The following is a 121,896-nucleotide window of genomic DNA, read 5'->3' as shown; positions in this document are numbered from 1 at the left end:
CAGCGACTATAAAAGCTACCCAAAGCCACATTTTACTTTCCTCTTCACTTTTTATACTTTTTTATACGTCACTTTGTACTTTTTGTAATAGACATAAATACCTTTAAAGAGGAATTAATTAACGATTATCAAAATAACAAAGATTATTTGATACTTTGAAGTCCATGTACAAGTGAGGCAGGCTTTTTTCTTCTTTTTCTAAACAGACAGATTTATTTTGTGTAAAATATTAAGGAGGGACGCCTGGGGGACTCAGTCGGTTAAGCGTCTGCCTTCGGCTCGAGTCCTGATCCCAGGGTCCTGGGATTGAGCCCCACATTGGGCTCCCTGCTCAGCGGGGAGCTTGCTTCTCCTTCTCCCTCCGCCACCCCCTCTGCTTGTGCTCTCTTGCTCTCTCTAATAAATAAAATCTTTAAAAAATTAAGGATAGGGTTTCTAAGCATCTTAATAAAATGATTTTCATTTATCCATTATTAGGCTAATATTGAATTACTCTTTTTTAAATTTTTATTTATTGTTATTTTTTAAAAGATTTTATTTATTTGAGAGCAGGAGTGGGGGCAGGAGGTGACGAGGGAGAGGGAGAAGTAGACTTCATGCTGAGTAGAGAGCCTGAAACGGGGCTCCATTCCAGGACCCCAAGATCATAACCTGAGCTGAAGGCAGACACTTAACTGATTGAGCCACCCTGGTGCCCCTACTCTTTTTTTTTTTTTAAGTAATCTGCACCCAGTTGGGGCTTGAATTTACAACCCCAAGATCAAAAGTCACATATCTACTGACTGAGCCAACCAGGCGCCCCCTGAATTACTTTTTAAAAACTATAGCCATCACACCCACTTAGGACATGTTCGTTATTCCTTTCAAATTTATTCAAGTAAAGCTCTTGAGATTTTCATTCTTTGCTTGAGGAGTCTAAATAAGCGTTTAGCATGTGCATTTTTTTAAAAGTAGACTTCATGCCCAAATTGGGCTTTAACTCACGACCCTGAGATTGAGAGTCACATGCTCTACTGACTGAGCCAGGCAGGCGCCCCGGCAGCTCAAATTTCTACAGAAAATTTCAGTACATTTCCTCAGTTTCTTTCATGGTTAATTTTGGTTTTGATAATTATAGAAGTGAGCGCTTTAGGGGAAGAGCTTTTCCCTTTTAAATGTTAATGTAATATCTAAAATTTAATGGTAGAGGTTTCTTTTAGAGTGATAAAAATGTTCTAAAATTGGATTGTGATGGTTGCACAACTCTGAATATACTAAAAACTATTGAATTGTACACTTTAAATGGGTGAGTTTTGTGGTATGTGAATTATATCTCAATAAAGTTGTTAAAATTTAATGATGTCCTGGAGGAATTTATTGACCCTTTTTTCCTATTTCTTCTTCGATAATTCAAGTATATGTGATGTCACATGAATTTGAGAACCTGAAAATAACTTGGGTGCTTTTGAACTTGGGCTATTTTTCCCCAGTTTTTCTGATTAGCAAAGAATATATAGACCTTAGATAGGTTTTCTACTTTTTTTTTATAGCAGTCAGAAACTTTTATTAGACATATTCAATAGTCTGCTTATAGAAATGTGAAGATATCAGTGAATTCTGATATTTTCTTCAGGTTTTTGAAATACTAATACCTGCTGCTGGTAGATTACTCAGTTGTCTCCCCCTTGATGTAGAAGACAGAACTCTTCTAGCAAAAATATCCTATTTACTAGGGCACCTGGGTGGCTCAGTCTGTTAAGCGGCTGCCTTTGGCTCAGGTTGTGATCCCGGGGTGGTGAGATCTTGATTTTGGCGCAGGTCGTGATTTCGACTCAGGTCATGATCTCGTGGGTCGTGAGATTGAGCCCTGCGGCAGGTTCTGTGCTGGGTGTAGAGCCTGCTTGGGATTCTCTCTCCCTTTCCTTCTGTCCATCCGCCCCTCGGTCCCCCCCTCTAAAATAAAAATTAAATATATACCCAGGGCACTTGGGTGGCTCAGTCAGTTAAGCAGCTGCCTTCGGCTCAGGTCGTGATCCCCGAGTTCTGGGATGGAGCCCCACACTGGGCTCCCTGCTCAGCAGGAAGTCTGCTTTTCCCTCTGCCCCTGGCCCTCCCCACCACTCACACTCTCTCTTAAATAAATAAATAAATAAATAAATAAAATCTTTATATACACACACACACACACATACATACACACATCCAATTTACCCATGGGATTGCTTCAAACAATTTTTTATAAGGAATATTTTTTCCAAGTCATTGACACTATATGTACATTTGTTTCACTAACTCCTTGTTTTTCTCAGGTGGACTTAAAAAAATTAGACTGATTTAAGAAATTTCTTCCTTTATTAGCAGATATCATCTAGGTGAGTGAAAAACGTTATGAAAACTGGTATCATTTTAACTTGTTTCCAAAGGCCTAAGAAAGAAAAATCACACAGTTGAAAATCTCTTGTCTCTATATGTTACATGGTTTTAAAATAACAATGACACTATATGATTTTATTTAATGTGAAATTCTAGAAAATACAACTCATTTATAAGTGAGGGAAAGCAGGTCAGTGATTACCTTGGGCCCAGGGTAGAGGAGAGGATTGACTCCCAAGAGTGTATTAGGAACTTTTAGAAGTGATTGATGGGACTGTCTTGATTGTATTTTGTCAAAACTCATAGAACTATACTCCTAAAATGGGTCTGGTTTACTATATACAAATAAAGTAGATTAAAAGAAAAATCAAATAAAACCACATATACACATGACTTATATTTGTATCAAGTGTTAGTCTTTCAATATGTAGCATCATCTAATATCTCCACATTATAATGTCATCAGACATTTATGTTAATTATGCCAATGAAAGAGAGAAAAGTACTTGTACAATTGTCATTGATGAAATAGTTTGAAGTTAATAGAAGACTACACATACTATTATTATTAATTAGTATATTTTGAAAGTATATCTACTTTAGTATCTCTAATCCCTTACCTTTTGATTCTATGTTATATATTCAACTTTTCACCAAATAATAGAAACCATCTTTTAACGATGTTAAAAGTCTTCATATGGTGCATCTATTTGTATCTAGTCAAGCAGCCAACACTTCCTACATGCTAGGCACAGTGATCAGTGCTGAATAAGAGAGCATGCCCCATCCTTATGGAATACTTTATAGTTTTCAAATTAGTTTTACATAAATATCTTATTGCATCCTTTGAGAGCGGAAAATGAAACTCAGAGAAACTGACTTTACCCAAGTTTATACAGCTAGATGACTGAGAGATAATCTGATTCCAAGTTCAGTTTCAAGCAATTTAGGTGGATAAAGTTACATAGTTTAGGTAGACGAATGGAGAGTTTGAGAGTGCATGTGAAATAGTTGGATCTTATCCACATCCTGGAATGTGAATAAACTTCCTTAATTATATATAAAGTTGCATGTATTCCTTCCAGTTGATTTTCTCTAACACCAGGATAAGAAAGTTTGAATTTCTGCCAATTGGATTTCTTCCAAGACTATTTCAGATTGTTACCCCAACAGCTGAGACCTAGCAGATTCTGGGTGTCACAAAGGAGAACTCTGCATACTTGTGGCATTGAATGTGAGTGGGCCTTATGTATAAAAATCTGCCCATCAGAGCGCCTGGGCAGCTCAGTCCATTGAGTATCTAATTCTTGATTTTGGCTCAGGTCATGATCTCAGGGTCGTGAGATTGAACCCTTGCGTCGGGCTCCTTGCTCAGCGGGAAGTTTGCTGGAGATGCTCTCGCTTTCCCTCTGCCCCTCTCCCCACCCCCCACCCCTACTCACACACGTTCTCTTCTCTCTCAAATAAATTAAATAAATATTAAACACACACAAAACCCTGCCCATCTGGCCCCATTTGGATTTCACTGATTTGCAGGGAATTTTGTTGGTGGTGGCAGGTGTGAGTCATTCCCTGCCGCAGCACAGATGCAGGAGGCTGCTGGTGTGCTGAGTGGTGTAGACAGTAGGTCTGTCATGGCAGGGGGATGGCAGTGTGGCTGTCTTTGCCACTGCTTGTGAAGGAGACAGCATGGCAAAGTGGAAAGAATATGGGACTAGCCATAAGAAGACTTAAGTTCCAATCTTAGAACTTACTTGAGAGCTGTGTTACTTTGGGCCACTCACTAAATTATTCCAGTTTTTCTCCTTCTAAGTAAAATGAGGGAGTGATATGTGTATCACAGATAAGTCTCAAAATCATTACATTAAATGAAAGAAGCCAGATACAAAAGAGACTATATTGTATAATCCCATTTATATAAAATTCTAGAAAATGCAAACTAATATATAATGACAGAAAGCAGATCAGTGGTTCCCCAGGGCCAGGGGCAGAGAAAAGAATGGAATACAAAGAGGCATGAGGAATCTTTTGAGAGTAAGGAGAATGTGCTATATTCTAATCATGGTGGTGGTTTCACAGGTATATACAACTGTCAAAATTCATGAAATTATACACTATCGTGTACACACACTCAAAAAAGGGGATTCCAACTTCTAATAAGGGCTTAATAAGAAAAAAACATTGAAATAGATTTGGATTATTTACCATGGGTATAGGAGGGGAGAAAGCAGCACAGATATGTACTTGTGTATTTGTATAAATATGTATATATTTACCCATTTTGCTCTGTAATTAATATAGTAGGAATGCTCAAACACTAAACAAAATCAACAGTCATCGGCCTGGATCTCTAACTCTTCCTATATCCATTTGTCATTTTTATCTGAAATTTTATGAACTAGTAGTGGTGACATTTGAGGTCAAATTTCTTAAAATATTTGAAACACTTAATTTACTAAAAATTTTGGTCCTAATACCATTTGTCTGATAGTTTTGCTTCTTAATGGTTATTGTATCCTATCATCTTTATATTGTGGAAGTCTATTTACATCATTTTATCACAGTGTGACCAAGGTGTCAGTGGTAAATTAACTCTAATATATGAGGAGCACAAGAAACAAAATGGAAATGACTTGACAATACCCTCTCCCCCAGTTCTCATCCTGTATTCTATTAATGGTTTAAAATACTCAAAATCCTTCTTAGTAAATACTTCCAGAAGCCAAAAACTAATTGTTTCGAGTTGACACTGAAGTCGAAAATTGAACTAGAGAAAATATTCAGTAAGTCAAATATGAAGTAAGTAGGGATCATTCTGGATTAATTGTGGCTGTATAGAACTATTCCTGATCTCCTTCTTTCCCTAATGCTCAGGCCCTCTGTGCTTAAGACTTTCTGGGAATGCATAATCTTTAGCTGAATGTGGGACAGTGGCAGCTACTTCTAAGACAGAGACGTGTTTCTTGGAGGAAAGCCAGTTTTATGTTTTGGTCAGGAAATACACAAGATGAAGCTGTCAAAGACTAAGATAATTGAAACACATAGAATATATATCTAAAAAACAAAAAAACCCTGTGAGTTAATAGTGAATTTTTAAAAAGCGCCCCACTTACCCCCAAAAAGGCAAAACCCAAATCCTAAAGGAACTCATTAGACACCACTCCTGCCTTCATGAACAAACTCTACTTTGGATAATCAAGTAGCCCTAACTGTTGACGAAAAGTTTTTCTTTACAGGAAAATTTCACCAATAATGATATATTCAGAAAATCACCATTTTGCAGCCCTTCATGAAATAATTGAAGCAGGTAGCAGTCATCATTGGATGAAACTGTTGGATTAATTGGCTAATGAGATAACTTTACAATCAAGGAATCAGGCTGCAATTCTAGCAGATATTTGCATATATTCTGATGTGATGGTGATGTATTTTAAAGCACATGGTAACACCTGTGAAGTATTTTTGCCTGAAATGTGGAAATGTGGAACTTGATTCTAATACAGGTTGTAAGATTAGGCCAAAACAAAACAGGACACTAGTTAAAATTGAATTTCAAATGAACATTGTTCATTTGTTTTAATATAAGTATGTCTCATACTTGGAACATACTTGGTTTATGCAACAAGTCAAGGAATAGAAAGGATAAAAAGGAAGAATGGGGTACTGCTCTGTAAGATAAAGGATTTAAGAGACATGACAACCAAATGTGTGGACCTTGTTTGGATTCTGAGCTAAAAATATTTTTGTAAAAAGGTATTTTAAAAATATTTGTTTAGGGGTGCCTGGTTCTTTCAGTCGTTTGAGCATTGGGCTTTTGATTTCAGCTTAGGTCATGATTTCGGGGTTATGAGATGGAGGCCTGCCTTGAGCTCCGTGCTCAGTTGGCTTTCTCTCCCTCTGCTCCTCCCCTTGCTCACGTCCTCTCTCTCTCAAATACATAAAATCTTTATTTACATATATATATATGTGTATATATATGTATATATATATGTATGTATGTATGTTTGGGGGGTGCCTGGATGGCTCAGTCAGTTAAACATCTGACTCTTGATTTTGGCTCTGGTCATGATCTTGGAGTCGTGGGATTGAGCCCCCCATCCAGCTCCTGGCTCCGTGCTCAGCGGGGAGTCTGCTTGCAATTCTCTCTCCCCATCTCCCTCTGTCCCTCCACCCCCACCACCACTTGGCATGTGCATGTGCACATATATATATGTATATGTTTGTTTAGGGGCACCTGGCTGGCTCAGTTGGTAGAACACACAGCTCTTGATCTCAGTGTTGTGAGTTCAAGCCCCACACTGGGTGTGGAGATTACTAAAATCTTTAAATACATAAATGTTGAAAGATAAATCTTTTGTTGGGAAAACCAGACAGCAATGTGCAAATACACAAAAATTAAAGTGGATTAAGGGCTGAATGTAAGAGCTCAAACCATAAAACTTGTAAAAGAAATCGTGGGTGGTAAGCTTTATGATGTCAGTTCTAGCAATAATTTTTGGATTTGACAACAAAAGCAAAAATAAACAAGTAGGACTACATCAAAGTAAAAAGCTTCTGTACAGCAAAGGAAACCATCAGTAAAATGAAAAGGCATCCTACTGAATGGGAGAAAATATTTGCAAATCATATATCTGATAAAGGGTTAATATCCAGAATATATAAAGAGGGACACCTGGGTGACTTCATTAAGCGTCTGCCTTTGGCTCAGGTCATGATCCCAAGGTCCTGGGATCAAGTGCCACATCAGGTTCCTTGCTCAGTGGGAAGCCTGCTTCTTCCTCTGCTTGCCACTCCCCCTGCCTGGACTGTCATTCCCTCTCTCTCTCTCTCTCTCAGACAAATAAAATCTTTAAAAAAAATATATCCAGAATATATATAAAGAACTCCTACAATTCTATAGCAAAATAAAGTCTGAAAAAAAAAAGTGGGTGGAGGATCTAAACATTTTTCCAAAGACATACAGATGGCCAACAGGTACATGAAAAGATGTTTAATATCACTCATCATCAGGAAAATGCAAATCAAAACCACACTGAGCTATCACCTTGCACCTATTAGAATAGCTCTTATCTAAAAGACAAGAGATAAATTCTGGCTAGGATGTGGAGAAACAAGTGCCCTTGTGCACTACTGGTGGGAATGTTAATTGGTACAGCCACTATGGAGATTCTTTAAAAAAAAATAAAAATAGGGGGCACCTGGGTGGCTCAGTTGGTTGAGTAGTCAGCTCAGGGTCCGGGGATAGAGCCCCATGTAGGGCTTCATGCTCAGGGGGGAGTCTGCTTGAGGATTCTCTCTCCCTCACTCTCTCTCAAATAAATAAATCTTAAAAAAAAAAAAAAAAAAGAACTACCATATGATCCAGCAATTCCACTTCTGGGGACTTATTCAAAGAAAACAAAAACACTAACTCAAAAAGATATATGCAGCATTATTTACAATAGCCAAGATATGAAAACAACCTAAGTGTCCATCAAGGGGTGAATGGATAAAGAAGTAGTGTATATGTATATGTGTGTGTGTGAATGGATGTTGCGGGGATTATGCTAAGTGAAGTAAATCAAAGACAAAGACCGTATGATCTTATATATGGAATCTAAAAGAAACCACAAAAACCAACCTCATAGATACAGAGACCACATTGGTAGTTGCCAGAGGTAGGGGTTGTGGGGGTGGATGAAATGGGTAAAAGGAGTCAAGAAATACTTCCAGTTAAAAGTTATAGGGTGTAATAATGTACAGCATGGCAACTATAGTTAATAATGTGTTGCATATTTGAAAGTTTCTAAGAGAGTAGGTCTTAAAAGTTCTCATCATAAGAAAAAAATTTAACTCTATGGTGACAGATGTTAAGTAGACTTCTGATCATTTTGCAGTATATGCAAATGTTCAATCATAATATTGTACACCTGAAAATGTGTGTCAGTTATACCTCGATAAAAAATAAATACATACACATATATTTAAAGATAAATTTTTTAAAAGATATTTTTGAGATAATTGGGGAAATTAGATTATGGACTAAATATAAGATACCAATGAATTATTATTATTTTTTTTTTTTTAAAGATTTTATTTATTTATTCGACAGAGAGACAGCGAGAGAGGGAACACAAGCAGGGGGAGTGGGAGAGGAAGAAGCAGGCTCATAGCGGAAGAGCCTGATGTGGGACTCGATCCCGGAACGCCGGGATCACGCCCTGAGCCGAAGGCAGACGCTTAACCGCTGTGCCACCCAGGCGCCCCGAATTATTTTTAATTAGGTATAATAATTGCATTATAGTTGCATTTAAAATATATTTAAAATAGTGTCCATTTAAAAATGAATTTAGAGGTAAAATGACATATCTGGGATTTACTTTAAGATATTTCAGCAAAGGAAAGAAAGCATAGAGGAAGCAAGTGTGGCAAATTTTGATAATTGAAGAATCTAGGGTTAGTTAATATGGAAGTTTATGGTATAATTCTATTTACTTTTGTGATGTTTGAAAAATTTTTTTGAAGGTTTTATTTATTTTTTGACAGAGAGCGAGCACACAAGCGGGGGAGTGTGAAAGAGAGGGAGGAACAGGGAGCCGGATGTGGGCCTCGATCCCAGGACCCTGGGATCATGACCTGAGCCGAAGGCAGACGTTTAGCCGCCTGAGCCATCCAGGCACCCTGATGTTTGAAATTTTTTATATTTTAAAATGCTGTGCTTACCATTTGCCAAACAGTGGGTGCTTTACAGAATATGTCTGCTATACAATCAGTACATGTATGGAGTACTTTAACATATCTAAGTCAATACCTGCAGAAATTACTCTAGTTTTAAACTTGAAGAGGCCCAGAGACATTAAATAATTTAACCATGTATCACATCTGAGTCTTGGTAGAGCCTGACTGGATCCTGGGTTTTTTTGACTCCTAATCCAGTTATCTTCTGTTATATTAGTTACTACTAAACAAACTCTTTGGTAGTCTACTGACATGTTTAAAAAAATAATCTTGGGGCACCTGGGTTGCTCAGTTGGTTGAGTGTCTGACTCTTGGTTTCTGCTCAGGTCATGATTTGGGGGTGGTGAGATCGAGGCCCATGTAGGGCTCCTCACTCAGCATGGAGTCTGCTTGGGATTCTCTCTCTTCCACTTTCCTCTGCCCCTCCCCCTACTCACATGTACTCTTTCTCTCTCTAAAAATAAATAAAATCTTAAAAAATAAAAATAAAAGTAGAGGTGCCTGGGTGGCTCATTTGGTTAAGCATCTGCCTTGGGCTCAGGTCATGATCTCAGGGTCCTGAGATCCAGGTCCACGTCCTCCCTGCTCAGCAGAGTCTGCTTCTCCCACTCCCTCTGCCTCTCCCCCTGCTCGTGCTTCCTTATGCGTGTGCTCTCTCTCCTTCTCTCAAATAAATAAATTAATTAATTAATTAATTAATTAATAAAATCTTTAAAAATAAAAATAAAATGGAATTCTGGTTTAGCCAGATTGAATAAAATAGTTTATGTAAAGGACTTACACATAGTTCTTGGCATAAAATGTAACAATAAATTTTAGTTTAATCAGATCATCAATGTAGTATGACTGTGCACTAAGTTCTGAAATAATGTGATTAGCCTTATTAATAAAATGTTTTTTTGAGCCATATGAAGTGTTCAAGGTGAACACTTGTGTTGGTATCAGGCTCTTCTAGGTTGTAAGGACCCTGAGGTCGTCCCCATTACTTTGGGTGATGGAACTTGCAGAGTTAGGAAACCAGGAAAATGGCTCCAGAGCCACATAAGCAAGCTTCATGCAATGTTGTAATCATGTAGTTGCCTTGGTTTAAAAGCAGAAATGGTAGAACTTTTGTTCTTTGTCCAAGCAGATTGTGTTCATTCAGCAAATACTTGTTACTTATCTTTCTAGCTCAAATGCTAGACCCAGTGGATCATATTACTTTTCTCTTGAAGAATTCACACTATAAGGCAGAGCCACTTCACATCATCTCTAGAACAAGGCTGGCAATAAATAAATATATATGAGTCTATAATAAGTGCCCTATCAGTTTTACAATCGAAACACTATAGAAGTTTGGAGAGAGAAATCACATCTCCCCGGGGTAATTCATCTATTCAGCAAACACTATTTGTAATTGTGTGAATTGTTTTTAATGGCTATAACAAACAGCATATGAAAATGCTTATGTTAAATAAAGTAGATTGCAATATGGTTATGAGTACGATGTTATAAACAATGTAAAAAAATGCATTAAAAATAAAAGGCTGGATGGAAAAACACCAAAATAGTAATAAGTAGTTGTATCAGGTCAATTTGAGAAGGCTAGGAAGGAGGGAGGTAGATGGATTTAGAAATATATTTTTAAAATAAATTATGTAGTCACTTAGTTTCAAAAGTTAAAAAAACAGCTGTTCTAGGTCCTGCTCTGGGTGATGGAGATAGCAGTGAAATAGAAATGACAATAGGAAAGGTAATAGCTACTGGCATTTATTGGTATATAATAATCTCCTTCCCATACTTGCCCTCTGCCAACTAGTTCCCCTCCCCCCAGAGACTGACACTATTACTTTCTTGTGCATCCTATCAGAGACACTTTATGCCTAATAAGCAAATATATAGATCTATCATAGATAGTTATCTCTCTTTCTCTTTAATAAGTGGTACCTTTACAAACCTTTACAAACATACAAACTGTTCTGTACCTTGCTTTAGTCACTTCTCAATATATTGGAGAGTGTACTTTTTCTAAAATAACACACTGAAAGTTTACTTGTTCTCTGTAATTGCTTCATATATCCCATTTAATGGGTTACTATTTATTTAAACAGTCCCTATACTAATTCCTTTTTTTTTTTTTAAGATTTTATTTATTTAAGAGAGAGAATGAGGCAGAAGCAGACTCCCTGCCGAGTAGAGAGCTCGATGCGGGGCTTGATCCCAGGACCCTGAGATCCTGGCCTGAGCCAAAGGCAGCCGCATAACTGATTGAGCCACCCAGGCGCCCCCCCATACTGATTCTTTGCCTTTTACATAAAGTGCTGCAGTGAATAACTTTATTACCTAGGTCATTTTGTACTTGCACACAGTATCCGTAGGATAGGTTCCTGGAAGTGGAATTGCTGGGTCAGTGCATTTGCATTTGTAATTTTGATAGATAGAGATCAGTGGACTAAAATAATCACCTGAACTTTTTCAGTGTTCACTGTCCCCAGGTAATGAGGGGGACAACCGTCAATGCCTGGAAAGGTTTTTTTATTTTGTTTTTTATTTTTCTGTGTATCTGAGATGGAGCTCAGAATCTTTATATTTTTAAGTTCCTAGGGTGATTCTGCTCTTTACCTCAGAAGAAGGAGGAGTTTGGACCTTTGTAAAATGGAATGTGATACCAAAAAAGCATATCTAATTTTAAAACAAAAGAGGAGCTCTTTCTACCCATGGGTCTTGTCCCTGTGTTTTAATAAAAATACCTTTTTGCACTGAAAAAAAGAAAACACCAAAAATAAAATAAAAGAATGTAGGCTAACTATAGAGCTCAGAAAGACAGCATGCTGCCAGTTTTTGTAGAACTATGCCAGCAGCTGCTTTAATCTGCATAACCAGATTACTGCTGTCTCCAGCATCTTCCCCTCCCATGATATTATAGGATATCCAAGCATTGCAAGATGAACACATTAGCCTTTCAGGTACTGATTAAGGGATGCAGTACAGGTCATGGTAATCAGAGTTTGGTATGTCACCAAGGAAACAGGTGTGTGAAATACAGGATTTTGTACAGCCTGTAGAAATTAAGAAGACTGCATAGCACTTAACCTGTTGCTCTGGGTTAGGCTGAGTCACATAGGAAATGTAACTGTTCGGAAGTAACTTAAAACATACCAAAACATTGAAGGCTTATCCTATTCTAGCTTCTGTGCTAGATGAAGATACTAATAAAAAAATAAATCACAGTATGGGGCACCTTGGTGGCTGAGCATCTGCCTTCAGTTCAGGTCATGATCTCAGGGTTCTGGGAGCGAGCCCCACATTGGGCTCCCTGTTCAGAGCTAGCCTGCTTCTCCCTCTCCCTCTGCCTGCTGCTCCCCCTGCTTGTTCTCTCTCTCTCTGTCAAATAATTAAATTCTTAAAAAAAAAAAAAAAAGAAATCAAGGTAGTAATAACTACCAACATTTAGTTGGGCATTGAGTATGTACCAGGCATTATGCTGAGAGTTTTACAAGTATTTTCTCATTGAATTCTAATCGTAGGCACTGTGGGGACTGTTACATTCCCATTTAACAGTTGAGAAAAATAAGTTTCATAGATGTTAAGTAACTTGCCAAAGATTACACGTGTTATTTACTTCATAAGATTGTTTGAAGGTTAACAAATAGTACTTAGAGCAGTGCCTGCTACATAATAATTGCTCAAGAGTATGAGTTGCTATTATTATTACTAAAGTACAGAGGAAATACCAGTAATCCTTTGCCTAGGGCATACCTCACAGAAGAAAAATATAAGTAGGGTTTTTCTTGGGAAAGACAGACATTCCAGGTAGAAGAAACAGTAGTAAAGGGATGGCTGGCCTGATTCGGCTACTGCATAGGGTGCTTGGTGGTAAAAAGGTAGAAGAGGAGGAGAAATGAAGGTTTCATGGGAGGGTGGGGCAGAGAGCTTTCGAGCTTTTTTGAAAGGATGGGCTTAACTCATTTCAGGAGACAGGGGGTTGGGAACATTTCCGGCAAAGGTACAACACTTAAAATGGCATAGAAACAGTGTTGCAGTTTTCTACTGCTTGTAGTAAACTACCCCCAAAATTAAGTGGTTTAAAACAATACTACTTTATTTGCCCACATTTCTGTGAGTCACATATTTGTGCTAGGCCTGGCTAGGTAATTCTGGTCTCACTGGGGGTCACTCATGTGGCTGCAGTCATTTGGTGGTGCCACTGGGGCTAAATAGTCTAAGATGGCTTCTCTAACATGTCTGGCTGCGATGATGGCTGTTGGCTGGGCTTCTTCACGTGGCAGCAGCAGAATTGTCACAGAACAGCAGAAGCTGTTGAGGCCTAGGCATGGAAGTCACACAGTGTCACCCCACCACATTCTGTCAGGCAAAACAGTCACAAAGCCAGCCTAGATGCAATGGGAGGAAAAAGACACTGCCTCTTGATGTGAAAGGACATGCAAAGAATTTGTGGCCTTCCCCCACTCCCCCAGATCTTCCACAAATGGAAAGGGGCAGAATGAGTTCAGAATGTGTAACCTCTTTGGCCTTTTCCTTACCCTAAGTAGCATTTCCTCCAAAGTTAATGATACATAGTACTTTAATCACCTTTATGTGGCCCTGAACTCTGTTTCTCCTAGAATGAAGACAAAATATAAATTAAAATGAAAAACAGAAAAGCTTTACCAAGAATTAACTAACTGAATTTTGAAAACTGAATTATAAAACAGTTTTTAGAAAGAAGATGTAGTTTTTAGTATGTTCATGAGCTTGAACTTGATTAGCAGCAGTGTGGAGAATTCCTCTGGGTCCTGACTTTAGTAATAGACAAGGATTATGTGTTATTACCACATCATTTATTAGTATCTGATTAAATACCTTGGTGTTAACATTTTTTAAGCATTTCAGTGTTCAAACATATTAAATCTTTTTTAAGATTTTATTTTAGAGAGGGGAAGAGTGCAAGTGGGAAAGGGCAGAGGGGAAGAGAGAGAATCTCAAGCAGACCCCCCACGGAGCACGGAGCCCAATGTGGGGCTCACAACCCTGGGATCATGACCTGAGCCAAAATCAATTGTCGTACGCTTAACTGATTGAGCCACCCAGGCACTTCTAAAATCTTTTTTTTTTTTTTTTAAGACTTTATTTATTTGGGAGAAAGAGAGTAAGTGAGAAAGAACACAAGCAGGGGGACTAGCAGGCAGAGGGAGAAGCAGACTCCCTGCTCAGCAGGGAGCCTGATGTGGGACTCGATCCCAGGACCCTGGGATCATGACCCGAGCTGAAGGCAGACCCTTAACCGACTGAGCCACTCAGGTGCCCCTTAAGTTTATTATTATTTTTATTTATTTATTTTTTTAGTAGTCTCTACACCCAGTGTTGAGCTCGAGCTCACGACCCTGAGATCAATAGTCACATACTCTTCCTACTAAGCCAGTCAGGTTCTCCAGCAACCATATAAAATCTCGACCATAGAATTAACTTCTGTAGGTTATTTATTTATTTATCCCAGGTAAATTATTTTATTCATATTCTCTACAAGTTAACATCTACAACCGCCTACCTTCACCTACCTTTTAGAATGATCTGAGATCCTGAATTAGATTCTGAATTAATGATGTTTTTATTCAACTAACTTTTATGAGTACTCAGCAGATACAAATGTGATTTCCTGAGTTATATCAGTTCTGTGGTTTGCTATTTAATTCTCCTTTCCATTCTGAAAGAGTTCTTAGCCTTTGTTCATTAATCATAGGAAACAGTTGTGCAACATGCCTTGACATTAACTTGAACATCTAAAATTAGTCCTGCTACAATCAGTGGTTGGGAACAAGGTTTCAATAGTTGGTGGCATGTGTTAAGTAGACATTACAAGGTTGGAAGGAACTCCCTAGAAAGAAGTAAGTGACTTGCATTGTGTGTGTATGTGCATGTACTGTGTATATATGCAATTGAAGTTCCATTTGTATTAAGCAGATGAACAAATTACACCTGTTACTACAAATGCATTATAAGCATCTTTGCTTATGCACTGTGCTGTTTAATTATTTCAGAAGAAAAATATATTTGAAAACTTGGTATGCTAGAATGGATTTTTCTGCATGTTTTGTGATTTTAATTTTTAAAGGAATAATTATACTATATTTCAAGTAAATGGCTTTTTTTTCCTCTTCAGAATTTATAGAAACTCATTCACAAAAATGACATCCTGGTTGTATGAATGTCTTTGTGAAGCTGAACTTGCACAGTATTATCCTCATTTTACTGCCCTTGGCCTTCAAAAAATAGATGAATTAGCCAAGGTTACAATGAAGGACTACTCCAAATTGGGAGTCCATGACATGAACGACCGCAAACGTCTCTTCCAACTTATCAAAATCATTAAAATTATGCAGGAAGAAGATAAAGCAGTCAGTAGCCCAGAGCATCCTCTCCAGACAAACAGCCTGTGCAGTCAGGCTCGGGAGTCCAGAACTGGCCCTCGCAGGCAACTGCATTTTGATTCTCCTGCTGACAGCAAAGACAGAACTACCAACAACAATGGGTTCGAAATGTGCTGTTTATCAGATTTTTCTGCAAATGAACAGAAGTCTGGTTACCTAAAAGTGCTGGAGCACATGCTGCCAGATGATTCCCAATCCCATACAAAAACAGGAATTCTGAGTGCCGCAGCTGCTGCTTCCTATGTGCAAACAGAAACTAACACCTCACTCTTTTCATCAAATCACTTTTCTCCACTACTGGGGGATTATGATATTCCCATTATTCAAAGAGTCTCTCATGTTTCAGGGTATAACTATGGAATCCCTCATTCTTGTATCAGGTAATTATTTTTATCTTTTTTGGATATAGGGGAGAGGGTAGCATCAGGCAAGGGCAAGCCTCACCATGACTGAGAGCAACTCCTCCTTATGTACAGAAAAGTACAGTGAACAGCTTCTGCAACATTAATAGAAGTACCTTGATGGGGGGAAGTTCATGAGGAATTGGGACTTTCCATATGGGAGAAAGATGATATTGTTCACGTATGTCAAACAGCTGCTACTTGCCAGGATCTGCTATTATTCCGTTAGCAGACCTATGTCTGTTATTTATTATAGTGTAACATGATACATCTAATGCATCCTTGAAGGTAAAATAGTTAACTGGCCTTCTGCAATGGAAAAAAAGTGTGTGTGTGTGTTCCACAGGATTTTTTTTTTTAAGGCTATCAAATTCACTTCAGCCAGGAGACATAAAGCTTAGTTAAAAACAAAGAGCATGTACCTGGAATTAAGTAGGTCTTTCGTGCAGTTAGCTTACTTGCACACATTGAAATATGGTCCTGAATTTGAGTGCTTTCTTCAGTTCCAGCCCTGCAAGAACATATGATTTTGGTGATTGCAAAAGAGTAAGACACTTTTGATGTAGTTTAGACTTTGAGAGTCAGAGCGATAATTTATTTTCATCTAGGGCTTTGAGTTAAATGTTGAAATAAGGTCCCTAAGAGCTGAAATACTGAATAATCCCTAGTAACAATATTGGTATATAGAAAACATCTTCTCTTAAAAATAACAAATATTTGTTCTTTGGTTATTTTAAAAGTTATATATGGTGAGTTATGGAGAAACAAAATGCATTCTTAAGCCACATTTTCTTTTTTTTTTTAAGGCTATTATTCATACCTTAAAACAAGGTGTGTATTTACATCTGGTCTTTATATTGGCTAAGGTTTCAGAGGATCTCATAACCAACCAGTTCTTTTATTCCCCCCAAAATATAAAAGACCAATTTTACAGGTAAAAGGGATTTAGTAATTTGAAATACTCAGTACCTTTTATAGTATTTCTGAAATCTTTATTTGGTTTAGCAGAGCACAGAGCGTATAGTACTCTTTTCTTCTTTTAATTGTTAGAGAACTAGATTGTTCCATGACTATCAAAGCCAGGATTGTTGCTGTTCTATTGGTTAGCTCTGGTGAAAGAACAGATATTTTCTTGAATATTACAGTATTTTATTGAACAACACATAAAAATCTAAATTGGAATTATTTATAAATAAAGATGCCGCTTTGCATTATTAATTTGGACAGAATGAAGGTTTTAGTTTAAATATTGCTATTTCATTTATTCAGCACATATTAAGTACATCTAGGTCTGATTGTAGATGTAAAGATAATTAGGATATGTGCAGGCCCTTAGACTCTTAGGGAGAGTGAGTGGGAAGACAAACAACCATATGGTGAGATAAGTGCTCTTGTAAGAGGTTTATACGTGACAAACCCAGAGTGAAAGCTATTCCATTGAGCTTTCTTACTTTTTGTGTCATTATTTTATCACTCTTCCCACTCTTTATTATATTAGGGAAATAGAGATAAAAAAGGATATTTTCCCCAATAATCCTCATATTATCTTCTCACCCAAATGTTTCCAAGTAGCAGTCAAGGTTTCAGAACCCTGGGAGACTCCCTCATCAACTTAAGGCTTGCTGTTAGGATGTCATCTTATCCAAAGAGCATTTTCTTTGGGTGCCTCAAATCAAGTAAGCTAAAAATAAATTACTCGTCTCAGAATTTTTTTTTAAAGATTTTATTTATTTGACAAAGAGAGTACAAGCAAGGGGAATGGCAGAGGGAGAGGAAGAAGTAGGCTCCCGGGGGGGTTGATCCCAGGACCCTGAGATCATGACCTGAGCCAAAGGCAGATGCCCAACCCACTGAACCACTCAGGCGCCCCTGGTCTCAGAATTTTAATAAAAGTGCATTTAGAGATCTTCAGTAGACCTAACTCCAGCTGTCTTAACTCTTCATGTCAGAAAGACACAGCTTATTTCTTCTAAGGAACACTGGGTGTTAAAACCAGAGCCTTCTAAGGGTACCTGGGCATGGAGCCTGCTTAAGATTCTCTCTCTCCCAGGCACCTGGGTGGCTCAGTCATTGAGCGTCTGCCTTCAGCTCAGGTCACGATCCCAGCATACTGGGATCGAGCCCGGCATCTGGCTCCCTGCTCAGCGGGAAGCCTGCTTTTCCCTCTCCCACTCCCCCTGCTTGTGTTCCCTCTCTCGCTGCCACTCTCTCTCTCAAATAAATAAATAAAATCTTTAAAAAAAAAAAAATTCTGTCTCCCCCCCCACCCTTAAAAAATGCTTTAAAAGCCTGAAGTAGTCCTTTATGGTCTATATTAGAACTATTTGTTCTATATATAGAACTATATTAGAAATTTTATTTCTCCTTTATACTAATTTATATACTGGCAAAAAGTAATTTTCCAGCTAGTTGGAGGGCTCAGAAAATTGAAATTGATATGAAACAATTATATAGTGAAATATCCTGTGTAAAATCTATTACATTGGCTTTTTAGGGGCTATTAATCAAATTCTAAAGTGTAAAGGAAGGGAATAATTTGTCTTGCCTAAGACATTCTCAGTATATGGACCAAAGGCATTGATCCTGGTAAACTACTTTCAAGAATCCTATGTTACTTAGGTTAAGAGGAATTTCTATATAGGTAAATGGTCAATTGTTAGACACATATATACCCTCATTAGGCTCAGTATGTAAACCCGATGAATATTGTATCCCTAGCTCAAGGAATATTTCATTAAACATTCTAGCTGTTAAGGTTGATAAGTTCACTGAAGTCAGAGCCAGAGAAGAGATATATCTGAATAGAAGGGTGATAGTGGTAGGCAGCACCTGTTGTAAAATTGTCCTGGGAAGAAGAAATATAGGATTACGTTCTAACAAACAAACACACACAAAAAGAGGAAGTAAGAAAGCAAGACAGAGGTGCAGAATATACTTAGGAGGAACAGAGGAAAAGTACATTGAAACCTATCACCATTTCAAGATATTTAGTAAACCCAGGTAGGATAAAAAAACAAATTAGATAGAATGGTCAAAAAAACAGTGAAACAGCGCCTGGGTGGCTCAGTTGGTTAAATGTCGGCCTTCGGCTCGGGTCATGATCCCAGGGTCCTGGGATCAAGCCCCGTGTTGGGATCCCTGCTCAATGGGGAGTCTGCTTCTCCCTCTCCCCCCTGCTTGTGCTCTCTCTCTCTCTCTAATAAATAAATAAAATCTTTTTTTAAAAAAGAGAAAACAGTAAATATGTAAGAATAATTGGATTGAGAGGGAGCAAGAGACATGGGTTTATGTCTTTTAAAGGCCTTGGAGGGGTGGTCGCAACATACTTTGTTTGATTTTGAGGATTAACCAGCCTGATTTGGGGGGACATATAGAAAACATCCACCATTAGAAGTTTTTGGAAGAGCACATCTAGAAGCCAAACACCCAAGTCTTAGGGCTAGAGCAACTCTTCGGGTTTTGGGTTTTTTGTTTGTTGTTGGCAGGACAAAGGATGGAGTGGATTAGGGATAGAGATAGCAGTAATCAGGAGGATTCAGTTAATAAAAGAACTTTCTATATACCTAATATGTATAAAGTTACATATTAAAGTGTTGATTCTGAGAAAGTTTTATGTATGTGTAAGGTGTGTATATATGTTAAGTGTAATGTATATATAAAATAACAAAATGTGCTGATACTTTGACCTCATAAGTAGCCGCATCATATTATTAAAAAATTAAAGCCCACTTATAAATATGTATCAGACAGAATACCTCAGAGAAAGAGAATCTTTGGACAGAGATGGAGAAAATCAGAGTTTGTGTTCGAAAACGCCCTCTGGGCATGAGGGAGGTACGTCGTGGAGAAATTAATATTATTACCGTAGAAGACAAAGAAACTCTACTTGTTCATGAGAAGAAAGAAGCAGTTGACCTTACACAGTATATTCTGCAGGTATGATGCTTTCCTTTTGTGTTTGGAACTAATATTATCAAGTGTGTCGATTTTTTTTCTGTTTTGGGTGTTGGCATTCATTCCTGATATAAATCATTAATACCTTGGGCCTTCATTTAAAAAAAAATATAGTGAAGTGGGAGAAACAGTAACGTAATTTCTGCACTCTAGGGCATTATAATTGCAGCATATGTTCACTTAACACATTTTACATGAATGTAATTATACCTCTTTGGCAAAAGGGGGGACCGAGGGGATAAAAAAAAAGTGAATTGGCGATAGGACTAGTCACTGAGTGTATGCGCCAGAGTGACTCTGAGATGGTCCCATAGTCAGTCTCAATTCTTGCCTGTCTTTCACGGTGTGAGCTTATTCTTCTGAGTGTGAGTCTGGAGTTTAACGATGGAGGATATGTTTTCAAGCAGCAAAGTTCCAGATTGCCACTCAACTGCTTATTTTGATTCTCAACTGTCTTTGGGCTTAGATATAACTTGGTGGAAATTGGGCTCTTGAGCAGGCTACTTTGTACAGGGTAGATTTAGTAAGTAAATGTAATCCAGGGATATGATTTCACTTTTACATCTACCATAAAGGATTTAAAAAAACACTAGTAATTTAGACACATAAGAATATGTTCACTCCCTGCCAGAAAGACCACAAAAAGTCCAAGAAGAAAGGGTTTGGTATTGAAAGGAATTTATTTCATGCAGATAGGTACCCTGCAATAACTCTTCGGTCTTCTTATGGAAGCAGCAGGCCCATAGATGGAAGATACCATAATTTAGGTACTCTTAAAATTATGAAACAATTGTAAATAATCTAAAACAGAGGATAATCCACCAGATGTTAAGATTTGGGAATTCAGGTCCCTCTTACTCTGAATCTGCCTCCCTAAACATTCATATTATATTCAAACTATCCTCTCTCTTGCTCTCTTGCCTCAAAACCCAGTGAATGGTAGAGAGAGAAAAAGTGGTGAGTAATCTGTTGTGCTAACATTTTACCCGAGTCAGCTGAGATTTTACTCTCTGGAATAAATATGTTAACACTGAAGTCAAATTGTTAACACTTTCCCCTTCTTTTATACTTGCATTGTTCAACTTTTTCTTTGGTTATCAAAATTAGGTTTCACAGCAACATTCAAAGTAATCCACTGAGTCTTTCTGTGGGCACTAAATTACTAGGCCACTGTATAAACAACCCAATCACTTTAACAGCCTTATTGACTGCTGATCAATGCATAGTCTATTAGGTCTAGGTGGGAGGTATTTATTTTGAAAATGGTCTAAATGCCAATTGGTTATAATGTTATCTAGTTCCATGTCTTCTTACAGCCATAGTAATAGCCCTGTTCAGTTACCATCTACCCAAGAAGTCCTTAATGATGCTTCTGTCACAGTAATTCCCTTAAGGAAGCATTGTCTTGTCTTTTGTATTTTTCTATTATCCCAAAACATAATAACCTTACTTCTTTGTCATTACTATTGGTCAATACTTATTGAACACCCATAGTTTTCATAGCACTTTCTTCGCAGTTTGAACTTTGGACCTTTGCTCTCATAGGTCAAAGTCCTTACCTATCAATGCCATAATTACAAGTGCTGGGAGGGCTTTTACCCCCTTTTCTTTCCTTAAGTGGAAAGAAGAAAGGGAGGTTCATAGCAAACCTAGAAAATAAATACTGATCCTAGATTCTTTGGGTTTCAATTTTTAAACTTATTCAAGAATTCAAACAATAGGTTCATGTATCCATTTAATTAAATATCCTATCCTTTCAAATCTTTTTTTGTTACTTAGTATATATATGATCATATACATGCAGTGTGCTATCCTACTTTTGATTAAATTTTGTATCAGTATAATATGTGATGGGACAAGGAAACGAATTTGTATATATTTCATTCCAACTTCTTAAATAAAGAAATATATATAGAAAAAAGAGATGTTACTGAAATACATCAAAAAGTCAACAGTGGCTATCTCTGAGTAGTAAGATTTATAGATAATTTTATTTTCTTCTCTATTGTTTTCCATGTTTTTAAAATTTTCTATAATCAGCATGTTACATTTATATAAAAAGTAAAAACTTTTGAGTATGATGGATTCACCTATTTCAAAATCAAAAACATACAAAAGGGTATGCGGTGAAAAGTGTCCTGCTGATCGTATTTCCTCCTTGAAGGCAACCATTATTACCTGTTCTAAGTCTGTTCTTTCCAGAGGTAGTCTTTAAATACATGTTACTTTTATAATCTGAAAAAATCTATTTAAAAAATAAATTATGGAACTCTGATCATTACAAGACTAAAGTGAGTATTACTACAACCTAATTTATAAAGTATAATCAAATGAAGTATATGTGATGCAAAGGACTTTATATATGTATATATATTTAGATATCTTGTGCTAGCATTTATTGTATTTATATAATATATGTGTCAATTATAATAATTACAATAATCTTCCATGTTCATGTATCTTTCATTAAGGATATTTACAGAAATACTGAGAAAATCCACACCTAAATCCTTTTGGAAGGAAAGATACTAATGCCTCTAATCAATAAGTGTTTCCTAAGGTGTTTACCAAGAGCTAAAGTTATTCACAGGCACTTATAGAAGAAGAGAAAGAACAACCATATACTCAATGAAGTAAAAGAAAATTTTAAAGAATTCCCACATTTACTTGTGTTCATTATTTTCTTATTTTCCTGAAAAATGCCCCAAAATATATTAGTAATATATTTTACTTTTTATTATTGCCATTTTCAAGTTTATTCAAAAGTACAATGAACCCTTTCACCCAGATTCAAAAGTTAAAAACATTTTATTGCTCTTAAAATCCTATTACATAATTCATACCACGAGAAGTTCACAGATCTCTTTATTGTGCTGCACAGATTGATTACTTCCTAGCTCTTGGTGATATTTTCTAACTGGTAAATTCAACTTTGTGGCCCCAATTTCTGCTAAGGTGACCTAACAAATTTCCATGCTAATGTAATGTGATGGTACATGAAACAGAATCAGACCTGGAGAGAATGACCCATACAATAAATTGGCCCAAATTCACTTTGCTGGATTTTCCCTTAACTGGCTATTTAGAGCAGGCGCAAGAGGTATAAGAAGAAAGGACCTCATGTCTCATTCATTGTATATGGACTGCCATTACTACACTGCGATCAGGATTTTTACTCAGAGATAGTTGGGCTGCCAGTAGCCTCTAAATTATGCAAATGATTACGTCTGCATAATCCCAATTTAATAGGGTCTTCTATCCTTTTCCAGATTATCATGGTTTTTCATTTGGGGGTTATCTTGGACTACTTTCTCTCCCCAGCAAGTCATATCCAGGCATTTGCCAAATTTCTCATGCATCCATCTCCTCTTTATTTTCATTGTTATCATCGAATTTAGACCCTTCCTAACTCACCACTTGATTACCAGGGTCCCTGTTCTTAGTCGATTCATAATGGGAAGCAAGATTAATCTTCCAGAAAATGGCTCAGATCATCCCTTTCCTTTGCAAAGGGATTTTATTGTCTTCCCACTATTTGCTAAATTAAATATGAACATTCTTAAGGCTAGTGTCCCAATACCCATGCAACATAGTCCTAACTCATTATTCCAGCCTTCTGTTTCACCTTTCTACCTACCAAGATCCTATGTTTCAACCACACTGAATCTTCTCTGTTCCCTAAACGTTCCTTGTGCTTTCCCTGTGGCTGGAGTATCTTCCCTGCCTCCATCTCTTCTTCCCCCACAGCCCTTCCTGTGTACAGTCTTTTTCATAATGTCTTTCCCAATCAGAAGGAATATGTTTTTCCTTTGAATTCCACATGTACTTTATCTCTCAAATTTTTTCTAGCTTTGAATCATTTGTGTACTTGTCTGGACTCACATCTTTAGGTGGTGGGGTAGGGTAATATCTATATCTTTGGCCCCTTTGAAGTGCCTACTGCAATTATACATGTTACCAACGGAGCAATAAATGTTCATGGGATTAAAAACTCAGCTATTGGGGCACATGGGTGGTTCAGTTGGTTAAGCAAGCGTCTGCGTTTGGCTCAGGTCATGATCTCTCTGGGCCCTGGGTTTGACCCCTGTGTTGGGCTCCTAGCTCAGTGGGGAGTCTGCTTCTCCCTCTCCCCCCACCTTCCCCCACCCCACGCTCATGCTCTATCTCTCAAATAAAATCTTTTAAAAAGGAAAGAAAAGCTCAGCTATGTAACCTATGAAGTGGAAGTCTTCCTCTAGAATTCCCCCAAGTTTCAAATATGCTGGCCCTAGTTGGGCTATGAGGATAATCCCTATAGAATTCATTTCTCTTGGACCGAAGGAGGATTGGCTCACTCTTGTATTCATCAGTTTACTTCACTTAAGAAAGAACAAAAATTGTGTGCTTTAGTTTTTACATTATAAGACCACGTCTACAGAGATCTCAAGTGGAAGAAGGCCCCGTTATTTGATAGTTATTGATTGCTTATTTATCTCTAAGTTTGTCAGAGTCAGTTACTTAATCAGTTAAAAAGTATACTTACGCCTTTATCATGTGTTAGCTAGAATAGTGAAGAAAATCCAGAAAATGTCTCTTTCTATAAAAATCACATTTCTTTTTCAGCATGTTTTTTATTTTGATGAAGTCTTTGGTGAAGCATGCACCAATCGGGATGTGTACATGAAGACTACTCACCCACTCATTCAGCATATTTTCAATGGGTATGATAGTAATTATTTGCTTCTCTTGCTTCATACTGTTTTCCATAACAAATTTCTTTATAAATATCATTTATGTTTTTCAGTTTTTGAATTAGACATGAATTTGTGTTTTAATCTGATGAATTTAGACTCTTCTTTTTTTTTTTTTTTTTAAAGATTTTATTTATTTATTTGACAGAGATAGAGACAGGCAGCGAGAGAGGGAACACAAGCAGGGGGAGTGGGAGAGGAAGAAGCAGGCTCACAGCGGAAGAGCCTGATGTGGGGCTCGATCCCAGATCGCCGGGATCACGCCCTGAGCCGAAGGCAGACGCTTAACCGCTGTGCCACCCAGGCGCCCCGAATTTAGACTCTTCTAAAGAGTATATTGTCTCTATAGGACTTACCAAGCATTCAGAAATTTTCAGCAAAGATATAAGTTGTCAACAATATAATTTCATCAAAGTCCTCCGAATAAAAAGGTTTAAGTGGTTGTAGTTTGAACTTTTGATAATAGGAATGATATACTCTGCCTGTAGTTCAGTTACTTTTTTCATTGAAGTGGGATAAATAAGTGACTATATCTGTTTTTTATAGATTTCGAAATTTTGAAATAATTTTGAATTATTTTGAAATAATTTCGAATTTTGAAATAATTATTCATACTTAATAAACATTAAATGGGACCAAAAAGGCACTAGGGACTTCTGTTTATTCAAAATATACGCACATATAGATAAAGAATGCCAAACAGCCTGCTAGTATCACTGATTCCAGAGTAGTTTGACTTTTTACAAATAATTTTTATAACTTTAAAAATATTGAGGTATAATTCACATACAATTAGATGCACAGATCTTAAGAAGTATTCAGGTTTGATGAGTTTTGGTAGTTGTATAAATCCAAGAAATCAATTCCTCAAAAAAGATAATAGACCATTCCCATCACCCCACAGAGTTCTCTTGTGTCCCTTTTTAGTAAATCTCCACTTCCACCCTCAGGTCTTATATAATCACTGACCTGCTTTCTGTCACTATAGATTAGTTTTGCCTGTTCTAGAATGTCACAGAAATAGAATCATTCCCATATAGGTTCTTTTATGCTTGGCTTAGCATAATGTTTTTTGATATTAGTACACGTTGCAGTTTTTATTGCTGAGTACTATTCCTTTCTATGAATATACTACAATTTATCCGTTCTCCTGTTGATGGACTTTCGGGTCGTTTCCAGTTTGGGACGATTGTGAATAAAGCTGTATGAACATTCTTGTACAAGTCTTTTTCTTGGACATGTTTTCATTTATCTTGGGTGAAACCTAGAAAGGGAATTGCTGGGTCATAGGCTAGGTGTGTGTTTATAAGAAAGTGTCAAACAGGTTTCCATATACCCATTTTCTATTCCCAACAGCGATGTATGTGAATTGCATTTCTTTCTTTTATTTTTTATTTCCTTATTTCCTTATTTATTTATTTATTTATTTATTTACTTAGGATTTACTTATTTATTTGAGGGAGAGAGAGCATGCGCATGGGGGGGGGGCGGGGGGGGGGCAGGGGCGCCCTGTGAATTGCATTTCTACATCCTCACCATATTTGGTATTGTCAGTCTTCTTTATTTTAGCCAGTCTAATGGGTATGTAACTTGATCTCATTGTCGTTTGAATTTGACTTTCCCAAATGCCTAATGATATTGAGAATCTTTTCATGTGCTCATTGGCCATTCAGATAACTTCATTTGCCCAGTTTTTTTGTTTTCTTTTTATTGTCGTTTTGTAGATGTCAGTAATTTTTTTTTTTTTATTCTGAGCAGGCTGAAAAAGTGAAATACCTTTCTGGTTCGATTTCTTATGTGCCAAATCTAGGGAGTACTTTTTAAGAGAGCAAGTTCCAAAGTTAGAATTTGAATGTTAAAATAGTACCAATTAAATAAAAGGTGCAGGGGGTCGCCTGGGTGGCTCAGTCAATTGAGCTTCAGGCTTTTGATTTTGGCTCAGGTCATGATCATGATCTCAGGGTGGTGAGATCGCGCTTCCCGTGGGAGTCAGCTTGAGATTCTCTCCCTCTTCCACCCCCTGTACCTCCCCCGACCCCAGGCTTGTGCTTGCACGCACATGCGTGCTGTCTCTCTCTCTCTCTCAAAAGAAAAAAAAAGTTCAGAAGATAAGGAAGATATTATTCTTTAGTATCATTCTGCTAAATCTTCTTTAGTGTGTTCACATTTTCCTCCTTTAATCCTGTTCCTCACGTTCCTCTGCCAGTGTGTTCAAGTGCCTACACGGCCAGGAGCCTGATTCAAAAGACAGGAGTAACTGGTCTCCACTCAAGCAGCTTAAATCTGGTTAGCTACCATCTCTTTTTTCTCACACTTCCATGGTTCCTTTGCTGTTGTCCTATTACTCGTTCTTTGGTTTCTTTCTGGCTTCAGGCTCCTTTCTTCATGTTCATCTCTCTGCCCACCTCCAGTATCCCCCACCTCTCTCTTTGTACATAGACTTTTTTTCTTGCTGCAAGTAGCTGCTTTTATCATTAACCCATGCGATTCCTGTTCAAGGTCTGCAATAGCTGCTTTACTATTTAACATTATGGTCACTTTCTACTCTGTACTAGGTAGTTGGGCCTCTGGTACTCAGATAATCTTGGCCTCTAGCTCCTCTGAAAACATGTGATTGACAGGTTATTCTCCCAGCTGTCCTCTCCACCTTTTATTCTGCGGTTCCTCACTCCCATACCTCTGCACATACCCACCCACATATAAGAATAGTGGTTCTCACTTAGAGTCACATGATGTCAGGGCTAGAAGGGATCTTAAAAATCAAGTAACCCATTCATTTATTAACGAAAGTGAAAACTGAGGCCCTTAAAGCCCTTTTGCGAATCCTTCCTCAAATATTTTGCTTACACTGATTTTACCTCTGTCTAACCTTACTTAATATTTATAAGAGTAGTCAGTACCACCCTGTTCATCATATGGTCTTCCATTATTTATTGTGTTAATTTTAATTCTCTATTACTTTTTTTTTTTTTTAAGATTTTATTTATTTATTTGACAGAGATGGAGACAGCCAGCAAGAGAGGGAACACAAGCAGGGGGAGTGGGAGAGGAAGAAGCAGGCTCATAGCGGAGGAGCCTGATGTGGGGCTCGATCCCTTAACGCCGGGATCACGCCCTGAGCCGAAGGCAGACGCTTAACCGCTGTGCCACCCAGGCACCCCAATTCTCTATTACTTCTTTCATCAAACTTACCTTTTAGGATTAAGGCAAAATCATCTTCTCCAGAATTCTCTAGAGCATGAGGTCCTTGTTTTATGGTATAACCAGTTCCATAAAAAAAAAAAAAATTCCTATTAAAAAACTCAGGTACTGCTTTGAGAATATTTTTTCTTCTTCCTATGTTTTTATTATGTAAAGCCCTCCTCTCCTTAAAGGATTGTATTCTTATAGCTAATTTTGCCAGCTGTAAACAGGATTCTGTTTCTATCTGACTTTTGTCATGAAAAATCTACGTGTAGATTAGCATTTCTCTTAGTATATATGTTATACAAATTACTTTTTCCCCAGAGGCAATGCCACTTGCTTCGCATATGGACAGACAGGTGCTGGGAAGACCTACACCATGATAGGAACTCATCAGAACCCAGGACTCTATGCTCTGGCTGCCAGAGATATCTTCAGGCAACTAGAAGTGTCCCAGCCAAGAAGGCACCTCTTCGTGTGGATCAGCTTCTATGAAATCTACTGTGGACAACTTTATGACCTCTTAAATAGAAGAAAAAGGTACTGATTATGAGTGGAAAACTGTATATTTGTGGATCATTTTTTTAGGCCAGAGTCCCACAGCATTACTGAATCATGGGATTTGATGCTAGGTCTTGTTATATTAGTGCCTTTCTATGAAATTAGTCTCCTGCATCAGGTGAATATTTTTTAAACTGTCAATTCAGTTAGAGAAAAATGTAAATTAGGCTTCCATTAGTATTTTTTTAAAGTGATCAATATCCTACTGTTTACCAAAAGACTATCCCTTTTATTTTGGTCTATGAAAAAGGTCATGATTTCAGGAAGTCAGGATATCAACATGTACTTAAATCCCTTCCTATTCTTTTGACCTATTATTACACTGGAAGAACTATAAATAATGTTTCCTGCTTTCTCTTATTTTTTTTACCCTCAAAATCTTAGGGTAAACTTAATGATAGTTTTCTGAAATCGGTAAAAAGAAAAGAAAATCTCTCTTTTTCACATTAGACTTTTAGCTCTTGTAAGTCTTAAACTGTTGCCCTTGCAACATAATGCTGTAATTCAAAAATGGATTCAGTAACTGACTTTAAATCCCTGTTGTATTTTTCTGGTGTAAAGTTTTGTTTAGGTTGAAACAGATGACTTTAATTGAGCAAGAAGCAATGAAGTTGTGAAGGTATTGACTGGGAGAATAAGGAGGAAAGATGGAATAAGGGAGGTGGAAGGATAAAAGGGTGTCCTAATAGAATTAACCAGACCTGTGATGTGTTGGGAGCAGCCACACCAAGTGGAGAGAATTGAAGCTAAGCATGGTAGAAGGCTGGGGAAGCCAAATCAGTGACAGAAACTAGCCTCCAGCAAAGGTATCTTAGACCCTACAGAGCTGTCCGAAAGGATGTACAAATTCCACATGCTCCAGGCAAGCACTGGAATGAGGGGTAGGGGGAAAAGCAGCTCGAGCTCAGTAGGGAGAGCATGATAGGCCAGGCCCCCATGGTAGGGTATTGAGTCATGAAACTGGAGAAGCCAGCAACTAGGCTTGGGCAGACCACCACCTTTGGACTATTCCAAAGAAAAAGGGACTTTCGGGTATGCTGCACTTCAGAGAATGTGCAGGTGCTCAGGGTTCAGTCCTGCCACAGCAGCTGCCAAATAAAGGAGAGTTCTGCTCTGGGTTTGCTTTGGAGAAGAGTTGCTTTTCTTTTTTACCCTCTGTTGGTTTTGAAGCCTCAAGCTAGCTCAATCATAGCTCGTCTTCCAAGCCCTAGCACTCTTACTTAGGAGCCCTTTCTAGTCAGAATGTAGCCAGGCACTGGGGTGCTAGAGCTTCTGGCTCTGGGGCTCCCAAACAGACCAAGTTCAACCACTAGCCACTGACAAAATCCAAAGTAAGAAAAATGAGTGGTGATGAAACAAGAAAGGAATTTATTTCAGTGAGGCCAACACCAGGAAGACAGCAGACATACTAATATTTCAAAGACTGCCTCCAACATGCCAAAATTATGACTTGTTGGGTTTTCCTTGTTGTTGTTGTTTTTAAGATTTTATTTATTTGAGATAGAGTGAGCACGAGTGAGGGGAGGGGCAGAGGGAGAGGAAGAAGCAGATTCCCTGCTGAGCTGGATTCCAGGACCCTGAGATTATGATCTGAGCAGAAGGCAGACGCTTAACTGACTGATCCTCAAGGCATCCCCCACTCTTTTTTCCCCCCAAGGTTTATATAAGGAAAGTATAGGACAAAAGTTGGTGGGTACACGCAGGTGGGAGGTGAAGGCCAAGTTGATCATTGTCTTGGGGTCAATCATGGGTGGGGTCTTGCTGGCTCAGGGCAGTCCTTATTGCTTGAGAGGGTAGTGGGGGTAGTTTGGGTTCCCTTATGGGGATGCTTTGCCTGCAGGGTCTTTTCTCTGAGTGAACAGATAAGCGGAAAGAACTTAATTAGGAAGTTTGAGGTCAAAATGGAGGTAGTTGAAGTCCTCTTTGTTTAAAGAACAGTTGGCAGGAGAATAAAAGGTGTTGTGCTGTGTGTGTGTGTGTGTGTGTCTCTCTCTCTCTCTCTCTCTCTCCCCCCATCTGTCCTGTCTGTCTGGTCTGTTGGTCAGTTTGTTTAGGTGAAGACACAGTCAGGATATCTAGTCAGCTATTTGTGAGTGCAGTTCTTTAATGAATTACTCAGATATATTTCCCTGTATATTTGCATTTTTTAATTGTAGCCAAGGGGATGTCTTTGAAGCTTCTTTTTAGAAGTTTTTGGTTTTTTTTTAATATCTCTGGTTAGTTGGCTAATATCTCTTTTGCCTATCTTCCTGGTTCTTCTGAAATGTCCTAATCCACTGATGGCATCCTTTCTTTTTGTTTAGGGCCATTATGCTTTATTCTCTTTATCTTTTATTTTTTAATAAATTATATTTCCTAAAAGTAATAGTAAAACTTTGACAAAGGTGAACTGAAACATGTATGCTCAGTCGACCTCTTTTTTTTTTTTTGGTAAGATTTTATTTATTTGACAGAGAGAGAGTACAAGCAGGGAGAGCGGCAGGGAGAGGGAGAAGCAGGCTACCACTGAGCAGAGAGCCCGACACGGGGCTCGATCCCAGGATCCTGGGATCACTACCTGAGCTGAAGGCAGATGCTTAACCAACTGAGCCACCCAAGCGCCCCCTCAGTCCACCTCTTAAGCTAGAAACCAAAGCTTACAGATCTTCAAATTAACTTTTTTCTTTTTTAAAAGATCTAATTGGCTTTACTAAACAATTCATGAAGCAGTTCATTAATCCATCTAGCAGTTAGAAGGGAGGTCCAAGGAATTGTACAAAATGGAAGGTTTTTATAGAAAGGAGCGTGGGGCAAGAAAGTCAGTAGCAAAAGAAAAGATTGTTCCAGGTGAGATCACCTTCCTTTGCGGGGAGGGGCAGGGGGGTCTTATTAGATGAATTACCTAATTTTCCTTTGGGGGGGGATAGAGAGGGCCCATGTGACAGATTACCTCACTGGTGCTTATCAGAAAATTTCTGATTGGTGGGTTTAAGACACATTTCTGGGGGAGGTTGAAACTGCAGTTATGTTAGGTATGAAGTCCCAAATTAACTCTTAAAAGTAGAGGTTAGATTGTCTTTATACCCTTGCATAAAAAGTGATAGAAATACACTTCTTGCTTATAAGATTTAAAAATCTAGCAGTCCATTTCAGGCTGTCCATCAGGAACTTTTCTGGGGTGAGCTCAGGGTGTAGGGCCTCAGAAAATATGTTCAGGAATGACATGAGGGCTCTGAAAGCTAGATCCTTCTTTTATTCCAGAAGCCTGACTGTTCCAATGGTTGTTGTTGGTTTTTTTTTTTTTTTAAAGATTTTTATTTATTTATTCGACAGAGATAGAGACAGCCAGCGAGAGAGGGAACACAAGCAGGGGGAGTGGGAGAGGAAGAAGCAGGCTCCTAGCGGAGGAGCCTGATGTGGGGCTCGATCCCATAATGCCAGGATCACGCCCTGAGCCGAAGGCAGATGCTCAACTGCTGTGCCACCCAGGCGCCCCTCAATGGTTGTTTTCTGATAGGTCACAGGGATTGGTGAAGCTGTTTTCTTCCAGTCCTTCTGTAAAAAATGTGGAAACTTGGGGTAAAACATAAACTAAGAAAAAAAATTTTTTAAAGGTACCTGGCTGGCTCAGTCAGTTAAGTGTCCGACTCTTGGTTTCTGCTCAGGTCATGATCTCAGGGTCATGGGAATGACCCCCTCATCAGGGTACCCACTCAGCGGGGAGTCAGCTTGTCCCTCTCCCTCAGCTCCCCCCTCCCCTCTCTCTCTCTCTCAAATAAATAAAGTCTTTTTTTAGAAAAGAAATTTTTTTTTTTAAAGAAATTTTTTGAGAAAATCATTTCCTTTTTTGGCTATAATAGAATTCCATTCTTAACCTCAATCACTATCTTATTAAGGGAGAAAAATAATCTTTGAGTCTTTAATAGATTTAATATGTGCCCCTTGATGTATCTGGTTTAATGACGATGACAGACCGTAACCTTACACATAGGCCTGTGAAATTCAGTTATAGCACCAGATCTTCCTTCCTCCGTTGGAAGATATATCGAGACTCCTTATGTTGGAAATAAAGTCGAACGCCACTTACACGGGCTTAAGCTATTTAGGGAAGTCATGGGCTCATATAACTAGAAAGCCTCAAGGAGAATCAGGCCTTAGGGTCTGTTTACTCTAGCAGCTTGAGGATGTTATAAGGACCTAATTTCTTTGCTCAGCTCTGCCTTCTATGATGTTAACTTCCAAAACTGGCTCTCTAGTGGATACAGAATGGCTGCCACTGCTCCCAGGACCACATATACTTTCACTTCCAGAAAGAAAGAGCACCAGCACCTCACTCCTAGGCACCTAACAACCAGAGACTAGGACTTTATTTGATTGGGCCAGCAGAGATCCCATATCCAGTCCTGAACCAATCACTGAAACCATGGGTATACCATCCACTGGTTGGCATAGGTTTGGGTCATATGTTCATTCTTTTAATTGTAGCCAAAGATGCTGACTTGTTTACAACGGTCAAGGACCATCTCTGAAGCCCAGGGCTGGGGTCAGGAGGTGTGGGAGTGGGCGGGGAGAATACACATCAATCTCACTCAAATAACAGAACCCCTACCTAATAGGGGAATGATGCAATGGTTATGGGGAGGCAAGAACAGAGTCCATTACAGCGGGTCTTCCATACCAACCATGTTCTTGTATCTGCAGGCTCTTTGCAAGAGAAGATAGCAAGCACGTGGTACAGATAGTGGGACTGCAAGAGCTTCAGGTGGATAGTGTGGAGCTCCTCTTAGAGGTAACTCTTCTTTCCTTACTACCTCCCCTTCCCCTAACAACCCCCCCCCCAATACAGCAGCCTAAGTACAGGGAAAGAATTCATTTTGCTATCTAGCAGGTATAATGGACTCAGATTTAGCCAAAGGGCCATGACAAGCATGCCACTTCAGCATTTGCAAAATGTGAGTCCTCTAAGAGGATAGCTCCCTTCTCTACAGGGTTGTTGTCTCAGTGCCATGGAGGATGTGGGAGAACCTAATGCAGGAGAGGGATACTCTTCTGCTGGTTTCACCGGCTGATAATGTATATATTTCTATGGGAAATATATAGGAAACGCTGTTGGAGAGAAATATCCTTACTTGAAGTAAAATTTTAATAGTAAGGGGCACCTGACTGGCTCAGTCAGTAGAGCATGTGGCTCTTGATCTTAGAGTTGTGAGTTTGAGCCCTATGTTAGGTGTAGAGATTACTTAAAAAAAAATTTTTTTTAATAGGTGATGCACTTCACATGGGTTCAAAATTCAAGAGATACAGGGGCGCCTGGGTGGCTCAGTTAGTTGAGCGTCTGACTTGATTTCAGCTCAGGTCATGATCTCAGGATCGTGAGATCAAGCTCCACACAGGGCTCCATGCTCAGTGTGGAATCTGTGTGTCCCTCTCCTCTGTTCCTCCCCCTGCTGGTTCTCTCTCAAATAAATAAAATCTTTAAAAAAAATTCAAGAGTTACAATGAAAATATCCCTTCCATTCCCTTTTCAAACTGAGGCAACTAATTTTAATAATTTTTTTGTATATCCTTCCAAGGTATTTTTTTCCAAAGGTATTTTTAAATCTTCTATTAAAAGTTACCTTTTAACATTTGTTCATTATTGGATATAAACCTTACAAAAACATATAAAAAGATGGAAAAATAGAGGCCACCTCCAACTTACTATGTACAACTCCCTACTCCCCACTGAGATACCCACTATTAACAGTTTAAAATATTAAAACACACAGAGTTTAAAATATTTAAATTTTTTTCCTGTTCTGGGAATTTATTAACTTATGTACAAATAAATTTTTGGTGATTCTTCCTTTAACGCAGCAGTCCTCAACCCTGGCTTTGCATTGTATCATTAGGGACCTTTTTTCCCCTTAGGTAAAAAAGACCATTTTTATTGTGAAAAATAGCACTCTACAGAAAAATGCCTAATAAAGTCTACATGTGTTTAGTATAAAGAAACAAGCACCTTTATAATCAATTACCCAGGTGAAGAAATAGAACATTTCAGTACCCTGCAAACCCCTATACAGCTTTCCAGTCACGGTCCCCTGTAATCCTGACATTTATGCTGATCTTTCTTTTTGTTTTGCTTTGTTTTTTAAGATTTATTCATTTATTTTTAGAGAGCTAAAGAAAGCACAAGCATGTGCAGGGCGAGGGTCAGAGAGAGAGAGAATCCCTAGCAGACTCCCCACTGAGGACAGAGACTGACTCAGGGCTCTGTCCCAGGACCCTGAGATCTTGACCTGAGCTGAAATCAACAAGAGTCGGCCGCTTAACCAACTGAGTTACCCAGCCCCCTACGCTAATCACTTTCTTGTTCTTTGCTATAACTATATAACTTCGTTTTTGCCCGTTTTTAAACTTTATGTGAATAGAATCACACTGTATTTTTTAGTGTCTTCTTTTGTTCAACATTATGTTTTTGAGTTCCATCTGTGTTTTTGCATATGGCTGTTTTTATTTGCTGTATAGGATTCAATAAAAAGTATGAGTATACCACAATTTAGTTAACCATTCTGTTAATGGATAGTTGGGATTGTTTCTTTTTGGGCACTATTCTTTTTTTTTTTTTTTTTTTTTTTTTTTAAGATTTTATTTATTTATTTGACAGACAGCCAGCGAGAGAGGGAACACAAGCAGGGGGAGTGGGAGAGGAAGAAGCAGGCTCCCAATGCGGAGCTCGATCCCAGGACTCTGGGATCACGCCCTGAGCCGAAGGCAGACACTTAACGACTGAGCCACCCAGGTGCCCCTTTGGGCACTATTCTGAACTTGTAACTGTGAATATCCTTACACAGGTATTCCAGTACATAGCGTATGAGTTCTTTAGGATGTAGATCTAGTTGTGAAATGATTGGGTCAGAGGACATGCGTATCTTCACTTCACTAGATGATGCAGCTGCCTTCCGAAGCCGTGCGCGCTACCGCAGCAGTGCACGAGCAACCCCGTTCTTCATCCTCGCCAAAACTTTCTGTTGACTTCTAAATTTTTGCCAGTCTGGAATTGTTTAATTATATCTCATCGTGGTTTTATTCTGCATTTTGCTGATTGAGAATTAAATTGAATAGCTTTTCATATTTTTTTTTAATGTTAAGATTTTAAGTAATTGCTACATCCAATGTGGGGCTCAAACTCACGACCCTGAGATCAAGAGTCACATGCTCTACCAACTGAGCCAACCAGGCGCCCCACTTTTCATATTTTTAATTTATCTTACGGGTTTCATCTTTTGGCAACGCCAGTTAGGGTCTGTCCCTCATTTTTGGGTTGTCTGTCTTTCACGATTTGTATATTCTGGATGTGAGTCATTTGTCAGTTATTTGTGTCATAAGCATGTTGTCTCATTCTGTGGCTTATGTTTCTAGTTTCATCACAGTGTCTTTTTAATGCTTGCTTGAGTCCCTCTGAGGTCAATTAAATAAGAATCTCTTGGGGTGAGGCCCAAATGTAGATATTATTTTAAACTGAAATATAGGTCACATACCATAAAATTCACCTTTTTAAAATGTATGCATCAGTGGTTTTTTAATATGTATACACACACATATATATGTACAGATACGTGTGTGTGTATACACACACACACACACACACATTTTTTTTTTTTTTTTGAGAGAGAGAGTGCGAGCATGCACGGGGGTGGGCCAAAATCAAGAGTTGGATACTTAACTGACTGATCCCCGCAGGTACCCCACATGTCTTACTGAGTTATAATCCACATATAATAATAATCCTTTTAAAATATACAATTTAGTGATTTTTAAAGAATATTTAAAAAGTTGTACAGCCATCACCACTATCGAATTCCAGAACATTTTCATCACCTCAAAGTGAAACCTTGTACCATTGGCAGTTACTCTCTATTTCCTCTGCCTCAAGGCCTGGCCACCACTAAATTCCGTCTCGATGGATCTGCCTGTTTTGGCCATATCATATAAGTGGAGTCATACAATAGGCAACCTTTTGTCTCTGGCTTCTTTCATTTAGCGTATTTTCAAAGTTCATCCGTGTTGTAGCATATATAAATGCTCATTCATTTTAGTGACGAATAATATTCTATTGATATATTATTCATATTTTCATCCATTCATCAGTTGATAGACACATAGGTTTTCACTTTTATAGAAGCCAGTATTATGAATAATGCTGCTATGAACATTCACGTACAAGTTTTTGTATAGACCTATGTCTTCAGTTTTCTTGAGTCTGTGCCTAGGAGTGGAATTACTGGGTCATACTTTTTGAGGAGCTGCCAAACTGTTTTCCAAAGTGGCTGTACCATTTTATATTCCCACCAACAGTGTATGGAGGTAGGTGTTATTTCAAAGCTAACGAGGTGATTCTAACATGCAGCCTGCAGCCATTATAGTCATTCTTTCAGTATATCCAGCAGGCCTGACTAGAATCAGAGAGAGAAGGCTAGAAGGACAGGCTAGGTACTTGACAAAACCTACCTTTAAAACAGCTTCAAATACACCTTTCCAGGGACTTGTATGTGTGAAATGTCAGGGTGACCTACCTTTGATGTCTTCTGACAGTTTCTTTTTGCTAGGACAAGTAGGTACATTTTGCTTAGGGCTGGGACCTCATATTTGTGTGATTATCCTATTCGTGGGTCCGGGATCTAAAACCTGAGGATAGCACGTGACTGTGGCTATTTTAGAGTCACCTAAGAACCAAGAGCCCCTTTCTAGCAATTGTAAAGGCAGGTGAGAACAAAAGTTCGTGAGATGTGTTGAAGGGGCTTCCCTGAGACTGACCACTCTTAATCTTAATCCAGAGCTCCCTCCACTGTAGAGTCCTGAGGAAATTGTTTCTCATACTCCTATTCGCTGTGATCCTCTTGCCCCCTCTTCCCCAGTCATTCCTTCATTTGGCAGGGAGTTGCAGGAGATTGGGTCCCCATGACGTCTTTATCCCTGAAGATTAAACCAACTGAATGGGAAAGGAGCATATGTTGGGAGGAAGTCCCTTTTGCTTAGCTATGGGCCATCATTGTGTTAATGGGCAATCTGGTGTCAGATCACCTCCTCTACCCTGGAAGAGTTTTATGCACTGCTCTATCCTAAGTTGTCTTTCCTAAGAAAAGCAGAAAGAAGTTTCCTGTTAGTCAATATGTTATCTCATTGCCATTGATACTCTGTAATATATATGATGGTGTACAAGAAAGCCAGCTGAGATCGAGGTGGAAAGCTGCTATAAATTATGGATACCCTCATAAACATTTATTGACTCGAAACAACAGCACTGGCTAACTCAGGTGTCACACTTTCTCAGGTGTCACTGTTCATGCTCACTTAGGTATCACCCGTGTGTTTGCTCAGGTGTCACCATCCAGTGTCATCTTTGAGTGTCACCCTCACAAATCACCCTCAGGTGCACTCAGGCATGGCCACTTGTTGCCTGCCTGCACAACTAGCAGCCTCATTTTTTACACGGGATTGTCCTTCCAGAACCTTTCTCCTTCAGGTGTACTGTATTACCTGGTCGTCACGATGCAGGCACCCAGACTTCCCCCCTCTACAGAGGAGGCACTGACTCATCACATTTCTCAGATTTGGATCAAGATTTCTTCTATCAGGGAATTGATGAGTATTTTTTCAGTTGCAGAGATTTACAGAATTTTGAGTCATTTCTACAGCCATTTTACATTCTTATGGGTATCCATTCTGAAACTTCTGATAAATCTGTCTCCTGTTTTATCGTTGCCCTGGCTATAATTGGTAGCAGAGACCACATGGCGAAAGCTCCCCCTAGATGAGCCTCAGCTGTATGCCACTGATAGAGACTTAATGTGTACATAGTGCCTGTACTACTGAAGTGCTCATAGCCCTCCTCTGGTACATGTGCAGAAAGCTTAGTGATTAAAGCCTTATAACCAGACAGACCTGGGTCCCAGTGCTGTATATCCTTCAGCATGTCCTTTACCTTTCTGAGCCCGAAACATGTGGATGATAGTGGATGACTGGGTTGAGTGACAGAGAAGGAAATGAGATAAAATACATAAGATGCTTGGTGTGATGCTAGCTCAATTTGTCACATCTATTCTTTTTTTTTTTTTAAAGATTTTATTTATTTATTTGACAGAGATAGACACAGCCAGCGAGAGAGGGAACACAAGCAGGGGGAGTGGGAGAGGAAGAAGCAGGCTCATAGCCGAGGAGCCTGATGTGGGGCTCGATCCCATAACGCTGGGATCACGCCCTGAGCCAAAGGCAGACGCTTAACCGCTATGCCACCCAGGCGCCCCTGTCACATCTATTCTTATTAATAGTATTTATTAATGTCCCTGAATGTTTCCCAGGCAACAGAATTCAGCACTTGTCTCTACTTTCTTTGGTGGCAGGTCCCCATTTCACTACTCACATAACCTGTTTTGTCTAAAGGACCTAGATTTAGAAACTTGCCCGATAGACTTTAGTTACGGAAGGAGGAATTTGAGAAGGAGGTAGTGAGAGGAAAAGGGGGCCTAGTGATTATTGAGTTGATTGCACTAATGTTGCCCAGCTCCTAGATTTGCATTTTCCCCCCAAGTGTAGTCTCTATTTTTTTTTTATTCTTTCTTTTTTTCTTCTTCCTTCCTTTCCTTTTTTTTTTTTTTTTTTTTTTTTTTTTTTTTGGTTCACGTGTACTGGAGAGCCCATGGGATCTCACACTGATCTATAAAGCTCTATTTCCCCCCATGAAACTGATTTTTACATTTGTGAAAAGAAAGTTTTGGAAATTTACACAAAGATGTTAGTTCTTGAGGCGCCTGGCGGGCTCAGTCAGTCTGGCGTGTAACTTTTTTTTTTTTAAGATTTTATTTATTTATCAGAGAGAGCACGAGCAGGGGGAGCGGCAGGCAGAGGGAGAAGCAGGCTCCCCGCTGAGCAAGGAACCCGATGAGGGACTCAGTCCCAGGACTCTGAGATCATGGCCTGAGCCATGTGGATTTCACTCCCTTACCCACGGCACTGCGTCTGTATGTCACTTAGACAAATTTGTCTGATGATCTTCACAAACTGAGTCATTTTTACTCCTCAGAGTTCAGCTGCTTTATTTCACAGTTTCTGAAAGGAATGGTGATTGCAGGCTATTTCTGAAACTGAGGAAATGACCGGAACCAGAAATTCCTTCATGCCTTCCCTAAAAGGCATTTAGTCAGGAAAGGTCTCCTCAACATGTTAGGTTTTCTGAGACATACTCACAAGTACCTAATACATCATGATGGATAAGGTGGACAAGGTGCATGGAGAACCCGGTGTAAAACTCTAATAGAACCCCAGAAGTCAGCCTTTCTTGACTCCCTTGGGGGTGAATAACAAACCATCCTGTGAGTTTCTGTCACTGTCCACAGTTCCTGGCTAGGTATGGCCTTGAGGCCTCTCTGAGCTCTCACTGTGGCCCAGCAGAAGTAGTATCATTACTCTCACATGTGGCAGAGGGCACCTGCCTTCTGTCCACATATTTGACCTATGTGACCTTGGATAAGTCACCAACTTCTCTGTGTTTCTTCCCTTATCAAGCATGTTGTTTACACAAATGTAGAGATTTAAAAGATCTCCCCTGTCTCTTCGCAGGGCTTGTAAAAGACGAAAAACAAAAAAGCAAAAGAGGTTTGAGAACCCTAAAACTAAAAGAAAATACAGCAGAATCTTGTTAACTCTGGGATTAGGGGAGGTATATATTTTCTTCTTAATACCTTTCCTGTATTTTCCAAGTTTTCCACAGTAAGCATGTCTTCCTTTTCTGATAGAAAAAGGAAAGAAAAGTTTGATAAAAAGAACATCACATGTTGTCATCATTGCATCTCAGTCTGTGTAAGCACAAAGTCAGAGTGACAGGGGAGAGGCCAGGATGAAGCAGCACAGTGGAAGTCGATGGTTCAGTGACAGATACGCCTTACGTGTCCCAGCCAGCGGCGGAGCTTAGTTAGCGCAGGGCGGGGCGCCTGCCGCACCCTGTTTAAGGGGCTACTGCTCTCAGTCTTCTGATTTCTGATTAGAATGTAGTGGAAAATCCAGCGTTACAAATTAACAGGTTCTTCTCTTAATAAAAAGATTCATCAGAGAGACCTGTTATGCTTTTAGCAGACTATTTACAAAATGAGTACTTCTAAAATACTCCAAAGTTGACTCTAAAGTACAATTCTAAATGTCATACACAGATAATCTTCAGAAACGCAACTGCTTAAACCATGAAGGAACTTACTATTAAACTTTTTTTTAAGTTTATTTTTTAAAACATTTTTTAATTTAAACTCAATTAATTAACATATAATGTATTATTGGTTTCAAAGGTGCAGGCCTGTGACTCATCAGTCTCATATAATACCCAGTGCTCGTTACATCACGTGCCCTCCTTAATGTCCATCACCAGTTACCCCATCCCTCCACACACACCCCCCCCCCAGCAACCATCGGTTTGTTTCCAATTAAGAGTCTCTTATTGTTTGTCTCCCTCTCTGGTTTCATCTTGTTTTATTCTGTTTTGTTTCTTTCTTTCTTTATTTTTTTTTTAAAGATTTTATTTATTTATGTGACTGAGAGACAGCCAGCGAGAGAGGGAACACAGCAGGGGGAGTGGGAGAGGAAGAAGCAGGCTCCCAGCGGAGAAGCCCGATGAGGAGAAGCCCAATGTGGGACTCGATCCCAGAATGTCGGGATCACGCCCTGAGCCAAAGGCAGACGCTTAACGACTGCGCTACCCAGGCACCCCCTCTGTTTTGTTTCTTAAATTCCACATATCAGTAAGATCATATGACAATTGTCTTTCTCTGATTGACCTGTTTTGCTTAGCATAATACCCTCTAGTTCCATCCATATTAGTTAAACTTTTTAAAAGTACCTGCATGTTAAGATATTTTATGGCCTATTGTTGAAGTTCGATTCTGGCAACTTTTGGACTCTTAATTTGAAAACTGTGGCTATGTTCAATATAATATAAATTAAAATTTTGAAAGATTGAGAAAAAATGAGCTAGGACTTCTTACCCTAATTCACTGCAAAATAAATGAATTTATCGTAAGTACCTGACAGCATAGTGGAAACCACATGACCTTTGGAGTCAGACATACTGGATATGGAATTTGGTTCTGTCACACAACAGCTATTTGTGAGCAAATGAACCTCTTTTTCTTTTTTTTTTTTACTTAAGATTTTATTTATTTATATAGAGACAGTGTGAACAGGGGGAGGGGCAGAGAGAGAGGATCTCAAGCAGACTCTGTGCTGAGCGCAGAGCCCCACCCAGGGCTCGATCCCACCACCCTGAGATCATGACCTGAGCTGAAACCAGGAGTGGGACGCTCAACCAACTGAGCCACCAGGTGCTCCGCAACTCAACCTCTTGAGTTTATTCTTCAACATATACTGGGCATAATATAATGAACTCACCTCATATCTAGGCTGTTGTGAAGATTCCACCAAATACTGTTTTATTTAATAAAAATTTTTTTTTTATTTTTAAGTAATCTCTACACCCAGCATGGAGCTCAAATCCACAACCCCAAGATCGAGAGTCGCACACTCCACTGACTGAGCCAGCCAGCCACCCCTGTCAAATATTATTTCTTCACCTTTTTGATTCTCAGTAATCGACACTCCCTCTAAAATCAGGGCAGCACGTTCATATATGGCTGTGTGTTCAGTGGCAAGAGGCCAGTCCTGAGGCTTCACCTCTACTCCCCCTTTCCCTGTGGGCTACATGGACCCTAGTCTACACTCCTATTTGGAGGGGCACTTGGTCTCAAGGGAAATCATGGGCTCGTGTCAATTGTGATAGCTCAGTACTTGCATGTTCCCACAGATCAGGCCTGGCCTCCTTTATGACTGCATCCTGGTGGAACAGGTGGTTATAGTCAGTCATTCGAGATGCACATTTGCGGCCTTTGCTTTAGTTACTGAGATAGACAAGTACTGTGGGACATTGCCTTGGAGACAAGTCATGCCCTGGAGACTGTAGTCAGGCTAAATCTATCAAAGATATTAAAAAGAATATATAAGATCAAGACGTGAGTTAGCTCTTGAGCCGTTGAATGTTCTCCCGCAAGGTTAGTATTCCACACTGTTTGCATTGCTGTTGGGTACTTACTCTGGGTGATTTAATGTTTAGGCAGCTTTCTACATAGAAGGAAAATACTGCAGTGTACTGACAAAGTTATATTCCTGGTCTCTGTTGCTCTCAGCCAACCCTTAGGAACCAGGGGGATTTTTTACTTCTTGGGGAAATCACCCTATGGATTTTATTTTCAGGTGATTCTGAAGGGCAGCAAGGAGCGCAGCACCGGGGCCACTGGAGTTAACGCAGACTCCTCCCGCTCCCATGCTATCATCCAAATTCAGATCAAAGATTCAGCCAAGAGGACATTTGGCAGGTGAGCAGGAAATACGCAAGGAATTGCATTGTCTGCCTTTCCCTAATGTGACTTTGAAATATGTGTTATCAACAACAGGACACTCTGCCACCATGGAGTTTTTAATAAATACCAGGGATACAGAGTAGAGTTGTTAGCCCTGAAATAAATCATTGTATTAAAGTGCCATCCGTTGATTAACCATGAAGTAATGACCTATTGTTGGTCAAGCCTAAGTTATTAAAAGGGACATTGATTGCTTCTAACGTGAAACACAGTATCAGCAAAGAAATAGTAGGAAATGCATCTCAGCTTACAGGCCAAAAAAAAAAAAAGAAAATTAATCTATCCTTCTTGAAAGAAGCCATAAGACAATTGGGTACATTCATTGCTTCTCTGGTGCTATCTTAGCAAACGCTGCCACACTGATGGATGGGCCTGTCTCACCTCTGAGTAATGAATCTTTTTTTTTTTTTTTAACTTCTTCTTCTTCTTCTTCTTCTTCTTCTTCTTCTTCTTCTTCTTCTTCTTCTTCGTCTTCTTCTTCTTCTTTCTTCTTCTTTCTTCTTCTTTCTTCTTCTTCCTCTTCCTCTTCCTCTTCTTTCTTCCTCTTCTTCCTCTTCTTCCTCTTCCTCTTTTCTTCTTCTTTGCTGGAAAGCAGCCCATAAAAGTTTCTATTTAATTGTCTAGGTGGTCACCTAAGTGATTTGCATTATAGTCATTTTGCTTTATGGGAAGAATGTTTTATTAATTTTATTAATTTCTCACAAATATTAAAACCAGTGGAAGTGTCTGAGTGAACAGTGCCAGCAACAGCAGACAGATCAGAATCTTAATACTTCTGGAAAGCTGACAGTATGTCTTTTCTTTCCAGAGGATGGGCTAGTGTTAATTTCTTCCTGCCGCCCCAAAATGCTGACTGATGGAAAAATAAGCCAGAGCCCCCAAGAAGTTATCCCTGCTGTGTCTTTTCTCTAGGATCTCTTTTATTGACTTGGCTGGCAGCGAAAGAGCAGCAGATGCCAGAGACTCAGACAGACAGACAAAGATGGAAGGCGCAGAAATAAACCAGAGTCTTCTGGCTGTAAGTTGTTTGAAAGCTTTAATCTAAAAATCCTTCTTGAGAGATTCAGCCCCTCTTTACCTGCAGCCAGAGTGGGTGAGGGTGGGGTGAGGCAAGGACGTGCTTTTGTGGCAGTGGAATTCCAGGGCTGGAGATGGAGGCTGCCCGATCAGATTCTTAGCAGTTCTAGACAACTCTTCCCTTCTGTTCCTGCCCTCTCTTCCTCTGGTCAATCCCTTAGGAGCTGAAAAGTATTTCTGCAGCTGCTGAATGGTTAACTCAGGAAAGCTTTCTCTCTCTCATCAAGTTTTTAAATTGTATTAATTTTTCAAACATAAAAAAAATAGAATAAATTGTATAATGATCTCCCAAATTCTTACACCCAGCTTCAACATGTGAAAAATCTAACCAACCCTTTCCTTCCCCTGGTTGGATTACTGTAAAGCAAATCCTGTCAGCCTGTCCTTTCTTCCACAAATATTTTATTATCTCAAAGAGATAAGGACTCTTATTTTTTAATATAACTGTAATGCCATTATCATACCTGAAGAAATAATTATGTAATGTTATCTATTATCCAGTAAGTATTATCATTTCTCCAGTTGTCCCATAAATGTCTTTTCACAGTTTGTTCAAATCAAGATGTAAACAGGACCCTTGGACTGCTTTTGATAGTCTCTTTTATTCCATATCAGTTCTTCCGTTCTCTCTCTTAATATCAGTGTATTTGTTGAAGAAAACTGGGTCACTTGTCCTATAAGATTTCCAACATTCTGGATTAGGTTGACTGCATCCCCACGTTGACGTTTAACATCGTACTCTATCCTCTGGCTAAGATCTGTACTTGTGCTGTACGGTAGGGAGCCACTGAGCCACATGTGGCTACTGAGCGCTCCGAATGTAGCTTGTCTGAATTGAGATATGCTCTAAGTATAAGATACACACTGGATCTTGAAGCAGGTATAATACCTCATTGATATCTTTTCATACTGATTACATGCTGAAATAATATTTTTGCTGGGTTTTTTAAATATTTTTGGATATATTGGATTACATAACATATAATTAAGATTAATTTCAGGGTGCCTGGCTGGCTTAGTTGGTTAAGTGTCTGCCTTCAGCTCAGGTCATGATCTCAGGGTCCCTGCTCAGCGGGGAGTCATCTTCTCCCTCTGCCCCTCCCCCCACTCATGCTCTCTCTCGCACACTTTCCCAAATAAAATCTTTAAAAAAAAGATTAATTTCATTTTTTTTTAATGTGGCTACTAGAAATTTAAAATTACACATATAGTTTGCGCTTGTGGCTAACATATCCCTATTGGGAAAGCACTGTTCTAGAAGCTTGATCAGATTGAGGTACTTTCTTTGTTAAGAATTCATGGGTAGTTTTTAGACTTCCTATAGGAACACATCAGGAGGTACAGTATGTCTGGATGTCTCTTTTTCTGATTTTTAAGAATTAAGAAAGATTCAAGTGTTGTTAGCGTAATTCCTCCGTTATAGTTTCCTATCAGACTTTCTCATTTAATGGATTTACCAGCCCTTGATGAGCATCACCTGCATCTGTTATTTCATTAGGGATTCCAAAATGGTGATATTCTCAATTTAATATTCCTTCTTCATTAGCTGGAAGGAATTTTTCCTCAGCTATCTGATTATCCTGAAATACAGTTCATACAGTAGAGACAAGATAAATGCTTGCTTGATTCTTTGCCTTTACTCACCAGTTTTCAGAATGATTTGGTGTCCTCGTCACCTAAACATGACCAATGAATTTGTTATTATTTACTGTTTTGTTTGACTTTGTATGATTATAAACTCATTGTAATCATTATTCTTTTTGCTATTTAAATTGTATATCTTTAGGCAGTGGGAGCCTTTTCAAGTATGTTCCTCTGGTTTTTTGACCAACTATTAGTCTCTAACAGCTTCCTGACATTCTGGCATGACAAGTTGTTCTAGGCTCATATTGTACGTTTGCTTCTCCAGACCTTGAATCAGTCAGTTCTTCAACAACCTTGGTTTTAGAAGGAAATGGCATTTCGAGACCATTTGGGGGTGCTAGTGGTGCTTCCTACCACTGGGTTAGTCCTTCTACCCCTTTTTGTTGGACAGAGCTAGGAAATAAAAAATTTTTTTTGAAAGAGGAAAATTCATCAGGGATTCATTCTAATAAATTAATTCAAAATTAAGATTACAGAGTTTTTGGTTAACTTTTTTGAATTTATATTTTTATCCCTTTTCTCTTATGCTAGAATTCTTAGTTCCTAACAGCATATATATCATTTATTTGCTCTCCTTCAATATATGTATATTTCAAAATAATGCTGATATTTCTCATAATACAATTACTGAATTCAGGTTACGATTTCTTTGCAGTTTCCCTTTCACCCTTAGGCTGTATCCCACATGGAATGTACAGTCATCATATTGTGTTGCACAAGCACTTGAAATCTTTTCTATGTGTTTAAGCTTACCGATTCCATATTCAGTTAAAGTAAAAACTGTAGAACAAGCCACATTGAGAGAAGTCTAGTGTCCATCCCTGTCCCCTCAACCCTATTACCTCCCTCCCCGTAGATAACCATTTTTTACATATTTTTTTTCACCTCAGGAAAAAAAGGGTAGCATACTGTAAACACTTTGCTTTTTTCACTTAACAATATCCTAGAGCTCAATACATGGCTGTATAGAGAGATCTTCCTTGTTCCTTTTTGCGGCTATCTAGTGCTGCCTGTGGCCACTCCATATTATTTAAGTCCTTTTGATCAGAACTGAAGTCTCCAGCTGGGCACTTTATGTCCAGGCCTCATGAGGGATAAATTGTGAGGCTGAGACAGGCCAGAAAGACCGTCAGCATCTCTTTTTACTTTTTCAATTTTTGAATAATTGTAGATTTACAAAGTTGCAAAAATAAATACACAGCATTCCTTCACTCAGCTCCCATATTATTAATATCTTGTATAACCATAATAAAATGATCTAATCAGGAAATTAACATTGGCATAATACAAAACAACAACATTGGTATAATACAATTAACTACAGACCTTGTGTGAATTTCACCAGTAGTCCCACTAATGTCCTTTTTTGGGTCCAGGATCCCATATTACATTTAGTCGTCGTGTCCTCATAGTCTCCTCAGTTTTTGTCATCTGTGACTTTAACACCTTTGAAAAGTACTGGCCTACCTGGGTTTTTTGTTTTTGTTTTTCAGTGTCTGAATTTGGGTTTATCCAGTGTTTTCTCAAGATTAGATTGAGATAAAGAATTTTTAGCAAGAACACCACATAAGTTGTACCCTTCTCAGTGAATCATATCAGGTGGTGCATGAAGTCAGTATGTCTTATTACTGGTGATGTTAACTTTGATCACTTAGTTAAGGTCGTTTGTGCTAGGTTTCTCCATTGTAATGTTAACCATTTTCCCTTTGTAATTAATAAATATCTTGGGGCACCTGGGTTGGTTGGACGTCTGCCTTTGGCGCAGGTCATGATCCCGGCATCCTGGGATCATGTCCTACATTGGGCTCCCCACTCATCAGGAAGTCAACTTCTCCCTCTGCCCCTCCCCCTGCTTGTGCTCTCTCTCTTGCTCTGCCTGCTCTCTCTCTCTCTCTCTCTCTCTCTCTCTCAAATAAATAAATAAATATCTTATGGGGAGACAGTTTGAAACTATGCAGATATCCTATTTACATCACACTTTTGCTGCCTAATTTTAGCAACAGTTGGTGATTCTTAACCTGCAACATTATGACTGTGATGTTTACCTGGTGGGATTTCCTGTTACTATCATTCTTTTTTTTTTTTTTTTTAAGATTTTATTTATTTATTCGACAGAGATAGAGATAGCCAGCGAGAGAGGGAACACAAGCAGGGGGAGTGGGAGAGGAAGAAGCAGGCCCATAGCAGAAGAGCCTGATGTGGGACTCGATCCCATAACACTGGGATCACGCCCTGAGCCGAAGGCAGGCGCTTAACCGCTGTGCCACCCAGGCACCCCTACTATCATTCTTTTTACATTAATTGAAATTCTGCTGTAAGAGCTGTCCTTTCTCTACAATTTATTTATTAGATTATTTATAACAGTAAATGGATATTTCTTTTATTTGCTAGATTATATTTTATCATTATTTTATTGCTCAGATTGCCCTCAAACACTCACAGGGATTAGTGGCCACACTTGGATTTGAGTATTAAGGGGCAGGTGTAACTCAGGGCCAGGGTTTGGTTACCTGTTTGTCCCTTTTGGAGAACTGTCCCAGTGGTAAAGTTTGGGGATATCTCATTGATTTGTAATAAAAGAGGAAATTCCCTTATACAGGTTTCTCCTGCTATCTGAATAGAACTTTCCTATGAAATCTTTTTTAAGCCAAAATGGCATAAGGCAAAGAAGTGATTACCATTAATTTATATGGAAACAAATGTGAGCATTCCCAGGCCCCAAAAATAACCTCTTAGGCTTTTCTGATACCTTAGGACTCATCTTGGTAATGGATGCACAAAATAAATCAAGATAAAGCACAGGTGGGGAGCCTGGCTGGCCCAGTCAGTGGAGCATGCGACTCTTGATCTAGGGGTCATGAGTTTGAGCCCCACACCGGGTATAGAGTTTACTTTCAAAAAAAGGAACTGTTAGAAAAAACAAAAGATAAAGCACAGATGCAGAAACAGGTCAAAGCTATGACTTAACCAACTGAGCCACTCAGGTGCCCCTACTTTTAAATAAAAGCAAAAATCCTCTTTGGATTTAAGTTAGTGCATGCTCTCTCTCTCTCAAAATAAGTGATTAATTAATTATCAGAAAGCTTGCATCTGAATCTACACCTATACGTGTCATATGTGAGCAGGGAGGTGGGGGAGTGGGACAGGTATTTTCTGTACTTAAGTGCATCTGTAGCTGCTAATAGTATGAGAGGAGGCAAGAGAAAGGGAGCTGCAAGCCAGAACTGCCGGCACAGAAGCGTGGACTCTGGGGCCTGTGGAAGGTCCCTGTTTTATCTGTTCCTCACTATTGGGGCTAATCCTAGGATCCTAGCCTTTAGGACGGGAGGCCCTAACTAGACACGGGCAGCTCAGGATGTTTGCGGTCTAGCTTGATTTTTCTTGTTGGACAAGAAACTTCCAGGGCATTTTGACTTGCTTTTGGAGGCTTGTCTGACTATGGCTTATTTAAGAAAAGTCTGGTCCGACACTCTCTCTTTGCATGTGATATTTGATGTGCTTGTTAATCTACCACCTTGCAGCTGAAGGAATGTATCCGCGCATTGGATCAGGAACACACCCACACTCCCTTCAGGCAAAGCAAATTAACTCAGGTACAGTTAAATGTGAACTTGGAGTTCGTTCTCTTTCATTCGTTCGTTCTTGCATTCATTTGTTCATTCAGTAAAGCCTCCACTGCCAGCAAGTCCCAATCTAAGCTTGGGAGGGTTTGGGGGGAAAGGAGGGAGTCCCATTCCTTCCAGGAGCTCATTCGAGGCCACCTGGGCGCACAGGCAGAGGTGACTGCCGTGTGAAGCGGCCGAGCTTTCACGGGGCTGCAGTGCGCTTCCGGTCACCGCCCGACAGCTTTCCACTTATTTCTAATGTAAAGAAACATTTTTGATTTAATGGAGTCTCTGAGCCTTTGAAGTGGGGGTGGTATAGCTGTACTCAGTATTTTCTTAGCTGTAAGACTTAGTGTTTCAAGACAAAAAATAATGGCTGGAGTTAAAAAGAATAAGAGATTTTAAACGTTTTTAAAAGATTTTATTTATCTTATTAATAATAAGATTGTTATTATTTGATAGAAAGAACACAGGCAGAAGTGGCAGGCAAAGGGAGAGGAAGAAGCAGGCTCCCTGTCAAGCAAGGAGCCCGATGCAGGACTCAATCCCAGGACCCTGAATCATGACCTGAGCCGAACGCAGATGCTTAACCAACTGAGCCACCCAGGGCCCCAGATTTTTTAAATTTTTTAAAATTTACTTTTTACTTATTTTTTAAAGATGCTGTTTTTAAGTAATCTCTACACCCAGCGTGGGGTTCAAACTTACAATCCTGAGATCAGGAGTCGTGCACTCTACCGACTGAGCCAGCCAGGTGCCCCGAGTGAGACAGATTTTTGATAGGTACTGATAGGAAAGATGACCAAGATCTGTAGTTTAAAAATATCAATGAGGAAAAAAAACTACACACACACAAATTGTGTCTGTGTTAACTGATTATTCTGAGTGGTAAAACTGTAGGTAATTTTTTTCCTCCATTTTTCTGCCATGAAATGTGCTTCTAAATGAATGGAAAATGCCAGTAATTCAGCAACGTAATAGCTGCAAAAGAGTGGCCCACAGAGGGGTGTGCCTACGTACGGACTGCTGCGAAGGCAGGTACAGGCGCTCCGGGTTCCTTTCTGCACCACGTCCCGTGCTCGGTGGAGGACAGACTAGCGTAGACGGCTGTCTAGGTGAGATCTTTGTGTTTTGGCAGAGGTTCGCACTCGGTACAGCTAACCTAATGGCTCCGCAGGGCATGGGGCAGAACTTACTAGAACTGGTGATCTGTGGGTTAGATTATGTCTTCTCAAACATGATTTCAACTAGAGACTTAGGAAACCCTTCTTATGGGTGCTTAGTCCTGATTCTGACATTGGCTCTGTTATTTTTTAAAATGAGTTCACCATCCCCAGAAAATGTGTTCCTGTTTAATTTAAAAAATAATAATTCAGGAAAAAAAAACAAATGAAAAATGAATAATTCAGGGGCACCTAGCTGGTTCAGTCGGTGGAGTGTGCAACTCTTGATCTCAGGGTCGTGGATTTCAAGCCCCATGTTAGGTATAGATTGTTTAAAAATAATAATGATAATAATAACTCAAACGGTATATACAAGTACAAAGATGGCAAAAGGTACCTGAAAATCCCATCTCTCAGTGATAATCACTGCTACATTTTGGTGACTGTCCTCAGACATTTCTCTGCCCACATATCTACACATAGATCTACTTACAGAGTTATGGAATCGTACGCCTTTTTCACTCAAGGATAAGTGTAGATCTTCCCATGTATCTAAGTACAGATATACATCATTATTTTTAATGGTTGTATTGTAGTCAGTTAATAATTATTTAGTTTGCAGGGCGCCTGGGTGGCTCAGTCAGTTAAGCATCTGCCTTTGGCCCAGGGCATGATCCCAGGGTGCTGGGATCGAGCCCTGCGTTGGGCTCCCTGCTCAGTGGAGAGCCTTCTTCTCCCTCTCCCTCTGCTGCTTGTGCTCTCTTTCTCTCAAATAAATAATATCTATTAAAAAAATAAACTTATTCAGTTTGTTCCGTTTATAGACTCCTAGATTTTTAATTTTTATTACTATTATGATGTTGTAACGCATAGCCTATGTGTACTTTTTTTCAATCACCTGAGCAGTTCTCTTTAGGATAATGCCCTGGAAGCACGCACATTTTTTACGTTTTATACATGTTGCCAAACTGCCTTCTCAAAAGCTTATACCGTTTCTGAAACACACGACCTGCAGAGTACAGCGATATAGAAGAGTGCCCATTTCCCTAGACCCCCACCAGGGCAGGGTATCACGAGTCTTAATCTTCTGGGTGAAAAATATTAGTATTCTTACTACTTTGTATTTCTTTGGTTGGTGAAGTACCTTTTTTGTGTATTTTTGATCATTTGTATTTCTTCTTTGCAAACTGCCTTCTTGTAGGGGGTGGGGAGCTATGGCCCAGTGCCCTGCACACAATAAGTAGTTAATATGCCCTTTGTTAATTGACTTCATTGACCTGCCTTTTGTTTGGGGCAGGTCCTGCGGGATTCTTTCATCGGTGATGCCAAAACCTGCATGATTGCCAACATCTCACCAAGCCATGTGGCCACCGAACACACACTGAATACCCTGCGTTACGCTGACCGGTGAGTCGCTCCCAGGTGGCGGGTCGTTTTGTGTGTGTGTATTTCAAACACACATAGAGATCTGATCTTGAGCTCCAGAAGTCTGTTCTTGAGGCAGAGATCCTAGTGCTGGGGGGATGTGCAATTGGCCATTTGAAGAATGTGACCTGGTAGGCCTTGCTATTTTACAAGTGTGAATGTGACAAGAGGAAGGGGACAGGTTCCCTGGTTCAGGAAACAACTCTATCAATGACTTTTATTTTTTTATTTTATTTTTTAAGATTTTATTTATTTGACAGAGAACGCATGCACGCATAAGCAGGGGGAGCAGCAGGAGCCTGGGATCATGACCTGAGCCGAAGGCAGACGCTTAGCTGACTGAGCCACTCAGGTGCCCCCATCAGTGACTTTTAAATGGCTAGTGGGAAGTGAAATATTTCTTTGGAGTGGAAGGCTCAAGATTTTCTTCCTGCTAGCCTCAGCCCTAATCATAAGGGACAGAATACATGTTACTTGTCAAGGCAGGGGCACTTAGAGCTATGTAGGTCCAGAGGAGATCAACCCAGACATCTAACATGTTACAGAAGGGTAAACTGAACCCAGAGAAGGGCAGGAACTTTAAAAGGGCTTATTGGGAATCGGCGGTAAAGCTAGCACTTCTGACTATATGGTCAGGGCTCTTTCCGGGGTGACCCTGGTATCTGCCAGGGTCCCCGCCAATGTCCCATCTCTTAACCTGGGGTCCCACAGGTTTCCTACCATTTCCACCCTTTCCTCTGGCTGCTTTGCTGCCTGGTCCTGTCTTACATCCTTCTCTTTGGGCTCCCAGAAGCTGTCTCCAAGATTAACAAAAAAAAATTTTTTTAAGATTTTATTTATTTATTTGACAGAGAGAGAGTGAGAGAGAGAACACAAGCTGGGGGAGTGGGAGCAGGAGAAGCAGGCTTCCCGCTGAGTGGGGAGCCTGATGCGGGGCTCGATCCCAGGACCCTGGATCATGACCTGAGCCGAAGGCAGATGCTTAATGACTGAGCCACCCAGGCGCTCCCCAAGATTAACAAACTATTTGAGGGAAACTTGTTTTTTTTATTACTGTTGAGGAATCTTTAGTATCCATGGCATTTTATGAAATTCACTGGGAAGGAAAAGTGAGCTATCATTTAAGCTCCATGAAAACAGGAAACCTTATCTATTTCTCCACTGTACCTACCGCCCAGGCAGTACTTGGTACCTAGCAGATGCACAGGAAATATTTGTGACTGAAAGGAGGAACTCTTCTGGGTGTCAGGGTGAGGCCCTCTGTGTACCTATCTCATTCGAATAGGAGAGAGACCTCACAAAGTGATTATAAGAGTGGGCTCTGGAGTCAAGACTCTCTGGGCCAGTACCCTGCATCTGCCATGAAAGAGCTGAGTAGTCCTGGGCAAAAGTTTTGGGCTTCAGTTTTATCTGACGGGATAATATTAGCATCTACCTGCTACAACAGTTACGTGGAATCAGTGAGGATAATGCACCACACCAGGTGCATAGTTACCGTTCAGTATGTGTTAATTTAAGCAATAGTAATATTAATAGGTCCCCAAAATAGGTTTCCTTATTGCACGGTTCCCTAATGCCTGTACACTAGCACTGCTAGAAGAAAGGCTACTTCATGGGGCGCCTGGGCGGCTCAGTGGGTTAAGCACCTGAGTCTTGGCTTCGGCTCAGGTCATGATCTTGGGGGTCATGAAATCAAGCCCCACGTGAGGCTCTGCGCTCAGTGCGGCGTCTGCTTGAGATTCTCTCTCCCTCTCCTTCTGCCCCTCCCACTGCTCATGCACTCTCTCTCGCTCTGTCTCAAATAAATATTGAAAAGAAAGGCTGCTTCACGAACTGAGATCAGAAGATATGAGATGATCCAAATTTGTTTCCAAATAAACAAATATGGCTTGAAATTCTTTACCCCCGTGTATCCATTACCCAGCTTCAATAACTGATAACAATAAATGGATCTTGTTTTATAACCTCACCCACTCCCCAAATCACAGACATTGTTATCAGTTGCTTAAAGTAAGAACTTCATCATTAGGAGCAGAGAACAAGACATCTCCTCTCTTAGGGCCTCAGTAAAGGAAGATGAAAATAACCCTTTTGCATGGGGGAGGTATTAAGTATAATTGAGAAATTATTTTAAATAATTTTGGCTTTAAAAAGAACAGAAAGTGTAATAGAAATCTCTTCCATTTGAAGCAGTCTGATAAATTATTGTAAATGAATGAAAGCCATTTGTTTTATGTGCTTCAATGAGGCCTAATGAAATTAATTTTAGGTAATCTGTACAGACACAAGATGATTTTATTGCTTATTTAAAAACTTTTTCTGATTTAAAATTTTCTTCTTTCCATATAGTAGAATGTTGCCAAGGAGTCCAAAAATAAAGTTCTAGCTGGACCCCTAATAGGTATACATCTATCAGAAAAGCTCAGTGACAGGAGTGATTTTGGGATTAGGAAGAGTACACTGGAAGCATTTAGCATCAATAACCAAATTACCTGTAGGATTCCTTCTGGCACTCAGCTTTCTAGAATTATTTAGTGTGACTCCTAGGGGGGGATTTTGGTGTTTCTCTCTTAATGAAACTAAAATAAGTTTTTTATAACAGGAAGTAATTTGGAACCATCTAGACTTACTGTGGCACCTCTCAGCCCATTTCCTACTGCAACACCTAAACAAAGGCCCATGGACACGTGTGTCTTCAGTCACATTCTGTAGCTCTTTGCTTAGCTATGTTACCTGCCTGCCTTGGCTCTCAGACTTCAAGGGAAGATTTAAATCAAGTCTCAGTGTCAGGCTTATGATCTTGGTTTTCAGAAATGGCCAAGAGGGGTCATTTGGCTACCAGTAAGGGTGGATTAAACCCAAAATAATGGCAGAGACATTTTAGGGGAGCCCCTAGGCAGAAGTACTGCTCCTTCCTAGAGGATTTTAATGAAGAATCTACAGGCCACTGGAGAATCACATTTTTACTTCATGTCACCTTGTAATTCTAAATTCTTACAGTGTTTTTAAATATTAGAGTTAAGAGACTGATCTTGACTAAATTCTGGATTTTCCATCTTCTCTGAACTTCCCGTATGGAATAGAGCATGGTTCTCTATCCTCTATCTAGGGGGTGATTCTGCCTCCCCGGGAACATTTGGCAATGTCTGGAGATATTTTTGATTGTCAAGACTAGAGAGAAGTGCTACTGGCATGTAGTGGGTAGAGGCCAGCGTGCTGCTAAACATCCCGCAGTGCACAGAGAGCCCCCACAACAAAGAATTCTCTGGTTCCAAATACCACTAGTGCAAACGTTGAGAAACCCCGGAATAAACAGGTCACTTCTCCTTTAATAGAATGAGCACATCTCCTTTCATAGAATGAGCACAGCCTGCTTATTTCCAGAGGATTTTGCTTCCTAAGTACCCAGCAAGTTTGAAGGAACTCATTTTCTTAGAGAAGCCTGAAAGGAAACGTGGGCTCTGGCTGTGGGGTAGCAGGTGAGTGGTAGACACGGGCTTCTGAGCTGGCCCACCTTCCCGAAGTACAGCATGGGCCCTACCACGGATATAGTGCGGTTCTGAGATGAGCTCCCTTGGCCTTGACCCATGGGACTGAGGAGATTTCCAAAACTTCTGATCATAGAATGTTGGGTATATGCTTATATCCTCAGCCTGCACCCATCTTTTTTGTAATACTTTTCTTTGGTTTTTGAAAAATATAGAAAAGGAATTAAGGAGCATGCAAGAATACACATTTAACATAAAATGGTAATTTACAGGGTCAAGGAACTAAAGAAAGGCATTAAGTGTTGTGCTTCAGCTACCAGTCGAAATCGGACCCCTGGAAACGCTTCTCCAAAACGAATTCAGAGCTCCCCCGTGGCCCTGCCAGGGGACAAGTGTTCTCCCAAAAAGGTCAAGCTGGGGCTTCAGCAGTCATTCACAGCAGCTCCTGGCTCCACGAGAGAGAAGGCCCATCCCCTGGCTAGCCACGCACCCAACATCCCTTTTGCGCCTGTACCTAAAGTTCCCGGTAAAAGGGGTGGATCCAGAGGGAGTCTTCCCCAAGAGTGGGTCGTTCACACCAGCCCTGTCAAAGGAGCCACACGGTCTGGACATTTAGCCAAAAAAGGGGCAGAAGAATCTGCGTCATTGTGCTCTGAGAAAACTCAAATGGGCAACAAAACTGCCCGCAGGTGGGGAAGCAAGGCTGCTGGCCCAGGAGAAGCCCCAGCGCGTGGGAAGCTGCCCTCCAAGTGCAAGACCGTGCAGCCCGTGCGGCCCGTGCAGAAGCAGCTTGTGTCACGGGCTGAGCTCTCCTCCGGCGGCCTCCACCACTTAGCAGAGTACGGTCAGGGCAGCACGGGGAGCACACCTGCCAGGTGGGCCTCGGAAACGTGGACAGACATCCCTCCACATCAGAAGGAGAGGGAGGAACACTTGCGCTTCTATCACCAGCAGTTCCAGCAGCCACCTCTCCTCCAGCAGAAGTTCAAGTACCAACCACTGGAAAGGTTTTTATGCCAGTACAGGCCCCTGGAGGGGCAGGTCCAGAATGAGACCCCTCCCCCCTTCTGCTCTTATTCTGAGAGCCAGGATGGAGCCCAAGCTGAGGACCTTGATGACAGCGATTTCAGCGAAGATTCTTTTTCACATGTCTCCAGTCAGAGGACCACAAAGCAGAGAAACACCCTAGAGAACAGTGAAGGCTCATTCTTCCTTCATCAGAGGGAGCAAGGCCCTGAGGAGCAAGTGGCCAAAAGGCACCAGAGTCTGCTTTTTAACCCTGGGACAGATGGTGACGAGAAGGGTCTAACCGGAGACTGGATGTACCCCAGGGACCCCACACACCACAGAAGAGCAGCACTCAGTCACGGCCACAACCTGAGTAAGGTGCCTTTGGACCGGAGCAGAGAGGAGGACTCTGCCTCCTCAGGGCTTTGTCCCAGAGACAACCTGGCAGAGAAGCCTTACTGCTCACAGGTAGACTTCATACGTGGCCAGAAAAGAGGTGGTGGCCCAGCCTTTGAACTGAGACAGAACGCTCTCACAAGTGAGGTTCCTGGGCAGGCCGAGGGTAGTTCACTACCTCTGGAGGAAGATGGTTTTAGTTTCTCACTGCCCCACAGTGCAGTTCCAGGATCTCCAGACCAAAGAGAGAGAGTCAGCACACCTCTGGGAGGAGTCGGCCAAGACAGCCCAACTCTGGTGACCAGAACAATGAAAACCAGTTACCCTGACCAAGAAGACTATAGAGGGGAATCAGGCACGTGCTCTGAATATGCTTCTGGCCTGATGGCTCCCCTCACCGTGTCCCTCCTGGAGAACACAGACGATGAAGGCCCTCTTCCCTTGGAGCGGCTGGCCCAGGATGGGCTTGCTCACAGTCTAGTGGCAGCAAGGGGCTCACCTGTGGGCCACACAGTGTCATCTGGTGATCAAAAGGCACTCCTGCCACTGTCTTCAGCAGCTGGGCACCTGTGGCTCTCATCATCTCCCCCTGACAATAAGCCTAGTGGTGATCTCCCAGCCCTGTCGCCGTCACCCATCCGTCAGCACCCACCTGACGAGCTGCCCATCAATGAGGCTGACCCGGGGGAGGCCCGCCAGAGCGAAGAGCCTGCGCTGTCCTCCGAGGAACACGGGAGTGGCCAGCAGTATGATGCCGATGCTGAGGAGGCAGAGCGGAGTGGAGCCCAGGGTTTCCCAGGAAAGCCCTTCCCCGCCATACATACTGGAGGAGCCCACCCTGCACCTCTGCTCACCCCAGGAACAGAAAGTAGTGATACGGCTGACCAGCCCTGGGCCCAGGAAAGAAAACATCCAACAGGACTTGGTTGGCAGGAGCTAAGTTTGCCGGGAGACCCCAGCAAGTTGCCCTGCTACAACAGAAACATCGTGTGGCTCAAATACAGGCCAATCCCAAGGTGCTCAGCAAGGCCGGGCTCTCCCCTGGTCCCTGGCTGCTCTCCAAAGACTGCAGAGAACCTCCATCAGCTCACCCTGGGGCCTGCACAGTAAGTTGGACACTCTCCCCCAGACCTGAGACCTTCGGCACTCCTACTTCCACCCCGGCTTCACACTGGTCTGCTCTGGGAATGGCTATTGTTGGTTCCGTGTCAGAGCTACACTACAACTAGAGAGGCTTTGTCCCGCTTTTTGAGGGAGCAGGCCTGCCAGGGTGGGTGAACCCTGTCTAGGAAAGCTGGGCCTTGAGTGAGAAAAGGGAGGATCTGTCCCCTTCAGCAAGCCTATGACCTGTGGAGATCAGAGTCCTCTTCATTCTGTCAGGTCTGTGTTCCTGGAACTGCTGCCCAGGGACACAACAGCTACAGCCTTGTGCCCTCAGAACCAAGGCAGGCTGGGCAACTTCCAAGATGGAGAAAGTTAAAAACAGAGCGACTGGTGATTTGTGCTGCTTCCCCCAAAGGATGCTGTGGATGGTGCAGAAAGAGAGGTGACAGAAAGCATAGAGCAAGAAAGGAGGCAGAGTGATCTAGCAGGGCCCCTCAGCATTAGGGCCCGGGGAGATGGTGTATGGGAACAGAGGCTACAGCCCTTTGCTAGCGCTCCTGATACCTAGGCCAGCTGTGTGCCTGCTGTTCACGGGGGCTCAGGCCGGGGCCATGGACAGAGAAGGACCTGCAGGGACGCACAGGTGAGGAGCCTGCCTGTCCCAGGAGACGATCTTGCTGGCTCCGTGGTCTCTACCCAGTGGTAGGGGCTGACAAAAGGCAGATCCTCCAGTTTCTAGCTCAAACCCCCTGCTTTGGTCCCTGGACTCCCCATAGGAAGTAAACACGGTGGCAGGCGAGGCAGCAGGCTCCACCGTGTACGAGTGTGCCAGCGGCAGTGGTCACAGCCTTGAGCCTTTTGGCAGGGAAGCGGGGTGAAGCTTCCGCAGAGGACCAGCAACACTCACCCCTATCCCTCAGTGTAGCAGGAAGGCGGGCACAGACTGAGAAGCCCCTCTTTTCCCAGTATCTTCTGGTATCCTTTAGTCCTGAGAAGAATGGGGGGGGGGGTGCTGGCCCTGGTCAGAGCTTTGACCGTTCTGGGAAGGGGCAGTTCCTGGGCTAGAAATGAGGCTCAGCCCTAGAAAGCTGCCTGGGAGAGATGGGAGGCCCAGAGGATCACCGTGTCCCCTCTGGTGTTCCCAGGCAGGTGGTCATCCGAGCACACCAGGAACAGCTGGATAAAATGGCAGAACTGGGCTTCAAGGAGGAGACCCTGATGAGCCAGCTGGCTCTTAACGTAAGTGGCCTCGGCTAGACACTCAGGGGCTGTTGGGAGTTAGCCTGCAGGTAGTTTACTGGCCATCCTTGTTTGCTGTGGTTATGTGTGAGGTAAGGGTCTGCTGTCACACTCTAAGAGGACTTGGGCCTCCTCTTGCCATTCCTCTGACATAGCTCGAGGGAGGGTACAAGGACAGGTGGGAGATGGTGCGGTACTCCCCATTTCCTGGCTAAAATGTTTCCAGCCTCTGTCCTTTGCCATTCTGCCTTCCTATTGGCTTGCTGGAGCCCCTCCCTGCGATGGTAAGTGACCTGCCACATGCCGACCAGAGGTACTTTTGTTTTTTTAAGTAGGCTCCACGCCCAGTGCTGCCCAGTGCGGGGCTTGAACTCAGGACCCTGAGGTCAAGACCTAAGCCAAGATCAAGAGTCCGACACTTCACACCGACTGAGCCACACAGGTACCCCCCAACCAGAAGTACTTCTACAAAACACCCCTCTGCCCTGCAGAATACCTCTCTACATAGAAGTTTCTCAAGTGCAGGGGTGCCTGGCTGGCTCAGTTGGTGAAGTGTGCGACTCTTGATCTTGGAGTTGTGGGTTCGAGTCCCACGCTGGGTTTAGAGATTACTTAAAAATAAAATCTAGGGGCGCCTGGGTGGCTCAGTTGTTAAGCATCTGCCTTCAGCTCAGGGCGTGATCCCGGGGTCCTGGGATCGAGCCCCCCATCAGGCACCTCCCCTGGGAGCCCGCTTCTTCCTCTCCCACTCCCCCTGCTTGTGTTCCCTCTTTCACTCTGTCTCTATCACTGTCAAATAAAATCTTTAAAAAAATAAAATCTTAAAGTTTCTCAAATGCAGAGAAATGAGCCTCAACCCTGTGCCATAGTGACTGTCCTGCAGACTTTCCAGCTGAACAGCGGGCCCGGGTTCTGAAAACTTCCTGCAAGAAGAGGGACTAGAAAAGCAGATCCTGACTGGAGGCCAGCAAAACGAAAAGCTCCGTTTGTCCTTTATTTCCTTTCTCAGGATTTTGAAGATGTTGTGACCCAGCTGGATGAAATCCTGGCTCTGAAATCCAAGTGCATCCAGAGTCTGAGGAGCCAGCTTCAGCTGTACCTGGCCTGCCACACGCCGACCACAGCCCCTGAGAGGACAGTGATGTCTTAGAACAAGATCCCGTATGAGGTGCTGGGAGCAGCGCAGGAGCCTGTGCTGAATTCCTAGGGGCTGGAGGGCCTCTGCCAGGTCCTCCTTACAAATCCTGGAACCCCCCCCCCCCCCAGTCCTGCCCATGGTAGCCTCTCCCCAGCCACACACGGCCTTGACTAGGCCCAGCTCCTCTCTCAGGGCCAAGCCTCTGTTCCTCAGTTCCAAGCACAGGAGCATCTGTAGGGAAGGACAGAGTAGCCTAAGAAACTGAATATGCCCCTCCCCTTCCTAGAAGAGAATTTGTCCTACCAACCCCTTGTCTGTGGAAACACACTTGGGTCTAATAACCTTTGAATGTTTCTGAATCTGAGGACCAGAGGATGGGGTTGGTAACCTAGAGGTCAGAGGTCACAACCTGGGGAAGAAAACATGCTGAACTCAGGGGCTTTGTTAGCTGAATTCAAGACTTGGCCAAAAACTAACACACCGGTGGCTTATGGGACAGGGGCAGGGTGAGGTCTGCTCCATTAGCCCTTGGGAGACTGTGGGGCAGGCTTCATGTCCCCAGTTCCCCTCCCTTCCTGCAATTCAAAGACAAAAGTACTGCAGTGATGTGGGCACTCTGTTCTAACAGCACTCCTTCTGTAGCAGTTCCTGACTCCTCAACCTGCCACGCCCCCTCGTGGCAAAGCTGAAGAAGTGGAGGATCTCCTCACCTTACCTTTATCCAGCATCACCCTGGCTGTCCACTCCCTCTCAAAGGGCCTGTGTTCAGTAGTATCTTGGCACTGAGAGCTCTAGTCAACAGTCTGAGACTCTGAGGCAGAATTTTTATACACACACCTTCACATGAGTTCTGCTTGCTGTGTATCTTTTCATCAGGAAGACGTTCAAGACAAACACAAAGTGGTCTGTCACTTTCTGGAGCCACGTTGGGTCAAATAAGATGCATGTGTCACAGCCTTGGCTCTGATGCCCATTGTAATGTGTGGAAACGTCAGTTTCTCACAAGGAAACAATACCTTTTTAAGGCCTTAAAAGGAGGGCTTAATTAGGAGAAGGAAGGGCTGACCGGCTTTCTGAGACGGCAGCCCTGCCACCCTTTGCCTGATCTGAGCACTAGAGGGCAGCCTCTTTCCAGCTCTGTGGCCCAAAGGCTCTGCCGGCTCCTCACGTGATCACTACAAGAATTAGGGACCCGCTCCCCAGCCAAGAGCACTAGAGGGACTGTTGGGTGGCATTAAGTTTAAGGACAAGAAACTTCAGGGAGAAGTCTAGTTCTCTCAGCTACAGCGGCACCACTGAGAGCTGGTGAAGCAGTCGGAATCAGTCCCGCCTGTGGCACCCAGCACATAAAGCCGGATGTGTGTCACGGGGAAAGGTACTTCCTCACTTCTGATTACCCCAAAGGCCCAGCCTGTCTCACCTCCACAGTCAGTCTCGCAGGAAGGCATGTCCTTGGTTCCAGAGACTGAGCTAGGACAGGTTTATAAAGCCAGGGCCAACTCCAGGGCCAGCTCCTGGGTCCCACAGGCCTACAGTGGGAAGAGAGTACTAAAAAGACAGAAAATGATTAGTGCCTGTTTCATCCCCAGCAAATCCAAGCAGGAATCCCTTCCCCGCCCACCCCAACCCCTCAGTAAAATAGCACTGACAAGAAAGAAATTATCACAGCAAGACATACCTTTTAGATTTTTATTAGTTCTCTGAAGAATCAAAATAGTTAGCAAATTTAGATTCATCAAGACTGTATATCCTTTGTATTTAGATCTTTAATGATGTACAACAGAATATAAAACAAACGAAAGAGACTGATTTCTATGACTAGGTGTTACTCATTGTGTCATCCTAGAGCAGGGGGCTGGAGGGAGAGGCTGTTCTCCAAGGAGAACCGAGGTGGAGTTAGTGCTGGGCCACTATATTGCAGCCAGTTTCTCCCCCACTCTGTGCTGGGAAGGGGCCAATGATTTCTTAAACTGATGACTGTTTCCTAGAGCAGGGGGCTCTAAAATCCTGGGTAGCAGAGGACTGTGGTCCGAACCAAGCCAAAAGAAACAGGCTGGGGCAGGGAAGCATGGTAACTGCCTGGCAGAGGAGGCCCACTCTGTGCCCCACGGGGAAAGGGCCTTCTCTGTACCTCAGAGACATTGCAGAACCAGTGTAACACTAAGAGACTTTGTTAAAAGGAGAGGGGAAAAAAAACCCTGGAAGAACCTTTCAATTGCACTCAACTTGGATTAGAGTTCAGTCCACCAGTGCAGGGGAGGGAAGCATCTAGCCCTAAAGCAGCACTGAGTCCGGCCCTCCCACCCCTTCTCCCTGACTCCTTTTGGCAGCTGGGCCAGATTTCAGCTGAGGACATACAGACCCCAGAAGGGCCAGGGAAGTCTCTCTGGAGGGCCGAGGTGGGAAGGACACTTCTCAAAATACAAATACATTTAATATAGAAGGAGCCAAGGCAGTGCTGGAGGCATTCACGTGCCCAAATCTTCCCTACTTTCTTCCCAGCCCAGAGACTGGCAAGCACAGTCTCCACACCTGACCTTCCACCCCCAAAAGAAAATCGGGAAGTGTGCCCCTTCTCCTTCCTCACACATGGGCTCCTCAGGGCCTCCTGCAGGGGCGGTTCCATGGCAGGGCCTAGGCAGCGCCTGGTCTCAGCTGGCTCCTGCCCGAGCCATGAGGTCTTCCAGAGCATTGTCCTGATCATTGTTGTGTAGTAGCAGAACTTCCTTAATGTCTTTCAGTTCAAAGCCCATTTCCTTAAATTTGCTCATTAACTGAAGAAACTCCATCATCTAAGGGATAGAAGAGAATAAAGACTGAAGAAAGGGGTCTGGCCACATAGAGTGGGAAGAACAGACGTGTAGGGGGCTGCTAGGGGGAGTCTGCATCTTTTGCCAGAGCCCTATGAGTCTCTCTGAGGTCCCCCAGCAAGCAGAGGGCAGCTGTGGAGGAAGCCAGGGCGGACTGGTTGATGCTACAACCCATCATCCTTCAGGAACTATGCTCAGTTCCAAATCCTGCTGACTCATGGGTCCCACAACCAAAATCCACACTCACACCAACGCAGGATACTGAACCCAGAAACAGCTGCTCTCCAGGGAGTAGGCTAGGCAAAGTGGCTAGCAATCTCCCCAGTCATCCAAAAGTCTAGCTTTTTGCCCAGGCCATTTCCCTTTCCCTTCCCTGGGACTCCAGATAGTCTTCAACCCAATGCTTTGTCAAACCTAACAACCCAAACTAGCCAAATGCCTATCTGGACACTTGAGAGAAAATGCATTCTGACTACCTCTGCCTGCCGTCACTGGTAGAGAAAGGAGGTTCTTGGCCAGAGGACGCTACTCTGCACACCTTTCCAGAAGGTTCCTGTGAAGCACAAAGGGTCCTACCTTTTCCTCTGAACACTGGTGCATTTCCAGAGCCTCTTCCACTAAAAGAGGGTCGAAGCCCTTCTCACAGAGCTGTCCATGTGCAAAGAGATAGTCGAGAATCTTAAGAAAAGAAAAAGAGGTTTGAGTACCTATTACCACTCTTGTCGGTGCTTCCCCGTCTTCCACAAGCCAGCAAGTGTCATGTCTGCTCCCCAGCTGAATAGGGCTTGATTTTGTATCGTGAACTGCATCTAGCACAGCAGGACCTCAGTGACTATTTGCTGAACAGGTAGGCACACCCTTCTAAACATGAGTAATTTTTCAAAGGCGTTCCTGTCACAGCTGACTCACAGGTCCATGTCAACTCCACAGCCTGGGCAGGATATTCTAACAAACAGCCCAAGTCAGAAAATGCCCCCAAGGTTTAGGACTCCGGTACCCCATTTTGGAACACCCTGGGGCAGCTATGACAGGATAAACATTTCTGGAAGGAGGCATCTGACCATACCTCAAGCCTAGTGTGCCCTCTCAGGAGGGGCAGAGAATAGCCCCAACGGCTCCAACACTCCCAGGACTTTCGCCCAGCCTAAGTCCCAGAGCAGCCCTAAGTAGAAGCACTACTGCCGAGGCTGCTGTTTCCCCCAACAAAACGCCCCGAGTCCCGCCAACTCACAAGAAAGGACGCTGGGGCTACGAGTGTGATGGGGCCCTAGGATACAAACAGGACACTGGTCTAGGACCTGTCTCCAGGCTGACACCCTGCCCCACCACCCCGGCCAACCACTCACTCACCTGCTCAATATTCTCTCCTTTCTTCTTCATGGCTCTCAGGACACACTCATATGAGTAGCCCATGTTGACCACTGTCTCCACACACTGCCGCTCACTGGGAGACAGTGTCTGCAGTTCAGAATAGGCCTGGGGACAGCTGGGAGTGTTGGGCACTTGTGACATTGAGAAATTAGGAGGTGTGACCTGGTGGTGGAGAAACAAGAGGATCAGGTAGGAAGAAAGCAGACTGAGGCCCTACAAAACATGTCGCTGAAGAAGCCCAGTCCAGGGGCCTTGCCATTTCGGACACTAATCCAACGCCCAAACAGTCTGTCTGCAAGAAAGAGCCAGGCTGCCGGCCAGACATCCTGAAGAGCGTAAAGGAGGACCAGGTGAGGGCAAGAAAAGCTGAGAAAACACCTGCAATTGTGGCTGTCCACCGCCCTCATCCCAGCTTACAGAATGAGACAATACCACAACAGCTACATGCCCTTCTGTGTTCAAATCCCTTGGGCTTGAATTAGAGAAGTTCTGAGGCTGCCCATGGGACTGAGGGCAAGATGGCTGCTATGATTTCTCTCCAGTGCTCCATTACCCCTTTTTCAGGCTGTGGTATGTCAGAGTCCTAAAAGGATCATTCACCTCAGACACCCCTAACTCTGGGGCTGACTCCCGACAATGTCTCTATTCTTGCTTCCGTCCCTGGGCTGGGCAGAGACAGCGAGTGCTGTTCCCCTGCATGGCCAGCTCAAGGGCTCAGAGCCAGACTGGGCCTTCAAGGACGGGAATGTGACTCCAGGGCCCTGCCTCTACCGCCCTGCAGGCAGCCTGCTCCCTGCCATCAGGACCCTACTGACCTCCATCTGATTGGTGGGTAGAGCCCCATGATTAGCTGCTCCCACCACTTCTGATAATGACTCAGATCCAAGGCCTGAAGGCTGCTGACCCTCAGGCCAAAGGACTGAACCAACATGGAATAAGGTCACACCTGTTTTTTACAGTTTGGCCCAGCTCCCGAGAACCAGGAAAAGTATTTCAACAGAATTTTTACTTCCTTGGGCGGGGGGGCAGGGTAGGAAGCACGGAACCCCTGATCTTAGAAAGACATACAAAATTATATAGCTATAACCAGATACTTTCCTCAAAGTCAGCTGGGAAAACCAAGACTACAGGCCTTAAAGCCCATTGCTCCCTCTTACCCATCTCACCCCAGCACCCCTGGCAGCCCAGTCACAGGGCTCAGTCATTAACTTCTAGGAGTCACAACAGGGGACACAGAATGGATCACACCAGTCTGGCCACTTCTGCAGGTCCCAAGATAATCTCTTCAAGGACAGGGTCTACCTGGGCTTGAGAATACAAACAGCCAAGTAGAGTTTGTTCATACTGCTGACACATCACAGTATGTTAATGTGAGCTCCCAGAGGTTAGTTATCATATCACATGTTATTACTGAATTCCCAGGGCCTGGCTTTAGGCTTGGCATTTATAGGGCTCTACTCATCAGCTGTAGAATAAACGGAGGTCTATTAGGATTTCAAAGCAGGAATTTCATTTAACACAGCAAAGTGACCTTGATTCTCCCTTCTCAAAGCCCATAAAATGATAATAAAACTATATTAATATTTAAGGTCAAAGAGGGGCATCTGGGTGGCTCAGTCGGTTAAGCACCTGCCCTCGGCTCAGATCATGATCCCAGGGTCCTAGGATTGAGCCCCATGTTGGGCTCCCTGATCAGTGGAGATCCTGCTCCAAGCACCCTCTCCCTCTACCCCTCTGCCTGCTCATGCTCTCGCTCTCTAATAAAATATTTTTTAAAAATATTTAAGGTCAAAGAAAAAACAGCAGACAATATATTTCAATGAAATTTTAGAGAACAGAATACTAATGGAGCCACGGTAACTAAGCAGAAGCAATGAAGTTGTAAGTGGGAGAAAGGGGAGTCAGTCCAGAAGCTCCTCAAAACTCCTGAGAGGGGTTCAGCATTTAGAAGCACCAGGTATCGCTGAGATACAGCAAGAGCACAAAGCGCAGTAAAACCCTCAGGCAAAACCCTTCCCACCTGACCTTCATCCTCTTCAGAAGGCAGACAGTTCTGTCTCTAGGGACTAAAATAAGGACATGAGGCACAGCGTATGACAGAGTCAAGTGTAAGAACCAAACGGGGGATTTAAGTAAAAGTCTACACACCAGCATTCCCTGGCCTTCCTTAACCCGCAAGCAGAATCTCGGGTGCAACTATAAGCCCCCAAAACGCTCACACGTTAACATTTTGCAGAGTCCCCCAAAGCCTACCTAACCTTCACACCCCAACACATACATTCCCCCCACTGTTAATTTAAGTGCCTCACTCTTAAATGTGACTACAAAGCCTGAGACATCAAACCAAAAGAGGGAACAAAGCACTTGGAAATTTAAAATAGGATAAAGTAAAATTTTATTTAAAAGGCTGTGAGTTTTGTTTTGTTTTGTTTTTTTAAAGATTTTATTTCTTTGACAGAGACAGCCAGCGAGAGAGGGAACACAAGCAGGGGGAGTGGGAGAGGAAGAAGCAGGCTCCCAGGACTCTGGGATCACGCCCTGAGCCGAAGGCAGACGCTTAACAACTGAGCCACCCAGGCGCCCCAAGGCTGTGAGATTTTTAAAAAGTTATACGATAGTCAAGAATATATCCAAAAGTAAAACAAAGACAAAGAGGAGGAACCTGACTGGCTCAGTCAGTAGAGCATGTGACTCTTAATCTTGGGGTCAAGAGTTCGAGCACTACATTGGGTTTAGATATTACTTTAAAAAAATTTTTTTAAATTCTCTTTAAAAATTTAAGACAAAGAGATAGGAAAAAGAAAAGGATAGCAAATTAGAATAGTCAAGGAGGTCCAACATCCAGTTTTAGGAATTCCAAAAAAGAAAAGAGAAAACAGAAAATAAAAAAACATTCAGATTTTTAAAACAGAGCTGAGCCTTAGTTTGAAAGGATCCAGGAGGGCCTAGCACAATGAATAAGGCATGGCACACCATGAATAAAATTAAGATCCCAAAAGCTATGGGGGAGAGGGAGGTGGAAGAACACAGAAAAGCACAGGAAAGCTAGTAATCAGTGGAGCTTATACTTAAACAAAAGCATGGAGTCGGCTTGAGACACTCTCCCTTTCCCTCTGCCCCTCCCCCTCCCCTGCTCACTCTCTAAAATAAATAAGTTGGGGTTTTGTTTTTGTTTTTTAAGGTTAAGGGGCACCTGGGTGGCTCAGCCGGTTGAGCGGTTGAGCGTCTGCCTTCAGCTCAGATCATGATCCCAAGGTCCTGGGATGAGGCCCGCATCAGGTTCCCCACTGAGCAGGGAGCTTGCTTCTCCCTCTCCCTCTGTCCCCCCTCAAATAAATAAAATCTTTAAAAAAGAAAAAAAAAAAAAAAGGCTTAAAAAAAGTTTTTAAAAAACAGTGTCCTAAAAATTCTTAAAGGAAAATGACCTTCAACTAAGAAATCTAAATCCATCCAAACTATTATTCACACACATAAGGGTAAAATCAAGACTTTTTGGACATTCAAGGACTCAAAACTGACAGGTTAACCACTATGCTTGGATGTGTTTGAATGGGAAAATTAATTAGGTCTTTGATGGCTCTCTTGGAACATTTGGATAAAATTGGCAACAAGTACAAAGAAATTATGTAGGGGTGCCTGGCTGGCTCAGGCAGTAGACAGTGCAACTCTTGATCTTGGGGTTGAGTTTGAACCTCACGTTGGGTGCAGAGATTACTCAAAAAAAAAAAGAAGAAGAAAGAAAATAGGAAGGAAGGAAGGAAGGAAGGAAGGAAGGAAGGAAGGAAGGAAGGAAGACGATGGAGGAAAGATGGAAGGAAGGAAGGAAGGAAGGAAGGATGGAAGGAAGGAAGGAAGGAGAGGGAAAAGGAAAGGAAAGGGAAAGAAAAGGAAGGAAGGAAGAAACTGCAAATCTTTTAAATGCAGTTTATGAGAAAAAGGTGCAAAAAAAAAGTAATCACGATATAGTATTTGAACTTGGTGATAAATATTTACCCAATCATAATGTGAACAGTAACATTAATTTACCCAAAATTTGTGATATAATTTGATTTAGGCTATGGGAAGGAAGTGGAGGGGCTACTGTAAGAGCTAAATCCTCAACTATAACAGGAAGTATAAAACCATCTAAAATTGATAAATTTAGAAAAAGCAATACAAGCACTTTATTTAGAAATGCAGAGATAAATCCCAGCAAAGATAGCTTAAAGAGTTAAAAGTGCCTGACTATAGGAAGCAAAACTGGAGTTGGGGACAGTAGAGGCAGGGAGCCACTGTTTTTCTACATAAACCTTTTAAATGTGACTGGATTGGGCACCTAGCTGGCTCAGTCAGAAGAACATCCAACTTTTGATCTTGGGGTTATGAGTTCAAGCTCCACACTGGGTGCAGAGATTACTTAAATAAATAAATTTTAAAAAATAAATAAATGAGCCTGAGTGGCTCAGTTGGTTAAGCGTCTGACTCTTGGTTTCAGCTCAGGTCATGATCTCAGGATCATTAGATCGAGCCCTGTCCAGGCTCTGTACTCAGTGATGCGTCTTCTCAAGATTCTTTCCCCTCCCACTCCTCCCCCTAATCCTCTCCCTGGTCATGTTCTCTTTCTCTAATAAATAAATAAAATCTTTTTTAATAAAATAAAAAAATGTGACTTGATTCAAATGTGCTTATATTATTTTGATAAAAATTAATTCATTTTAAAAATCTAGAGAACTTGTAAGTATTAAAGCAATAACAAAAGAAGAAAAGATGAACAGATCTGAACACCCAAAAGCTGAGAGTCTGTATGTCAAAAATTATTTTAAATATACTTTCAAAGCAAAATGGCACTACTGTAATGTTTATTGGCCAAAATTAGTAAATTCATAACTCACAAGTATAAGGGAAGAGCAGAACAATTTTGCTGAAGCAACTGTGGAAGAGTAAGGAATATATCCGTAGCTGGAGAAAAGAACCCAAGGCAAAATGAACCTAACGAACGAGCAGAGCGAGGACCACAAAGGCTGACATGCAGTGGGAAAAGATGGCTAGGGCTAGGCCAGGCAGTTCCATGCTGGTCTCAGAAGAAGGGCACATTATAAGATTTTTCTCAAAATGATCCTATGGACTTCTCAACTTCTAAGAATTTATATAAACAGTAAAACATGAAATCAGAATCTGAAAAGTGAGACCTAAACACTGGGCCTAAAACAGCCAACAAGAACTCCAGGAACACTTCCCTCAGAGCTCCTACATAAAGGGTGTATATAGCCCAGCTGACCACCACTCCACTCCCCCCATTCTTAAGTCACTAACTATCCTGAAGAAAGGTACTTTGTTCACTGGGAAAGATTCTCCCTGTGGGCCTCAAAGACTCACTAAGATAGAGGACCAGGATGGAAACCAGGCTTTGCTTCTTGGGGGGTAAGGGCCATGACTTCCTTAGGAAAAACACCAGAACTTCAACTCAGCTTATTTGCCCCTTGAAGGCACAAAGTCCCTAAACCAGCAAGAAGCAGACCTCTCTCCCACTCTGAAATGGATGGGCCCAAAAGAAACTCCACAATCAGGTGGGTCAAAGAGTGACAGGTGCTCTGGTTTGAGAACCTCTGCCATTAGTTCATCAGCTTTGGTCTCTAAATGGTTACTTGTAACTTTAAAGGGGGATTTGAGGCTGAGGATCCCTTATCTTCCCAGAGTGCTTTTAATTTCCTAAAGCATACAGTGAGTCATGAAGAATATCCTACTGACTCGGAGGTATGAGGATGAAGCCCATTCCTAGGAGATAACACCAGAGTGTTCTGTACTATCAAGTTTATCTGGGCCAGGGCTGTCTGAGTGGTTCAGCTGGTTGAGTGGCTGCCTTCAGCTCAGGTCATGATCCTGGGGTCTTGGGATCGAGCCCTGCATCGGGCTCCCTGCTCAATGAGGAGCCTGCTTCTCCCTCTCCCTCTGCCCCTCCCCCTGCTTGTGCTCTCTCTCTCTCTCTCAAATAAATAAAATCTTTAAAAAGAAAAAAAAAGTTTATCTGGGCCAAGGTCCACAGGAGTTTATAAATAGCAGTGAACTCTATGACACTGGAAGCACTCACACACAGAGACAATCATTTACCAAGAATGCTATTGCTGGGACTTTGCACTTACTTTAAAGCAGGCCAAGGCTCATCTTTCTACCGGCTTATTACAGACTCTGAGGGATATCCCACCAATACAATCAGGCGCTTCTCTGGCTCTAAACAGTCTCTTAATATGCTGTCATTTAAAAAATCTGTGAACTGGGGGCGCCTAGGTGGCTCAGATGGCTCAGGTCATGATCTCAGAGTCCTGGGATTGAGCCCCACATCAGGCTACAAGCTCAGCAGGGAGTCTGCTTGTCCCTCTCCCTCTGTGTTTTCTTTCTCTCTCAAACAAATAAATAAAATCTTTAAATAAAAATAAATAAATAAATATAAATCTGTGAACAGGTATAGCAAAAAGTTCTTCTATGATTTCTATTCTAGAATGCAATAATGTATTGTTCTGTGCTGCTGGAACCACATCAAGAACTAAGCCTACGCTAAATGACAAATAGAGGAACCTCTCTGTGCCTGCAACTTTTTTGTGCGACAAAATCAGATTTTCTTCAGGGTAATAACAAGTCGCAAGTTTTGTTATCAATCCATCTTTCAACACTAATTCGAATTTCAACCTCACCTTCCCCCTCCCTTTGTAGAAAACTGCACAATTCTTAGTAATGAGCAAAAAAAGAAACTACAGGATTAAAATCTGCAGGTTTAAAGTGACAAATTTCTACCTTTTGCTCAGACTTCTGATACAAATTTATCTCCCAGCTCCTAAGGCACCACCACATGGTCAGAAGAAACACAGGGAAATCATGGTACACACAAGAACCAACCTTCAGGGCACAATGAGAAGGAGAAAGGAAAGCAGGAAGAAGATACAATGAGGACTACCAAGCAACCTTCAAAAAATGAATAAAGTAGGAAAAAGTAAGTAAAAAGTTACAAAGAAAGCAAGCCTTAGGGGAAAAAAAAAGGCAGCAAAGAAAAGAACAAAGTGATTAGGCAGAAAAACACCATTCATGCATGATATACACGATCATTTTGAAGGAAAGACCAAAAAGATGCAGGTAGGAACAAGCGAACATAACAAGGCTGGGTGCAAAGCTAACACTCCTTTGTCCTCAGAAAAATAACCAGAACAACGTACGTAAGCAAGGTCAAAATAGCCATGCCCCATCCTGCCCTAAACCTTGAAAAGAAGAATGTGAGGCAGCAACTGCTAGGCAGAATTTAGAATTAGCGCTCTAATTCAGGGGGATTTAAAAGGCTTACCGTGGGACCTGTATTTGGAGGTGACGATTCTTCTGTGCACACAGACAAGACAGAGAGGGAAGGCATCTGGGAGATCAGATCTGAGGGAGTCAGGGTTGGCACCTCTGTGCCACTGTCCAAGTTCAAAGCTGAAAGCCCAAGAGTATGATGCCCATTGAGCTCACTGGCACTGCTTTGGGTGGAAGGCTTCAGGGAATTCCGGAAGGTGACATTGCGGAGGCAGGATGTGCTATGGAAAGTGCTCGCCAGCTTGGCTGTCTTCTGATTGCTGTCATCAGAGTCAAGTTTGGGGAAGGACAAGGATTTGATATTGCTTACTGCAGGAATGGGGGGAAGGGACACTTTAGAAGACAGCGACATCTTTTCACAGTTGCCCAACTGTGGTAAGGTTATAAAGCCATTGGGTTTGTGAAGAGGCTTGATATCCAAGGTCGCCCGCTCCAGGGATGCCAGGACCTCCTCATCCTGTAACACAGACCCAGAGCCTCCTCTGGGCAAGTTAGTGTCTAATAACTGAGCCATAATGGGTCCAGTGGTTCCTACCAGAATGTTTCTCAGCTCTTCCTTCTCATCAATAGTTTTTAACTCCAGATTATCAAATGGGTCTTCTTCACACTCAAAGTCAGCAGGATTGAAATCTGCCTTTGTATGGGGTGGGCTGAGAACTTTCTGTTTCGTGGCACTACTGCTGACCCGAGTCGGGGTAAGGATGCTATTGTGCTGTAAGCTGGCAAGGATGGGGTTAATCGGAGGTGGCATTGTGGCTGTACTGTGAGTCTTGGAGAAGCTCATTTTGCTGTCACCCTCTGGGCCACTCTTAGAATTCACTTTAGCTTCTACTTTCTCAGCCTTGCGCTCTGCTTTCCGCTGGGCTTCTTGGATTTTCTTAATATCTTCAGCCCACTCAATAGTTTTCTTTTCCAAGGAGAAGTCATACTGCAAAGATATAGCAGAGAAAGGACGTGTGAACCCAGGTGGCTGCCCCTCCCCAACTCAATTCCTCTAGTGAATTCTTCCTCACACCAGCACAACAGAACGTGGCATGGCAGCATTTAAGGTGTAAGAGATGACCCCAGTCAGGAAGACTAAGGCTTCCTAAACTCCTTACATGGTTTAATCAAACTGCAATCCCAGATTACTTCTAGAAATGAACTAGAAAGAGCTCCCACCACCTCTAATTCTACATTACCAGGTCAAAGGTACCAGGCCAACTACTACCTTTGCTTCTCTCCCCTCAGGCCATTTCCCTTCCTAGAATTCTTCACTGGTGGCTAGGCAGAGCTCAGTGGCCACCTGTGAAGCTTTGATGATGGCCTTTTTCCTTCTTCCGAACTCTTTCATAGCATCTGTCTCTTATCAGGTGATGCCAAGCACAAGTGACCACAGATAGATTTAATCTTTCATTTTTTTCTAAACACTTCTCCCAACAGTATCACAAGCCTTTTGCTACTGGGCTTGAGATCCTCTCAGGGTCTCTATTATCGAGCACAATGCCCTATATAGAGCCCGTGCTCAATAGTAACAGCCCCGTACATTTAAGAAGCACTTATGAGGTACCAGGCAAGATTCTAAGCACTCTTCATGTACTAACTCTCTGGATCTTTTCAACAACCCTTTAAAGTAAGTACTATTACCCTCAGTTTACAAGAGCCATGCCCAAGGTCATAAAGCTGGTAAGTGGTAGAGCCAGGATGTAACCCAGGCAGTATGACTACAGATTCTATGTTCTTAAACCACCATCTATTAAATTATAATGAACAGACTGTACTCTCAATACAGGAAAACTGCTTATTAAGATATTGAGACATATTCAAATCAGGATTTTACAGAGCAAATCGCATAAAAATTCACTTCATGGTTGGTTCCTTAACAGTACCTTCAAGTATATCTCAGTTTACAAAAATTTCATTTGCACCCTTGGGGAAAAAAATACACCTATTACAAAAAACAAAATTTACCTCAGACAGAGAAAACCAAACTTTCGGTTTTCACTCTAAAGCCTCAGAACCAAACAGTATCTATGTGTACATTCAAGGCTGAAAAGACAAGAGAGGGGGCTGGAGAGAAAAGAGGCCTACATGCCCAGACAAGAGTCTTAGAGTACAAGAAACGATGGTCAATCCCAAGCTTCTCAGCTCCAAACAACACAAGAGAAGCCTGGAAATGCACACATCAAGAAGTTTATTTATCTGGGACGCCTGGGCGGCTCAGTCGTTGAGCTCTGCCTTTGGCTCCAGTCATGATCCCAGGGTCCTAGGGAGTCCCGCATGAAGCTCCTTGCTCAGCGGGGAGCCTGCTTCTCCCTCTGCCTGCGGCTCCTCCTGCTTGTGAGCTCTCTCACTCTCTCTCTCTGACAAATAAATAAATAAAATCTTTAAAAAAAAAAAAAAAAAAGGAAGTTAGTTTATTCCCTTGAGGTGCCTGCCTGCCTCAGTCGGTGGAACATGCGACTCTTGACCTCAGGGTTTTGCGTTCAAGCCCCACGATGAGCATGGAAAATACTTACAAAAAAAAAAAAAAAGATTTTTTTAAAAAGAAGTTGTCATTTATACCCCTGGGCCAGCTGCTGGGCCCCAGAAAAGCACGTGGGCAATCACGGCACTTCCTTTCTACCACTAATGGTAGTGAAAAAACAGCACTGAGCAGATTGCTGCTTCTAACCATAGAGGAAATCCAATTTTGCATCTGGCTTCTTCCACCAAAAACAGGCTGTAACCAACTTCCCACTGCCTGTAAACATAGGTCCCTGATGTTTTACTCTCAAGAACTGCAAATTTCTTCCCTTTTTGTTTTTTAATTACAAAAGTAATATAAAATACTTGGAACACAGAAAGAAAAAAGGTGGAAATATTACAGTGAAAAAATAAGAGTGTGGTTTGAGTGTACAAATAAATAATAACAGCATCTAATATTTATGGAGTACCAGGAACCAGAGTAAATATTATAAAAGCATTATTTTATTTAACCCTTATAACAACCTTAAAAGCTAATTATCCCCATTTTACAGATGAGGAAATGGAGGTCTGGAGGGTTTAAGAAATCTGTACAAGATTACGCCGCTATTACATGGCAATTCCAGCTCATGAATGAGTGATATCAGATTCTGCTCTAAACGATGAAACTCAGGGCCACCCCCCACTACTGCATCCACCACCACTACTGTATTCAATGAAAGCTTTCAAAAGACCCTGGGTGCAAGGATTATTTATGTGTTTTACTGGCTCACTTTGATGAATTTTTAGCTGAAATACGAAGTTTTTACTGTCAAGCAAGGGCAAATATGACAAAGTCACAGGAAGCATCAAGGTATCTACCTGTCCAGGGCTCTAGGTCTGACTCTTCTGTGAACAGAAAGGAGACCAGCACCAATACCACAACTAAATCCCCCATAGAGACCCAGGCAGTCAAAGTTTAAAGGTACTATGTGCAATCAGAGAACAAAAATATTTCAACCATTCCACACAGGAATGGAGCTCAAATCTCGTCTTTTGTTACTAGTGGAGGCTACGAATATAGTGAGGACAGTACCATGCACTTACTAACGCTTTATATCAAATAAATAGAAAATTCCCAGCAAAGCCTAAAACAGCAACAATTTGGGATTCAAAATAAGTTTTCTGGATAAATCAGTGAAACAGTGAATAATATGAGATCTATTAAAGAAGATGGTGTTTTTTAATCCTATTTTTAACAGTAGTATCCTGCACACAGAGAGGTGGTTACTGACACTTGTAACTGCCAATATAAAAGTCACCAGGCAGGATGCCTGAGTGGCTCAGTTGGTTAAGCATCTGCCTTCAGCTCAGGTCATGATCCCAGAGTCCTGGGATTGAGTCCCACATCGGGCTCCCTGCTCAGAGGGGAGCCTGCTGCTCCCCCTGCTTGTGCTCTCTCTGACAAATAAAATCTTTAAAAAAAAAAAAAAAAAGTCACCAGGCAAACAGAACAATGTAAAACTTTTTACGGGAAATCTGTGTCTCTTCTGGCCCAATAAAGTCTCCACACACAAAAGGATTATCAATTCGGTATTCAAAACTATATAAGATTTCAACGTCATTAGAAATTAAGGAAATACACATCAAACCGCAATAAGAGATCATTGCAACACCCACAAGGATATATATAATCAAAAAGACGGATAAGAAGAGTTGGCAATCATGGAACTTTACATCAAAAACCAGGGATGTACTGTATGGTGACTAACATAATATAATAAAAAAATATTACTATTAAAAAAAAAAAAAGAAGAAGAGTTGGCAAGGATGTGGATAAATTGAAACCCTCATGCACTGTGGGTGGGACGGTAAAATGGTACAGCCACTCTGGAAAACAGTGCAGCGATCCCCCAAAAGGTTAAACACAGTTACCATACGACAACCAGCAGTCCAACTTGTATACCCAAGAAAACTGAAAGCATACGTCCACACAAAAATCTGTACACAAATGTTTGCACCCGCATTATTGATAAGCAAAAAGTGGAAACCACCAAAATGTGCATCAACCAATAAATGGGAAAACAAAATGCAGTGTATCAATACAATGGAACATTAAGCCATAAAAATGAATGATAGATGAACACTTCATTCATACAACATGGATAAACCTTGAAAACATTATGCTAAGTATAATAAGTCAGTCACTAAACACTATCTATTGTATTATTCCATTTATATGACACATCCAAAATAGGCATATCTATAGGGACAGAAAGTAGATTTAATAGTTGCCAAGGGGCTGCGGGGGAGAGGGAAATAGGTAGTGACTACTAATGGACACTGCATTTCTTTTTGGGATAAGGACACTACTCTGGAATTACACAGTAATGATGGTTATACACTTTGAATATACTAAAAGCCATTTACGTGCACACCTAAAAAGGTGAATTTCAAGGTATGTGAATTATATCTCAATAAAGCTATTATTTAAAAATATATATAACTGAAATTCTCCCATTTGATTACCTATTGCATACAGACTGGAAAATAAATATTTTTTAGGGTAACATGGTGGTGCCTCAGAGAATCTCCCAGAAATAAAACTCCTTTGCCAGAAAGTTGTATTTTTTTTTAAATCTTAAGTCATAGGAAGAAGTGTCTGATAGGTAGTGTACTTTCTTGTTTTCCCATTTAACTCTCTCTAAATTGTAAGCTCATTGAGGACAGTGATTAAGGTATTTATCTCTATCCCCAGCCCTCGTAGAGCACCGCTCAGAAGTAGGCACTCAATAAACGTGCACTAAGGGAAGAAAGGAAGTCAGGGAACATAAGGCTACTTGCTGCTTTCAAGAAGTAATTCTATACGTTAATATAAAACTGAGCTTTAAAGATGAGAGGGCTGAGAAAGAAGCTACCAAGGAGAAGGCATTTAAGCACAGTCTAGAAGAATAAACAGATTTTAACAGGTAGACAGCTTTTAGTACAGTGAGAAAGAGGAAAGCATTCAAAGTAGAGGTAACAGCTCATGAGAAAAAGCATACTACGATAGGTAATAGACACGGTCTATTCAATGAATTGGTAGTCACCTGGTTCGCAGGAGATACGGAGATGATGAGCTGAGGTGCTTTACCACAACCTTATGACTAGACTTGATTAAATAAGGACCAGTGAATCACTGTAAGTTGTTTTTTTTTTTTTTAAACAGGGATGTGACCATTTGAAACTTTAATTAGGAATATTATTCTTGAAACAATATGAAAAATACAAAAAAAAATGCTGCAAGCAGAAGGGCCAAATAAAGAGGCTACTGCAATGGTCCAGGTTAAAAAAAAAAAAAAAATCACATAAGGATGAACTGGATGGTAAAGGTGAGACAAAGCAGAGAGAAAAATATTTCCTAATTTGAGTGACCAAGAAGATAATGAGGACATCAAAAGAGAGAAAGAGGTGAATGAGCAAGCCAGATGGGCAATGGGGATTTGTTCTGGACAAGGCACAGAAACCCAGAAATATACAGTCTAACAGATTGCAGAAGATCTGTAATAGATATATAAACGTGTGTGTGTGTGTGTGAGAGAGACAGATAGAGAGACAGACAATGTGACCCAAGCAGTAACAGTTGCTATAAGAAATACAAATAAGAGATAGGAGAATGGTTTTTTTTTCCTATTTCACTATACATCAAATTCTTACTCTTTAAATTTTTAAATACACTAAACTTTAACTAAAAATCACCACTTACCTGTACTTCTCTGACCACCTGCAAACAATCAGGCAAGGAGAAGCCAATAGGAAGACCAACTTTAGCTGGTGTTTTGAATTTGTCTCCTATCTTAAATGGGACATCATCAAGGTAACTGAAAGTCCCTACAATCAAAAATAAAGTAGAAAATATCAGCAAAGAATTTTATTATTTGTTTTGCTATTATCTTAAATCTAGGATGCAACATTACTTTATGCTATACTAAAATGAGAAGTTATAGAGAGCTGCGCCTCTGACTGCTTACCTTCTCCTGACCCTAGATCTCTGTGGAGGAAATCCTACTTGAGCCTACTTGATCTTATTAGGGTTTATTTTCAATTACACTTAGTATAAAAGCCAAAGTGCTCACAGAAGCCTAAAAGGCCTCCCCAAAGCCCACTATCCCTCTGCCCTCAAATCTTTGTCACCTCCTTGCTCACTGAACTAACTCACAGTAATTGTTCCTCAACCGTGACAGGGTCAAACCCACCTCAAAAAGTCTGCAGTGGCTGCTCCCTCTATCTGGAATGTTCTTCCCTTAAATATTCATGTGACTTACTCCTTCGCCTTCTTCAAGTCTTTGCTCAAATGTCACTCTCTCAATGAAGCTTACTCTGACCACCCGGTTTAAAACTACCTGATCCTCACTGCAGTACTCCCATATTACCAGCTATCCTTTCCACCACAGCACTTATTACCTTCTAACATATTAAATAATTCATTTTTAAATTATACTTACTGTCTGTCTGGCCCAATGGAATGTAAGCTCCTTGCAGACAAGTATTTAAGTCTACTTTATTCACTGATGTACTGTCAAAACCTACATGCATCAGGCACCTAATATTGATGAATTGATAGAACCTCCACAAAAGAACCTCTTTGACTAGGATTTCTCTACTTGAGAAAGAATCTTTCTAATCAATACAAAGAATTACTCTACATTTTTAAGACTATATTCTGCAGCAGACATGGAAATATTCAAGAAGCACAGCACTTATGAAAAAAAAAAGGAAAACCAGGGGCGCCTGGGTGGCTCAGTGAGTTAAGTGTCTGCCTTTGGCTCAGGTCATGATCTCAGCGTCCTAGGATCAAGTCCCACATTGGGCTTCTCTGCTCAGCGGGGAGTCTGCTTCTCCCTCTCCCTCTGCTCCTCCTCCCTGCTCGAGCTCGCTCTCTATCTCAAATAAGTAAATAAAATCTTTGAAAAAAGGAAAGAAGGAAGGGAGGGAAGGAGGGAGGAAGGGAGGGAACGGGAAAACCAGACAAGACCATGGGAATCAGAACAGGATTATCAGGAGACATAAACCATATACAACTTAACTGCTTTAACTCCCTGTAGGCTCTCTGCCCAACAGCTGAATCATATGAGAAGACCAGGACATTATCACTGATTTAAAGGGTCAAACAAAACGAGAGTGGCTCTTATACGTGACTCTCACTAGCTATACACTTCCAATTGTACATGGTTGCTTTTCTGGACCAGGTTTGGGGCTAACTTACTGGCAGAATCATCATGGACAATGAAATAGTTCCTGCTTTATAACTATTAACAGCTAGTAAAATAAGGATTGTTAGGGCACCTGGGTGGCTCAGTCAGTTAAGCGTCTGCCCTCAGCTCTGGTCATGATCCCAGGGTCCTGGGATTGAGCCCCGTGTCAGGCTCCCTGCTCAGTGGACAGCCTGCTTCTCCCTTTCCTCCCCTCTTGTGCTCTCTCTCATTCTCTCTCTCAAATAAATAAAATCTTAAAAAAAAAAAAAGATTGCTTCTGGGTCTCACACTGGTATATTTTCTTGAATGCTCACGGACTGAAAAATACAATTACACCTCTTCCATGAAGATGGCTTCTCTCCCTTTCTAAAAACTAATAGATATCAAGACTTAACAAACTCAAGATATATTTGAAATCTTCTCATCATTCCCATCTCCTGAGGTAAATGATACACCTGACACACCTGAAACCCTCCAACAGAAAGAAGGCCTCTACCTGCACCCTTGGGGGCTGGGGTCTCTGCTTTCCAGATCTTCTAGCCAGAACTAAAACACTGTATGTATCTCCCACTCAGCGAGCAAATTAAATTCACAACTGTACTCAACTTAATAATTTTTCTGGGGAATAACCATAATTATTAACACTCTAGGACAGTTTCTTAGTTGGTCATATCTTTGGAAGTACTATTTTCTCAGATTCCCACCCTTTTTTACTTGATTATTTCTAGTCCTTTAAGAATGAGCTTAAGAACAACTCCCTTCACAATCTCAGAACACCCAGTTCATAGCAGCACCTCAGGTCTTACCACTCTGTATGAATAGTTTCCTTATACTCCACCTAGACACTTAATGAGTGAGAATCTGAGTGTCCCTTAAGAAGGGCTCAACGGTTCATATAACCTCCCAATCTCAGCGTAATAACTGGCAGCTAAGATGCGCGATAAGAACAACTACAGAAGACACGGTCTTATACTTCTTTCGTATTTAACTCTCACCCCTCTGCTAACTCACATTCAATTAACACTTACTAAAATTCAAAATGATTTACCTAAAATGGCAAGGCTACTCATAAAAATATACCAGGTGCTCCCCCACCAAAGTATCAGGTATCATCACAGCTTGCCAAAAAAACCAAGTACTGGTTACAACGCTAAAACCTCTCACTTAAAAATTCTTTATATTATATAAATTAAAAGCAAAGTTCTAATTTAAAAAAAAAATTATCTGTCTTCCATGAAAACAGGTGCTCAAATTCTACTGAAAGTTAGATTTTAACTTTAGCTAGTGTCCTGATAGGAGACAAAGCTGAAACTAGCATTTTCTAAGAAGCACTGGAAAGGTTTACAGTCAAGTTAACAATCACAAAATTAAGTCTTTTGTTTCAGAATGTTTATTCATTCAAAATAGGTTAATTATAACACACACATGCACACACACTGAAAAAATCCTACCCATAATAACACAAATATATATGGCATACAAATATAAGAAAACCCAACCACCCACACTAAAACTAACAAAATTTTCTTAAATGAACAGTTCTGTAGAATGGTGATGGGAACTGAGGGAGAAAATTATCTACAAAAAATAACATACTTAAGATAGCTGAGCCAAATGAGAATATCTTTCAAGGGGTGTTCAGTTTCCTTGCCCACCTTTCAGTTAGGAAACTGACAGTGCTGTATACACTGATGACTTCTATTCTGTAAACCGAAGTAGCCCCTGGCTTAGGAACAGACGGATCAAGTATTATACCTTTAAACAACTGCTGTTTCCCTTCCTTAACACCAATTACAGGTTTCTGCTTTTAAATAGCAATTTCATTTCACTAACAAAAAGTTAATGCCAAGGTGATTTGGCACATCCTCTAACCTTCCCTGGTCTTAGTCTTTTAAACTTTGTTAGTAGGGAATGAGCCAACAGTTATGCGATTATTGGGGAGAGGGGGTAGGAATAAAGGGCAAAAAGGCATTTAGGGGCACCTGGCTGGCTCAGTTCGTAAAGCATGGGACTCCTGACTGTAGAGATTACTTAAAACTAAAAAATCGTTTAGGGTTGCTCAGTCAGTTAAGTATCCAACTCGTGATTTAGGCTCAGGTCATGATCTCCAGGTCATGAGATAGAGCTCCCACAGGGCTCCACACCGGGCATGGAGGCTGCTTGGGATCCTCTCTCACCCTCTCCGTCTGTCCCTCCCCACCCCACCCTACCTCCTGGTGCACGCTCTTTCTCTCTCTTAAAAAAAAAAATCTTTTAGGGGCACCTGGATGGCTCAGTGGGTGGAGCACATGACTCTTGATCTTGGAGCTGGGAATTCGAGCCTCACACTGACTGTAGGGATTACTTAAAAATAAAATCTTTAAAAAAGAAATAAATAAATAAAATCTTTTTTAAAAAAAGGTCATTTAAAGAGATGGCAACAAGGCAAGCAACCTTTTGAATGGACAGGGACTACCGTAGTATAATTAATGATGATGCTATGAGGATTATAAAGAATACATTTTGCTGGGGCGCCTGGGTGGCACAGCGGTTAAGCGTCTGCCTTCGGCTCAGGGCGTGATCCCGGCGTTATGGGATCGAGCCCCACATCAGGCTCCTCCGCTATGAGCCTGCTTCTTCCTCTCCCACTCCCCCTGCTTGTGTTCCCTCTCTCGCTGGCTGTCTCTATCTCTGTCGAATAAATAAATAAAATCTTTAAAAAAAAAAAAAAAAGAATACATTTTGCAAATATAACTGACTATGCCTTAAAAATTATTCATTTTTATCCAATATATCAAAATATACATTAAAGACATCAATTTCTCTTGTTTCTCAATACACCTTATTTTTTAAATAGATTTAATAAAACTCAATTAACTGCACGGCCCAGAGAATTAAACACTGTGACTAACAAATTTCCAGCTTACCCCAAATACTTTTTAGTTTCAGTCTTCATTATTGAGTATCTTTCTAAAATGTCTGACCCCACTTTCTTAAGTTCAGTTTCAAAAAAGAAAGTAAGTACATCTCTGATGACTGTGGCTGTGGCGCTGGCACAGTTCTGCACATTACTCTGCATTATGCCACAGTGGAACAGACTGGGCTGAAAATGTAATATCTCAGGATAAATTCTGGGAAAGCTTCGTTGTGATTTCTTTCTTTCTGAATTGCTGATATGCTTATAATTTTGTCATCTGCATGTTTTCCTGAATAAAAGTTACAATTTCGGGGAAGAGGAGAGATGAATTCTTAATGGAGGGTAGAAACTAGATTATGCTTAATTCAGGTTTTACTGTGAATTCAAATTGAGGATTCAAATCGAAGTTTTTGCAAAAGAATAACAGTAAAGACCAAACTTAAAATTTAGTGAAAAATACAATTCCATGACTAAGTATCACTACCTTAAAGCCATTAAGTTGGCTTTAAACTTAGATAAGGGGCACCTGGGTGGCTCAGTAGGTTAAGCATCCAACTCTTGATTTCAGCTCAGGTCATGATCTCAGGGTTGTGAGACTGAGCCCCATGTGGGACTCTGTGCTCAGTGGAGAGTCTGCCTAAGAGTCTCTCCCTCTCACTCTGCCCCTTCCCCTGCCGGTGCGTGCACCCCACTGCTCTTAAATAAATAGATAGATAGATAAAATTAAGTTAGACAGATGAATAGATACAGAAACGAAAGATAAATAAAACTTAGATGGACAAAAAGACATACATGTAGACAGACACACATAAAATTTTACAGATATCTGCTATAGGATGTGAAGTCACAAGAAAATGTTACTCACACCCTAACAACAAAAGCCAGATAACCTACAAAATCAGCTTTTTAATATACAATGGCTGGCATTCAATCAAAAATAAAACACACAAAGAAGCAAGAAAATGTGATCCATCATTAAGAGAGGGATCGTCATCAGACCCAAACTGAGGGATAGCAAAGATACTGAAATTATGAGAAAGGTTTAAAATAACTATAATAAATATATTAAAGGATCTAATGGAAAAGATGAACATGTGTGAGCACATGAGGAATTTCAAAAAGAGACAGAAATATAAAGAGACAAAGCAACAATGCTAGAAATGAAAAATGCAGTATCAGAGAAGACAATTTTTGACAGTTCATTACCAGGCTATCCTGACAATCATTACCTCTTAGCAGAGGTAAGAACCAGAAAACCCGAGGGTAGATCAAAAGAAATTAATCGTATTGAAACACATGGGTTAAAAAAAAAGAAAGAAAGAAAAAAATGGAACAGAACCTTAAGAGATATTTAGGACAATATCAAACAGCCTAATACGTGTATGATTAGAGTCTCACAAGGATAAGAGAGAAATAATGGGGCAGAAGAAATGTGAAAAGAAATAATGGCTGCAAATTTTCTCAGAGTGATAAAAGATATCAACCCAAAGATCCAAGAAGTTTAGCTAACTTCAAGCAGGAAAAATACACAGAATATCACACCAAGGCACATCATAGTAACAATGCTGAAAACAAAGAGAAAGTCTTGAAAGACGGTGGGGGGAGGGGAGCAATGATTAAATGATGCCCAACTTCTTTACATTACACTGTAAAGCAGTAACAGATCAAATTTAAAAACAATTTAAAATAAAACATCTTTATCTATCACTCAGCAGGAAAAGTATTTCAATATCCTAGGAGAAATTAAACCAAGGGTAAAATGAACCTCCCTTAGAAGTTAGCTAGCTCAATGCTCATAAATAGGACAGTCTGGCCTTTCAAAAGAAAGAGTTTAGTTTTATTAAATAGTTTTATCTGATTATACAGACTTGTTTTTTTCCTAAATTAGAATCTCAAGGCATTTTCTCAGATATTAAAAGAAGTTGGTGAAACTTTTTTTTTCAATTTTATTTATTTGAGATAGAGCAAGAGAGAGTGAGCACAAGCAGGGGGGAGGGGTAGAGGGAGAGAGAGAAGCAGACTTCCTGCTAAGTGGGGAGCCCCAGGCAGGACTTGATCCCAGGACCCCAAGATCATGACCTGAGCCGAAAGCAGACACTTAATCAACTGAGCCACCCAGGCACCCCTGTTGAAACGTTTTTAAAAACCCACTTTTTAAAAACTGGGGCACCTGGGTGGCTCAGTAGGTTAAGCATCTGCCTTTGGCTCAGGTCATGATCTTGGGGTCCTGGGATTAAGCCCCGAATAGGGCTCTCTGCTCAGCAGGGAGTCTGCTTTTCCTCTCCCTCTGCCCCTCCCCCTGGCTCATGCTCTCTCTCGCTCTCAAATAAACTCCTAAAAAAAAAACCACACACACACTTCTGGGGGCACCTGGGTGGCTCAGTCAATTAGGCGACTGACTCTTGATTTCAGGTCAGGTCATCATCTCAGGGTCATGAGATCAAGCGCCGCAGTGAGTCTGGAGCCTGCTTAAGAGTCTCTCTTGGCGCGCCTGGGTGGCTCAGTTGGTTAAGTATCTGCCTTCAGCTCAGGTCATGATCCCAGGGTCCTGGGACTGAGTCCAACATCGGGCTTCCTGCTCAGCAGGGAGCCTGCTTCTCCCTCTGCCTGAAGCTTCCCCTGCTAGTGCGCTCTCTCTCTCTCTGATAAATAAATAAATATATAAATAAATAAAAATAAAAAATAAAAAGTCACTTCTGGAAAATAACTTTTTTCTTAGATGAAGTAGAAAATAAGCTAAAAGCTAAAGAGAATTAACATTTTAAAACACCAGATTCCCAGAAAGGCCTAATTTAAACTGAGCCAAGGGTTTGCAATTTACATAATATAATACAAGAACAATATTTTTAAAAGTCTTTGAAGATTAATTGCTTATATTCTCTTATTCTGTTCCTTGGGGATATGTAGTTATTAATGACAGTAGAAGTTCATCCTTAGTTGAAAAAAATGAACTTGAGGGACACCTGGGTGGCTCAGTTGGTTAAGCGTCTGCCTTCAGCTCAGGTCATGATCCCAGGGTCCTGGGACTGAGTCCCACTGGGGTCCTAGTTCAGTGTGCGCACGTGCTCTCTCTCTGACAAATAAATAAATAAAATCTTAAAAAAAAAAAATGAACTTGAAGGTCATAGCACAGGAGCTAGTCAGCCCAAATATTTAAAAAGAATAAAAGCAATTTAATATTCAGTCACAAGGGCAGATGTTACTTCCTTGTCCACACCCCAAATGCCTTGGAAGAATTATACACACACATACACCCACTAACCCCGATGGGCCAGTCAGATAATATCTACCTTAGGAAGAATCAATCCACAGGCCTATAAGTTAGGCTGTACCAATCAGATATTCCCTTGGCCAAAAGATAGAAAAACTTTAAACTATATGATGCTAGCCACTTAAACTGAAAGATCAAGTAGTAAGCAGCACCATCATGGGAGGGTGGCCATTTTTTACCCTATGCACTCTACACAAGTAGGCCAAGAAAGCAAGTCTATAAACAGAAGAATAAAAATGGAGCACACCCTCTGAGAAAAGCAGTAAGGAAAGGCTATGTAGCTTCCTGAGAGATGGAGGGAGTAAGAGCCTTAGCTTCCTGGCTTTCTAATTTCAGCCCTGTAAGACCAGGCTGAACTTGATTTCCTGCACTCAGATGCCAACAAGATTGCTATTTTCCCCCAATCTTTTTTTTGCCTATTTCCTTTAATTTCTATTCCTTAAACTACATAATATCTAAAAATAAGATTCTTTACTCTAAAAACTCTAAAGCTATAGAAATTCAAGGAGGAGCTCAGCAGTTTAAAGCAGAAGAAACTGAAAAGGGAAAGAAAAAAAATCTTTTCTTGGGGCACCTGGGTGGCTCAGTTGGTTAAGCATCTGACTCTTGATCTCACCTCAGGTCTTGATCTCAGGGTTGTGAGTTCAAGCCCCACCTTAAAAAAAAAAAAAAAAAGGAAGGAAGGAAGGAAGGAAGGAAGGATGGAAGGAAGGAAGGAAATCTTTTCTCAAATTTTACTCAGGTAGAATGTTTTACCACTTAACAAAATTTTGGTGAGGAATGTAAGGAGATGAAGGAATTTCTAAAAAAAAAAAAAGTTATTAATCAGATAACTTCAAAATTAAAATCTTCTCTCTGGACTGTTTATAAAGCTGGAACACATACCCTGGGGTCCATCACATTTTCACTCCAGTCAAAAAGGACTTCCCAAAGAGTCAAGATATATAGCTTATCTTTCGAAATAAGTTTACATTTTTCTTGTTTGCTATTTTCTCTCCCCAGGTCTTTCCTCTGTCCTTTGCTCTGTCCTCTTTTTCCTTAAAAAAGTGATCCAGAGGCAACTTCAGATCTACCTCTATCATTTGAATACTTTGAAAGTACTGTCTAATAATCCTTCGACAACAGGAGATAGCTTACCTGGCAGATATGATGCCTGACCTGCTATAAAGAATCCAAATTCCAGAGTGTTACTGACGTAACTCCAATAGGAGTTAAAACACATACAACTGATATATGTAAGCATATACACAATGATAATTCAAAATACTAAACTATTATAGAAAACATATAAGCAAGTTAGAACCCCAGCGACTGCTGCTGCAGCCTGATCAAGCAAGCAGAAGGGCATACCAAGATATGTTGCCAAGCGGTCTGGCAAATCATTCTTACAGTGACATGATTTTTAAAATGGAAGATTAGCTTTAAAAACCTCATTTTTTTTAAGGGGGGGGCAGAGGGAAGTAGAGGGAGAAGGAGAGAGACAATCTTAAGCAGGCTCCACACCCAGTACAAAGCCCAAAGCAGGGCTCGATCTCACAACCCTGAGATCGTGACCTAAGCAGATATCAAGAGTCTGACGCTTAACTGACTAAGCCACCCAGGTGCCCCCAAAAACCCTTTTAAAATAACTGTATTGTTTGGATATTTCTGGTATTTAATTCTTATCTTCTACTGTATGAAAAGAGAACCTAACTTTAACTTCTTAGGCACCTCCATTCCTCCCAAATGCGATAATAAAGTTTATTAATGTATTCAATTTTGAAAGGTCGTATCTTAGAAAAGAATGATAAACTATTCGTTTCAAATGCAAAATTGTCATTACTCTTACTAACATTTCTGTAATTACTGTTCACAGTTTATTTGTAGTAATTATTTCCTATCCACTGTGAGGCAGGGAGAGAGGACAACAGGGATGGACACTAAAACAAAACATTATTAACTAAAGGTTTAGAGTTTTTCACACCTGAGATGACAAAGAGCTATGACCAGAGAGTAAGAAAGGGAATGTAACTACTTCAAAATACTGCTGAAGAACAATAAAAATCAGTAGGCTCCCTATCATCTCTGGTGGTTTCAAGTACAATAACCACAGAGCTTCTAAAATTTAACTATTCATTTCAATACTTTAATATTAATTTACCTGAAATCCACTGGAATGTATATGCTACACTGTTGTACAACTTTTTCTCAAGCTCCTCACTTAAATAAACAAAAAGGGGCACTTACTTAAACAACGTTAAGTGATTTCAAATCCTCTGATCAAATCATAACTTAAATCATGATATCTAACAGTTCACTTACCATGAAAATCTGCACCCAACTTCTTAGAAGCCATTTAGAACCTAAAAAACAAAGAAATATTTTTAGGCACACTATGTTCTGAGGATATATAAACAAATCATTATGAGAAAATTGAGACTACAAAAAAGAAACCAGAATACAGTCCTCAAACTTCTCAGTCCCAAAATCTCAAAAAAGAAAGGAGAAAGGAGGAGATATTAGTTTTCTAGAGAAAAGTTAAACATTTCTAAAATCTGCACGTTCTAAAAATGTGCACGTGGAGACACCTGGGTGGCTCAGTCGGTTAAGCGTCTGCCTTCAGCTCAGGTCATGGTCCTGGGATCGAGTCTTATATCGGGCTCCTTGCTCAGCAGGGAACCTGCTTCTCCCTCTGCCTGCCACTCCCCCAGCTTGCCCAGTCCCTCTCTGACAAATAAATAAATAAAATCTTTTTTAAAAAAATAAATAATAAAAAGATAAATGTGTGTGTGTATATATATGAGAAGAGTAACATACTAGTCATTGACCAATTTATATGTGGACTATCAAAAGGAAAATATTACAAACACATACCTTTTTGATACAAACTACAAATCTGTTAATAACGGATTAAGAAAAATATCTCATTTTATTCAGTTATGCAAATATAGACCTTTTGCTGAACTAACTCTAACAGTAAGTGGGGAATGAATGACATATAATCTTCTATACTGTTTAATTAGTATAAAAATTTTTTAAGTGAAGGAAGGGGTAGGCGCCTGGGTGGCTCAGTCGGTTGAGCATTGGCTTCGGCTCAGGCCATGATCCCAGGACTCTGGGATCGAGCCCGGCGTCAGGTCCCTACTCAGCGGGGAGTCTGCTTCTCCCTCTGCCTCCCCTCATTTGTGCTCATGCTCTCACTCTCTCTCTCAAATAAATAAAATCTAAAAAAAAAAATTTTTTTAATGAAGAAAAAAACATAAACCACACATCTTTGCATTTTCAGCCCCTATAAAAGTAGGTATGAAGTCCCATCTTACACAAATAATCTGAGCTCTTCAACCTAAAAGTCAGTCTATAGCCCTTGATAGGGTGTTTATATCTCTAACTTAAAAATGTAAGCAAGGAAAAAAAACTGGAAGAGGGAAAAAAATTCCAGGTAGCTGTATGAATTTATGGTCTGTTGTCTATTAGCCTGCATTACAATACACTGGAAGGCAATCACACTGAAAATAATCCATTTTCCTCCAAAAGTTAAAAAAACAAAAAAAGGAAAAGTATATTGTACCTATCTTGTGAAAATTATTCAAAACAGAATTAAAATCTGCACAGGATTTTTTTAAAAGAAATTAACAAGCTGATTTCTTTTAAGTTTTATTTATTTAAGTAATTTCTACTCTCCAACATGAGGCTTGAACTCACGACCCTGAAATCAAGAGTCTCACGCTCTTCCGACTGAACCATCCAGGTACCCCTATACACTTTAAATGGATGAATTGACGGGGGCACCTAGATGGCTCAGTTAGTTGAGCATCCAACTTGATTTCAGGGTCCTGAGATCAAGCCCCGCGTTGAGCTCCCCGTTGGGCTCTACATTCAGCATGGAGTCTGCTTGTCTCCCTCCCTCTACTCATCCCCCTCACTCTTTCTTTCTCTGTCACTCTCTCCAAAATAAATAAATAAAATCTTAAAAATAAATAAATGAATGAATTGTACATGGTGTATGATACAACACCACCACAAATCTCAAATGCATCATTTTAAGTGAAAGAAGCCAGGCTCTAAAGGTTACATATATGATTCTACTTACAACAAACTATAGGAGTAAAAAATAGGCAAAACTATAGGAACAGAAAAGTAATCTAGCTACTAGGGACTATAAAGGATAGAAAGTATTATATAGGGGCACCTGACTGGCTCAGTCCATACAGCGTTCAACTCTTAATCTCAGGGTTGTAGATCTGAGCCCCACAGTGGGTGTAGAGATTATTTAAAAACAAAATCTTTTAAAAAAATGAATAAAATAAAAAGTGGCTGCTTCTAGGTGGTAGGAATGGGAATAATTCATAACATTTTTCTACGATTTCTGAACATTCTATGGCAAACAGATATTTATTTAATAATTTCTTTACGGGCGCCTGGGTAGCGCAGTCCTTAAGCGTCTGCCTTCGGCTCAGGGCGTGATCCCGGCGTTCCGGGACCGAGTCCCACATCGGGTTCCTCCTCTGGGAGCCTGCTTCTTCCTTTCCCACTCCCCTGCTTGTGTTCCCTCTCTCACTGGCTATCTCTCTCTGTTAAATAAATAAAATCTTTGAAAAAAAAAATTTTGCAAACAATCCCCAGAAGCTAACATCACAAATATTTTAAGAAGTTTCACCAACTTTAAATGGATTTTTTTTTTTTTAAGTAGGCTCTACGCCCAACATGGGGCTTGAACTCACGACCCTGAAATCAAGAGTCGCATGCTCTACTGACTGAGTCAGCGAGGTGTCCCTAAATGGATTCTTAATGGCTTTTTTAAAAAGGCTCAACCAAAAGACAACCCACAGAATAGGAGAAAAATATATTAACGAGTGATGTATCTGATAAGGGGATTTATCTAAAATACATAAATAACACCACAACTCAATAATAAAAAGACAAATAACCCAACTAGAAAATGGGCAAAAGAATATGAATAGTCAATTCTCCAAAGAAGACATACAAATAACCAAGAAGCACATGAGATGATGTTCAACATCATTATTCATTAGTTAGGCAAATGCAAATAAAAAACTCCCCTCTTAATCCCCCATGTTAAATATTATCTGCAACAAGGCAAAAATTTCTATTAAAAAAAATAAGTGAGAATTAAAATATAGTACACCCCTATTATTAAATAAAAGGATGTAAATTCTTTAAAAATATGCCTCAACAGAGCTGATAAAATGTAGTTTTCTAGGGGGCTTCTTTAAAAATTAAAATAGTTCACTGAACGCAACTCATGTTTTCCACAAACCTTATGAATGTAAGAAATCCATATTTGGTCACTTACAGTAAAGATTTTCTAATGTCTGCTATGCCGTAAAACTTCACTGTCTCTCAAAGACCAATAGCATTTTAAAAGTTACTTAGGGTCAGTTTTTTTTTCCTGGAAAAATCAAGTAAGAAACATATACATATTTGTATTTCCTTATCAACTTTCTATATTTTATTTAATTATAACCATTTCATATAATACCTTTTTATAATCTAAGTGTTCAATTATGGGGAAAGGATTAAATAAATTATAGAAAACTCAAAAGATAAGTTGTAATGCAATTAAAAATGATTATTAAAAACAAATGGAAAAATAAGTATAAGGTTCTTTAATTAAAGATTTATTTATTTGAGAGAGTGAGTGTGAGCATGCGTGGTGGGGAAGGGGAGAAGGAGACAGAGAATCTCAAGCAGACTCCCCACTGAGTGCAGAGCCCAACATGGGACTGGATCTCAATCACGATCTGAGCCAAAACCAAGAGTCAGACACTGAACAGACTGAGCCACCCAGGTGCACCAAGTACAAGTTTTAAAACGTTTTTACAAGTTGGACTGAATTACTTAACATGTAAAAAATGTACACAAAACAAGACTAAAAAAAATACATTTGCCCCCAATGTAAAACTGTAAGTGCTCACAGGGGGAAAAAAATTCCTAAGTAATCATAAATTTCTACTAATATATATGAATGCATGTATTAAAGGAAAAGTATTAAGTAGAAATAAGAACAGAATGCATTCTTTTTTTTTGCATGCATGCATTCTTAACTCATAAGCTTTTACACTAATAAAATGTAGACGTCCCTGAAGCACCAAGGAACTTAACGGCAATGTTCTATTTTGCCAGTTCAGTGCCACTTCAATTCAAATGCTACAGAAAGAAAAGCCCGTAACTTAAAATTCAAATGTAATTAAAGACATTCAAGTACAAAAAGAGATGGGGAAACACCTAACAAGAACAGACCTGCAGGGAGAGGAGGAGCTAGAGTGCAAGAAACAGAAGAGATGGGATAAGGAATGGAAAAAGAGCAAGGTGAGGAGGGTAGCAGACCAAGAGAATGCCAACAACATCCTGCCAAGGAGCAGGCCCTTTCACCAGGGGAAGAAAAGCCCACGGCAACTGTATTGATGGTCTCATTTTCTTTCTTCCCTTTCTTATACCATTAAATTCCTATAACATGAAATTACATTCTTACAAAGTTTCCTAATACACAGCAATTTAATATCTCAGTAAGCTATCACAGTCACACATTATACTGCAACAAGAGCTGCAATCAGGAATTTCCGCAGATACAAATTAATCCAGGAAATTCTCTTACAGAAAAGATGGCTCTGGGAATCATCAAATTTCAAGTCTAAAACCAAAGTTAACACCCATGCAACTAGCATTCATACCAACATGTATATGACAATCACACATGTAATGGCTGTTAGTATGTCAATACAACGCTATACTATATTCATCAGAAAAAGCTTTATTTTCTCATAGATCTCAGAGACATTTTGGGGTCTCTGTTCCTTCAACAGTACAATAAAAGGGTAGTAGACTGAATAATCAGCCAACTCTAAACATACCATGAATCTGTAACAGTAGAATAAAGAAAAGCAAAAATATTTATGTTCCCAAATTAAATATTCAATATTCAGAATAAGTGGTATCATCATTTACCATACACAATAGCTTTTTTTTTTTTTTAAGATTTTATCTATTTGAAAGAGAGACAGAGAGAGAGTACCCCAAGAGGACAGGCAGAAGGAGAGGGTGAGGGACAAGCACACTCTCCCAGTGAGCACAGAGCCCGATGCAGGGCTCAATCCCAGGACCCCTGAGATCATGACCTGAGCTAAAGTCTTAACTGAGCCAGCCAGGCGCCCCCACAGTAACTTTTAAAAGATGTCCTTTAGTGAGGAAATAAAAAGTTGGCAACCATGTTAATCCCATCCCCCTTTTTAAATTTTAGCAACTCATGAAATCCAAGTCTGGAAACCATTTTCCTAATCACATATAAAATAATAACCTCAAATGAATATGATGTTTTAAAAAATTTTATATAGATATATACATATAGATATATCTTTACATACTGCCTGAGACACAGCGAGAGCTCAACAAGAGTTGGTAAAAATATAACTTAAAAGTGCTCAGGGTAGCTCAGTAAGTTGGGCGTCTACCTTTGGCTCAGGTCATGATCTCAGGGTAGGGTCCTGGGATTGAAGCACTGTTTCAGGCTTCCTGCTCAGGAGTCTGCCTCTTCCCCTCCATCTGCCCCATCTGCACCTCATGCTCTCTCCCACTCACTCTCTCAAATGAATAAAACCTTAAAAAAATAAAAAAATAAAATTAAAAAATAAAATATCTATCTATATATAGAACTTAGAAGAAAGTAAACCATTTGCCAAGTACTTTACCAGTAAAGTATACACAAAATGTAGATTTTTATTTGAATGTTTAGACTCTTATTTTTAGTGAAGAACATGGTTTTGAACACTGAACTGAGTTTGAGACCTTACTTTCAGTTTCAAGTCTGAGAATTAACCAGAGATACTATTTTCAGGAACTATCACTGTCCACAAGCTCTGTGTTTACAAAACTAAGCCCCCTTATTACTGGCTCCTGCACATCAGCATATTTGGCTGAAGACAGAAGGCCAACAACAGAGGTCAACAGTACACAGATTCATACTGAGGAGCATTTCAATAACCCAGTAAGCTTTTCTTTATGCATTAATTTCTTCTTTCAATTCAGCTGGAATACTGCTTATTCAGTCAGATTTGTCCTGAGCAGCACTGTTTCACAGAGAGCAAAAATGGAAAATCTAAACTTGAGCCACTAACCTGCAGAAACAAGATCTAATGGGCCCCGAGAATTTGGAAGAAGGGAGTAGGTCTGTGTGAATATGGAAACAAATAGGGGCAAGACATACTCTTACAATGGTGGTTTTATCTGAATGATGGGTTTACAATGTGGGGCTTTTGGTTTTTTCTTTTGTGCTATTTGCTTTGCAGGTTTTCTATATTGAGCACATATCTACTGATGACACTTTGTAATTAGGGGAAAAAAAAAATCTAGGGAGCAACAGAGGGAAAAATACCCCAGATACCTGTAAGGGGACTAAACAGAAACAACACAGTATGTAACTAGTGAAAGAGTGTGACCTCAGAGAGAGAAAATGTAATAAAAAAAAAGAATAAATCAGTAGTTTCTTTTATTTTTTTTTTCTAAGACGTTATTCATTTATTTGACAGAGAGCACAAGCAGGCAGAGTGGCAGGCAGTGGGGGAGGGAGAACCAGGTTCCCCACTGAGCAGGGAGCTGATGTGGGGATCAATCCCAGGGCTCTGGGATCATGACCTGAGCCAAAGGCAGACACTTAACCAGCTGAGCCACCCAGGCACCCCAATAAATCAATAGTTTCTAAGACCAGTAAAAATACCACCTAAATAGCCCTATGTATACTTCATGGAAGTGTAACAGCTGTTTTACTTTATTGATGATAAAGGATGTATTCCATGATGAAGAGCTAACATTATGAATTGCCCCAAAAAACAATGCATCACCACTCATGAAACAAAAACTACAGGAAACAGAAGAACTAAGTAGAAATACATAATTAATGATAGATATCATTTATAGCCTATCAAAAGCATCCTGAAAGCAGAATATACCCAAAGTACCCACAGAACACTTTACAAAAACCTAAGTAAATATTAGGCCACAAAGAAAATTCCAATAAATATTCAAAATCAAAAATATCACAGCCAATAATAGTCAAAAGGCAAAAAAAAAATTAGGAATTAATTACATCAGAAAACAAAAAGGTCCTATTACCTGAATTTCTAAACTGTCTCTTGATCAAAGAGGGAACCAAAAATAAAACTGCATAAAATAATGACAATGAAAATACTATATTTGAGAACCTACAACATGCAGCTAAAGCAGTAATCAGGAAAATTCACAGCAAACAAAAGTACTAAGAAAAAAATTCACAGTATAGGGACCATCTAAGGAAAGCACAAGATGGAAACAGTAAGGACATAAGCAGAAAATAACCAATTAAAAATCAGAAAAATGATTAACCAATAAATAAACCCAAGAGCTGGTTCTTTGGAAAATACATAAACCATCCAACTAACTTAATTTTAAAAAGAGAGAAGTGACGGGGCGCCTGGGTGGTGCAGTAGTTAGGCGTCTGCCTTCGGCTCAGGGCATGATCCTGGCGTTCTGGGATCGAGCCCCACATCAGGCTCCTCTGCTGGGAGCCTGCTTCTTCCTCTCCCACTCCCCCTGCTTGTGTTCCCTCTCTCGCTGGCTGTCTGTCTCTCTGTGTCAAATAAATAAATATAATCTTTTAAAAAAATTTTTAAATAATAAAAAGAGAGAAGTGTACAAAATAGAGGAAGTTAAAATAATCCAAAGACATTGTTTTGTTCATCTCTTTGCAAATACACGTGAGAACCTGGATAAAATGGATGATTTTCTAGGAAAGTATTATTTATCAAAATTAATTTCACAAGAGGTAGAAATCTTAACCAGACCACTAACTACAGAGGAAACAGAAAAAGTCATCAAAGAGCTCTTGCAACCCAAAAGAAACCTAACTGCTATGAAATTTTAATGGCTCCAAAACACAAGAAAAGGAAAGTTTCTAATTTTTTTTTTACAAAGCACACATAATATTGATGCCATTAAAGAGAAAACTACAGAAAAATCTCATGTATGCATAGAGATAAAAAAAATCCTCAAAATGAAAAGCGCAAACCAAATTTAGTAATGCATTATAGGAATACATCACGTCCAAGCAGAAAAATTTAGTCCATGAATTCAGGACAGTTCAATACTAGGCATCTGCTGATACATTTCACCATTCATTATCAGATCTAAGAAAAGTCATATAGTCAACTCCTTAACATGAGGTTAAAAGCAACAACGAAAACCATCTCTCTCAATACCAATGTCAGAGAATGCTGACTAATGGGAAATAAAAGATTCCCACTAAGCACAGGAACACAATGATGTCCACTATTATCATAATTTGTTAACATTGTTATTTAACATTAGATGAAAGAAGTTAAAAGGTATAAAAAGTTAGAAAAGAGACTGTTTCCCAGGGAAACCCCAAAACTGAAAAATTATTACAAATATAAAAGAACACAATAAAGTGTTTCTGGGTACAAATTAATAAAGGCACACTTGGTCTTAACCATCCATACTTTGCTTTATTGCATTTCACACTGTTTTTTACATATTGAAATTTCAAGACTTCAGTGGAGAAAGTAAGTGCAAATGTGGTGGAAATAGCAAGGGAATAGAAGTGGAGCCTGAAGATGTGTCTGAAATGCTACAATCTCAGGATAAAACTTTAATGGATGAAGAGTTGCTCCTTATGGATGAAAAAATAAAGTGGAGATGCCGTGAAGACTGCTGAAATGATGACAAAGGATTTCAAATATTACATAAACTTAGCTGATAAAGCAGCGGTGGGGTTTGAGAGGAACGACTCAATTCTGAAAGCTCTACTGTGGGTAAAATGCTATCAAACAGCATCTCATGCTAAGAAGTAATTGTTCATGGAAGAAAAAGTCAACTGATGTAGCAAACTTCATTGCTGTCTTATTTTCAGAACTTGCCACAGCCGCCCCCAACGTTCAGTAACCACCACCCTGATCAGTCAAGAGCCATCAAGACTGTGGCAAGACCCACCACCAACAGTAAGACTGCAAGTCGCTTAAAGCTCAGATTATGGGTAGCATTTTTTTAGCGATGAAGTACTTTTTAATTACGGTATGTACATTGTTTTTTTTAGACACAATGCTATTGCACACTTTATACAGACTACAGTATAGTGTAAACATAACTTTTACATGTACTGAGAAACCAAAAGATTTATTTGACCTGCTTCATTGTGATGGTCTGTTTATTGTGGTGGTCTGGAACCAAAGCCAAAGTATATCCAACCTATATTCTGAAATAAACAGCCTTCATGTATACAATAACTAGATAAGAAATATAATGGAAACATACAATGTGCCACAAAAGGTAAGAAAGATACAAAGGAAGAAACTAAAGCTCTACTGAAAGAAGAGAGGATTTACACAATTGGAAAAACATATGATAAATCTTGGATAGGACATGCAACATCATTAAGATCAATTCTCCCTAAGTTTCTCTATAAATGTGGCATGATAAAAGTGAAAACTACAGTCTTCTGTTTTATTAACTAGAAAAGCTGATTCTAAAGTTCATAAAGAAATAACAATATATGTAACAACAGCCAAGAAAACTCTGAAGAAAATAATGCAAACTAGCCTGTCAGATACTAAAATATTTACTGTTAAGATATAACACTTACAGCTGTGCCATACTGGCACATAGACAGATCAGTGGAACAGAACAGATATCCCTAAAAATACCCAAAATATGGAAATGTAGTATAGAGTAAAGCTGCCATTTAAAATTTGTGAAATGTTGGGATACCTGGGTGACTCAGTTGGTTAAGCGTCTGCCTCCGACTCAGGTCATGATCCCAGGGTCATGGAATCAAGTCCCACATCAGGCTCCCTACTGGGACCCTGCTTCTCCCTCTGCCTGCCACTCTCCCTGCTTGTGCACGTTCATTCTCTGACAAATAAATAAAATCTTAAAAAAAAAATAAAATTTGTGTGGGGCGCCTGGGTGGCGCAGTCGTTAAGCGTCTGCCTTTGGCTCAGGGCGTGATCCCAGCGTTCTGGGATCAAGCCCCACATCAGGCTTCTCAGCTAGGAGCCTGCTTCTTCCTCTCCCACTCCCCCTGCTTGTGTTTCCTCTCTCGCTGGCTGTCTCTCTCTGTCAAATAAATAAAATCTTTATAAAAAATAAAAAATAAAAAAAATAAAAAAATAAAATAAAATAAAATTTGTGAAGCGACGAAACAACATGGTAGCCACCCAGAAAAAAGCTGGATGCTCCCCTCACACTCCATCCCAAAATAAACTCCAAATCGATCAAAAGTATAGTAACATTATGCAACTGCCCAAATATACAATTCCTATTTTCATTCTACATGGAAAGGCAGTGGGCAAAAATAACTTAGACTTAAAATCCAACAAAATGCTTACCTTATGAAAAAATTAGAATATAATGGTTATTTGTATTTATTTTTTTTTTTTAGTTTATGCCCAACGTGGAGCTCAAACTCATGACCCAGGTATCAAGGGTCTCATGCTCTTCCAACTGAGCCATCCAGGTGCCCCAGAAGATGGAGGTTATTTTAAAGGCAAGTTGCCGTAGGGGCACCTGGGTGGCTCAGTCAGTTGAGTGTCCAACTCTTGGTTTTGGCTCAGGTCATATCTCAGGGTCCTGGAATTGAGCTCTGTGCTGGGCATGGAGTCTACTTGAGGATTCTCTCTCCTCCTCTCTCTGCCCCTCCCCAGCCTGCATGCACTCTCTCGCACTCTCCCAAATAAATAATCTTAAAAAAAAAAAAAAAAAAAAAACGGCAAGCTGCTGTAATGTACAAGTTTTCTCACTAATTTAATTACTCTTGCAAATGAAGTTTCAACAAAGTTATTAATCATATCGTATACTTAAGGCTGTAAGAAGAGCAACTAGTGACTCAATATAAAGCTCATTTCACATAGTTTAATATAAACTGGTTATAGCAGAATATTAACTTACTAAAATTTAAAAAGCAACATGTAGTACATGAAAAGAGAATATAGTATTGTCAAGGTAAATTACTACCCCAATCTGATTTCATGAGAACTGCAGTTAAGAACTCTAGCTAATTCAGGCTACCTGGGTGGCTCAGTCAGTTAAGCATCTGCCTTCAGTCAGATCATGCATGATCTCAGGGTCCTGGATCCAGCCCAGCATAGGGCTCCCTGCTCAGAGGGGAGCCTGCTTCTCCCTCTCCCTCTGCCCCTCCCCCCTCACTCGTGCTCTTGCGCTCTCTCTTTCAAATAAATAAAATCTTAAAAAAAAAAAAAGAACTCTAGCTAATTCCAAATTGAGTCAGGCAAGGACTTTCCTCAATGCTGGGTTCCTCTTAATCCTACCAGCACCTAGCACCGTGTCTAATCTGTAGCAGGGGAGGCCTTTTCATATTCACTTGCCGTCTCCTCTTAAACCTTCTGAAAATATGATTCTATAACTAATATTCCTAACTAATATGTATTTTGGGAATACAACTAGACAAAACAATGCCCTTACAACGAAAAAGTTAAGCAATGACTTCTGTAGTCTGAAATCATAAGGCCTATGAGACTAACATAATGTTAAGAACAGGAAAATGGCCAGTTACAAGTTAAAATAGGGAGACATAACATAAAGCATTAGCTAATTAGAAATTTTTAATCAGTATCTTAGCCAATTCTTTTTTTATCCCTACCCCCTCTATCTTAACCAATTCATTAAAATTCTCAAATGAATTTAAAAAAAATTTTTAATGGGGCACCTGGGTAGCTCCAGTTGGTTAAGCATCTACACGGCCCAGGTCATGATCTCGGGGTCCTGGGATTGAGCCCCACATCAGGCTCCCTCCTCAGCAGGGAGTCTGCTTCTCCCTCTCCCTCAGCTCCTCCCCCTGCTTGTTCTATCAAATAAATAAATAAATAAATAATCTTTAAAAAACTTTTCTTAGCGTAAAAACAAAAATGTCCCAAAAGGAAATACAGCCACGAACCTATCAATTTAATTTTTTTAAGGTTTTATTCATTTATCTGAGAGAGAGAGAACAAGCAGGGGGAAGGGCAGATGGAGCAGCAGACTCCCCTGCTGAGCACGGAGCCTGACATGGGGCTTGATCCCACCACCCTGGGATCATGACCTGAGCGGAAGGCAGATACTTAACCAACTGAGCCACCCAGGTGCCCCTCAAATATTTAAATTGTGAATTAACACTGGAAAAAATAATTTCAAGAAGTAACTGAACCAAAAATGTCATCTCCTCCCCAACTCTCAAAAATCACATCACAACTCATGCCATAATATGAGAGAAAGGAGCATCCTGGACGGTTAAAAACATGAGTTTCAGCCTTAATTCTTCCATCAATTTGGGACGGTTTAGGGCCTGTCAAAACCTTTGGGGGGGGAAAAGAATTCAGGACTGCTTCTGTAAAAAGAGAAGCCTGGAGTAAATGATCTGACAACCTTTTCAGAATTAAAGATCTGGATATATTCTTTTATAACTACAGACATCAGTGGCTTTTATGCTCTCATACATGTAAGAAAAACACAAGACTTCTTCATATTCTTCGTTATGAGAGCACATAAACACATGTAATCACTTGTTGAGTCTATGACTCAGTAAGTATACACAGTCCACACCCACTTTTTAAAGAAGAAAATGCTTACTATTTAACACTAATAACCTTATTTCACTCTACAAGTAGCCAATATGATATAACTGCTTTAACATGTATTTTATACAAAGAAGCTAAATATCACACCATGGGCTATGAATCTGACCTGAGAGAAATAATCATAAACATAAATGTTCTGTTCTTCCAGCCGTCTTCAGACTCAGTGGATGACATCATTCTGACTGTTGAAGTCATGTGAAATTTGAATGGTTTTTCCCATGGAAACAAAAAACTGACAGAGCCTTGATCACCAAACTTGAGAACTCACCCCGAAGGGAACATTGCGCAGTACACCAGGAAACAAACAATATAAAGATGGGACAACTTCATAGAAGGAGATGATCCTCTTTCTGATCTATCATCAGAAGGTCAAGAGTAACCTAATGGTAAGTCACAATGCCTACGTAACTCACTTCCCTTCAACACACAGGCATTTTATCATCTCACAGTGAGTACAGTACAATAAGATACTTAGAGACCATATTCATATAATTAGTGTGTGTTATAATTTTTCTATTTTATTATTTTTATTGTTAACTTCTTACTGTGCCTAATTTATAAGTTAAAATTGATTACAAACGGGGCACCTGGTTGGCTCAGTTGGTAGAGCATGTGACTCTTGATCTTAAGGTTGTGAGTTCAAGCCCCATGTTGGATGCAGAAATTAAAATAAAATCTTTTAGGGGCACCTGGGTGGCTTAGTCGGTTAAGCATCCACGTTTGGTTCAAGTCATGACCACAGGGTCCTGGGATCGAGCCCCAGGTCAGGCTCCCTGCTCACAGGGACCCTGCTTCTCCCTCTCCTCCCTGCTTGTGCTCTCTCTCTCAAATAAAAATCTTTAAAAAAATCAAATCAAATCAAATCTTTTAGGAGTGCCTGGATGGCTCAGTCAGTTAAGCAGCTGACTCAACTGATTTTGGGACTGGTCATAATCTCAGGGTCATGAGATCGAGCCCCATGTCCGGCTCTGCGCTGGCCATAGAGCCTGCTTAAGATTCTCTCTCTCCCTCTCCCTCTGCTCCTCCCTCCACCCTCACGTGTGCACCCTCTCTCTCTCTCTCTCTCTCATAAATAAATAAATAAAGTCTTTTTAAAAATAAATAAAACTGATCATATATATATCTGTACAAGAAAATACATAGTACAGAACTTGCTTAACTTATGATGGAGTTACATCTCAATAAACCTATCATAAATTGAAAAAAATCTTAAGTAAAAAACGCATTTTAATCACCTAACCTACCTTAAGTGTGCTCAGAACACTTACATTAGCTTACACATGGGCAAAATAATCTAACACAAAGTCTATTTTATAATAAAGTGTTGAATATCTCATGTAATTTATTGAATACTGTACTGAAAGTAAAAAACAACTGTATGGGTACAAAATGGTTATAAGTGTATCAGCCGTTTACCCTCATGATCACATGGCTAACTGAGAGGTGTAGCTGGCTGCCATTGTCCAGTATCATAAGAGAGCTAGCCTGAGAAAAGATCAAAATTCAAAATTCAAAGTATGGCTTCTACTGAATGCATACTGCTTTCACATCATGAAGTCAAAAAATTGTAAATCAAACCATTTATGAGTTGGGGACCATCCATATATATAGGGTTCACTACTATCCGAAGGCACCCACTGAGGATCTTAGATCGTATCCCCTGCAGATAAGGGGGGAATACTGTACACAGAATTTTGCTTCTATTTTACAACTGAAAAACCTTAATATGAAATGATTTATAATAAAAAGACACAAAAAGGACACAGATCTTTTAATTAATCTTAGTTGCTTTATGAATATCTATCAAATAGGTATCTATCAAAATGGGTTGTAATTTATCTCTGATAACAAAACTTAACATATTCTTCTTACCAATAAAAACAAAGATTAATAATATAAGAAATTAAATTAATGGTACAATGGAATGAATCTAAGAAGGGTTATTATAAGGATTAAATAAAATAATACAAGCAATTGTTACTCACCAGGTTTGCTAGCACCTCCTCACCCTCCTAAATCTAATTTTTTTTTAACATTTTATTTATTTGAGAGAGAGAGAGAGCGCGCACAAGCAGGGTGAGGGGCAGAGGGGGAAGCAGGCTCTCCGCTGAGCCAGGAACCCGATGTGGCACTCGATCCCGGGACTCAGCGGTCATGACCTGTGCTGAAGGCAGATGCCTAACCTACTGAGCCACCCAAGTGCCCCCTAAATCTCATATTAATAAGAATAGTTCCACATTTCAATGGCTTGTACTTACTCTAAGGAACAAAGAAAGGTGGTACCAGAAAACCATCACCAATAGTAAGAAACCCATATATATATTTTTTAAAAGATTTTATTTTTATTTATTTGACAGAGAGAGAGACAGCCAGAGAGAGAGGGAAGACAAGCAGGTTCCCAGTGGAGGAGCCTGATGTGGGGCTCGATCCCAGAACTCTGGGATCACGCCCTGTGCCGAAGGCAGACGCTTAACGACTGAGCCACCCAGGCGCCCCAGAAACCCATATATTTTTATACCGACTTATGAGTCCCTGGCAATCAAATAGAAAACCCTCTATAGAGGTTAATTTCAGCATACTGGGGCGCCTGGGTGACTCAGTTGGTTGCGCGTCTGCCTTCAGCTTGGGTCATGATTCCGGTGTTCTGGGATCAAGCCCTGAGTCAGGCTCCCTGCTCCGCGGGGAGTCTGCTGCTTCCCCTGCCCTTCACCCAGCTCATGCTCTCTCTCCCTCTCTCTCTTGCTCTCTCTCAAATAAATAAATAAAATATTTAAAAATATAAATAATAATCAGCATACTTAATATAATAAATCTTTCATAACTCCCCTGAAAAATAATCAAAACTCTACCAACCACCAAAGAATAAGAAAATACTCCAGTAAGTCTCTTCTCTCACCACCACATGAAGTTCAGAAAAGTTTTAGAAAGAATGAGGATACTGGCATATACTATTTTAGACTTAAAAAAAAAAAAAATCACAGCACATTACAAAAACTTCAACACAGTGGATGATGTTCATTTTACAAAATATATATACTACCTTTTCACATCTTTGTTGAAATCTACGTTGAATGGAGATACAAATCATACCAGGTTACTGGAACAAAGTTACTTAAAAATAATATCCCAGTGTCTAACTGGAATTACCAACTGGAATTACCATAAATGTAACTTAATGGTTTGCTCCACCACAGAAGCAGAAACTTCTGTCAAAATGTTTAAGAAATTTCCAAATATAAAAGGTTTAACATGTGGAATGTACGTAATATAGAATTACTTCTAATATAAATGCAAGCATAAATCTTAAAATCCCTCATCTCCCAATACAATTTTATGAACTCTATAACACAATGTGCAAATTATCCAACTATGTACAAGCAGCCAGTTAACTTACCTATAAGGTAAGTAGCATAGATTATTTTCAGGAAAATATGGAATATTGGCAGTATAAGCAACACAGGCAGTTTGGAAATCTGCCTATAACACAACAAAGCCATAGTTGGCCAGACCCACATTAAAAATCAGACCATCTCTGACTTCAAATAAGAAAGCATCAATTCTTCTCTAAATAATAACTAAGAAAGGGGTGCCTGGGTGGCTCAGTTGGCTAGGCCTCTGGCTTTGGCTCATGATCTCAGGGTCCTGGGATCAAGCCCAGGTCAGGCTCCTCACTCAGCTGGGGCTCTGCTTGTCCCTCTGCCCCTCCCCCTGCTCATACTTTCTCAAGTGGATAAAAATCTTTAAAAATAATAACTAAAAAACAAGAGAAAAATTAGTAAAACCAAAAGGTGATTCTTTAAAAAGGTTAATTAAATTGATAAACTCCCTAGGCAAGGCTCACTAGAAGAAAAAAAAAAAAAGAAAACTACTGCCTTCGGGAATGAAAGACAGCACAGATCTTACAAATATTAAAAGAATACCATATCAAAACAATTATATAAAACAAACAAAACAAAACACAATTTTATGCCAAGTCTGGTAATTTAACTGAAATAAAACAATTTCTTTTCTTTTTCTTTCTTTCTTTCTTTCTTTCTTTCTTTCTTTCAATAAACCAATTTCTAGGGGTGCCTCGGTGGCTCAGTTGGTTAAGTGTCCACCTCCTGATTTCGGCTCAGGTCATGATCTCATGGTCATGAGATGGAGCCCATGTGGCACTCCATGCTGAGCATGGAGGCTGCTTAATATTCTCTCTCTCAGGGGTGCCTTGGGTGGCTCAGTCAGTTGAGCGTACAACTCTTGATTTCAACTCGGGTCAGGATCTCAGCATCATGAGATAGAGCCCCATATAGGGCTCCATGCTAGGTGTGGAGCCTGCTTAAGATTCCCTCTCTTCTGGGGCGCCTGGGTGGCTCAGTCGTTAAGCACCTGCCTTCGGCTCAGGGCGTGATCCCAGTGTTCTGGCATCGAGCCCCACATCAGGCTCCTCTGCTGGGAGCCTACTACTTCCTCTCCTACTCCCCCTGCTTGTGTTCCCTCTCTCGCTGGCTGTCTCTCTCTCTCTGTCAAATAAAGAAAATCTTAAAAAAAAAAAAAGATTCTCTCTCTCCCTCTACCTCTGCCCCTCCCCCCACAAAAGTACAATTCTCTCTCCCTCTCCTTTTGCCCCTACCCCTCACTTCTGTGATGCATGAAGGCTCTCTCTCTAAAAATATTTTTTAAAAAGAAATAAACCAATTTTTTAAAAACCACAAACTGCCAAAGATCACTCAAGAAGAAAGAAATAGCCTCAATAGCCCTGTATCTATTAAAGTAATTGAACTTGTAATTTACAACCTCATCATAAAGAAAAAGACTGCTTTACTGGTGAAATCTTCCAAACACTTGAGGAAGAAATAACACTAATTCACCACAAACTCCTCCAGAATACTGAAGAGGATGGGGCACCTGGGTGGCTCAGTCATTAAGCGTCTGCCTTCGGCTCAGGGCGTGATCCCGGCGTTCTGGGATCGAGCCCCACATCAGGCTCCTCCGCTGGAGCCTGCTTCTTCCTCTCCCACTCCCCCTGCTTGTGTTAACTCTCTCGCTGGCTGTCTCCATCTCTGTCAAATAAATAAATAAAATCTTAAAAAAAAAAAAAAAAGAATACTGAAGAGGAAAGAATACTTCCCAACTCATTTCATAAGAATTACAGAAACATTACCTTGATACCAAAACAGTCAAAGATAATACAAGAAAATTACAGAATATCCCTCATGAACGTAACTGCAGAAATTCTCAACAAAATTTTAGCAACTCAAATCCAACAATATATAAAAAGGATAATATATCATGATGAAGCAAGATTTTTCCCAGAAATGCAAGATTGGTTAAATATATCCTTTAAAAAGATGTAATTCACCATATTAACAAACTAAAAAAGAAAAACCATGAGATTATCTTAATAAACACAGGAAAAGCAAAACTGACAAAATCCAATACCCATTCCAAAAAGAACTTTCAGCAAACTAGGACTAGAAGGGAACTTCCTCAATTTTATAAAGGCCATCTATTAAAAAAAAAAACCCTACAGTTAACATCATACCAAATGTTAAAAGACATTCCCCTAAGTTCAAGAATAAGACAAGGATGTCCACTTTCATCACATTTATTTAGCATTGTATTAGAGGTTCTAGCCAGTGCAATAAAACAAGAAAAAGAAGTAAAAGGTATCCAAATAGGGGGGAAAAAAAACCACACATAAAACCTGTCCTAATTCACAGACAACAAGGTCTGTAGAAAATCTAGTGGAATCTACAAGAGTATTTATACAAAACTTATACAACAGTTTAGCAAGACTGGAGGCTGTAAGATCAATACAGAAAAATCAATTGCATTTTTATATACTAGCAATGCACAATCAGAAATTAAAGTTTTAGGGGTGCCTGGGCGGCTCAGTTGGTTAAGCATCGACTCTTGATTTTGGCTCAGGTCATGATCTCAGGGTTGTGAGATCAAGCCCCACAGCAGGCTCTGCGCTAGGCACAGAGCCTGCTTAGATTCTCTCTTACTAACTAGTTTTAAACTAAGAAAAATCAGGGTCTAAGTCACAGTTCTGCCACTTATTAGCTGTGTACCCCTTGAACAAGTTAACATAACTGAACTTCAGTTCAGTTCAATAAAATAGATTTTATTTATTTAACAGAGAGAGAGTGCCCACAAGCAGGGGGAACAGCAGGGAGAGGGAGAAGCAGGCTCCCCAATAAGCTGAGGGCCCGATGTGGGGCTCGATCCCTGGACCCAAGTATCATGACCTGGGCCAAAAGCAGATGCTTGACCAAATGAGCCACACAGACACCCAAAAAATTAAAAAAAAAATTTTTTTAAGATCTATTTATTTGTTTCAGAGAGAGAGAGGGTGCATAAGTGGGGGTGGGGCAGAGGGACAGGGGAAGTAGACACCTGGCTGAGAAGGGAGCCCAACGCAGGGCTCGATGCCACGACCAAAGTCAGATGCCCAACCAAATGAGCCACCCAGGCACCCCAAAAATAAAATTTTTTTTTTAATTTAAAATAAATAAAAATGTTTGTAGAAGCAAGGACAGTATCAATGAGCATCCCTGGCACCCACATTTTGAGCTCTCAGTATCAGTTCTGCATTAATTCTTGGAGAAATGGTCATTTTCAGATGTACAGGAAGAATTTATAAGATTAACCTGGGCCATTTGCTGTATATGAAAGAAGCCTTTCAAAGATTTATAGTTCATGGGGCACCTGGCTGGCTCAGTTGGAAAAGCACGTGACTCTTGATCTTGGGGCTGTGAGTTCAAAGCCCACATTGGGTAGAAAGATGACTTAAATAAATAAAACATTTAAAAAAAAAAAAAAAGGATTTTTAGTTCATGCCAAATAGCTACCAACCTGAAATGACTCCCACTGATCAAAAATGAAACAACTTGTGCATCAAAAAAGAATGACTATAGGGGCGCCTGGGTAGCGCAGTCGTTAAAGCGTCTGCCTTCGGCTCAGGGCGTGATCCCGGCACGCCGGGATCGAGTCCCACATCGGGCTCCTCTGCTGAGCCTGCTTCTTCCTCTCCCACTCCCCCTGCTGTGTTCCCTCTCTCGCTGGCTGTCTCTCTGTCACATAAATAAATAAAATCTTTAAAAAAAAAAAAAAAGAATGACTATAGGTAGAACATGCGACTCTTGATCTTGGGTTATAGGTTCAAACTCTACATTGGGTGTAGAGATTGCTTAAAAATAAAATCCTTTTTTTTTTTTGAGATTACTTAAAAATAAAATCTTAAAAAAATGACTGTAATTGTTCAAATACATGGTATAAATTCACAAGTTTATGATAATACTCAAAGAAAAGACCCTTAGAAAACCAACAGTTGGGGTGCCTGGGTAGTCCAGTCGGTTGGGCACTTCCTTCAGCTCAGGTCATCATCTCAGGTCCTGGGATCCAGCCCTCTGTCAGGCTCCTTGCTCAGTGGGGAGTCTGCTCCTCCCTCACCCTTTGCCCCTCCCCCCACTCATATGTGAGCTCCCTCTCTCAAATTAAAAAAAAATAAAATCTTTAAAGAAAACCAAAGGTCAAAAAAAGGGAGCAGGGGCACCTGAGTGGCTCAGTCAGGTAAGTGTCCAACTCTTGATCTCAGCTCAGGTCTTGATCTCACAATTGCTGACTTCAAGCCCCACGTTGAGCTCCACACTAGGTGTGGATACTTTAAAAAAAAAAAAAAAAAAAACTCAAAATAGCCTGTTACCTTAAGAGAAGAATGTTACACTAACTCTTTACTTTGAAATTGGTTAATTAAAAGAATGAAGCATTCATCCTCCTATTTTTTTTATTTGTACTGTTTTTATTTTAAGTTCAGTATAGTTAACATGGTGTTATAGCAGCTTCAGGTATACAATATAATGATTCAACAATTCTATACGTTACTCAGTGCTCATCATGGTAAGTGTACTCATCTACTCTTTTCAATAGGAACTATACTTCAGCGTAAGCCTGCTGCTAAGGGAAAGCTCTTTAGAGAAGAATAGTACTCAAAAACTAACAGAAATAGCATGATGATACAATTTCACAACTTTTTTATTTGAGAGAGTGAGCGAGAGAGAGAGAGAGCATGCACAAGCAGAGGGAGGGGAAGAGGAAGAGGGTTAGGGTTAAAATAAATCGATCTTGTAACCATTAGTTTACAAAAAAATAGAAGAGCAAGTGAAAGAAAAAACACACACACATAAGAATGTACAGTTACTGAATGTAGGATACCTACAGGACAAATGCCCTGGTTTCTCCAATGAATCAATTATATGAAACGGGGGTAATTACCATATAATAAAAAAGCCTTAGACATGAAAACTGAATAAATGATAAATATGGACCTTATTTGAACTGTGAATGGCACAAACTGCTTGTAAAATGACACTTTTAAACAATTTTATTTATTTATTGGAGGGAGAGAGAACGAGAGAGAGAGAGCACAAGCCACGGGGAAGGGCAGAGGGAGAGAGAGAAGCAGACTCCCCGCTCAGCAGGGAGCCCAATGTGGGGGGCTCAATCCCAGGACCCTGAGATCATGACCTGAGCAGAAGGCAAATACTTAACCGACTGAGCCACCCAGGCACCCTGACACTTTTCTTTTTTTAAGATTTATTTATTTGAGGGGGGCGCCTGGGTGGCTCAGTCGTTAAGCGTCTGCCTTCCGCTCAGGGCCTGATCCCAGCGTTCTGGGATCGAGCCCCACACCAGGCTCCTCTGCTAGGAGCCTGCTTCTTCCTCTCCCACTCCCCCTGCTTGTGTTCCCTCTCTCACTGGCTGTCTCTCTCTGTCAAATAAATAAATAAAATCTTAAAGAAAAAAAAAAGATTTATTTATTTGAGAGAGAGTGGGTGAGAGCACGAGTGGGAGAGGGAGAGGGAGAGAGAATCTCAAGCAGACCTGAGCTGAGTGCAGAGCCTGACTCAGGGGCTTGACCCGATGACCCTGAGATCACAACCTGAGCCAAAACCAAGAGTCGGACACTTAATCAACTGCACCACCCAAGTGCCCCTGAAGAGACACTTTTAAGACAATAAGAGAAATTTTAATATGGATGGCATTAGATTATAAAGGAATTACTAATAATTATTAGATGTGATAATGACACGGTGGTAACATTTTTAAAAGAAAGCCTATCAGAGGTTCGTAATAATGTATTTATAGGAAAGTTGGGATTTGCTTTAAAATACTTCAGGCCCTGGGGTACCTAGCTGGTTCAGTCAGTAGAGCATGTGATTCTTGATACCAGGATTTTGAGCTTGAGCCTCACATTGGGGGTAGAGATTAAAACAATAAAAAACCTGGGGCGCCTGGGTGGCTCATTCAGCTAAGCAACCGACTTGATTTCAGCTCAGGTCATGATCTCAGGATCTTCTGATCAAGTCGGCTTGGGATTCTCTGTCTCCCTCTCCCACTGCTCCCTGCCACGCACTTTCTCTCTAAAATAAATAAATAAATCTCAAACAAATAAACATTAAAAAAAAAGCATGCCTAGCAGAGAAGGGTTTTCTAAATGACTCAAAAAGCACAAACCATACAAAACTGAAAATTTCAATTCATTAAAATTATGAACTTTTTGGGGCACCTGGATGGCTCAGTCAGTTATGCACCTGCCTTTGGCTCAGGTCATGGTCCCAGGGTCCTGGGATCGAGCCCTGCACTGGGCTCCCTGCTCAGCAGGGAGCCTGCTTCTCCCTCTCCCTCTGCCTGCTGCTCCCCCTGGTTGTGCACATGCATGCTATGTCAAATAAATAAAATCTTAAAAAAAAAAAAAGACTTGGGGTGCCCGGGTGGCTCAGTCGTTAAGCGTTAAGCGTCTGCCTTCAGCTCAGGTCGTGATCCCAGGGTCCTGGGATCGAGCCCCACATGAGGCTCCCTGATCAGAGGGAAGCCTGCTTCTCTCTCTCCCACTCCCCCTGCTTGTGTTCCCTCTCTCGCTGTCTCTCTGTCAAATAAATAAATACAATTTTTAAAAAATTAATTTAAAAAATAAAAAAACATAAGTCTTAAAAGTCAATGAGAAAGAGAAACACGTCAAAATAGGCAAAGAACTTGAATATACACTTCACCGAAAAAGCACAAATCCTGAATAAACATATGAAAAGATGCTCAACTTAAGGAAATGCTAATAAAAACAAAACAGACAACATTTCAAGCCCATTAGGTTAGAAAAAAAGTTAGAAGTCTGACAATATCAAGTGCTGTGGAGGAAGTGAGGCAACCAAAACACATACTGCTAGCTCTTGACTCAGTAACCACAAGATTCATAATTACCATGAGCCAATTTAGTGACTCAACCACTAGAAGGGTTTGCTAAGCAATTAAGCAACTGATAATGATCAATCCAAAATTATGAGAACACATGCAGACTACTGCCAAATACGAATTTTGGCCCTTAATGAGCTGAATCCTACCTGACTCAGCAATACAAATAAGAAAACTTTAGTCTCTTATCCAGTTTATCCAGTTTATTTTGTTAAGTACAAAATATTCAGGTATTCATTTCCTCCTAGAATACTAATGACATCTTAATGACTACAATTTTAATGAACTATTTATCACTCCAGTTACACTACTATTCCAAAAAGAACAAGTAGTTTTAAATGGCATTATTTAAAAATAGTGGTTATACTTTAAATTTACTTGATAGGAATTAGAATGACCCTGTGACTAAGAGGGACAAAGGTGTAACAGATACAGTTCGGGCACTGAAGTGTAACAAATTCAAGTCCAAATTCAGACTCTACCATTTTATCTCTGTAACCTTAAATGACTCAAATTCACTGATCCTCAATTTCCTCAACAGCTAAAAAGCACGTGTATCACAACCTGCCTATCTAATCACATTGCAAAGATTAAGAGATTATGTAAAGTGCTTAACAATGCCTACCTCATTAGCTTAGGCCCAGGGCTAGCACTCTTCCCTTTGTAAATCTTGCTACTCTCACCTAAAATTTCCTAAAATTACAACTCTCAATTCATAGGAAAATATTACTCTTAATTCAAATTATTTTTAATATTACAAAATTGTACAGTACAGGTTAGAAGAGAAATACCTGCTTACTTCTTCTTCTAACCGAAAGGCTTTCCTAAATTATTAGATTCTGGAAAAGACAATAGATTTTCACTTATCTTCGTGATACAGAAGCAGGGATGCCCAAGCTATGTTAAAATTTAAACCCAGTTGATTTCTAAGATTCAAGGTTTTTTTGATTCTAAGAAAACCCCCCTTTTTTTAAGAGGGGTGAGGGGTAGGGAGAGAGAGAGAGAGAAAATGTTAAGCAGGCTCCACTCCCAACATGGAGCCCTATGTGGGGCTCAATCTCACAACTCTGAGATCATGACCTAAGCTGAAATCAAGAGTTGGCCACTTAACTGACTGAGCAACCCAGGTACCCAGAAAAAGCTATTTAATATTTAAAATACTACATACTGGGGCGCTTGGGTGGCTCAGTCGTTAAGCGTCTGCCTTAGGCTCAGGGCATGATCCCGGCGCTCTGGGATCAAGCCCAACATCAGGCTCCTCCGCCCAGAGCCTGCTTCTTCCTCTCCCACTCCCCCTACTTGTGTTCCCTCTCTCACTGGCTCTCTCTCTGTCAAATAAATAAAAAAAATCTTAAAAAAAAAAAAAAATACTACATACTAACTTTTGGACTTCCTAAAAAGCCTGTCTAAAGAAAATTACCTTATTAATGATGAATTGATGGTACTGGGGGTTTTTTTTTGGGGGGGGGGGGGTTGCTTGTGGGAAAAAGGTTAACACTTAAAGTAATCTCCATGTTAAAAACCTCAAAAAAATGAGAGCCCAGGTGGCTCCATCAGTAGGCCAAGACTCTTGATCTCGGGGTCATGAGTTCAAGCCCACATTGGGTATAGAGCTTACTTTAAAGTAAAAACAAAACAAAAACCCTCAAAACATTCAACAATTTAATTAGAGATCAGGAAAAATGTAATACTGGCATCTATACTCTGGAGTAATGAAAATACATTTGTAATGCTGAAAATACTCAGAGAATTTTAGTTACTGAATTAAAACTTCAAGAATCCTCATTTTAAGTACATTACCATATTCAAGATATAAAAGAAAAGACGCACAAGATAAAGTGACATTTGCCAGTCTAAGAAATGTGAACTAACAACCACTGATAAGAATTGTCTACAGACCTAATATTATCAAACCAGGATACTGTTATTGTCGTCTTCAAAATCAAAATCAAAAAAATCTTTCAGGGGCATCTAGCTGGCTTAGTCGGAAGAGCACGCAACTCTTAATCCTGGGGTTGTGAGTTCAAGCCCCACACGGCATGTAGAGATTATTTTTAAAAATTTTTTTAATTATTTTAATAAAAATAATTTTAGAAATAAAATCTTTCAGAAACACAAAAAATATGTCATGATGAAGTACTGGGTCAAAGAAAAATTCAGGAACTTCTTATATACACACAGTTTAATTTTCTTCCATTGTGATCATTTCTAAGTAATATTTTTTCTTCCAATGAGGTCGTAACAAGTTAGCAAGTTATTTGCTGTGCAGTGATAGAGAAACATTAATTTTCCCATTTCCATAATCAGAATGATTCTTAATGCAACACACAGTAGGCATTAAATGTTGAATAAATAAGTAACAGAAAAACTGAATAGAACTGATTAGAAATAAAAATTTAATTTATAAAATTCCATTTAATAGGTTAATGCAGAAAATGTAATTCTTTTAGACTCTGAATATTTCACATTCTTTGTTATAAAATACATAAACTTTCAGTTTAACTAGTTTGGGACATTAACTAGAAAGAACTAGCTATACTAAAAACTAAGTGCCCTGTCTTTCCCCATCAAATGTGACAAATTCCGAAGAGATACATCGTGTCTATCCAATTTCTCAAATGCTAATAACTATAACTGAGGAAAGAGAGAAAACAATAAGTGGGGTTAGAACAAAGTGTTTAATAGTTAACTAAGTTTTCAAATATCGTTTTCTAACACTCTATGGTGTTTAAAAATTCAAATTTTTATTTCAACTTAATATAAAATGTATTTTCATTTTCAGAGGCTAGTCGGGAAACAAGCACGTGTGGAAACAACCAAAGGTCAGAGATCCCTGATAGAGATCAAATAAATGAAAAGTAACTTGATGTTCCACAATAAAGATTTGGGACTGTTTCTGAGGCCCAGGTGGACTGTACAGGTAAGTCTCCACCCAAGAAATAAACAAAAGAGGCAAGATAAACATACTGGAGAAGGCCAGACAACGTCCAAGATCTCCCCAAAGACCCCTCACCCTGGCTCTGGTTTCTTCCCTTTCTCCCTTATCTCAACGCCTCAGGGAGAAGTAAATCTGCATCTCACTTCCCCAACTCACCCTCAACTCCCAATTACTCGCCTTCTTTATTAAAACCTGGGTCCACCTCTGCGACATCCTATAATTCCCACCGAGCTCCCACTCCAGCCAGATACACATCTACTGCGCCTGTCTTCCAGTAAGGTATTAGTCTCCTTAATCCGAACTCGTTTTTCCGCAGCCCATCTGCCTTCCGCCCCTTCAACTCTGGTCCCCTCACTCCGACCTTTCTCCCAGAATCCTCCCCAAGTCACGGATCTCTGGCCCCTTCTCAACTATAGCTCCTTTCTTCCCGCTCGGCCTCCAACCTCTTCCCAGGGAATCCTCCCCCATCCGTCTCCCGGTACCCGTCCCCTCCCCCAACTCCGCCCCTCTTCCCCCCCTTCTCCCAGCGGGAGGCCCCCTCACCTGAACGCCGCTGCCGCTGCCGTCCCAGAAGCCGAAACGTGCTGACGCCGGACGGCCTCCCAGGCTCGGTCCCCGCTGAGCTCTTGACGACCCCTAGGGAAAGCGAACGCCACCACTTCTAACTCTGCCCGCCCCGGGCCAGGCCGTCACCGTAGCCACTGCCAGTACCACAGCCGCCATGTTGAAGTCCTACTTCCCTCCGCCTTCCCCTCACCACTCCGCCCCTTTGGGCGTCTGACGTCATGGCGCCGCGCTCCACCCTCCCTGGGCCAATGGGAGGAGCCGACAGTGACGTAACTAATCTCTCCTGTACTGCCCAACAACTCTAGTTGCCTGGGCCGCTGCAATTGGAGTGGGTGCGCCCCGCTGACCCAAGGAAGGAAGGGAAAGATGTGGGTCACTGAGAAGGTAAGGCGTAGAAGCTGGAGAAGCGGCCCAGGAGAGCTTCCGAGAGGCGCGAATCGCGAAAAGACGCACAGACTTACAAATGAGACCTACTTGGGAATCAGAATGTCTGGCTTCTGGTCCCAGGTCAGTGATCTGGTACAAAGTCCTACTCTTTCCGGTCCTCATTTTCCCCATTTACAAAGATTGGGTTGAAAGGCGACCTCTAAATCTCCCTCCAGTTGTGACATCCAGCGGTTTAAACTAGGTAATCCAATCCCAAACATTTACTGCCTCCTGCATTTATTGGATATCTCTTGGAATCAGGTGCATAGAGGATTCATAACTGCATGAGATGAATCTTTGTTCCCAAAAGTTCCTACTTGGTGAGAGAAATCGAAGCATTAACAGTTCACGAAAAATCAGAGAGTGATAACGGCCTAACAGGTGCATTAATTGCTCTGGAAAAATTGGCTTTCGGCTAAGAGATTAGGAAAGATTTACATCTCTACACTTTCTGAATACATAAAGAATGTGTAGACTCTCACGCCTAATTCTTCAGCCCTGTTTTCTCTTTGGAAACCCAGAGAAGATAATATTTGTACTCTGAAGGGTGCAGCAGTTTTAACCCACAATGAAAGACGGTGGGCATTCCAGAAGGGGGAAGTTAAAGCAGAGAATAGCAAATCATCAATTCTGGATTCTTTGCCAACTTAATTCAACAAATAATGGGCAGCGATAGAAGGTTTGTGGAAGAGCAGTGAGCTGAATAAAATTCTCCATCAGGAGAGTTAAAATGGTAGCAGTGAATAAAATGGACTGGAGACTACGTGGGAGACTTGGGCACTGAGTAAAAGATTCACACCTGAACTAAAGCAGAGACAGCAGGGATGGAGACTAGGGGATTAACTGAACCAAGATTTAGGGAATTGACTCAACAACACTCCCATGTGGAGACCTGCTGCATGGGAGAATAAATCATAAAGAAGAAAAGCCAAGTTCTGGAGGTCTGTTTTTAACAGAAACAAGAGAGAAGTAAGGTTTACTGAAGTGCTAAAGGAGGTGAAAATGAGTTCAGCTAACCAAATTATGATGGCAGATTTTCTGGAGGGAAGTTCAGGAGGGAATGTGAGCTTAGAAATCAGAAAGAGGTAAGGAGTACACATGTGTGGTATACTGATACTTCTTGAGCAATTAAACTTTTCATTCATCATTCAATAAGCATTTACTGAGTGCCAGTAGTATACCAAGCACTGTTCTATGTACTGGGGATATAGCAGTATATAAAAGAACCCCCCCCAAAAAATTCCTGAACTCACAGTGCTTATATTCTAGAGGAAAATGACCAATAATAATGGTGATAGGTTAAGAAGAAAAAAAATAAAGCAGAGGAAAGGAAATAGAAGGCATCCATGATTGAAATTTGTAGAGGAAAGGGGCGCCTGGGTGGCACAGTGGTTGGGCTTCTGCGTTCGGCTCAGGGCGTGATCCTGGCGTTGTGGGATCGAGCCCCACATCGGGCTCCTCTGCTATGAGCCTGCTTCTTCCTCTCCCACTCCCCCTGCTTGTGTTCCCTCTCTCGCTGGCTGTCTCTATCTCTGTCAAATAAATAAATAAAATCTTTAAAAAAAAAATTTATAGAGGATGGCCAGGAAAAAGTGACATCTGAGTAAAGACCTGAGTAAAGGAAGTGAAAGATTTGCAGATGTCTAGGAAAAGAAAATGCCAATCCAAGGGAACACCAAGTACAAAGGCTCTAAGATGGAAGTTCACCTTCTGTATTGCAGGAACAGCGAATGGAATGGAGTGAGCAAAGCATAATGGGAGATGAAGTCAGAGAGGTAACAGGGGACTAAATCACATAGCAACCTGTAGATCATTTTATGGACTTTGACTTTAGTATAAGTCCTAAGTGAGCTGAAAGCCATTGGAGAGTTGTGAGCAGAGAAGAGACATTTCTAACTTTTTAGCAGGATCAGTCTAGCTACTACACTGAGCATAAGCTAAAGAAGGATAAGGGTAAAAGAAGAAAGACCATTTAGAGATTATTGCAGTAATCCAAGCAGGAAATGATAGTCCTAGGTAGCACTATAGAGTTGTAATAGCACTGAAGGTGATTAGAAATGGCTAGGGTTCTGAGTACATTTTGAAGGTAGAGGAGTAAGAATTTGCTCACAGATTGGATGCAGAGTGTGAGGAAATGAAAGGACTCCGGATGACTTTAAGATTTTTTACTTCTGTCAAATTCTTGCAGGTTTGGCTAGAAGAATAGAAAATCAAATTAATTAAAATGTCTGAGGATAGGACCCTTTGGAACACTGACAAATAGGGCATGGGAAAAGGAAGCAGATAAAGAATGGAAAAGTAGTGACCAGAGAAGTAGAAAAGGAATAAGAAGACTATGGTGCCATGGGGTGTCTGCCTTCGGCTCAGGGCGTGATCCTGGCGTTATGGGATTGAGCCCCACATCAGGCTCTTCCACTGGGAGCCTGCTTCTTCCTCTCCCACTCCCCCTGCTTGTGTTCCCTCTCTCTCTGGCTGTCTCTCTCTCTGTCAAATAAATAAATAAAATCTTTAAATAAAAAAATTAAAAAATTAAAAAATAAAATAAAAAAAAGAAGACTATGGTGTCATGGAGGGCTGGGTCTGTGCCTCTTAGAATAGGACTCCCTGATATCAGAGACAAGCCTCCCCCATCAGATAAGGACTTTCTAAGATTTCCCCACTAGCCTTGGTCTCCTGATCCAATAATTTTCCCTTCTCTTCCTTATTGTTTTAGGTGGGGATCAGGTTTCTAACCATCTACTCCTGGGCCAGCCTGCTGTGTCTCCCTATCCCCCACGGACACAGCCCATTCTTAAGAAATGGAAATGAAATGGTAAACAAAAACTTCACCTTCCTAGGAAGGAATTGTCATACTTGACAATTTCCATGTTTGAATCCCAATGGTAATTCTCTTGGGACCAGAAGAGGCTGAACAGGACACCAGTCCTCTACCACCCCTGCCCTATGTCTTTCATTCCCAGTGCATCTAGATAGTACCAGCACACCAGCTCATCTAGAAGCAGCACTCCAAGGCAAGGGCACCAGCTTGTACTCCTCCCACTTTTCCTCTTTTTTGTCTCCCACTTCATACACTAAGCTTTTGGGGTGGGTCTAAGAGCAGAGACAGGAAGGACAACAAGCTCTCAATCTTTAGCCATCCAGCATTTACTAAGTCCTACCATATGCCAGCCATCATGAGTCTACAAAGATACTCTTAAGGAAGTCAAGTGAGGGAATCAGACAGGTGTGCAGATAATGGTGGTACCTGGCAGAAAATTATCTTAGTTCCTAGGTGGCACATTCCATGCCTCAGGAGTACAGAAGGGAGAAGTTTGGGTAGACTTGAGAAATCAAGGAAGACTGCATGGAAAATTGAAGCATTTAAGTTAGGCCTTAAAAAACAGGTAGGATGAAGAGTGCCCAAAGAAATGAGAACAAAGCCATTTAGGCAAAGGCATAGATTCAGGAAAGGTCCATGAAAATTCAGAATCAGTAAGGGTATACGTAAGAGAGCAGAGGAAGATAAGACTGGAGAGACCAAGCAAGAAGAGGCTTGGCTTGGGTTTAACAGTTCTTTATTTTTTTCTTTTTTTAAGATTTTTATTATTTTTTTAAGATTTTATTTATTTATTCGACAGAGATAGAGACAGCTAGCGAGAGAGGGAACACAAGCAGGGGGAGTGGGAGAGGAAGAAGCAGGCTCATAGCGGAGAAGCCTGATGTGGGGCTCGATCCCATAACGCCGGGAACACGCCCTGAGCCGAAGGCAGACGCTTAACCGCTGTGCCACCCAGGCGCCCCAAGATTTTTATTTTTAAGTGATCTCTACACCCAACCAGCCAGGCACCCCTGGGGCTTAACAGTTCTAAGGCTGTAAGTAAAGTCACTGGCAGCTTTTCCCCTGGGAAATTCAAGAGAAAATTCTGGATAAATCCTTAGAATCTTGGAGGTCAGGTTGAAACCCTTCATCCTTCCCTAAAAGCTCAAGGTAACAGTTAAGGACTCAGATTTCTGAGTGATCTCTGGGGTTTCTTCTTGTTCTAAGATCTATGTGATGGGGCGCCTGGGTGGCTCAGTCGTTAAGCGTCTGCCTTCGGCTCAAGGCGTGATCCCGGAGTCCTGGGATTGAGCCCCACATCAGGCTCCTCCACTGGGAGCCTGCTTCTTCCTCTCCCACTTCCCCTGCCTGTGTTCCCTCTCTCGCTGGCTGTCTCTGTCTCTGTCAAATAAATAAATAAAATCTTTAAAAAAAGAAAAAGATCTATGTGATGACCATCATATGAAGATGTAATTATCCTGATGACCATGAATGGATAAAGATGATTTCAAATTCCAGAAGGATGAAAATATAAACACACACACAATAACTCTAAAATATTAGAAGATGGGGCACCTGGCTGGCTCAGTCAGTGGAGCATGTGACTCTCGATCTCAGAGTTGTAGGTTCAAGCCCCACATTGGGTATAGAGAGTACTTAAAATCTTGATAAAAAAAATATATTAGGGGGTGCCTGACTGGCTCTGTTGGTAGAGCATGCAGTTCTTGATCTTGGGGTTGTGAGTTTGAGTCCCACATTGGGTGTAAAGATTACTTATAAATAAATAAATAAATAAATAAATAAATAAATAAATAAATAAATAAAATATTAGAAAAGAATATAGAAGAATATATTTTGAATCATGGGTTAGAAAGAACATTTCTAATAATGACACCAAATTCAGAACCCATAAAGGAAATAGTTGACAAATTTGATAACGGCAAAAGATCCCATATGCAAAGTGAAAAGATAAACTGAAAAAAAAATTTGTGATCTGTAACAGAAAAGGGATTAATTTACCCAAAATACAAAAAGCCCCTACAAATCAGTCAGGAAATAGAATGGTTTAATAGAAAAATATGGTCTAATTTGTCAAGAGGCAATTCACTAAAGAAGAAACACAAATAGGGGTGCCTGGGTGGCTCAGTTGGTTAAGTATCCAGCTCTTGATTTTGGCTCAGATCATGAGATTGAGCCCCACATTGGGCTCAGTTTTAAGTGGGGAGTTTGCTTCTCTCTCTCCCTCTCCCTTCCCCCACTTGAGCACTCTCTAAAATAAGTAAATCTAAAAAAAAAAACAAAAACGCAAATAGTTAGTGAACATATAAAACGATGGTCAACATGACTGATAATTTTTAAAAATGAAAAAAGGTCCCATTTTTCACCTAACAAATTGGCAAAAGCTAGAAGGATTAATTAGATCCAGTGCCATCACGTATGGAGAAATAAGCATACTTACACATTGTTGATGGTAGTACAAATTGATGAAATCTTTCGGTAGAGGAGTTTGGCAGTAACTATCACAATACATTGTGAAGTAAAAAGAGAATTACAGAATAATGCCTATTGTATCCATTTTTGTAAAAAAGAAACAGCTTGATATATAGAAATAAATGCAGACATAGATATAAATGTAGATTTAGAGGGGTGCCTGGCTGGCTCAGTTGGTGGAACATGGTGGAGCTTGGGACTCTGGATCTCAGGGTCATGAGTTCAAGCCCCACATGTGACATAGAGTTTACTTACAAAAAAAAAATAAGACTTTATTATTTATCTGAGAGAGAAGGAGAATAAGCAGGGGGAGCAGCAGAGGGAGAGGGAGAAGCAGCCTCTCCACTGAGCAGGGAGCCTGACACGGGGCTCGATCCCAGGACCCTGGGATCATGACATGAGCCAAAGGCAGATGCTCAACCAACTGAACCACCCAGGCACCCCCCAAAAAATTTTTTTTAAGATTTTATTTATTTATTTGACAGAGAGACAGCAAGAGAGGGAATACAAGCAAGGGGAGTGGGAGAGGGAGAAGCAGTCTTCCCACTGAGCAGGGAGCCCGATGTGGGGCTCGATCCCAGGGCCCTGGGATCATGACCTGAGCTGAAGGCAGACACTTAATGGCTGAGCCATCCAGGAGCGCCAAAATTTTTAAATAGATAACTGTAAACAAATAACTGTGGGTTTAGATGTTTAAACACAGATAACATACTGAAAAGATACACACCAAACTCTTATCGTAGCTCTGGAGGGAACAGGACATGCCTAAGGTGGGTAGGCAGCAGGGAGAGGAAGTAGAAACCAGGAAGATCACAGCCACTGCTGGAAGATGATCTCACAGCCATAAGAGAGAGGAAGAATTGCCCTGACTTCTCCCTTCCTCCAGCCCTCCCGTCGCCCGCCAGTACTTCCCACTGATGGAATCTAGTTAGTATTCAATTGGCAAAAGGAGTTTAGAAATGCAGTTTTCAGAACAGAGAAGTAATGACCAACCTCAAAAAGCTATTGGACGGTTCACAGAATCAAAGAGAGAGATGGAGAACCAGATATGAAAAACAGGAGAAAACCTAGTAAAAAAGAGGAAGAAGCATGGTAAGGGTCATCCTGTAGAAGAGTAAAAGACAGGTGTGCCTGGGTGGCACAGTCAGTTAAGCTTCTCACTCTTGGTTTCAGGGTCCTGGGATCCAGCCCCGCATCCAGCTCCCTGCTCAGTGTGGGGTCTGCTTGAGACTCTCTGTCCCTCTGCCCCTCCCATTTGTTTCTCCCTCTCTATCTCCTCAAATAAATAAATCTTTTGTTAAAAAAAGTAAAAGACAATTCATTAATAGTAAGTAGTAACAGTAAAGGATAATTTTATTAAATGTGTTTAAATGGTGTGGGTCGGCTCTCCTGGCCCTGAACTATAAGAGACCTGTCTCTAGTAATCATTCAGCTAATATATCGAGGTATATTACGCCAAACCCTGTGCTACAGTGGGAGCAAAGATTAAAGAATACCAGGTTTCAGTCATCAAGAATCTTTGGGGGCACCTATTGGTTCAGTCAGGTAAACCTCTGACTCTTGATTTCAGTTCAGGTCATGATCTCAGGGCCATGAGATCAAGCCTTGCATCTGGCTCTACACTAGAAGTGGAACCTGCTTAAGGTTCTCTCTCTCCCTCTCCTTCTACCCCTCCCCCCACCACTGGCACACACACTCTCTCTCTAGGAAAAGAAAGAAAAAGAAGAAGAAGAAGAAGAAGAAGAAGAAGAAGAAGAAGAAGAAGAAGAAGAATCATCTTTAGAGGAAGACAAACGTATAAACAGACAATTACAATACTTAATTTTAGTGAGCTCAAAGACAAGGCCAGCCACTAGGCTAAACTCTAACTTCATCCAGAATAGAAAAAGTCATCCTCTCTGAGTGGAAGCGATGCTAGGGTATAAAGCTTGGCAAACTGAGTGCAGCTGGATTTTCACCCTCTCTGGACCCCTTAACCAGCCACTTTTGTGAGCACAAAGTACACATCCATACCTAGCTGTCCTGGTTGAGGAGGTAGAGTCTGGCACCAATGAAGACGAGCAGACGCAGCCTGTGAGGACATGCACCTGTGCAGCAGGACGCTCTGGAAGCTCAGCCTCCTAGCCCAGAACTTCGTTAGAAATCTCAATGATTTCATTTGCTTCTGGTGCTGCTAACGATGACAAGGAATTTGCAAAGAGAACCCTCCGGAAATTTGGAAAGACTCCTTTGGAAGGAAAAATTAACAGATGGTGTTTACAGCTTTGCTTTGGTTCTCCCATCAGAGTGAATGCCAGATGTTTTCTTCTGGTTTCCAAGATAGGATGTGAGATCAAAAAGGTTCTTTTGCCCAAAGATAATGAAATACCAGAAAAAGTTAAGTGTGAGTATGTGGGCAAGTGAATCCTGGGCCAGTTCAGCAAAGTTTGATTGGCTGCTGTGGTGTGACCATTCTAGTCTTTTCTTTAAGTCATGTAACAGCATCAGTGTGCCGT

At 40.7% G+C, this 121,896-nt stretch overlaps 2 protein-coding genes across 3 annotated transcripts; one reads left to right on the top strand and one right to left on the bottom strand.

Annotated features, from left to right (window-relative positions):
* The first annotated feature begins 15,214 nt into the window (after positions 1–15,214).
* Positions 15,215–61,819, top strand: KIF24 (kinesin family member 24). The gene is made up of 12 exons (XM_044386846.3): positions 15,215–15,856; positions 19,624–19,813; positions 24,434–24,531; positions 28,069–28,284; positions 32,986–33,073; positions 42,559–42,680; positions 43,638–43,743; positions 48,968–49,039; positions 51,512–51,621; positions 55,400–57,637; positions 58,781–58,874; positions 59,884–61,819. The coding sequence occupies exons 1-12, from the start codon at positions 15,234–15,236 to the stop codon at positions 60,022–60,024; spliced, it is 4,098 nt and encodes a 1,365-aa protein (XP_044242781.1). The 5' UTR covers positions 15,215–15,233; the 3' UTR covers positions 60,025–61,819.
* Positions 61,688–113,900, bottom strand: UBAP1 (ubiquitin associated protein 1). 2 transcript variants are annotated; one of them, XM_026506358.3, is made up of 7 exons: positions 113,665–113,900; positions 87,637–87,677; positions 77,680–77,804; positions 71,503–72,438; positions 64,173–64,355; positions 63,399–63,500; positions 61,688–62,804 (listed from the first exon to the last, which is right to left on the bottom strand). In XM_026506358.3, the coding sequence occupies exons 2-7, from the start codon at positions 87,668–87,670 to the stop codon at positions 62,664–62,666; spliced, it is 1,521 nt and encodes a 506-aa protein (XP_026362143.2). In that variant the 5' UTR covers positions 87,671–87,677; positions 113,665–113,900; the 3' UTR covers positions 61,688–62,663. The 2 variants fall into 2 exon arrangements, with proteins under 2 accessions (XP_026362143.2, XP_048079227.1); XM_048223270.1 differs by lacking the exon at positions 77,680–77,804.
* Between the last annotated feature and the right edge of the window lie 7,996 nt (positions 113,901–121,896).

The sequence above is a fragment of the Ursus arctos genome, unplaced genomic scaffold, assembly GCF_023065955.2.
Source record: "Ursus arctos isolate Adak ecotype North America unplaced genomic scaffold, UrsArc2.0 scaffold_18, whole genome shotgun sequence".
NCBI classification, from domain to species: Eukaryota; Metazoa; Chordata; class Mammalia; order Carnivora; family Ursidae; genus Ursus; species Ursus arctos.
This window is presented reverse-complemented; position numbering and strand designations above follow the sequence as displayed.

Excerpts from the sequence above, each read along its gene's own strand:
- KIF24 (XM_044386846.3), top strand. The coding sequence starts at position 15,234 with ATGACATCCTGGTTGTATGAATGTCTTTGTGAAGCTGAACTTGCACAG. Across the intron at positions 42,681-43,637 it reads GCCAAGAGGACATTTGGCAG|GATCTCTTTTATTGACTTGG; the intron begins GTGAGCAGGAAA and ends TCTTTTCTCTAG. Across the intron at positions 58,875-59,883 it reads TGAGCCAGCTGGCTCTTAAC|GATTTTGAAGATGTTGTGAC; the intron begins GTAAGTGGCCTC and ends TTCCTTTCTCAG.
- UBAP1 (XM_026506358.3), bottom strand. The coding sequence starts at position 87,670 with ATGGCTTCTAAGAAGTTGGGTGCAGATTTTCATG. Across the intron at positions 72,439-77,679 it reads AGGTGGTCAGAGAAGTACAG|TATGACTTCTCCTTGGAAAA; the intron begins GTAAGTGGTGAT and ends ATATCTTTGCAG. Across the intron at positions 62,805-63,398 it reads ACCAGTGTTCAGAGGAAAAG|ATGATGGAGTTTCTTCAGTT; the intron begins GTAGGACCCTTT and ends TCTATCCCTTAG.